The following is a 144,179-nucleotide window of genomic DNA, read 5'->3' as shown; positions in this document are numbered from 1 at the left end:
AGGGGTTGTAAAATGTGGTACTCTCCAGATCTGGTTGAACTACAACCCCATCACACCTGACCACTGACCTGAGTTTGCCCAGACCTGCTGCAATCATAGGAGCCAGTGCCTAGGGGCTGATGGCCCTTCGCCGCCCCCCTAAAATATTTGAGGGCCCCCCAAAAGTTGACTGGCATTGCCATTCAAATGGTGTGCATCTGCACACCTTGTGATCAATTATGTGGAGCAGGGCTTAAATGCCTCCCCCAATACTTCATTCAAGCTGGCACTGCTGGTTGCAATGTATACCAGACTGACACTCATACTTGGAATTGTCTTGTCTTTACCAGAAGAAAAAGAAAAGAAAAGAAAAGAAAGAGTTGTTCATTCTCTATTTATATGACATCTCAAGGGCAAAAGCAGTTTCAGCTTGCCTTCTCCCACTTGCAATAGAGTGGGGGACTTTGGGACAATGTCAGGAAGGCATTATTATTAAAAAGCAGAACTTGCCACAATCCAAAAAACAGCTCAGTCAAGATGAACAAATTTAATTGGAGATGTATATTCTGTTACGAGTGCTTCACACAAGCCAGGAAATACTATTCTAACTTAACGTTGCAAGAAAGCCGAAGAATTTCCTTCCTTCCTGCTAGAAAATTCACCTCACATAAATTAAAGAATGCTTTCTATAATTACAGTGGGTTTATTTGTAAACTAAGAGATTCATCAGGTCGACTGCTTTTCTGGGACTCAGCTGGAACTGAGCCAAAAAACTGAACCATTTTTTTAAAAAAAAATTGTGGGGGAGGGTAATGCCAAAATGTGCTTCCCCTTGTCATTTTTGCCAGTCCTTGTAAAAATATTCATTTATCCTGAATTCTGTGTTGCCCTTCGCTGCCTTCAATGGCATCATCATGTTGCAAGATTTGATTGGCTGTGTTGACCTGTATCATTTTATTCACTGATGTGATATCACCTGTAGCATCGTTGCATGATCCATTTCACTACAAGATCACTGACTACAACCACATTGACAACCCCTCCTCCACGGTGGGCAGGAGATGGATGGACAAAAATTCCTATCATGCAGAAAAGGTTTGCAGGTGAACATATGATGCAGGCCGGTATTCAGGCTGGTTCCCAACATTCTATCACACTCTGGCATATTATTGAAACTAAACCCATGGGAGAGATGCTATGCAAAGTGGAAGAAGCATTGTCTTGAATGGCTGGAGTCAGCACAAGGGACAAAATTGAATCTTTAGCAATACTGCACAATGAATATGGGTAGTAAGCAACAACATGCATTTGTAGGGCAAGCCAGCCAGATGCATTCTGCTGCAAATTAACCAAAAAAATTATATCCTGTTGAATCTCCCTGCAAAGTATACATATTTATATTGAGTAGAAGAGTTTTCTTTTTCTTTTGTAAGAATCTTTAGCTCTCTGTTCCATAAAACAGAAAAATAACAACCCAGAAACCTAATAGAGTTTGCACAACGCTGCAGAATTTATTTTGGCATGAAAAACAATTCAAATGCAACTTTCCCCAGATGATGTAAGGGAACAGCTTTTTTCCTGGCCATTCATAAAGACAGTGATGCTATGATTGCAAAAGGTGTTCACTCAACAGATGACAAGGCTTTTTAACAGGAGACAGGCACCATCCTGTCATCAGCAGAGGTTATAATCTTTATGGAAGTTTAGACAAGCTACAACAAAAGGGTGGTTTGTTTGTTTTTTTGAACCCTGGCAGCATTTCTACAACTTTTTATTTTTTTACTTCTCTTAACAAACTTTAAAATAACCATGAACTTCTTATTTACACTATGTACATACTCTTTAAAACCCTTAATGTCCAGATGTTGTGCTTGCTAAAATGTTTGTGCTATGAAGGTCAGCCATTTTTAAAAAATGGAATTCCAACTCCCGTCCACCAGATAATTGCTCTCCTCAGAAGTTCAGAAAGACTAGAACCATTGTGACGTCACCACTTGGGTAGTGGCATTCTGTCTTGAAGGAAGATAAGGTAAATCACTCACTTAAAGGAAGATAGAATGGTGAAGAGCCAGGGCTCAGGGTAGAGCATCTGTTTCGCATGCAGGAGGTCTGAGGTTTAATCCCAGGCGTGCCCTGGAAGGGCTGGGGAAAATCCCTTCCTGCCGTCCAATGTAGACAACACTGAACTAGATGGACTGCCATGGCTTAAGGCAGCTTCCTATGTTCCTAATACTGAGATAAGAAATAATGCTCTGGCTAACGGGTTGAGTTCTCCACTAGAAAAACAAAACCAGAAACGGTAGCAGCTTAAACTATTTGTAAATGAAGACAGTGTGGGGAAAGTACCACACAGTCCACTTCTCTCAGATAGTGCTTTCAATGAAAGATGGTTGCAGCATCGTCTCTGCTTCTGTGCTGTTTTCTTCAGGCGTATTCAGAACATCCTGCTGCTGATAGATATCTTGGACCAACATGGTGTTTGAATCCTTCCACTCCCTGTACTTCCTTGCTGTTAGCTCAGGATCCTCCAACAACTGGTTAATCGTGGCCAAGTCATGTTCCTTGCACTAGAAGAAAGAAAGAAAGAAAGAAAGAAAGAAAGAAAGAAAGAAAGAAAGAAAGAAAGAAAGAAAGAAAGAAAGAGAAGTTTGTGAAACTGGAAATGTGAGTTGACCACTAGAAGTCTCTCATATCTGGATTGTTGTCCAATCCTAATGTTCTCCTCTCCAAGCTATTGGCTCTGGAGACCAAAGAAGATAACATTTTCCTTCATTATTTTTTAAAAAATACCCACATTGTAAACACAACCATGATTTCAGGGATTTTCTGAGGCTGCTAAAATTTACACACAATGAGTTAAATGCCTCAACAACAGCTGAAGCACAGCAACTCCATAAACACTTACCTTTAAGGTACTATTCAGTGCTCGGATTTTGTGGAGTTTCTCATTAACAGCTGGGTTTTTGCACCTCTTGATGAAGGATTTTCTCAGCTCCTTTTTTGTAGAAGGTCGCCTGTCCCCAATGGGAGACAAACTCGCTTGCTCTAAGGACTTGTAAAGTTTCTCCATTTCATCTACGGAACTTTTTGCATCTGTAGGGAAGACAGAAGACAGGCTGTGTCTAGCAACAAGTCCTAGGGCTACTGAGTTGTACTAAGTTGCTCCTTATTTGTCTACTAGCACTCAAGTGACTGTACAAAGGATTTTTTAATTTTTTTTGGAGAGGCTTTGTTTTAATCTCTTCCAAGTTTTCCTAAAGTTATTTTCCCCACATTTAAAACAGCAAAGATTTAGCTCTATGGTATATCTGCAAATATTTGTATTTGAATACTTCCTAACGTGTGCATTTAGTCATTTTGCAACGCTGTGCAAAGATAACACCCTGTCAATTGTACTCGGACAAGAGCTAAATATAGACAATACTGAAGAAAAGAGCTGGTTGTGTCTGTCGCAAGACCATGACAGGAAAGAGCAATACTGGGGCCAATTTGCTGCAGCAGCATTTCCTGTGCATATCACTGCCTCATTAAACATGCCCTAATTATGGCAAAAAAATAAAATCTTTCCTACTCATTGTAAAAAGCAGTTGCATATAATTAACGGAAAGTCGCATCAGAATTTATAAATGTACACCTGCATAAAGTGTTTCTGTGACAGCTTTATGAAAACTCACATACACTGACCACAGAGCAAGAATTAGCTGTGGATGTGTGTGTTTCATTTAGTCTATACTCAGTAAAATAAAATTTTAAAAAAATTCATCGATGGGTTATATTGTTGTTGTTATATTTATTTATACCCCACCTCTTTCTCTGACAGGGACTCAAGGCGGCTTACAGATAAAATAAGAATAGCTAAAAACATAGAAAAAAATATTTTAAATAATTAAACATTAACAGTGTGTGAGAGAGAGTGTAACATATAGACAATCACAACAAAAAACAGTCTATAGAGCCCTACTCATAACAACTCTGATGATGTCAAATTAGGGTGTCCATTGTGGTGCTGGATATCAGAACAAAACCTATGTTCATCAGGCACTTGAGCCTTTATCACTGTTGAACATTTGCTTGAGAACATCAGTTAAAGTTTAGAGGAAGGAAGTGGTCACCCCTAGAACCAGCACAATGCCACTTAGCAGTTATCAAAGTACACCAAAGATCTTGCTCTCTTGTGTAACCAGCCACCCTGCCTCCCCTCAAGGCAAGGAACTCTGCCCCCCCCCCCCAGGAATGAAGCAACAAGCTCTGTCTCATATGATAGAAACATTTAATGGTCCTCATAGACCAGGGTTCTCATGAAGATTTCATGCTACTTCAGGCCCTCCCCCCAGTGCATCCCTTCCCCAGATTTATGAAAGTTGTAGGGGCATTCAAGGAGAGCTTACAGGGTTGTTGTGGCAAATGGGAGTTGTAGGCTGTACAGTGATACCTCGGTTTAAGAACAGTCCGGTTTAAGAACGATTTGGTTTACAAACTCCGCAAAACTGGAAAAATTGTCTTGGTTTGGGAACTTTACTCGGTCTAAGAACGGAATCCGAACGGTGGAAGGGCACCGGCGGTGGGAGGCCTCATTAGAGAAAGTGTGCCTCGGTTTAAGAACGGTTTCGGTTTAAGAACGGACTTCCGGATCGGATTAAGTTCATAAACCGAGGTACCACTGTATATGCACCAGATGTTTAAAGCTCATTCCCCACTCAACAAATTCTAGGAACTATGGCTTACTCCTCAAAGAGCTTGGGTTTCCAGGACTCAGACTACAGTTACTAGGATTCTTTGTAGAAGGAGGTGCTGTAAAAGTATGGCATTTGCACAGCCTACGTCTAAACCATTGGGAGAGCACCAGTTGGAGAGGCTATTATACTATTATAAATAATGCCTCATTATGTTGCAGCGATGTTTCATTTTCTAAAGCATCCCCCTTTTTTGTTCTCCATTATAACCAGCCTTGCTGCATCAACAACTGCCAAAGGAAATAAAAATGGCAGTGGTTGGACACTGCTCCCCCCCCCCCAAAAAAGGCCTGTAAATTGGAAGAGAAGCCTATGGACAGAGGGGCACGTACTCAAAATGCTTGTTTATAGCCTCACAGTCTCACACACAAACAAGAAGCCACAGAGATTTCTGTTTATTTTTCCTCCTCTGCTTTTAAAAAAAATTAAAGCCAGGAAGTAGTCTTGGCAGGCTGCATGCAAGTCAGGATGAACAGAAACATAATGTTTAACCTTTTTTTTGTTTTGTTTGTGGGGCAGGGTGGGGGGCAGGATCAGTTTCCCTGTGCTGCTGCTTCCATAGAGGAAAAGATAATGGGACCCCACAATTTTCACACACACACACACCTCCTTGGGTAAAAGAAGGAGTTTGTGAAGTGAGATTTAAGTTGAACATTGGTCGTTCAATTTGATACAGACAAAAATTCATTCATTTCAAGCCCTAGACTGGTTTCAACAAATCACATTGCTTCCTTCACCCATACTATCACTAAATGAAAGAAGAGGGGGCATCAATCACTACAACTTAAGAGTAGATATGGCACCAAATGCTGGGGACTGAACCTGGGACTCTCTGCAGGTAAAGCAAACAGGCTTTATGGGTCAGGCAGGAAGAGCAATATTGTAGGGCCAACAGATCATCTACTGCTTGACTCACCTTTAGGCAGAGTTTTCGATGCTGCTATTCTAGGCACAGGTAGGCTAGCCTTAGCACTGCGTAATGTAGATGTAGCCTCATTCAAAGAGATCCGAAAGCTGCAGTCGGGTTTGACAGTCCCACTTTCCAGTGTTTTGTTACAGCCTGTTACCAAGTGATCAGTATCCTGAGAGTCACCAGAGGCAGCTGGAGATTGATTGTCCATTTCTTCCCCAGGGGAAGAGTTGTTCACACTGTCGAGCCACGACTGTCTGTCTGGATACAATACTTTGGACAATGAGGAAGACGAGGATCCTTCAGACTTCATCAGGCTTTCCGGCGAGGACAAAGAACATGATACTTCACTTGATGCGTGCGATGTCAAAGAAGGCTCTTCCTGGTCCTGTTTCTGAGAATAAACAAGAAGGTGGGGTGGAATAAAGTCAAGTCAAAAGCTGGCGTGGCAATATAAAGGGACAAGGATCAGCAAATTTGAAAACATACTGTTCACTTGGGACACTGCCTGTGAACTTGGGGCTACCATATAGTATATGAATGAGTGGTATGGCTCCTTTGCCTAATTTTGCCTCAGTTTCACTCAGCCAAATATTGTTTCCTCCAAACAGTACTGGTTTTAAACAGAAGGCATCAGGTAGACATGGAGATAACCTCATAAATGTGTGAAAGACTGTCTCTTTCCCTACAGACTTTCTCAGGGGATTAGATCAGCAGAGGGGACCTTGTTGGTAGTTCTATTGCTCTCAGAAGGTCAGGGGTAGTGGCCTGAGAGAGGGCATTCTTATGGCAGCTCCTAAGCCACAGAATCCCCTCCCCACAGAGGTGTAACAAGCACCTCCCTTCTATAGTTTTTGCCATATGCTGAAAACTCACCCCTTTATCCTGGCTTTTGACTCCTGATATATATATATATTTGCCCAGTCCTTCTCCTTTACCTCAGAGAACAATCAAGGAAGATCAAGCAGGAAATACCACCTGAATAATCCATGTCACCATAGGGGCAATTCTTTGATATTAATTTCATTGTGAGAATTTTTTGTAAGCTGCTTTGAGAAACACTTGGAGTTATAAAGCAGGATATAACCAATACACACACACACACACACACACACACGTGCGCGCGCGCACACACACACACACACACACACTTATTTTGATCCTATGGCTAATTAAACAATTTACAGCCTTTTAACCTGGGGGAGGAGGTGTTGTTTTTGACTGTTACAACGTTACATATTTTTGTGTTTTCGTATTGTAAACCACCTTGTGATCCTTGGATGGAGGGTGATTTAGGAATTAATTAATTAATTAATTACATGTTTTAACTGGTTTTAATATTGTATTTTTATGTTTTTTTAGGCCACGCCTGGGACCATACAGTGAAGGTTGAGTAAGAAATCAAAGAAGGAGTACACCTCATATAAATTCTGCCAGAAAGAAAGAAAGAAGTTGGGATGAGCTTGAGGCAATGAGAGATGCCTCCGCTGCTGCCAAGTTAATAAATATTATCCAGACAGATTCCAGGAACTGTCTCCCCATGACAGCTACAGTTGAAGTCTCCCTGCTCTGGCTTCGTCATATTGGCCCAGCAGTCTGCTTTCAAGGCTTGAATATTCTGGACTTCATAAATCTTTAGAACAATTTAGATGGTCCAGAGTTCTGATACAAGTAGGACTAAGAGGTAAATGTGCCTCACTACCAGGGGAGTTCATTTATTCCAGGCAGACTACAAAGTAGAAGGATGCACGAAAAACACCAAGGAGAGACATGCTCCTTCCAAGGCAATGCTATTAATACCTGGGGTGCTTAAGAATGTATAGCTATAGTTTTAACTTGGGGGGAAATGCCACATGAAATGTTGCTGTGACGAAGTGGAACAGATCTTGATACACTATATGCCAATAAGACTTAACAGACTCAGAAGAGTCAGCAATGAAATGTTGATCATCTGCTTTGGCCATAAATCTCCCTCCTATGTAGAAATATGTAGAAATAAAGTGTTTTGTTGAAGCAGATCACAAAATCTGTAGCCAAGCATACCAACTCAATTTAAGAGCATTACATACCATAGGGCAGGGGTCAGCAGGGGGTCCACTGTCCCTCAGACCTTGGGGGGGGGGCAGACAATATTTGGGGGGGGGGGGGGAGGGAAATGAACAAATTCCTGTGCTCAACAAATAACCCAGAGATTCGTTTTAAATAAAAGGACACATTCTACTCATGCAAAGACACACTGATTCCTGGACCGTCCGCAGGCCAGATTGAGAAGGTGATTGGGCTGGATCCGGCCCCCGGGCCTTAGGTTGCCTACCCCTGCCATAGGATGTTAATAGTCTCATGGAGCTTCAGATAACTATTGAAAATGGTGCATGTTACTTGTGTAGCTGCAAGAATAAACCACCCTTTTCCCATTCATAAGCATTTCTTTTTTTAAACCCTCTGAAGTTTTGACTGAGCAATTTTCTATATCACAAATTGATTTTATTCAACAGTAAAATAAAAAGTGGAAATTATTGTCCCCATGGTTTTCTTACTTAAAATGACCTACACTTAACTTTTCAACTGCTTCATGACTCCCATCTATCAATAAACACCCAAGGAAGAATATTATAAAATGCAGGCGTTAGTGTTAGTAAATGGAAAAAGTATTCATTGGAAGATTAATGAGCCCTGAGGGGTCTATTTCAGACTAATGAGATATGCTGCACCTTGACAGCCCACCTGGAAATCTTTGTAGTCTATTGTCTCGAAATGACTGTTCCATTCAAGTAGATATGGGGGAGTTTGCAAATAAACATTTTCTTTCCTGTTTAAGGAAACTTGTAAAACCCCCACCCCCACCTCAAAATACTAATTTGCATTTGTTTCCATCTGGTTGGTGGCTAAACACAGAGAAGCACATCTACTCTTGGAATTAATTACCCAGTAATGATCACATAATCACTGAGTAATGCAGACTATTCCTGCTTTAGATACTTACATTCTGCCTGTACAGGGATTCCCACAGTTGAAAAGCACACACAGTGAAAGCAAAACACAAAATTATGAATCTGCATGATGCGTTCTAAAAATGGAGGCAACAGCAAAGTTTTGGTCCTACTCATTCCAGGCCCAGCTCAAAACATCCTGGCATTTGAAGCGAACCTCAAAATGGCACGCCCTGCAAGTACCATGATGCCTTGATTACTGGGAAGTTATGAGTTGGGTTTTATTGTTTTGTTTTCAATAGTGTGAACTGCTTTGGTGTTTTCTCTGTAGAGGAAAAGTGATATAGAAACATTTTAAATAAATAAATGTCGTGAGGACAATGTACTCCCTCCAGCAACAGAGGCAAAATGTCATTGGATACCAGTTGCTGGGAATCACAAGCAGGGATAGTGCTGTTATTCTCATGTCCTACTTGTCGATTTCCCGTAGACGCCTGGTAGTCCACTGTGAAAACAGGATGTTGGACTGCATAGGGCTTTGGTTTGATAAAGCAGGGCTCATCTTATGCTCTTATGATTAGCGATTAGAGGCCTCAGGCCCAAACTGCACCCCCCCCCAGGTGTATCAGCTGAGCTGTAGCCCAGGGCACAAACACAGAGAAAGAATGGTGACTGCATCAAGGGAACTTGCTGTCCTCTGGCCTACAACTCACCACCTCTTTCTTTCAGTAGCTTTCTCAAAAAGGAGTACGATAAAAAGTCTCAATAATATTTATGGGGGGGCAATCAAAAAGGAGGAAAAAGTTTGTCAGGTCTTACATCCTAGTCCTTCCTACAAGTTCTCTCTCATATGATGGGGGTGGGGGGTGGGAAACTGATGGGAAGGAATGATCTTGCAGACATGTTGGAAGCAGGCAGACTGACTGCTGTTAATGGCCTTGAAGTCAGAATGAAATTAACAAGCACTTCACTTTGTCAAAAGATGTGGAAGAGGTTAATGCCTGTTAGATAGCACTGTGGGAGAGGGAAATAATTTCTGTCCTTGGAATGGGACAGTGGTTGAGGTTCAATAATAATATGAGGCTGCTTTATTCACTGCTGTTATGCAAAAAAAAATTAAAAAAATCAACCGTTAAGTTTTAATATTACATTTTAATATGGCTTTATATTGCTGTTTATAAGCCATGTGATGAGAGATGAAACTGAGAACAAACAGCAGCCTGTTTTGGCTTATGCTGGCATACCTGAGCTGCAAGCAACTCACTAGATTATGGAGTCACTTCTGTGAACAGGAGACTTTCCCTATGTAGAAAGGTAACTCTGGATACAACCCTGTATCTTTAATTTGATATTACTGTAAATTTATCCACTGCCAGCTTATTCTTGAATTTAATTAGGATTTCCTTATCTTCCTTAAACACAAGGGGGTTGAATTAGGAGAGGGTGTTGGCAGCAGAATGACCCAATATCCGAACACTATAAAACCAAATTTAGCACCAGCAAAGTCTGGCGTAACTGACAATTGCACAAGCCAAGCACCTGCCTTCCCGAGCTCTACCTGGATGTGAAGTTATTTAAGGACAGAAATCCATGATTTAGAGGAAACTGCTATCAACTGGGCTCAGTGAATAGGCGGGTGGAATAGGTTATAGAAGAAGATTGGTTCAAAATTGTTGCAGCATTGTGAGAATAAAGAATGTGCTAGTGTTGAAAGTGCTAGAGCCATCCTGGGATGCATTTGATTCAACAAAAGCAAAGTGGGTTTTTGTACACCTGCCTCAAATTTATTTATTTTTAAAAACAAACTTCTGGCAGAATTGCAGCAATCCTAAGCCATGCGCTACACGCTGTGAGAGGCTTGTTCTTTTCTGTAAACCAAAAGGAAATAAGGCTGCCTGGGAAGGCTTTAGTAACTATTTGGCTGTGATAACTGTTATTTGCTTTCAGCATATAACAGTGTATTTAGCCAAGAGACGTCCGCACTGTGGTGTGACGGCGAGAATGTCGGACTAAAACTCATCCATACTTCCGCTTGCCCCATGCATTGAAATAATGGGTCTGAGAGGTTTTCTGGATTTATTGTGCTTTCTATACACAGTTTGTCATGCTGCTTTCCCTGGGAAAACCTACTCTTTAGCCTCCCTGCAGGGCATTCTGAGGGCAGGGAGGGGCTGAGCTGGGTCTGGATTCGTTGGTTCCCAAGCTGACCCCAATGCCATCAGGTGAGAGCATCAGTCCCAGTGTGGGCCTGACTTCCATTTTGGCCACCATGCACAGTGGATGCAGTACTAGTGACCCTTCCAGTGTCCAGGGTTAAAATGGAAGTCTAAGCTCCCTGAGTGACCCTCAGCTATTTTACAGGGCTGTTGTGAGGGGGGAAATGGGGGTGGGGGCAGGACCCGTATAGCACCTTGAGCTCTTTGGGGGAAACATGGGACAACAATTTAATTAATAAATGGTGAAGGAGTGTTTTGCATTTATTGTCTCGTATGACTGATTTCACAACAGGCCCCCTGCAAGAATACCGAGTGGAGAAGAAATGTACAGGGCTTTACTGCAGATCAGAGTGGCATCTTGCGAACTGGATAGGGCGACACTTGCACAAGCCATTTAGCAAACAGAAGCTAGCTAATTACTATAATACATACCAAATGAGGCGGCGGCAGCTGATCGGAATACGGAGGGGGTGGCGTCTCCACGTTTATTTCTAGATCTTCATGATCGCTCTCGCTATAGCACTCTGAAGCAAGAACACAACAGTTGAAGTGCATTAGATGTGCCAATTATAGCACTGGAAACAAAAGTAAACTTATTTCAGGTAACCTGAACTGAAAGCAAAACATACCGACTCTGACTCAGTCAGGGTCATCTGTATGCAAAACAAAGGGTATTTCCTGACATTTCTAATTAGCAGAATCTCTCTTTCTCTTTTTATCTTTCCACAGCGTTGCATGAAAAGAAGAAAGAGGAGGTGGAGGAGGAAGAAGACAAAGGCTTTAAAAAAAGCTCCAGGTTTACAAAGTTTCTCGCAGTCAGAGATAAGGGACAAGCAGAGGGTGAGCTACTGTTTAGAAAGGCAGCAAAAAGCTGCAGTACCCAAAAAACCCCTCTAACCACTGATGAAACAGGCCTCTCAGAACAAGGTTGCTCTGCAGGAAATAAACTATAGCTTTATATCTAATTCTATGAAAAATGAATTGATGCTCACACATTCTGAATGGACAGTCATGGCAAAAAAAGTGGTATCATAGTGCTTTAAATGTATGGTAGGAATGTCGCTATATATAAATACATAAACGTCTGCTTCAGATCAGACTTAAGAGGGAAGTGAAACTCTTAGTTGCTACTGGTGGGAGGTTGGGACATTCCTTGTCTTGTTTCATGCACTGAAATAGGATGTCTGGCCCTTCCAGGGAGACCCAGCTTCAGTGCTGTGGAGCTCTAGGAAATTTTGCCTCTGCCAAGGAGAGCTGGGAGTGCTCCATCTGAAAATCTGGAGAGCCTATGTCAGTCACTGTAGACAATACTAAGCTTAATGACCCAATGGCATGACTCAGGATAAGGCTTCTGTTCCTAAGATGTTCCCCTCTCTTTTCTGTATCTATGTGCCTAGACAGAATAAGGGCTTTAGACTAGAACAGCATTGGCCTATTGTCCTCCTTCCCAGTACAAAATGCATCTTTTGGATATCGTTGCAAAGCTCATAATTGCTAATCTAATCTAATCTAATCTAATCATTTTTTTTAAAAAAAAGTTGGCATCTAGCTCTAGCTGAACATTCATCTCTGAGTATTTTGAATATATTGAATGCCATATGTGTTATCCCTGGAAAACTCCTCAGGTAGAAAGGTGTAGAACAATCCCATTCAAAATGTTCCATTTGAGCATACCTTCTTCACTCTTTTTATTGGCTTGTTTGTCAAGGACAGCTGTACCTAATTTCTTCAGCCATCTGAAAAAATAAAAGCAAGCACAGACATTTGTATGGAATAGAAATAGCCAAGCTGAGAGAAAACAGGTTTGGTAGTTACCAAGTCACTTTCTCATCTTCAACTGAGGGTGAAATCCAATGTGTGCCTTTTCAATCATGAAAGGGTTCTGGGAGATGAGAGGAAGCAATTTTTGCCCACTCCTCCTTCCCCCAAAGTCCCTGAAAATAGGCTCCAGAGAATTTGGTAGCCTTCCAGAACAGGGAAGGAGGCAAGGATTGCCTTGCTTCCTCTTCCATTAGCAGCTCAAAAACTCTTCAGTCAGTATAAGGGACACCAACTAGATTCCACCCTGAGAATTTTGATAACAGTACAATAAACCATGAGTGGCTAATCTGTAGTTCTCCAAATGATATTGGACTACAACTGTTATCACCCTTGGCCATTGGCCATGCTGTCTGGGGCTGATGTGAATTAAGAGTTCAATAACACCTGGAAGGCACTACACTGCTACCTCTGCAATAAACTAAACCAAAGCAAACCCATGAATCAAGTACAGCACCTATTACAATTATTGAGTGAGAATGATTGAAGATATCTCCTCCTGTTACCTGCTGAGTATCACAACACAAGCCATCAAGCATCAGCCATTATGGTACATCACATTCAACCTGCTCTCTGCCATTCATGCGCATGCTGCATGCTGGCCCACCTTGCTTTCAGCTGATGGCACACTGTAAGGTGAACAGTCACAGAAATCCTTCCATCAGCTGCATACTTTATGGTTGGGCAATCTTTTATGAACACTCAAGAGACAGAGGCTACCATCTCCCATAACAACCAAGAAAACAACAAAGAGACGGTTCTTTTTTGTCATAAGAAAAAAGGAAGCAAGACTTTTGATTTTACTTACATGTTCATTTCCTCCGCATTTTCTGCTGCAAAATAAAATGTCTTGATCTGTGGATGGATGATCTTCATAGCACTTCCAAAACAAAAAGAAAAACATATATTCATATATATTTGGGAAACATTAGATTTAAAAAGTGAGTACGGGGGTCAGTTTACCAAAGACTTTATGATCCCAAAATATTTCTAAAAACCACTTAGCCTGAAATCCTAACTCCACTTACCTAGGAGTAGGTCCCACTGATCAGGCACACTTAGAACTGTGCAGAACCTCAAACTACAGAGTGAGTGTTCACATAGAAACAACAGAATGGGTACATTCATCTCTCTTTGACAGCCCTCACAAGGAGATGAATGCTTATATATTTACCACAGATATGCATGTTCTTTCTCAAGTGCTATAAAAGGACTGTGTTACGGGGGGGCGGGTTGGAACTTTGCAGAAATGTGTTTCTTTTTCAAACAAGACAGGGCATAATTAAAATAGTGTGAGCTGTGATTAGATTTATTTGATTGATTGATTGATTGATTGATTGATTGATTGATTGTATTTCTTATCCACCCTTCACCCTAAGGTTCCAGGGTGGAGTACAACAATAGAATACAAAGTTATTATTTTAATTTTAAGCAGATTAAAAAAAAGGGTAAAATTATAAAAACTGGTGAAACCATTTGGATGAGAACAGACCAATACAGGTTCATATATACTTTAATGGTCAAAGGCCAAGGTAAAGAGGTGCATCGTCAGCATATGGCAAAAGCTTTACAATGCAGATGCTAGACAAGGCTCTATGAGGAGGGAGTTCCACAGTTTAGGGGCTAGATTCAGGTTGGTAACCATGTTGGTCTGAAGCAGTCAAAATAAATAAAAAAGTTGTCCAGTAGCACCTTAGAGACCAACTAAGTATGTTCTGGGTATAAGTTTTTGTGTGCATGCACGAACATCTGAAGCAGTGTGCATGCACATGAAAGCTTATACCCAGAACATACTTAGTTGGTCTCTAAGGTGCTACTGGGAAAAAAAATATATTTATTCAGTCTAGGGGCTGCCATTGGGAAAGCCTTGTCCTGAGCCAACACTCCTTGCACTTTTGAGGATGATGCAACTATCAAGGCAGTCCTCTCTGCTGACCTTAATGCATTATTAGAGGGTCGGTGGGGATGGAGACAATCTTTCAGATATGTAGAATGAATGGTCTCAGCTCTGCAGTAGAGGTTGCAATAAGCCTTAAAGTACAAGAGTATCTACATAACTACTTCAAAACAATGAGTTTATATTTAACTAAGGAAAGCCGGCTGCCCTTCACATAAGATTTCAGACCAATGAGACAGTAGGGAAGTCATTTTTAAGGCTGCGATATCTCGGTACTAAGTGCTACCCTCCCTTGGAAGGAAAACCAAGCAAGCTCCTAATTACATTTTCACAGGCAGGATTAACCTAAGCAGCGGAAACCCTTGCTCAACAGGCATTTCCTCCTCCTCCCTCCCATGTGCCCCCTAAAATTGTTTTTGGGGGATCAGGAGACAACCTCCTGCCCCAAGCAATGCACAGGGGGAGGGAGGAAGGGATCGTTCCATCTAGCAAGTGGCAATGCTTGCAGATGGAACAACTGGAAGAACGTGACATTGAATTCCAGCCCAAGGATTTCCAGTACCATATTAAGCTCCCATAAATTCCACCCACATTCATCTCAATGGAGTCTATCGGTTTGAAATATTGGCAATGCTGTAAGGATAACAATGATTGGAGGCCTGTTGAGTTTATGTCCTGACGGACAGTTCTATTTACATAAATATCCATAATAAGCAGAACTAGGTATGAGCCAGCAGGGATCTTCTTGTATTCACATTTCAGCTTGTAAAATTTCACTTTCTCAAGGCTCCAAGTCGAATGAAAGACTTACTACTTTTTCTTGCATTCTGTCGCTTGATTCACTGTGAATTCTGGAAGGCTGAGGAACCCTTCAGCTTTCTCTGCCTGTGACAAAATAAGCCAGCAATATTAAAGCATGCTACATAATTTATTGAAATTAGACATTGGAAATTAACTGGATTTCAGAAAGCTTTTCAGATTACAGAAATAATTTCTAATAACTTGAGATCTAAATTGTAAAGCACAGTAGATAAGAAGAGCAAATTCTACCTTTCTTGGGCATATATGTGGAGAAGCAGGTGGCAGTAGTGCATGGTGGAACAAAAATTCAGGGCTTTTGCTGCAGTCCCATGCTCAGATGTTTACCAACCAAGTCATCCATTTGCATTGGACTGCAGTAAATTCTATCTCATTAGCAACCACACTCTGGATTCTGAACAGCTGCAAAAAACCTCAATGGACTCATCTCGGGTAGGGTGGTTTCTTCACACTCTCTCCTCCAAACAAACAAGCAAGAGGCATTATGAGATTTCAAGAGAACATTCCAGCCAGGTGTGCTCAGAAGTATAAATTTCAAAGTGGGAAACTTCATTTAATTAGGTCTCTCCAGGCTGCATCCAATGTGATATTGCATTAGTGGAAAGTGCTTTTGATCATGCAACTCCAGGCATCCAACATTTCACTGATTTTCCCCCTTCCCCGTGAAAAGATGCTCCTGAGGTCTGGTGGGTCTTCCAGAACATGATGGGATGTGGCATGGAGGACTGCAGTGGGTGGGAAAATGTGGTGCTCTGACTTGTGCAGGCAGAAGTGCCTCCTACCAAGGCAAATCGGTTATTTCAGGAGTGGGGAACCTTTTACAGCCTAATGGGCACATTTCATCATGTGCACCTTCCAGGAGCAGGTACTAGCTGAAAGCAAAGGGAAGGTGGGGCAACAGGTTAGTGGTTTTAGGCAAACAAACCAGGTAAGCAAGAAGCAGGATCTCAGTTGAAGGACACATGCCAGTCAGGCAAAGGCACTGTGCACAGATAAGGGACAGTGAGGCTTCTGAAGGGGCATATTCTGAAGAGAGTCCCAAAAGCTAAGGAGACAACTCTGTAGTGCTGAATCTGGCCCCCAGGTCTGTAGTTTCCCACCCTTGCATTAGCACCCCTCCTTCATGTTTTATTGAAACCAATTTGGGTTAAAAAATAAATAAACCAGTCCTCCCTTGTTTTCTCCCTGCCTGTCCCACACCCATCGTTTTTGATCAACATGCCAATGGAGAAGTAGCCCCCATGTGTTTGGGTAATTGTTTGAGGGGTCCAAATATAGGCAGAATTCATTTCAAACGCTAACATCCTTATATTCTCTCAAAGCTCACTGATGGACTACGAGACACACTGCACCAGCCTGTTGTTGCTATGTTACGGTTCCTTGCATCAGGGCAGCTCAAGTTTTTTTGGCTGAAACAGAATTCGCACTTCATAAATATATAACCCATCGCAAAGAAGTACGAGTGTTCCAGGCAAGCAAGATGACCACCGTTTATTTGAGCAGAGTTTCTGCCCACGCACAGATGTGTGAATGCCTTGCCTCTGAAAACTAAAATGTCTGCTTAGAATTTGAGCTGTGGCATCTGTAGGTGAAGGGGAAAGGGGTTTTCCCCAGGACCCTCACAAAACGGTAACCTCGACTTCCCTAAAAGCACAGAAAACAGCAGATGTTGAGTGACGCTAAGGAACCTCTGTCTGCAGAGGAAGCTTTTGAACTTTTAAACCAAGGATGAAAACAGTCGTTTCAAGAGTGCTGAAGGCAAGAGGCCTGCTGGAGTGAGAGTTTACTGAAAAGCAAGGCTTAAAAAGTGATAACCTTCCACTACCCACCCCCAGCTTCTGATACTTGGCTGTACACCATAACTCAGCAGTGTGGAACCAGGTACCTTCCACATGTTGTTAGACTCCAGTTCCATCGGTCCCAGCCAGCATGGCCAATAGGCAAGGATGATGGGAGTTGCAGTTAAAACATCTGGAAAGCCACATGTTCTGTATCCATGCGATTTATGAACACAGAGGTTGTTACATTTGGCTAATATGAAAGGACTATCAATGTCCATGTTATACCCTCTCATTTCCTTAGTCCACTAATGAAAGAGGTTTTGGAGGTTTGCCAGCCATTAACCGCCCTGAAAAACTTGTTTGATCAGAAAGTGATGGTGGCTCAAAAAAAAAAAAAGCACACACACATCATGCACAACAATGGCTCCCATCCCCTTTCAGCTCCCTGCAGGACCAAACTCCAGCCTGCAGGGCTCCACACAAAAGAAACTTTCTTTGTCAGCAAAATGACAGTCCCAACATCTATTCTGGAAGGGAAACCCAAATCAGAGCTTCAAAGTGGGGTGTGGGAAATCTCTTCCTTGATGCAAGGATGCTCTGGGCTGAGTCAAATTCTGGGGACCTTCAGTGTATCTGAAGAAGTGTGCATGCACACGAAAGCTCATACCAAGAACTAACTTAGTTGGTCTTTAAGGTGCTACTGGAAGGAATTTTTTTTGTTTTGACTATGGCAGACCAACACGGCTACCTATCTGTATCTGGGGACCTCAGGCAGTGTGCAGCAAAACATTTGCCTAGTCACACTTTGTAAATGTATGCCTCTTGTACACAAGGGATATTCATGGGCTCAGAATGTTGTTTACGTTCCAAGTCTTTGCTTTGTACCAGCTTTAGAGGGCTTGAGGTCAACCAGCTGAAGGAAGAAATTCACTCTTTTCCACAGTGTAATTATAAGGTGGGAGACAAGGGGATTCTCTGTGCGTGGCTTATTCCTTAAGTGTCACATGTCTCGGTTTACAGGGTTTTCTTTTTTTCAGATATACACTTCTTTATTTGTCATTTTATAAGCAGCATATCTTGTGGACAAGTGATATGTGGGGAGGTGTTCATCCCCCGGTGTTAATGCAGCAGCAGGCCCTCGTTAATGGTACCCACTCATTGGAATGCCTTCCCTTGGGAAATTCAGGAGGCAGAGACAGCAGCCTCTTAAAAACTTATATGCTTTCCTGGACAAAATAGAGATTGAAAAATTAACAGTCAATTCTGTATTTTGTACACTGCACAGTTTTGTTCTGTTTTTAGCCTTTTTAAAGGAAATGCTATTGTTTGTATGGTTTTTACATAAATCACTTAGAGATTTTTATTATGTTAAACTTATATCATATTTTATGATATTATACATTTTTATAAATAAGTAAATAGCATGGCTCCATTTGTTGATCTGAGCAAATCTGGAGCCCAGAGATGTGGCTGCCAGGATCCTCTTCAGTGCAAGACCTAAGCAGTTCACTTGGAAGAAAGTTCCACTGTGTACAAAGGGATTTACTCCTAGAAAGGTTTGAACCCTTAGACCCCAACCTACCGTACTTCTTGCTGAACCTCTGTGGGAGGTCAAGGGCAATCTGCTCTCCAGCTCCAAACATTTGAAGATGGAAGAGGAGACTGGAGCTTTAGGAGTGCGCATCTGAGGCATCCATGGTGCCTTGCACATCTATTGTCAATACAGTAAGTCCCAACTGTTTCCTCCAGAACTGGAGGGAACAACAGGGTCGTTTGGAGGGTGGGGAGCCATTGTATGAGTACCTCAGCTGCCCACTGCCAAAAACATCAGTCCAAACTTTCCTTTCTAAATTGAAACTGGAGGGGGCTCTATCTTGCCAGTGATCTTCCTTGTCATAGTGCTGAGCCTGTTGGATACTCTTAGATGCAGAAGGTGCCAAGAGCAATGTTGGGGTCATGAGCTTATTCAAACTGTGCACTCTGTCCTTAAGGGAGGGTGTGACGTAACCCCCAACCTTTACAAGCAACTCACATTCTCCAGTGCCAACTGGACCTTCCATTGATTTCCCCAGTCTTATCTAGATTGAACTTGAGTTTGTGATTTGATTTGTTTAATTAATTTATTTAACCCACTTCTGTCCTGCCTATCAGTAGGACTTCCAGGACAGTTTATAACAAAAACTTAAACAACTGAAAGCAGCAATTAAAAACAACTAAGACAACAGTAAAATGAAAGACCATCAGCCACCAGGAGGTTAAATCACATTTTGTTGTATCCTACCAAGAAACAGGCAATTCCTTTTGGGTAGGGCAGCATTGCCCTAGGACCATCTTTTGGTACCTTATTATGAGACAGGAGTAGAGCCATTCCCAACTCCGAATTGGAAGTCCAAAAAGATACTTTTTTAAAAAAAATCAGAAGCTGCTGGTAGGTCGAGAGGAATCAAAATGATGACATTCCCCCTCTGTCCCATCAAAGTCCACTAAACCTATTACAATCCCCCAATGAGATTAAAATCCACAGACTGAAACTGATCTCCATACCCAGTTTCATCCAAGAGCAACTGGAGCTGTTCCACTCCAGTTCAACCACATTTCCCACCCAAAATGGAGGCCAGTCTAATAAAACCTTCTTATAGCTTCTTTTGAGGGACAGGAATAATGCCCTCTTTCAATAAAATAGCACATCGTGGACTAATCTGACCCGTCTCCCTTGGCTACATGTTATTAAGTACAAATAGTAAGGATCAAACACACATATGTAGTAGGTAGAGAGCTCCCACGACTTCACATACTAACAACTGAAGCTTATCCAAGCAACTTGAAGAACGGAAGCCAAGGACACTCCTGATATGGATTTAATAACCAATGAAGTGTTCAAGTCAGAGCAATTTTATCTACAAAGTGCTTTGCAAACAGGTCACAATGGGTGTGACCTGTTGGTCCATCCTGCTGATCTAGGGCCCTTTGGGCTGCAATAATACACCCATGAAGCTAGAAGTAAACTCAGGAGGACTTAGTGAGTAAACATGCATAGGATGCTGCCATATGCCAGTCAGTAATGTTCTGCCAGACGGTACAGCTCAGATGCAATAGGAACAGAGCATCAAGGCTGAAATTGTAACCATGTCCACTCCAAAGCAAATCCACAAGAAATCAACAGATTTCCACACTGCCAATCAACATGTGGAACCTTGTTGTTCATTTGAACTCATTCTGCATTACCCATGTGTGCTCCAACTGGGTTGTCCTTGTTGCTTTGTCACCCACAACTCTCTCTCCCACTCCCCACACTGCATCCCCCAGAACACCAGAGAGAAGCTTGGACTCTAACCTTTGACAGAGGCCATCTTGGAGCAATCTTGACAACTGCCTAAATTCTCCACCTGTTCCAGAAGTCCAGAATAGCTAGCAACATTAGCTGGAAATTGCAAGGGCAGTTACACAATGGTTCCTACAAAGCTGCACTAGAATCCTTCTTGCTCAAACGTCCCTCCTGTTGAATCGGAAACATGGAGGAAGCTTGGAGTATGGGGAAGTTAACTGGCATCTAGGTAAAAAGCAAAGGAAAGTGTCCACTTATCTTCCTATGGGCCCCAAACTTCTCTCAAACAACCTGTTTATCCAAAAACACTCTGTCCAGCTAACATGTTTCAAAACAGGAGGGCTTTGATCCAAACAATGAAGTGAAAATTAAAATAACTTATTCCCTTCCTGTGATTGTCTAAACACACTAAACTGATAGATTCTTGAATGACACATGATAAAATGGCTTAGGAACGCTGAATCTTCCCTTAATATACCTGGAGAAACTAAGAATTTAGCATGCTTACCACTTGATTGCTGTACCAGTATAATGACGAACACTTCAGGACACACCAGAACTTTTTCCATTTGTTGCCAATAAAGCCCCCTTTCTCTTTCTTCTTGTATAGCCATCCCTGGCAATCAGCTAGCCCCAAGTCCTTGCATGATATCCTTCGACGGCTCATTGTACAAATTCCTGTGCGAAAAAACAAAGTGCCACCTTTAAACGTGCATGCAGGGGATGCCAGCATTTTCTTTTGAAATACAACCCAGAATTATTTCTGAATGGACAGTTAGCAAAGATAAATTAGTCAAAATGAAGCTTTAGGAATCCATAATGATAGAGAACATTGTGCCAGTGAAATAGAATGCAGATTTAAATCCATTACTGGATGTTTTCCATGTGTGCGTGTGTGATCATAAATATATACAACTGTTAAAATACCCTTCCAAACTGATACATTAGAAAATTATATTTTCATGACAGTCAGTACAGACTAGCAATGAATTAAGCAGAACAGTTTCTCTCTCTCTCACACACACACCCAGAGCTTTGACATACCGAAGCAGCTTAGTCCAAATGAAGAGTGTGTCATTATCTTCCCCACTGAATCAATGTAAAAACTAAGCAGAATAACAGCGTGCTCAACACCAAACAAACAATACAACAAAAACCGTCCTCCTCGCGTGAGCAAAATTTTAACACTAAACAAAAGCAGGAACAAAAGGAAGACCTCGTTACCTTGATTTTTCTTCCTTGTCTTCTGACGCAAAGGAACCTGCAAGAAATGCAGGAAGGAAAGAAAAGAGGAAATTTCAGATGGTGTTGCAATATTTTTCAGAAAGGGAGGGGGACTCTGGAGGAGGAAGAAGAGGAGGAGGTAGCAGACAGTCCCAGCACAGAATGGAATCTTTCAAACAAACACACAGAGAGAGCTAATGGGGAAGCAAGTAGCTGAAGCATAAAATACTGTAATTAAAATTGATTAATTGTGAAGCTCCATGAGAGCAAGTACAGCACTTTTGTGCCTCTGCAACTAAAGCTTCCTGTTTCACACCCGCAGACAGCTATGCTGTGTAGGGGTAGCTCAAACCAGAAACAAAAATCTTCAGCCGAAGCTTCAGTGCCCTGTATCAGCTGCTAGACAAGCTCTCCAGCACTCAAAGGGCACACTGAACATCGGGACAACAATCACTATCCTCACCGCACACTGCGGTCGCCACAATAGAACAAGTTTGCAAAGAGCCAGAGGATCAAAGGAGGGTACGCTAGTTCAGTTCACAATTTAGCCAATTTAATCCCGCTGAATTCAAGGAGATTTAAGGCTCGAGTCACATATACACACATACCAGCCAGTGACTTAGTGCCTGATGACTCACAGCTGAACGTTAAGAATTGACTCTCATGGAAACAGCGGCTATGAAAGGAGAACTTGACCAGTGACGGCTGTTTCACACAGGAAACCTGGCATCTGATGTGTGACACGTGTTCACCTGTATTCCTGCCTTCATATTTCAGAAGGCCATGTTTGCAAAGCTTTGGGTCTGCTATACAGCCCTTGTGAAAAGAAGGGGCAAAATAAAACATTCAAGGCAAAAATGAGGACGGTATTGGTCAGGCAAAATAGGGGTTGAAGCCTGTTAATTTCTCCTGCCCCTCAGAACCAATAGTTCTCGGCTGCTCTTCAGGTTCCACTGAAGTGATGCCTCACATCACAATAAACATGTTCACCCTAATGTCCAGTTCACATAATTAACTTTGGCACATGTTGTCTTGTGACTAGCTAAGCACCTATCCAAACTGTACCCAGCCACATCCTGAGGATTGTTCAGGGGTAGGATACAGAGGTTCCAGTAAGGTCTGGCCTAGCTACTTATTTTAAAAGGTCGGACCAGCTGACCTGGTTATCATCATCTCAGGGTCTTGGTACTCAAACTCTTACTTATGTTAGGTTAACAGAAAACAATAGAAATGGGACCTTCTGCATGTAATGCAGTTACCCTGTCACTGAACTACTGCCCTTCCTAAGCGAATCAACCAATGAACTAACAACCAAGTTAAAAATCCAACAAGAGGTAACATAACAAAAAAAACAAGAAAATTTAGACCCATATAAGAGTCCTATAAGTTATCTGAACTTGTACCAAACAGCCAGAATGAAAGAGATTGAATGAACTTTCAAGAATTTTGGTGCCATTATGGAAAAGGCCCTGCCCAAAGCAGACCCCCTCCTCACACACCTGTATTTAAGATATCGATAGGAGCAGAATCAAGATCTCTAATCAAGATGGAAAAATATGGGTAGTTAGAACCAGCTCTATAATCAACTTAAATCAGAATCCTTCAGGCTTGACCGAGTTGTGGACCTAGCCGTACAATCTTATTCATCACTATTGAGTTCAGTGAATAAGTGAGTTTAGGACTGCAGGTTTGTGTGACAGAGGGAAATGTGATGTCACAAAATCTATGCTGAAATTACAATGCTACATCATTATCATGCTGGTGGTGAGTAAACATCCTACAGTTTCATCATAGGTTTAACTCATCCACAGGGCTTAATTTTGTAACATCATGGCAGGAAATGGTTCTTTTTTCCAATTTCAAAACAAACTAGTCGCCGCCCTGTACAAATGCACTAGTGGTTAGCACTGGGATAAGCTAGCATAGCACATTTTTTTTTCTATTTCCAATGGTCTGGCTGTGCATGCAGTCCAATGGCTTCACCCATGCACAAGGCTTGGAAGGAATCCCAGGATTTGCAGAAGTATCAAAATCTTAAAAAAATACTGAGGGTTAAAACCTCCCACAACCAGCTTAGTGAAGAGCGAGCGCACTCAGTGGTAAAGGAATGATTAGTGCTTGTTGTGTGACAAAAGGGAAAATGGGCAGGGATCCTGAATAGTGTAACTCCACATTGCAACATTGTGATGCATGTTCCATTTGTTTCATTAAATAAACTTTGGGGAAAGAGGGGAGACACAAACACACACACGCACACACACACACACACACACAAACACACACACAATTCCATAATAGAATTCAGAAAGTACAAACCAGGAATTAAGCTCCAAACATGGATTGTCCCTACTGGAACATTTGATTTAAACATTGTTTAAGTTGCAGCATGACATTTTGCTCATAACCATAACGGAACAAATATCCAATCCCCTTAAAAGTATGACCAGCATTGTGTTGTGCCTGTAAATTTCAGATCTCCAATCCTCACCTATGTGAAGAAGTCTCAATAAGTTCTTCACCAACAAAATTGGACCCAAGAAAATGTTGCAGAGAAATCAGCAAGCTACTTCTTGTTACAAGATTACAAATAAAGAACTGATCTATATAGTAGATAGAAATGAGATATCACATGTTTTGATTTTTACACAGGTTCCTTGTACACAGAAAAGTAGCATCATGAGGAGAAAGGTTCCAGCCCAGGATTCTTCCTGAGGTGCTGGATTTCTGAGATGCAGGCAGGGCTTTTACAAGAGGCAACACGAGGCATCACATATGAAACACTCCTTCTTATAGATATATGTTTTATGTACCTGACACAACATCTTGTTGTGGGGGCAGATTTCATATTGTTAGGATGTTCATGTATCTTACTTTACAGAGGACAGTCTTCTATTTGAAGAACTGTCCTTGGAGAAGCCTCTATTTGAAGGTCCAAGTAGAGTTTGAGATAGAGAACCTTACAGAAGGAGAGCAAGAGCCTTAAAGTTGCCCATTAATAGCAGGCTGCCCATGAGAACAAGTCATTTGGTCAGTCTTTCATGTGATGATGAGATGCATTATATTTCTATTTCAATTAGTTATAAATCTGCACCTATACATAAAACTTTGAGTGTGCAACTTTTATGCAAATCTGTGTTGCCCTTTCCCCTCTTTCTGACGAGACATATTTTTTTGAATGTGTTCCAGGTGAATCAACGGGCCATAAGGCCTTATACCCCTCGACGTATTCTGCAAGTAATTGTTTTCCCAAAATGGATAGTATCACTTGTTCTCCATTAACAGTGACATTGTATACTTACAGGGGCTTTTCCATCAGCGGCCATACACAAAACCGAAATTGATGGGGAAGCTGGAAAAGAAAATGATACATAATAATTACATTTTAAATAACATTAACTGTAGAAAAAAAATATCTCTCACCAAACAATCCTACAACACTGACTATGTAGTGGAGATAAATCACTACTTGATGTAGAGGAGAGGAGAGGAAAACACACAGCAGAGTAAATTGCTTGCAAATGGCAGACATTTCTCCAGCACACTGGGAAGAACCACCAAGGCCCCAGATTGGTGGACTGTGTTGGCAATGATACCAACAGGCTGCCCACAAGCAGAGGGAACCAATGAACTCGCAACAATAGAGATACACCTCGGCATACATCCCTGCATCACAACGCCCTTACAACAGTGTCCGCAATCTGTCAGCCCCAGTGGCACAGCCAGCAATGACTCCACTGCTATAGGTATCTCTGTAGCCAGGGGGTTTGAAGTCCCCTACACTCCTCAAAACCACTATCTTGGTGATAAGAATGGAGAGCCCATTTGGGGGTGAGGTTTTCTGAAAAGCTCTACATCAAGCTAATCTGCCGTGGTTTTTTTCTAATTCCTGTCTCATTCGTGAGGCTCAGTGAGAAGCAAGATCCCTGTGCACTTCTGCTAAAAATACAAATAATTCTCACATATTACATGCATCATTGTAGACATTAAATCACACTATTATACTCATAGTATTATATATCTATTCTGTGCATAAACAAGTTTCCTAAAGTAACCAGCATATAAACAGAGCCATACAAGAATACATATAACTACAGTATATAAAAATATGGAGACAAGTAGACAGCTCGGAACAGTAACTTAAAGAGAAAAACAAGAAGCTAAAAACTGGGAATGGCAGGTGGGAACACAACAACCGCTGTTTCACTCCAGGGTTCTTTCACCAGTTCATGCCATAAAAAAATGCTCTCCTTAGCTTTACAGCTTTAAAATGCTCACAAACTGTTCTGAGTTGACACGCAGTTAGACAGCTTATGTCCAAAAATGTTCAGAAGCGGGGGATTAAAATTAAGCTCTCCGATCCATATTTGGGTAATTATAGAAACGATTTGATTTTTTTCAGAATTTCTGATCCTCCACAAGATATTCTCTGAACATATCTTGGGAACTCTGAAAATAAATTCTTCCCATAAGATGATTTGGAAAAACTCCTGGCCCACTTTATGGTAGTGACTAATCAGGCTGAAGACTTGAGATACATGCATGAGATGCAAAATGTAGCAATTTTCTAGAGCAGCTATCTATCTTGCCTACGTGTGTGTGTGTGTGTGTATGGGTGTGTGTGTGTGTGTGTTTTATAGCTGATCAGCATCGAAGTTTCAGTTAATGGATTCACTTGTCTGAAATTATGGAAAATTCTGTTCTTCCTATGGGATGTCCTGCTGACAGCCAATGTAGAATACTAGTGAAAGCTGCAATCCTAGATCACTTCATCGGACGCAAACAGCACTATTCAATTTGTTGGGCCTGTCTTTTAAATAAATGTAAATAGGGTCAGGCCGAAAGGATGTCAGCTGTCAAGTCAGGAAATCCACAGCTGAAATCTCACCTTAGCCATGAATTCACTATGCAGTTTTAGGTAAGACACATGCCCTCAGCCTCAGCCCCTTCACTATGCATGACACATGCCCCCAGCCTCAGCCCCTTATGTGCAAAATAATCTTTCTTCATTTCAGTTATGTATTTTTCTTTTCCTCCAAGGAACTCAAGACAGTGAACTCCATTCGTTCCCTTTTAAAAATTCAGACAACTAACCTGTGCAGTAAGTTAGGCTATGTGTGGGTCACCCAGTGAACTTCATGGCTAAGTGGGGGTTTGAAACCAGGTCTCATATGCTAACATTCGTATCTACCTTACAGAATTCTTGAAAGCAATACTAAAAAATGTATGCCACATAGTCTGAACTCCCTAAGGCAAGTAAAGGGCAGAACGTAGATAGAATTTAGCTTTTTATCATTGCGGGCTTTGCAGTAGGCTGAATTAAACTACCGAAACAAAGACAGAGTAGAGGGGAAATGGAAGTGGATTTAGGTGTGAAAGGCTGGTGCATTCACTTCTAGTCCTAAAAGCAATTTTCTGGTTCAGTCACAGAGACACCCCAGGCTAGATTCAACAAAACTGTTGCCCCAGCAGGAGCCAGCATAAATCCCACAACTGCAATGGGACTTTCCCCATCTTCTTCTCCTATAATGATCTCTGGCAGGCAATCAGGCCCTGATAAGGAGTAATGACTCCCGGCAAGTTTATGTACGTTTATTTACAAAAAGACACACCCAGATTTTATCCAGAAGCCTGGATCAGGGACTGAGAGGTTGATCTTCCCCCTCCTCCTTGCTCCCACTCAACCCAGACTCGGACCTCTGCTTATCTGCTGATTGCCTAGCAACGCTCTGGCTGCCTCCCAACTCTTCCTCTCCTTGGGAGCTAATAGAGTCTTCTCCAGAAATGGGGGTCGAACAGCCCTTTCTCGATTCTGACAGCTAGTTCTCATCTGCAGAGTCAGACCCTTGTTCATTTAGTTCAATCTCTGAGTCTAACTCATCTCCTGCGCTCTGGGGGGGCCACGTTCCTGACACCTCCCCCCCCAACTCTGCTTAGAAGGATCAAGAGCAGGGCTTTTTTCAGCCAGAGCTCACTAGAACTCAGTTCCAGCATCTCTCAGGTGGGTGCCATTGCCATTATAAGAGAACAAGGGAGGTGTTTATGGTGAGTTCCGGCACCTCTTTTTCTGGAAAAATGGCACTGATCAAGTGAATCCCTCAACCAGTCAGTGAGGGGAGGGGCAAATGGTCCACCTGGCAAGCAGAAATGCTTGCACTGATGAAACCATCTCCATAGTGCCAATTCCACCCCCATTCCTTAATTCTAATTAGTACATGTCCATGCCTCTGAGTCAATGTTTGAGCATCTGACTCTGGTTGGTGTACCTCTTGGGGTTTAAGTAAAAGACAAGCCTAAAGTCTACCCACACCTCCTCTAAAACACTGTACATTTTCCAAGTATTGTTAAGTAATTAAGACATATTCATTCTGTTCTGGATGAGTAATGAAAAAGCATTAGGCTTCACTAGCCATTCAGTTCAGAGTCCCTCTTTTTTGTTCTTCCCAAAAAGCCAAAATAGTTCAAGCTGTTATAAAAGAAACAACAGTTTCTCTGCTTTGCTAACATGCATTCATGCAATTTGCCCTATCTTGTCTCGAGAAACAGAAATGGAGTGATCTGATGGGCTAGATGATCCTCGTAGTCCCTTCCAACTCTAAAATTCTATGATTCCTCTAGGAGTTTGTTCTTCAAAGCAGCTTCCCCAAATTAGAAGTTGCTGTCTGGAGCACATTTACCAGATACATGTCCCACTTAACTTCCCAGTAAAAGTAAGTGTGTGTGTGTGTGTGTGTGTGTGTGTGTGTGTGAGAGAGAGAGAGAGAGAGAGAGAGAGAGAGAGAGAGAGAGAGAATGAGAATAAATATCATCCATTGATGTACTATAGTTTTGGGTTGTTCCTATTATTCATAAAACATTTGTTTTTGTTCTTATTTGTCATTGGGATTTGTGTTCTGACATGGAGGCTGCTTCTCTAAGTTTCCTTTTTTTCTTAAAGGTGAAATGATCTCGCAAAGACACAGTGATATCCAACTATGCCATACTCAGAGCAGACCCATTTAATCTATTGACTGAAATTAGGGAAGTTTGTTGCTTTCAGTGGGTGGACTGTTGGATATCACCCAACATGTTTAGTATTTATCTCCTGCTGATCTTTAATAAATGATGTGAGGACTTAAGAGCAGCCTTGTTTCAATATTTAAATCTCCCAGTAGGGAGATCAATTGGGTATTCAATTAACTTTTTATTATGGGACAGGTCCCCCTCCCACTCTGGAAAAAGTGGCCTGTTTTGCCTTTAGGGCAGCAATTTTAAGGACAAAAAAGGGTGGGGATGATAAACTACATTCTTCAAGGGAGCAAACTCTTATCTGACAGTATGTCTGGTTTTAATAATTTTTTAACTGTGTAATATATTTTATTTTGTTTTGTGTAGTTTATCTTTTGTAATGGCTTTGGCAAGAAGAAGAAGAAGAAGAAGAAGAAGAAGAAGAAGAAGAAGAAGAAGAAGAAGAAGAAGAAGAAGAGGCTTTTAATTTTTTTAGAAACTGTTGTAATAATTGAATTTATCCCTTCCATTGATCTGTTAGAGCTTGCCACCTCTCAGGATGGTGTTGTCTCTCTTAAGAAAGTGGCCCCTCTAGCTATAATTAAGGCATTCTCCACCATGAATATGGCTATATTAGCATAGAACTTATTTCTGGCCAGTTTGAACACTTTGAGCAAGGCTGGATTTCAGAAGCTCGAAGTTAACATATAGGGAATGATAAACAGTGAGTTAGAGGCAGAATTAGTCATGATTACAGGAGACCCTCTGAAACCAGTTTACAGGAGACCCTCTGGGACTTCAAGTTAGTCATGACTAAGAAGTTCTATTGGCCTCAATGGATCTTCTCTGTGACTTAAGACTGGCTCAAACCCATGTATTTTGGATACATCCATCACATTTTTATGCATGCCAACTAGAAGTCTGGAAATAGTTGCATTGAAGGGTGGAGTTAAAGTATGTTGAGTACATTTTTAAAATAATTTGTTCTTGAGGGGTTTCTTTCTATACACAAACACCTCAACAATAAAAAAGGACTATGGCACACCAGACAGAAGTGCCTATAAGTCTTTTAGAATTTGTGAACTGAGATGTGCTATTCTTAATATGCATTTTGCTTTTAATAAGCTAAAGAACAACAAACACTCTAAAACAATAGACCAAAATGCTCACATTGTTGCCTTCAGCTATTGGAAACTAAAAATAAGGCAGATGTTTCTAAAAGTAGCTGCAAGGGAGGAAATGAAAATGAGGAGGGATCCTATAAAAGAAAAGAAAAACCAATGCTGTTCAGAAATTATATTCCAAATGTAAACAAGCAGATAGGAAACACCTTTTTTCATCATGCAAATTATAAAGGAACATCAAACATTAAGCAGAAAACAATGAAACAGTATAACAAAAACAATAATAGCATAACTAAATGGGCTACAACATATGAAGAAAAAAATGAGAGTCTGGGGAACTATGGTGAACAAACAAAAAAAACCCCTTACTATTGGTAAAATAGTTGGTTATCAAATTTTAAAGGATGCAGCTGGATATACAGGTTCTTGAGAGAGGTAAGTCAATGCTATGCTAAGAAGATTGGGCGTTGAAGTATAGCCACACACATTATGTAAAGAATGTATGGTGTGATGGGGGGGGAGCAGAACCTCAGATTTGTATTGATGGGGGGGGGGCATCTGCCCCCAGACTACACCTATGTTCATAGAGGACACATTGTGCTCCTTCTGGGGTAGTTTGTCCACCTTTGGTCCCCACCCTGCACTTGGCTCTCACCTGTTGTTCCTAGAAGCTGTCACATGTGAGAATGACTTTGACTGGCAGGCTAAACCAAGTGAGGATAGCCAATGGGGCTCAAACTCTTCATCAGTTATGGGCTTCCCCTGCATGCAAAGATAGGCTCTGGCAGATTAAGCAGTCGAGACCAAGAATCGGTCCAATGGTCAAGAAGACAGTTTCTGTAAGTGCTGTAGAGGGAAGTGAGGGGCAGGTGGGGCATGTCAACCTGCAAGGTAGCTCATCTAGGAGAAGGAAAACACTGGTCCTAAACCTCCACTGCCTTCAGGAGAAGAAAAGACTAGGGAGTAAACCCTTCAAAAATCCAGCATGGTGTCCTTAAGATGGTTGGATGGCTCCTTGTACAACTCCTTCCAGCAACTCCTGCAGCCAAGCTGGTGCCAAATGCTCTGCTTTCCTTTGAAACACTTCAGCGAGGCTGAGGGAGGTCTTGTCGTCTGCGCAACTCAGTGTCAGTTTGCATTTCTTAGTACAGTGGTACCTCGGGTTATGTACTTAATTCGTTCTGGAGGTCTGTTCTCAACCTGAAACTGTTATTATCATGAAGCACCACTTTAGCTAAAGGGGCCTTCTGCTGCCGCCGCGCCATCAGAGCATGATTTCTGTTCTCATCCTGAAGCAAAGTTCTTAACCCGAGGTAATATTTCTGAGTTAGGGGAGTCTGTAACCTGAAGCATATGTAACCTCAGGTACCACTGTACAGAAAGTATTGATCTGATGTGTAGAGATCTTTCCCATTCTAATTAATTCAAGAGGGTTCTGGAAGCTTCTGGAAGCTTCTCTGTGTGAAAGAAAGATGAGTACAGCTGGTTTGAAATGGTTCTGTTATCTCTTTCTGTCAAGGTCATGCTGACTATAAATTAGCAGGGCCAGAAGGAGCCTGGGTTTCACACATTCTCTCTCTATCTCTTTTCCTTCTCGTGTGGTGTTCTGTACATAGATAGTGTTAAGGTTTAGACTTATTATAAGCTATTGTAAGTTTAAGTTAAGTCTGCGGCAACTGGATTTCTTATGGACAGTGCCAATCCTGAACGTATTGGATTTGTGGCCATTATGTTCATTTGCCTTCAGTAGCAGTAAAGCTCTGCTTGATGAAATACAATTGCCTCTGGTCTATTTTGGGGGAATCATAGAATCATAGAGTTGGAATAGACCACAAGGGCCATCGAGTCCAACCCCCTGCCAAGCAGGAAACACCATCAGAGCACTCCTGACATATGGTTGTCAAGCCTCTGCTTAAAGACCTCAAAAGAAGGAGACTCCACCACACTCCTTGGCAGCAAATTCCACTGTCAAACAGCTCTTACTGTCAGGAAGTTCTTTCTAATGTTTAGGTGGAATCTTCTTTCTTGTAGTTTGGATCCATTGCTCCGTGTCCGCTTCTCTGGAGCAGCAGAAAACAACATTTCTCCCTCCTCTATATGACATCCTTTTATATATTTGAACATGGCTATCATATCACCCCTTAACCTCCTCTTCTCCAGGCTAAACATGCCCAGCTCCCTTAGCCGTTCCTCATAAGGCATCGTTTCCAGGCCTTTGACCATTTTGGTTGCCCTCCTCTGGACACGTTCCAGTTTGTCAGTGTCCTTCTTGAACTGTGGTGCCCAGAACTGGACACAGTACTCCAGGTGAGGTCTGACCAGAGCAGAATACAGTGGCACTATTACTTCCCTTGATCTAGATGCTATACTCCTATTGATGCAGCCCAGAATTGCATTGGCTTTTTTAGCTGCCGCGTCACACTGCAATGTGCAATGTCCTGCAATGTGTTTTAAGTTTTTGCTCTGCTAACTATGCATTGGAATCTACTCTGCATCATTTTGAGTAGAATTTCAATGACACCCAAGACCTCTATACACACTGCCCAGGCTTGAGCCCCAGGGAGGTCACGTCAGTGCTACTAACACACTCCATTGTCTTTTGAGTCGGATCTCAACAACAAGGCGATTGTATAAATTGTTGATGTAACTGCTAATTTTGCATTACTTTACAGCTGTTATTGATGGGGCGGTGATATGCGTTGCCTCTCTACACAGCCAGATTTAAGGTAAGTCACAGCAACATCCAAATATCTGACACTGGAAATGCTCCTCACTTTTCCTCACCCCCTACCCCCTTGCTCCCATGGAAAATTCAGAAGCTGCTGCCAAACTTTCAGCTCTACAGGGTTTTTCAGATAACATTTGGATGAAGAATTAATGTGCATGGAGCAGCACTTGGGTGAGGAGGAGTGGGATCATGGTAAGAGCCTCTCTCCCTGCAATCGGGAACCCAATTAAAGCAGGGTTTCCAATCAAGCAAAGAGAATGGCATGCACAGATTCTCTGACCTTCCAAATGAATGTGTGTAGGTCAGTGCAGGCAGAACCTGCAATTCTGCTCCCTCATCACTCTGGCAGATTCTTTATAAACCTGAGAGTCATGCAGAAAGGGCTAATGACTGCAGCTCTAAGGACTGAAAGCTGGGGCTGTCACAGAACACATCATCACAGTCTAGCTATATAGAGAGCTGCATTTCTGGAAATGTACAGCTTGAAATAAATAAATGACAGTATGAATTGCAATTAAATTGTCACAGCCTTCTCTGAATTGCATGGACAGCTGCAGAGACCCTTATGGTGGGAATGACTTGTCAGCAAGGTTTGAAGATTAATGAAGGGTCTCTCTCTCTCTCTCTCTCTCTCTCTCTCTCTCTCTCTCTCTCTCTCTGTGTGTGTGTGTGTGTGTGTGTGTGTGTGTGAATAGTCAGAAAAGCAGCTTCCCCCCCCCCCAATACATATATTTAGGATTTAATTGAAAACGCCAGGCTGTGAAATCCAAGTGCAACCTTTAAACACACACACAGAAAGAGAGACTTTCCTAGAGACCCTTAAAACCTAAGTATGCCTAGCCTAGTCTTTGCCTCTAAATTTTTTTCAACATGTGCTGATCCTACAATTCACCCAGATCAAGTAATTTTTTATCTACATTTCTTTGTTTCCTTGCAGTCCTAAGTGCTCTATTTCTGTAATTATCAATATTTCACACACCGAGAGGCGCATTTATCAAGATACAATTCTCATGTTGATTTCTAATATGGGAAAAATCACTGAGAAATTAGTTTGGTGCATAATTCTGTTGTGGTGGATGTTTCAGTTGAGCGCGCCCTCATGTGGCAAGAGCCAGCATTTTCCCACTTCATAATGAACTATTGCTTTCAGAGGGGTGAGAGAGCCCTGGGGCATGTCAGAAGAAGATTCTCTCATTGATTGCAGTGCAATACATTACACAATGCATTAAATACACGAAACAGTATGCTATGGCACGAACCATCCCAGCTCCTACCATACGAGGGCACATCAGATTGGAAGAATTACCGCAGAGACCTGGTGCAAAGTTAACTTTCAGTTTAACTTAAACAAAAAAATAAATAAATCTAACATAACAAATTGGGCCTATATTTTCTGGAACTTGTTGGGATTGTAGGCAAAAGGCAACATTTCTGCCTTTCACACTGATCATCTTCAGTATTAAAGTAACACCAGTAATACATTTGGGAGGTTTCTTCAACAATGGCTGTGCCCCAGATGGCAGCTTGTGAGAGACTGCACTGTGACAATGCCCACATTCTACACATGCAGTTGTGAAAACTGCTATATCTTGGTCTTCTGCACCTTTTTCTAGCACGTCAACCTGCAAAAGCCAGCATTATCAGTATAGGTGCAATCAGTGCTTCTTTTCTTAAAAAAATATGTTTAGGGGTACTCTCATTTTGACTCAAGTTTAAATCGGGGCGGAGGGGGAAATACAGTAAATGGACAAAAGTACAAAGATTCACAAAATGTTTAGGGGTATGCATACCCCTAGAAAAAAAAGCACTGGGTGCAATAGATGTTCCTTGTTGTTGTTTAGTCGTTTAGTCGTGTCTGACTCTTCGTAATCCCATGGACCAGAGCACGCCAGGCACTCCTGTCTTCCACTGCCTCCCGCAGTTTGGTCAAACTCATGTTGGTAGCTTCGAGAACACTGTCCAACCATCTTGCCCTCTGTCGTCCCCTTCTCCTTGTGCCCTCCATCTTTCCCAACATCAGGGTCTTTTCCAGGGAGTCTTCTCTACTCATGAGGTGGCCAAAGTACTGGAGCCTCAGCTTCAGGATCTGTCCTTCCAGTGAGCACTCAGGGCTGATTTCCTTAAGAATGGATAGGTTTGATCTTCTTGCAGTCCATGGGACTCTCAAGAGTCTCTCCAGCACCATAATTTAAGTCATTCCATACACACACACACATACACACACACACACACACACACACACACACACACATATACATACATATAAAGAATCTAAAGTCAGATTTTGAACTAACTCCTATGACTACTTTTTCAATGGAAAGAAAACATAGTTTCACAGAATAAATTCAACATACACTTTACTCTCAAAGGAAGTGCCGGTCAACCTGTTTGTGGTTTCAATACCTACTGAAGACATTACTGAGACCGGTCTTTCCACAGGGACCATCCTAAGCTGTGTCTATTGCCAATTTTATGAAGCAGCAGAACTGTATTGGATATTGTTTTTAGAAGTCGGTACCCTTGTTTTATATGCTGTGATTTGGTATAATATTGTCTTGTGTGTTGTTAAAAAAAATGAATAGGAAATCATGAATAAATTCTTCAAATAAATAACAGAATTTGCTGTTGGGAGATGAAACTGACAAAGGGATTCATCAAACGTAGCCTGAAGACCAGTTGGCCCTGTGCATTTCCTAAAATTTACACAAAAAACCCCACTAGTGTTATGGTGGCAACGTGACATTAGCATGGGAGAGGGGACAAATGTAATTTAACAGTGACATCCCAGGTACTATCCAATAGGTTCTAGAAATGTTATGCATCTAAATTCTAGACGGCACTCTGAAACACAAGGTAAGGTTGGGTGAAAATGGCATGCTGTGATCTGAGTGTTAGGGAAATACAATGTTTTTGGGACAGAAAGGCCTCCTTGAATAGATGGCTCTCACAAACAAAATAAGAGGTTCTAGTTGCACCACAAAGTGATTATCTGGCAAGATCCCCCTGGAATAAGGAGAGAGAGAGCTCTGCACAGAAACTACCCCCAAGTCACCAAGGAACAAAACAGAAGTGATAACATTGTACAGGAAGTAGCCAAAGAAGTCCTACTACTTTAAGAAATGTCCACAAGAAGCTTCCTGTTCATTGCACAAGCGCAGTATCACAATGAAAAGCCGTTACGTGCTGCCCTGTGCACAAGGCAATATGGCATTTGCTTAAACCATCACAAGTGAATCCATTTCACCACCCTGCATGATTATCTATTGCAAGCAGACAAATATTTAGCCTATATTATTCGCTCACGGCAAACATCTGCTCTGAAAATCATCCTGGAATTTGTTTAGCATGCATTTAACTGGAGCCATGGGGCACCCACAAACTTTCAATGAAGGGGCAGGGAGGCCCCCTAGTTCAAATTGGTGGTGCACGTATGTCGCACAGTGTGCTTGTGTCACACGCGCATGCTGCGAGGCATCTGCACAACACATAGCACAGGCATGCCACTGTGATGTTGCGCAGTCCCGGGCCCCCTCTGTCATGGGGGCAAGACAGTGTGCCTGCCAGCCTGGGGGTATCTCACTACTTTGAAGCAGTTGTTTCCAGGGGAGGGGATGAAAGAGCACAAAAGTGTTATAGAACAGACATTAAACTTAACATGATGATTGTCCTGGGTTGGTGATCCTGGTCTGCAGATTTGTGCTCCCTTTTTCTCCAGACTCCTCTGCGCCTTATAGCCAGTAGAAAATATTAGCAGCATGCAGCTGACTTACTGAATGAGGAGCCTTCTGTGCACTAATTCCCATTTACTCTGGGTGATTGGTCTATGCACAGTGCCCAGTTTATGAATGCCCTTTTTAAAACCTCTGTAGAGGTGACAAGCAGGTGTTCCTGCTGCTTCTGGATTGTCAGGCCAATTGCTGATTAATAGTTCAGGATGGTTAGTTAATGTTTCCTCAGTGGGAGTTAATGGTTGGGATTTGGTCACCTGGACTCCCCTAAGCATTTTGAATGGTCAAGATAAGTGCCCTGGAGCCAGGAGAAAGTGACAGGTCTCCAGATAATGGCAGAATGGTATCAGGAAAAGCAGTAGGCGGCTGTTTGTTGTTGGTTGTTTTTTTTTAAGTAAGAGACTACAGAATTAAAAGTTCTACCCAGAGTTAGATGGAAGGAACTGACAATGAAGCCTGGAGTTTTCCGAAGATCTGCTTTAAGAATAGGTAAAGGGTAAAGGGACCCCTGACCATTAGGTCCAGTTGTGACCGACTCTGGGGTTGCGGCGCTCATCTGGCTTTATTAGCCGAGGGAGCTGGCGTACAGCTTCCGGGTCATGTGGCCAGCATGACTAAGCCCCTTCTGGCAAACCAGAGCAGCACATGGAAACGCCATTTATCTTCCAGCTGGAGCGGTACCTATTGATCTACTTGCACTTTGAAGTGCTTTCGAACTGCTAGGTGGGCAGGAGCAGGGACTGAGCAACGGGAGCTCACCCCGTCATGGGGATTTGAACCGCCGACCTTCTGATCAGCAAGTCCTAGGCTCTGTGGTTTAAGTCACAGTGCCACCCGCGTCCCAAGAATACTTGTTTGCTTTTTAGGTGGTCTCATCTAGTTTACAAATAACACTAAACCATGTTTTGCTTTGGCAAAGCTTAGTTTGTCAGAATGTCAGAAGCCAGACCAGCAGAATAACTGGGGGGGGGGGGAGTTTCTGCAGTGGTGAAGGAACCCTCTCCAGCACCCGAGCGGCGCAGCCTGTGCGGCATCCCACACGTGCGCACTCTATACAGAATGCCACACATGTGCAGTCCGTAGGGGCTGCCGCTTGCATGGCGTCCATAAGGGCCGCCGAGCACGAGCAGCATCCCATATGGACTGCGCATGTGCGACGACTGTATGGGATGCTGCACATGCGCAGTCTGTACGGGATGCCACTTGCACGGCAACCGTACAGGCCGCTACGTGAGCAGCATCCCGTAAGGACGACATGCGAGAGTGGCAGCCCATATGGATGCCATGCGAGCGGCACCCATACGGACTGCGCGTGCCCTCAGCCGCTCTACAAATGGGGGGAGGCAGGGCCATCTTGTCACCCCTCCCACAGTGACACCCGGGGCGGCCCGCCCCCTCTGCCCGCCCCTCCTACGCCCCTGGGTTTCTGGCAAAAAACACTAAGTGAAACCATGATCTGTTGTTTGCTTATGAACTGTGGCTTGCTTTAACTATGGTTTGGCATTATGTCTAAACTCATTAGCCTTGCTCAACTATGGTTCTTTTGGAGACTTTGCCCCAGAGACCTGCCAAGGCACAAGGAAAGAGGAGATGAAAACCTAAACAAGCTTTGGTGGGGGTTGTTTGTTTGTCTGTAAGACAAGCCATGGCTTGTTGAATCAATTGTGGTTAAATAAACCATGGCTTAGTGTTATGGGCAAACACAGCCCTTGTCTGTATATTTGCAAATAAAACAAATATTACAAAGGTACTATAGATTCCCTGTCTTTCATCCAAAGAAAATAAAATTCAGTGCCCCTGGGATTTCTCGTTCTTCAACTACAACAGTGGCAAAGTTAAGTGGTCAGCCATTTGGAAACGTAATAAACCCACTTCTGCAAACATAGGATCTAGTTATCATTCAGCACTACTAAAAGGAGACACTCAGAGACACTTGTGCATTGAATGAACACACACAAAAAATTTTGCAACATGTGTTAACTTGCTCACCAGTGCTAGGGTTCCTGTTTTATCAACACAGCTGGGTTTATCCCACAAACAGTCATTGTTACATGCGTAATTATCATAATCTGTTCTTTTCTGCATTTCCTTTCCTTCTGACTGCGTTGTTCACAATCCCCTGCCCCAAACCATGTATATATAGCCTGCAAGTCAGGATAACACTGGATGAATCTGATGAGGTGGACTGCAGCCTACAAAAGCTTGTGCCAAATTTGCTACCCTTTAAGGTGCCATAAGGCCTTTCATTGCTTTTATTTTATTTTATTGCTGCAAGAGGCTAATACAGCTATTTCTCTGGTGGGGAAATGGATTAAGCTCTGCAAGGAGAGGCTGTGTACACATTGACAACTTAAAACACAGCTGGGTCATTCTTTTTCTCAAAAGCTAACTTGGGGAGAAATGCAGTATCAAAATGGAGCATTTGCTAAGAAGTGACATACAGTGGTACCTCAGATTACATACGCTTCAGGTTACATACACTTCAGGTTACAGACTCCGCTAACCCAGAAATATTACCTCGGGTTAAGTACTTTGCTTCAGGATGAGAGCAAAAATCGTGCTCCGGCAGCACAGCAGCAGCAGGAGGCCCCATTAGCTAAAGTGGTGCTTCAGGTTAAAAACAGTTTCAGGTTAAATACGGACCTCCAGAATGAATTAAGTACTTAACCTGAGATACCACTGTATTAGATACAGGATATATAGGGATTATGCCTAACATGTGTACACTGTTTCCCAGTTTATAGATAACTGAACACAACAGGAACAATTTAACCAAACACCAGCACTTTCTACCTTAATTTCAATATATGTGCTGTCATCCAGAATTAGTCTTATTAGTTATTACATTTATACCCCACCTTTCCTCCAAGGAGCTCAAGGTTGGGCACATAGTTCTCCCCGTCCCCATTTCATCTTCACAACATCCCTGTGAGGAAGGTTAGGCAGAGAGTGAGTGACTGGCCCAATGAGCTTCACAGCTAAGTGCGGGTTTTAACCCTGCTGTCCCAGATCCTAGTCAAACCTTCTAACCACTCCACACTTGCCTAGGAATAAGTCACACTGAAAATAATGGGACTTAATTCTGATCATATATGATTGCACTGTAAATCTCACCTCTTTTTTTGTAAAACCTTGTTGATTTAAACTGCTTAATTTTGTCTCCTTCAATCAGTCGCATGCATTGTCTAACCAAAGGAAAAGAGGAAGTAGTACTAATCTTTGAAAAATAAAAGCAACATTATTGTGAATGCATCATAACTCTTAGCCTACTATATCACACAGGAGGTAAATACCAGAACAGCATTTCATTGAAAATTTAGAGGAGCAAGTTGCACATACCCGGGAGTCAGGAATTCAAGAGACCCCCCTCCAGCGCTGTCCCTTTCTCTACCTTCTCAGAAGAGACAGGAAACTCTTCTTACTCAAATTGGTTGCAATGAAAGATTACCCAAGAGGAAACTGGTGGAAAAGTCATGAGCAGGCAAACCAAAGAGAATAAGCTGGCTGGCATAACAATTTCCAGTTGAGACCAAACTGTTTTTGGAGTTGAAGAGAGGGGGCATAATAATTTTGCTCAGACAAGATTAAGCAGAAGCAGTCAGGTTCCCTAATTCTTAACCTACATAGCCAAGAAACATATTGAGCATGTGAATTGTGTGGTCATGTTCACTGTACAGGCTAACATAACTGTGGACACACAGGAAATGCAGTTGTATTTAATGATGCAACCCAGAGCTATCTCTTTTAACTCCTCCTTTATCCCCTGTGTCAGTGTACTTCAACCTGACCATTGGCGGAACTGGCTGGGGATGATGGGAGTTGTAGTCCAGCAACATCTGGGGGGTTCAAGGTTGAAGAACACTCCTAGTCTGCACCACTAAAATTAGGGCTGCTTTTTCAAGTCCATGTGAATTTGGATTGGGACCTCTGCCCCACTTGCCATCAATTGGCAAGAACTTCTGTCTGGTCCAACATCTTACATTGCATCTCTTGCACTCTTCTCCTTCTCCACACCGTCCAGCTATTTCATGTACTTACAAGCTTCCTGTCACCTGTCATTATCATCCACACATGACATCCAACTATCATGATAGTGTCACAACCGGAAAGCAAACTAAGCTAGTGTGTGGTTCGCACAGCACTTTCCAGGGCACCCTGCCACCCTGTAAGCAAACCTTTTTTAAAAAAAGTTAAAGAAACAGGAAATTGAGGGAATGGCACAAAAGACACAGAGCCCCTGAGCCACACTCCTGATTTAAACAGAGCCAGTCTCTCTCACACAAAAGTCAGTGGAGAGCTGACTGGTTGCTTTTCTTAAGTCACTGACTCCCCTGCAATACATTTAGAAGAGAAACCACTAAAGCAGCCAAGGTCAGCCTCCTCGATTTCCCACTGCTTTTCAATGATAATTATTTCCATAGAGACAAGTTTTATGTTTCTTCTTTTTTAAAAAAACAACACAACAACAACCAGCAACACTTAACTCCTCTGCTTTATTCCACTCTTTCGGCACCCGCTAAAAACATTCTTGTTCAGACAAGCCTACTCAGATGCTTAGAAAGTTGAGGTAATTTTAATCTGTTTTAGTATTTTGAGTTCCGTATGTTTGTGATTTCCCCCCTTGGTTTTCTTGTTTTTTGTAATGTTATCTTTTTGCAAGTCGCTTTGCGGGGAGGGGGGGTTTATACGATCAGACGGTGTATAAATTTTACGAAAATAAATAAATAAAAGTGTTTGAGTGCAGCAATCTAAGTGGTTACCATGAGGAAAGATGGCATCATTTGGTACTTTTTGATTTATAAAAAAAAGGGGGGGGAGTAAGAGGCAACAGGATAGAAGTTCATAAAATTATGCATGAAGTGCAGAGAGAGAAGTTTTTGTCCCTCTCTCATAACACCGGTGCCAAAATGTCTTGGGCCAGCCCTGAGGGCAGGACACATAGGTAGCCCTCAGTAAGTCAGGTTTGTGATCCCAATTATCCTGAAAGTGCAATAAGAAAGGGATATTGATGTTGAGATTTCATTCCTCCATTGCTGGATGCGTGATTGTTTTCACCACATGTCTGTGTTGACATTCCATACTATTGGAGTCATGAGAACGGAAGTTCAGTTACACTGTTCCGTTATGTTGTACTATTGCTTTTAGTCTGTTCTCTCTCGGAGAAGAAGAAAGAAAGAGGAGCCATGTTTCCTTTGTTCTGTAACACTTGTATATAATAAAGTAGCTCAGATACCTAGCTTCTGCTTGGACTCTGCTACAGTACAGTACTGTGTGCATATATCTTCGGATGTGTGTCGCAGAAGCACATCGGGAAAGAATCATCCCGAGGGTCACTTGTGGGGGAGAACGCAGCTGCCTGGCATTCTCTAGTTGGTGCAAGATGCCCAGCGTGGTTTAATGTACCAACAGTTGGGACGGGGCACCAGAGTACAAACAGGGCATTTGCTCAGCTGTTTCCTAAGGTCAAATGGCACAACTCTATCTTACTCATGAGAAGGGAGAAAGAGCTTCACTTCTACGCACCAATACTTCATCACTGGCAATTGCTTATAGCCCTAAGCAACTACAATATAAGTCTACCCAATTCAACTCTAGTGTGATACCCACGCAAAGTGAACTTGGCGGATGACTCACCAAGGCCCATTGCTCTCAGTAGATCCTCTGTGTGTAATGATTCAGACAGAGCTAGCAGCTCACCCACACCCCTGGCCCGGGTCCCCTGTCAAACCCCTCAACACCAGTCACCCCCACCTACAGCTGTGCTGCAAATAGAAGCCATCCACCCACCAGCCTAAAAACTTGTTTCCTCTATGTAAGGCAGGATTAGCACTCCTCCTCAACCCTCGGGCAGTTTATCTTCAGATTCATTTTTCCCCAGCATGAGATAAAGTCTGAAACAGATGTGACATGGGCTCCTGAATTTTTTTACTTAATTTAAAGCATCCACAGATATGGGAGGGTTTTGTTCTCAATTCATTGGAGGAAGAGCACTGGTGTGTTGTTTAACCCAATCTCCTGTGCCATTTTCCTGATCTAAATTACTTCCCAAGCTACTATTAGCCCTCCGGGAGGGGGGGGGGACAGGAGTACCTGTATCATAGAGGCGGGCAGCCATCAAGGTTATGGGAAATGATCTAATGAGTTTGGCAGGGACACGGGTGGGCCTGTGGTCTAAACCGCTGAGCCTCTTGGGCTTGCCGGTCGGAAGGTCGGCGGTTCGAATCCCCGCAATGGGTGAGCTCCCGTTGCTCTGTCCCAGCTCCTGGCAACCTAGCAACTTGAAAGCATGCCAGTGCAAGTAGATAAAAAGATACCACTGCGGTGGGAAGGTAAACGGTTTATCTTACTAGGACCACCGAAGGGACGCGGGTGGGACTCTTGGGCTTGCCAATTGCTTCCATTGCTCGCTCCCAGCTCCTGCCAACCTAGCAGGAAAGTTCAAAAGCATGCCCAAAGGTGCAAGTTGTTAATAGGTACCACTCCGGCGGGAAGGTAAACGGCGTTTCCGTGCGCTGCTCTGGTTTCGGTGTTCCGTTGCACCAGAAGCGGCTTAGTCATGCTGGCCACATGACCTGGAAAAACTGTTTGCAGACGAATGCTGGCTCCCTCAGCCTGTAAAGCAAGATGAGCTCCGCAGCCCCAGAGTTGTCTGCAACTGGACTTAACTGTCAGGGGTCCTTTACCTTTACCTTTAGAACCACCGAAGAAGGTCAAGTGGAAAAACTCAAGACAAGGGGAAGGCAACCTAAGGCCCGGGGGACAGATGCAGCCCAATCGCCTTCTCAATCCAGCCGGCGGACAGTCAGGGAATCAGTGTATTTTTACATGAGTAGAATGTGTGCTTTTATTTAAAATGCATCTCTGGGTTATTTGTGGGGCATAGGAATTTGTTCATATTTTCCCCCCAAAATATAGTCTGGCCCAGCACATGGTCTGAGAGACGGTGGACCAGCCACAGCTGAAAAAGTTTGCTGACCCCTGCTCAAGACAGACATTTAGAATTAAGGGCCAGGAATCCTATCAACCCATGAATTTGTTTTCAGTATAAGTAAAGAGTTTACTGCCATTTCAAAAAAGTTTCCTACTTTTCTCCCAACTCCTAGAATCATAGAATCATAGAGTTGGAATAGACCACAAGGGCCATCGAGTCCAACCCCCTGCCAAGCAGGAAACACCATCAGAGCACTCCTGACATATGGTTGTCAAGCCTCTGCTTAAAGACCTCCAAAGAAGGAGACTCCACCACACTCCTTGGCAGCAAATTCCATTGTCGAACAGCTCTTACTGTCAGGAAGTTCTTCCTAATGTTTAGGTGGAATCTTCTTTCTTGTAGTTTGGATCCATTGCTCCGTGTCCGCTTCTCTGGAGCAGCAGAAAACAACCTTTCTCCCTCCTCTATATGACATCCTTTTATATATTTGAACATGGCTATCATATCACCCCTTATCATCCTCCTTTAGAGTAGCCAATTTAAAAAGAACTTACAGATCAACCAAACAGATTTTTATCTACCTTCTTCCCACCCGCCACTGCATAATGCAGGCATAAACTTTTTTCCTCAAGGATTCCAGGTGGAAAAATCGAAACTAGAAACAGAACTATTAGAACCTAAGACTAAGGTGCTTTCAAGAATGTATAACTTGCTGTTGAAATGGAACACACAAGATGAAACAGTCAAATCAGCTATGATAAAATGGGCACAGGACATTGGATATAATATTATGTTTGCTGACTGGGAAAGGTTATGGACCACCGGTGTGAAGTTTACGGCATGTAATGCTTTGAAAGAAAATATTATGAAAATGATATACAGGTGGTACATGACTCCAGTCAAGCTTGCAAAAATATATCACTTGCATGATAATAAATGTTGGAAGTGTAAGGAGACTGAAGGAACATTCTTTCACCTATGGTGTACCTGCCTGAGAGTGAAGGCCTTCTGGGAAATGATCTACAATGAGCTAAAAACGGTATTTAAGTATACCTTTCCTAAGAAACCAGAGGCCTTTCTTCTGGGTATTGTCGACCAGAAGGTGTTAAAGAAGGATAGAACCTTTTTTATGTATGCAACAACAGCAGCAAGAATACTTATCGCAAAGTACTGGAAGACACAAGATCTGCCCACACTGGAAGAATGGCAAACGCAACTGATAGACTACATGGAGTTGGCCGAGATGACTGGCAGAATTCGAGACCTGGGAAAAGAGGAGGTGGAAGAGGATTGGAAGAAGTTTAAAGATTACTTACAAAGACTTTATAAATTGTTTGAATGTTAAGAAAGTGCATGAAAGGAAGGAATATGGCATCAGTAGCCTAGATGAGAAATGTATGAGAATAAGTTGAACTATAAAGATGAGATTTGAAGTAATGTTATGCCTAAACTAAGTAGTTTAATATTTGATGGAAACATTTAAAACTAGAGGCATAACATATCAGAATTAGAACATAAGATCTGAAATAAGGTAATAAATTGCGGAACATAACTTTTGTCCGGAGAACGCAGGAAAGAGAGACGTGAGGAAGTCCAGAGGGTTATGAAAAAATGTATGAAAGGTTGTGATTTTCTATTTTTTCTTCTCTATATTTTCTTTGTTTGTTATATGTTTGGTGATTTTCTTTTCTTAAAAAATGCAATAAAAATATTTTAAAAGAATTACCAGTAAATGACAGCATCCACCAAGTTTAGGTTACTGAAACATATTCTCATCTACGCATACAATATGTATCAGTTGTACGTAGATGCAAAGCATCAAACAATTATTGGCACTGAAAATTACACTATTCACTAGCAAAAAAAAAAAACTTTTTTCCTCAGATCAGCTATTTTATTGTCAGTTTTTCTTATCCAACTAATTCTAGCTGTACACACGTGATGTGTTCGTTTTCCAAAAAAACTTTGCCAGCAAGCAACATGGCAACATGCTTCAAAGAATCTTCTTCATAACTCTTAACCACACCTTAATCAATGTTAGCACACCTTATCTGAAATTCTTTGAGCACTCTAAAGCAATGGGTCCCAAACTCCCCCCACCTCCCACCCCTTGTAAATTGCTGAGGCTCTTGGCAGACAACTTAAATTATTTTTCTACCTGTTGTAACAATTGTTCTAGGCTGTGCAAGGAGTTAAATGGTTTTTAATCATATTTTTACAGACACACAACAAACCACCTAAATTAAGCGCATGGACCACAGTTTGGGAACCCATGCTCAAAAGCAAAGAATGCAAGGTTTGCCTAATTAGAAATATCCATTCCAATTCAAGGACTTGCAATATTGCAGCTATCTCTGTAGCGATATATAAAATTATATAAGTCAGAAATAAAAGGCCAACTCTGTCCTTTATTTTGTAATTTTTAGTCTGGAAGATCTTGCACAACACTAATGCTCATTGAATGATTAAGCAAGCAATTTTTAAAAAGTCATTAATTAGATTTTATTATAGACAGACAGACAGATTAGTTTTCAATAACTGCCCTAGTGCATCTGTTCAGGAGCTACTCTTAGTGCTATTTTCTCTTGCTAGTTTCCACATGGTGGCAGTATCTATTTCTTTACTTTTGCTATTTCATTAGATTTCATGGTTGGTTAGGATAATTAACAATAGATGTACCACTGGAGTTCAAAAAGCAGCAACATATCTACATTGTAATGCCAAACATTTGAATCACTCGTTTCCTGAAATGTTTGTTTAACATCATAGCATTAGTATATGTAGTTGAAATTTTTTTACACAGAGAAAACAGTGAACACAGTCCTACTGATTTGAAGGGGAAATATTTAGACCTCAATTCTGTATGTACCATTGTGCTCAATGGGGCTTACTGCTGAGTAAGTCTATCTGCTCAGAATTAAATCTCATTAGGTTCGATGGAACTTATTCCCAGGCAAGGGTGTAAAGGATTGCAATTTAGGGCATTTGTGTTTCTACCCCTATATCTCAAGGAAGGGTTTGCAAGAGGCCTACAATTTTGTTGTCAAAGACTTCTCTATGATAAGAGTTTTATAGTGATTACTAATGGTTGGAAGGAAAATGTAGGTGGTTTATAGACCTTAAAAGCCCCCCAGCAAACCACAAATTCATCATTCCTTTTGACTGAATGTGGAGGTGGACTTAAATGAAAGTATTTTCCATTTTCATAAAGAAATACAAGTCATAGTACTTGTATTATAAAGACCCAACATCAAAGCTCCGATTACACACAATACATGTATGCTATAGTACAAACTTTATTCATGTTCAATCCAGGAGCTGTTTAACCATTAACTATCATCTAGGCTGCAAAGTCCTTAACCACAAAGGCACATGTCTTTATATATATATACCTAATAACATTATGACTGGAGGAGAGCATGGTTTGCAATTAGGGTGTGGTTTGTTTTTGTTTTTAATTATATGGGAGCTCCAGGATCCGTTCACCCGCGCCCACAAAGAGTGAGGTTGTGGGAGCCTATTATTCTCAGGCAAAGCTAAAGGCATGAAGTTATTTTTCTTTTTCTTTTAAGCATTATCACACCACCACCAGCAGTAACACACCACCTTCCCCTCTCTGCTGTGCTCCTTGCTTCGGAGGAGCAGCCTGATACACAGAAAGCAAGCAAGTAAAGTCATATGTTCAGGGTAACTCCTGCTCTGTAATCCCAGGTTTATGCATACCACTGCGAGTGTCCTGGAAAAACTGGGGCATCCCGTTTTTTTATCATAGGAGAACAGTGACCATTAGGGCTGCCGTGATCTTGTGCAATTTTGTGGCATGATTTCCCCCCAAAAAAGTGTTTTTGGGGGCCCGTGATATCGTGTGCTGCCTCAAAACTCTCAATTTGGGATGCCATCCCCCCAAAAAGCACTTTGAGGGGTTTGAAGTGCAAAAATGCATGAGATCACAGCAACCATTCTCTTGCAATAACAAAAAAGATGGAATCCTGAATTTTGGCTTTAAAGTGTTGGAGGGTACATGTATAGAGATACGTACATATGGCAATACATGTGTGAAGTAAATGTGTTTTGAAGGTGCTCAAAGAATCTCTGAAGGCTCTTGTCCTTACTTTGTTCCTGGAAAGCTGCTTCTGACCCATAATAGCTCAGTTGGTAGAGTGTGAGATGCTTAATCTCAGGGTCGTGGGTTCAAACCCCAGGTGGGACATAAATTCCTGCATTGCAGGAGCTTAATAATGATAATAACAATAATTTATTATTTATACTCCGCCCATCTGGCTGGGTTTCCCCAGCCACTCTGGGCGGCTTCCAACAAAATATTAAAAATACAATAAAACATCAGACATGAAAAACTTCCCTAAACAGGGCTGCCTTCAGATGTCTTCTAAAAGTCAGATAGTTGTTTATTTCCTTGACATCTGATGGGAGGGCGTTCCACAGGGCAGGCGCCACAACCGAGATGGTGCTCTGCCTGGTTCCCTGTAACTTCGCTTCTCACAGTTACTAGCTTGGACTAGGTGATCCTCATGCTCCCTTCCAACTTTGCAGTTCTATGATTCCGTGATTCTGTGATTCTAGGGGTGACCTGGCAAGCCCAGACTCAAAACAATTTCCTGCTTAGACCAAGGTAACTGCTATCTACATTAGGTATGGGGAACATGACCCTCCAGATGTTACTTACCGTAACTACAGCTCCCATCATCCTTGCCCATTGGCCACATCTGCTAGGGCTGGTAGAAGTTGTAGTTTAGCAATATCTGAAGGGCCAATGGTTCCCTTTCCCAAACTACAAGAATAAACTCAGAGTTGTTTTGCTTTACAGTGAGTCTATTTAGCTGAGGTAATCATGTTATCAGTGTAATGTCCATGAGGCAAACATCAAAGTACTGCAAGATTTTTCAAGATCCCACTAGTTTTAACTGGCTCTTAAATGCTACACAGTTTAATTTAAGTTTCACATTTAATAGCCCTGCCCTACACAGTGCAAAGAAAATAGGTTACTAAATCTCTGGAGAATAATCACACATATACAGCTAATAACACTTAGCAAGTTACATGTTAATAGTAAAACATATGCTATGTTTAAAAATAATTTTTAAAATCAGCATCTATACCACAAACATGTCATTCCCAAAGTACTGCGGAAGGAATTATTCCATAAGAATGCTAGGGGTTGCTAACATAAAACCAGAAGTTAGAACCTTTTATTAGCCATGAGGGCATAACAACTAACAGATATGGCACAATTCTAAGCAAGTTTAATCAGAAGTCAGTGCCACTCTGTTCAATAGGATTTACTTTCAGATATGTGTGTGTAGGATTTCAGCCTAAGAGCATTAATTCCTTAAAATCGTCATGGTTCCAACACAGGTAACTATTTCAATGCCAGGTTCATTATTGCCATCTCTGATGACAGAGCAATAAAGTTATTTTTATGCTTATTTATAGAGCCAGCAAGGAAAGCATACCAGTGATTCTGTTTCTTTGGCCCTCGTGGCATTTGTTTGCCACTCAGTTCTATGCAATAAGCATGCAAATGACACTCAGTTTTAAGTGTTGTTTAAGTCACAGGCTGTTGAAGTTCTGGATCAATGTCTGGAGGTGGTAATGAATAAGATGTGAGCTGAATTCAGGCAAGGTCAGTCAAACTACTGATCCAGCAATACAGTTCAGCTTGGATGTTGGATGGGGTAGCACCTCCCTTTAAAATGCAGATTTTTAGTCCTGGGGTGCTTCTGGACCCAATACTACCGGGATGATAGTGAAAGACAGATGTGCCGTTGCCCATCTTAGGCTGGTGCCTTCAGTTTGTCATTCCTAGACACTAGAGATCAGGTCACTGTAACACATGCCTAACATACATCATGTCTGGACTACTGCAGTGTGATCTATGTGGGACTGCCTTTCAAAAGTATCCAGAAACTTCACTTGGTAAGATTGTTGACTAGAGCTGCTAACTGGGAATATTTAACTCCTGTATTGAAAATTGCCTGGCTGCAGCATCTAAACCAGCTGAGGTTTCAGGACTTTGAACTGAGTCGAGAAACAAATTGGATGTCAATCTGGAGGAATCTGATTTGTTTAGGAGCCCAAATCAAAGTGCTGGTGCTAACCTTTCAAGCCTTTTAGTCTGGAGCCAGGATATCTGAAGGGCCTTCTTCTGTACAAACATGGCTGCTTGCCTCTCATTTGTCCCATTGACCCTGATGCTATCCTTTCTTAGGATCAGAGGACATTTTTGGAACTCACAAGGGCACATATTTTGAAGCCTATATTTCCACGCTTTACTTTGCAGCATACTTTGTGGTTTTAAATTTCTGCCGGGTTTCTCTCGCCAAAGAGTCCTTGCTCCAAATCTGTATCTTGGAATCCAGGGAATTCTCTTTTTATACTTATATGTTTTCCTTACCACCAGCAGTTATTGCAAGGAATGAGGGAGAAAGTCTATTCAGCTGGCATTTAAAGGTGAATTTATCTAACCGATAGTTTCTGAACCAATGCCCAAACCAAAACACAGCCATTCACTGAAATTCAAACTTATCCAAATTCTGCATACAGTTCTCCAGCCTGCAAACATGAGAAATTGAGAGGAGCTGAAATTGGCAGATTCTCCCATTCCTAGCTATCATCTCACTCTGCCTGAGGTTTGAATTCCTTTGTGTGAGAGAAGTGGAAACTTATAGTTTCTTTGTAATCTTTGCCTTACTTACAAATATACATGCAGAGAGTGGCTGGGGAAACCCAGTCAGATGGGCGGGCTATAAATAATAAAATTATTATTATTCTTCTATTGCAGGCAGAGGTTCCATACAGAGCAAGTTGGGCAGTCTGCCAAAAGCTGCCCTCCAACCCAAGTTTCCATTTAACGCCACCTAGAAGCTCTCAGTTTTCTCTCCTCTTGGTCTGCAAGGCACCCTGCATGCAACCACCAAAAGCTGCCTCCTTGCTTGCTTGCGACTCAAAGCAAGGCATAGAAATGATCTGCATGAGAGGAAGTCTGAGAACTAAACATACAGATGGAATGTGAAATGTATTTTAGCAAATCACATCTCTTCCTCACTGAAATGTACAGTTCTAAGCTGTGAAAATGTCACATTTTGGTCCAAAAATGAGTTGCAAAACTTATCAGATGCCAAAAAACCAGCACGTTGAATCTGAGGCTTCCTTTGAGATGGAGGCTCCAGGCCAAATGGCCCTCCTGATAGGCCTTGGTCATTAAGGAACATGCTTTTCTCAAAATAGCAGACTCCCAATCACAATCCTTTTCGTTAAAGCCATAGAGACTGACTCATTTGCAGTGAGCCAGAAAGGGCAAGCTCATAACAAATACCTTCAATTTTACCTAAAGCAAAGCTTTAGAACTGGAGAAACAACCAACAATTTCCTGGTGTATGGTGTATACACACTGAGCTGTTCCACTTCTAGATGTTTGTAGGGAATGCTATTTTTAGATGCTCCACCATACAGACACCCAACAAGTGAAAAGAACCTAGCACAACAGAGAGGAAGTTTTAAACTCAAACAGCTCCCTGCTGGTTTCAATGTGAGACAGTTTTCTTATGTAAAGAAGCCTTTACAAATATGACACACACATCCAACCTGCAATGCAAAGTAGCATGGGGCATTCTGTTATCTACTGCATGTGCATCTAATTGTTGCAGATGTATAGGTAAAGGTACCCCTGACCGTTAGGTCCAGTCGCAGACGACTCTGGGGTTGCGGCGCTCATCTCGCTTTACTGGCTGAGGGAGCTGGCGTTTGTCCACAGACAGCTTCCGGATTATGTGGCCATCATGGCTAAGCCGCATCTGGTGAACCAGAGCAGCGCACGGAAATGCCGTTTACCTTCCCGCTGGAGTGGTACCTATTTATCTACTTGCACTTTGACGTGCTTTCAAACTGCTAGGTGGGCAGGAGCAGGGACCAAACAACGGGAGCTCACCCCATCATGGGGATTCAAACCGCCAACCTTCTGATCAGCAAACCCTAGGCTCAGTGGTTTAGACCACAGTGCCACCCGCGTCCTAATTGTTGCAGAATTTGGTGCTAAAAACCAAATGGCATTAATCACCATAGTAAAGATTAATGCTTTGACCCAACTTTGATTCACACAGCACTTTCTCCATACATCCAAACAAACTGAAACATCGTCAAGACAATGGTGTTGTGGACAAATATAAAATGTACAAACTGGGTGATAACAGATATCACAGAAGCAATTACTATTGTTGCAACTGCCAGTCAATAAGCCACCACAAGTCCCTTCCAACTCTAAAATTCTTTGATTCTGTGAATAATTGAGTCAAAATAAGCATGTAGATTATTGCTGCTGCAGACATCCATATTAAGACAATAAAGAGATTATGTTTGTCCATATTCTCAAGGATGGCTAGGACTGATCACATGGAAAATGAGTATTTTTTTGCGAACTTGTCCTAAGCTTATACAGAATTTAGACTAAAGCTGGAAAGATTGTTTATTCCCAGGCTGTTCTTCCATGTTTTAATAAGCTTAAATCCTCTGATCTGAGCCAAGGAAATTGTTTTTACATCATTTTTCTCTCTGATCTGCCCTCCCTACTTGTGTTCTTTTTCTTTCAGACTTTCCAGTTGGTTTTATTTATGTAGAAATACAAGCATGGTAAATTTCAGAGCTATAATTTGTGGCTTCCTGTCTCCAGGATCATTCTGAAGCAGTTCTCATGCGGCCAACTCTTCCAGCTAAATATTTACACATACATACACTGCACATAACTTTTACTTATGGGCAAGCTCTCCACATAGTTTCACATAATTTTTCAGGCTCTACATGTGGTTCTTATCATGACAACATATTGAAAATATGTGCCTACAAAACACATTTTAAATATATTTATACAAGCCATTATGTGCTTATCTTTAAGGCATTTACTATATATAGGAAAAAGGGAAGATTGGATTTCCTGTTCTCATTGCCTGCCCTTAAATATATTAATCATATCCAGGCCCTTGTTTTGGAGTCAAGGCTACAAAGTGTCTTTAAAAATCCCTGCTATGCTTGAAATCCCTAGCTCAATATTGCAATCGGAGCATATGGTGCAAGGCTGGACCTATGCAAGATAACACAATGGGGCCTCAAACAGTCCTTTATATACATTAGAACCACCACAGGACATATTTTCCTATTAGGGTGTTATCTACATTTTGAAAAAATCAATGCAGTAGTCAATGTAAGATGTTTCTCCCAAGCAGCTGTGCCTTTAACATCTGCAGAGCAAATGACAAAACCACTGCTACATTCTGTGTTAGCTTTACATCACCCTTGTGACATCAAAAAAATGGCAGGTCTGGACTGAAGCTACATTCTCTTGAATAATCTTTCTGAAGCGACTGAAACTATATTCAAGAGGCGTTTTAAGCTTTGGGGTGCATACCCCACAGTTTCCCATAAATGCAATTGGTGCTGCATAGAATCAATAGGACAAGGCTTTCTACTGACTTTAAAAAACTTATTTACCATTAATTTGGTAGAATTGCCCAATGGTGAATTTTTGAAATGCAGGAGGTCATTGCCACACCCCCAAGATAATCTACAGTCATGTGCCCAAGGAGAACCTAAAACTTCAGGCAGCTATGTTGATCTTATATAGTACTGAGACTGGAGAAAGCTGAATGGAGTTTGTAGATTCTCCCCACAACCCTGACACTCTGGCTGTGAAAAAAGACTGCTAAAGAGGTCGAACTGGGTGGATAAGCGTATGTGTTCACTGAAAATGTGTCCACTGGCCCCCAAAGGTTTATGATCGCTGCCTTACATCCATCACAATTGGACTACTGCAATTATTGTGTTCAATACTAGCTACTTCAGAATAAATTTTGGAAGCTGCAGTCGTTCCAGAATGCAGCTTCAAGGACATTAGGAGGTGCATCTCCATGAGACCACAGTATGCTTAGCCTGCAATTAATGCACCAACTACCAATTTGCCCCTGGGCGCAGTTCAAAATGTTGCTGATTACCTTTAAAGGTCTAAATGGTTGGAGCCGGATACCAGAGGAATCACCTCCTCCCATGCTATCCTGTTTACCCTGTTCACTCTAGGTTCACTCTGTTGGAGTGTTGATGCTGTGAACCTTCCATCTTATGCTCAGCATGTATACAGTGGCATAGTGTGGGTTGCCAGAGGCCGGGGCCACACGGAGGGAGGGATGGGAGGGAGAGAGGGAAAAGGACAGAACATGCATGCACGTTCAACTTGCTTAACAGCAACGGAATCACCCAGGAGATTGTAGCTGCAGAGATAAGAAAAGAAAAGACACTTCTGGAGAGGTCACTTCCTGGTTCGCATTGAGAAGCCGTTTTCAATGGAGCCCAGCAATGGAAGTGTGCAGCTGTATTGAGGCAGCATGAGGTTATGAAAGTTTGCACCCCCAACAACTTTCGGCCGGGGGAAACTGCCCCTGTGCCCCCCCCCACACACTATGCTACTGCATGTATATACAGTGGTACCTCAGGTTACAAACACCTTGCGTTACAAACACTTCGGGTTACAGACTCCGCTAACCCGGAAATAGTACCTCGGGTTAAGAACTTTACCACAGGATGAGAACAGAAATTGGCAGCAGTGGGAGGCCCCATTAGCTAAAGTGGTACCTCAGGTTTAGAATGGTTTCAGGTTAAGAACGGACCTCTGGAACGAATTAAGTTTGTAACCAGAGGTACCACTGTATAGGTAAATAAAACCTTATAATCACAGAAATGCCATCAGTTCCTAGTGATCTTAATTCCAAGAAAACCCAACCAGCCTCTCACCACCTCTCTGATGGTGTAATAGAGGGGGAAGCATTCTTCAGGGCATAAAGAATGATGTTGTCTGCCAGAGCATTGGGGAATTGGCTGACCTCCCTTGCTCTGGCAAGTGAATGAGGAGATAATGAAACATTTCAAGTTTGTTTGTGACAGATTAGCATAGAGGAAATCAGAGAATGTGGAGAGTTATCAAACAGAGGCTCATTATGGCTTTGATTTTCTCTTATTTGGTTCCTGCTTCATGCTAATAGATTAAATGTTAACACATTTCTGCAAGTTTGTATGCATTTTTAAATTAAAAGAAAGTGAATGCATTTCAGTTGGCTGAAAATCTTTTGTTCAACCGCAGAGTTATGCTGTCTAAAGTAAGCACAGCTGAGTTCAGTGGAGCTTACTCCCAGGAAACTGCATAGAATTGCAGTTCTTCTTATCCTAATAACCTGCGTGCATGAATGTGTGTGAATATCTATAAATATATTGTTATGCACACCCAAATAAGACCCACAGGATCAAAGGGGAGTTGCTTCTAAGTAGGTCAGCAAAGGGCTACAGCTGTGGAGAGCAATCCTGTGCACATTTACTCAGAAGTAAATTACACAGGAGTTCAATTGGATTTACTCCCGTGTAAATAGGTATAGGAAATTGCAGATTTGCTCACACAATCCTGTGAATTACATCCTTAGTTTGCGTTCTGAAACTCTCTTTTAAGCCTTCTCTTCTGGATGAATGGGAGAAAAGCTAATGCTAAAAGCCATGTGTTAGAAAACAAATAACCCGGAAAAATAAGTCCTATTTTATTCAAGCTACTTGTTTTAAGCATTTTCCCCTGCATGAACTTTACCAAAACACACATACAAATACTGCTTTGTGCTTCCCTGAATGCAGTCCACAGTGACTGGCCCAAATAAATATCAACACTATGTCTATTTGAGGAAACAGAGAAAGAGCCTGTTGAATATACAGACAGTAGCTGATTCTGGTCATAGTAGAGATCTGCAGTCCTCATTGCGCCAAAGGCCTATTAATCTCACTCCACTATCTTATCAAGACAGAGCAGATCTCTAGTTACTGGTCTGCTCCACAACTGTGCACAGACTGCAACTTTGCATACATGGAAGTCAATGGAATTTTAAGAGACCTAACAATAGGCAAGATTGCATCCTTTACAGTGGTACCTTGGGTTAAGAACTTAATTCGTTCTGGAGGACCGTTCTTAACCTGAAACTGTTCTTAACCTGAGGTACCACTTTAGCTAATGGGGCCTCCTGCTGCCGCCACACGATTTCTGTTCTCATCCTGAAGCAAAGTTCTTAACCCGAGGTAATATTTCTGGGTTAGCGGAGTCTGTAACCTGAAGCATCTGTAACCTGAAGCGTCTGTAATCCAAGGTACCACTGAATTTTCAATAATAAAGCATGATAATGTTACATTTGTCCAAGGTTCATTAATTTTGCAGCTAGGTAACACTGTAACGGAATAGTTTACGCAGGGGAAAGTACCATTACTTCAACCACAACAAAGCCCAGATCTTACCTACGCTTTGTGTGCCTTTCTCTGTGGCTGACTTTTTAAGCTTCAGAAAATTATTGAGGCAAAATGTTCGCTTCTCTTTAAGGTGCAGTCCTGAGACATCTTGAGATTTTTTGGTAGCTGGGGAAATCTCTATAATCCCACGGCACTTAGTAAAACTCTTTTACACACTCTTCAAATTTGGGAAAGTTCCTCTCTTGCTTCTCTAATTTCCAGTTTTGTTATTGTTGTAAAGCCTCCATTGTTACGCGCATGTGCTATGTATATGCTACAGGGCTACCTGGAAGGAAGTGGTTTCAGCATTTAGAGAGTTTGCACTCTCACGTTGGTCAGTTTGTAGAGCATATTCTAGGACCCTAGACAATATGCAGCAGCAATGAATGCTACCTGTATTATAAAGGCAAAAAGAACACCAGTTCTTCCTAAAACTATTTAATTATTATTATTTATAAAATTTATTTATAAAGTGTATATACTGGCCTATACCCACAGGTCTCAGGGTGGTGCACTGGATAAAATCACAACATAAAAACACAAAATACGCAATCAAAACAAAAACAACCCAATAACCCTTGCTAGGGAAAACCAAGGACAGAAAAACCTAGACTGACGTGGGTGTGGGGTGGGAAGAGAAGTGCAATTTAACAGAGAATTGTCTGTGGTTATCAGTCCACCTAGAAAAACACAGCAAAACAGGGAAGCATTCAAGAATAGTGTGCACAAAAGAGAAATATATTTCACAGATGCCAGAAAAAGGACGGGTTCTTTATTTCTGCAATATGTCCGATGCTTTTCGGTCACAAATGCCTTTGTCAAGGGCTTATCTAAAAAGATAATAATGTGATATTTATTATACAGTTATTAACCCACACATAAACATTGTTTAAAAACTTAGGCTATATTAACATCCTAAGTGTAATAAAATTACTGTACAAATAAGTATTGAACGGAATACCTGGAAACAGCCACAACACGTTAAAACATATGACCATACTTGTTTCTTAATAGACCAGTCTCAAAGCTTGCTGTTGACAAAAACATTTAGGGCAAAATCTCACGGAAGGGCACCTCCAATGCACATTGAAATACTTCCTGTAGGAAAGGAAGAAGGCATCTTCTCTAAACTCCCAACTAGCTATTACCTTCAGCAAACATATATGAACAAATATATTTCTATATGGTAGAATTTGATGCTGTATGATGTAATTGACCTTTCACCCTTTGGTATATCATTTAGAGCAGTGTTTCCCAACCTTGGGCCTCCAGCTGTTTTTGAACTACAATTCCCATCATCCCTGACCACTGGTCTTGCTAGCTAGGGATGATGGGAGTTGTAGTCCAAAAACAGCTGGAGGCCCAAGGTTGGGAAACACTGATTTAGAGCAGTGGTTCAGATGGTACTGCCCCCTACGTGGAATTACCTGGGGTGTTACTAAGAGGAAGGGTGTTGCGAGGGCACTAAGAGGCAAGGGAGGTGACAGAGGTGGATTTACCGGAGCTTGAATGGTTTGGTCATACTGGACCTGGAGCCATTCTACAACTATGCTGTAGAATGGAAGGTGAGAGGCAGAGAGGCACCAAATTTTGGCGTCGCAAAAAGCACCACTGAATTTTGAGACCCCAAGGTCCTCCACTGGGGGCGCGGGAGGTGGGCTCCTCTGAGCGTGTTGCTCACTTATTATTCAATGAAATAAATTTGCAGTTACAATGGTACCTCGGGTTAAGAACTTAATTCGTTCTGGAGGTCTGTTCTTAACCTGAAACTGTTCTTAACCTGAAGCACCACTTTAGCTAATGGGGCCTCCTGCGGCCGCTGCGCCGCCGGAGCACGATTTCTGTTCTCATCCTGAAGCAAAGTTCTTAACCCAAGGTACTATTTCTGGGTTAGCGGAGTGTGTAACCTGAAGTGTATGTAACCTGAAGCGTATGTAACCCAAGGTACCACTGTACAACGAAATGAGGTCAGTTTTATTAAGGCCAAAACTGTCTTTCCTACATTTATTTCAAAGTTAACTCTATTCAAGCGTAATATCAGCAGCAGCTATACCAATTTCTGAGCCTGTCTGAGCTAGAAAAGAAAGGCGGGATACAAGACAGTGTTCTGCAAACCCTTTTTGTGACCATTTGGATAAGCTGCATAAAAATATGTCCGATCTATTGGAGGACCTTCTTTTGATGGAAATTCCATATTGGGTAATAAATCCATTTTCAGATACCGAGGAAGATGGGGTAGTGGAGGAAGAACTAATCAAGGTACAAAATGACATTGGACTGAAGTCAGAGTTTAAGAAATTTGGTCACAACATGACATTTCTGCTCGCTGTCCTTGTTGTATTTCCAACATCCTATTAGGTGGTTTTAGTGTGGTCAGCCAACTTCTTTCCAAGCAAAGAAATTGACTTCAGATTACTAAACGTGGTGATTTAAGACTCCTGGTATGTGACTTTAAACCAGATACTAGGAAACTGGTATCACTTCATCAAGTTCATCCATTGCATTAAGAATTTATTGAACAGTGAAGTAGCTACTAAATGTGCTATCTTAGACTCTTGGTAAATGACTCTTCTTCTTTGGTGATCACTCATAGCCCAGTAAGATTGTCTTCCATGAACACAGTCTTAATGGTGAGGCCGTAAGTGACTGTGGAGGCCAATTCTGGATTTCCTGCTGATGTAGATCCTCCTGCCTGAGGCAGCCATCTCACCTTGCCTCATGGGTGGGCTAGTTCAGACATAGTATTGAGTAGAACACATGGCCTGCAATTGCTTCGTTAATAATCCTGACTGAATTGTTTTGCATCCCTGTTCTTTCTATATCTGTATGCATAATTCCCCCCCCCCCTTACAAATATGTCCTAACTGCATATGCTCCAGCTGTCCCTATTCTCTGCCCAACCCCAAATATTTTCTGCTCTTTCTCTTTGGTAAATAAAATTGTCCATATTATCCCTTTCGGGAAGGAAGGAGGGCTGCCTTTTAATACTGCTGTTCATAATGTTCTTATTCCCTATAGTATATACAAATTAAGGCTGTGCACCTGATCACACTACTAGAAAAATAGGCCCTATATTATTGTAGTCACTTCCCAGTTTGTTTTTCAAAGGTTTGTCCCTAAAGAAACTTTGTGGGAAGGAGGAGGAGGAAGAAATCATAGGCAACAAAAGGGGGAATAAAGAAGCAGGTTGTTTTTTAGAAACATGCTTAAATTTTTGGGTGGTGATGGTTGAGGTGTGATCCTAACGCTTGTGAATATTAGACCCCAGCTTTGCCCCACTCCACAATAATTATACAGGTAGCAAATGTTTCTGGATATGTTTGAGTTGCAGTTGTTCTGCAATGCATACAATCAGTTACATACAATATGCATGGCAGTGGCAGATTGTTAGTAGCAACAGGCTGCAGACCTGTTGCAGTAGAATAGAAAAAACAGCCCCTTCAGGTATAGGTGACTGGGCCCACCCTTTGACTGAGATTTTATTGGTTTTTAGGTTGAAAACCTCTCAGGGAAGATTTACAATAGGATGATAGACTATGAACTTAGCAGTCAGCCATTTGCAATAGACTGGGAAACCTGTGGCTTTCTTTTTACATCTATTTACAGTGGTACCTCGCAAGACGAATGCCTCGCAAGACAAAAAACTCGCTAGACGAAAGGGTTTTTTGTTTTTTGAGCTGCTTCGCAAGACGATTTTCCCTATGGGCTTGCTTCGCAATGCGGAAACATCTTGCAAGTTTGTTTCCTTTTTCTTAACACCGTTAATACAGTTGTGACTTGACTTCGAGGAGCAACTCATAGAACGCGGTGTGGTAGCCTTTTTTGAGGTTTTTAAAGACTTTGGTGATTTTTGAAGCTTTTCCAAAACTTTCCCGACACCGTGCTTCGCAAGACGACAAAACTCGCGGAATGAATTAATTTCGTCTTGTGAGGCACCACTGTATATCATAGGTTAGAATTCACTGTGATGGCTTTAACTGAGCTATGGGTTTTTATCAGAGCTGCCTCCAGGTGTGAGAGTGCCCAAGTCTAAATGGGGGAACCCACCAAGTGGGCCCTGCCCGTTGGGCTTACTAAGCATGGCAGCAGTGCAGACAGGGGCACTGCTAGAAGCCCTTGGTGAACACAGTCAGGTGCCATTTTACATAGCTGTCAACCTTCCCTTGTTTTGTGGGAAATTCCCTTATTCCAGCACCATTTCCATTGACAGCTGTGCATTTTAATCCCTTCCCTCAATGTCCCACCACAGCATTGCCGAGGAGCAACTCTCTACTTGGGAAAATGGAGGAGGACTAAAATGATTGCTCACTGCACGTGGTTTGTCCAGTAGGCATTTGACTATGGATGTTGATGCCAACCCAGATTGCAATCTTGTTCAAATCTGAGGGAAAATGTTGCCTTAAAATGAAAGGAGTCAGCCTTCAGGAGAAGGTTATCGGGCAATGCAGTTTCTCCTCTCCTCTTTCTTTGCTTCCTCTGCCAAATTTCTACGGCTCATGTGCAGGGACTGCACTGCAGATGGCAGGGCTGCCAACATTTTCTGAACAAAAAGTCCAATTCACTGACGCGTGGCCTATTTGAGAATTATGCCAAACACCTGTGGTTTTGAAATCATGGAGTATCAGAATCCATGCTACCTCATAAGATGCAAATCTTCATGCCTTCATGGTTTCTTGCTACATATCCTCTTTTAAGGAAGGTCTCATGGTTGGTTTTCCAGCACTAGAGTGTTCCCGGCTGCTCCTGTCCATTTTTAGTGGAATTGTTGTAGGCCAGAGATTTTCAACCTTTTTGAGTCCATGGCTCCCTTGACCAACCTACATTCTTTCCGCGGCACCCCTGTGGAGCTCAGGAGCCCAGTTATGTCAGCCCTTGGCTGCAGAGCTGGCAGCATCTCACCCTTTCCCAACCCAATCCCTTGTGGAGTGATCCCTCAGCCTTCTCTCCTCTCCCCTCTCCTTCGGAGTCCTCTGGGCAGCCACTGCTGCCACCCCTGATCTTTGAGTTGTGCCCAGGGGCGAACAAAGGGGGGGAGGCCGCCCCAGGCACCACCCTGGGGGGTGACAAGATGGCCCGCTGCCTCCCAGCTGTAGAGCAGCAGAGGGCACACACACGGTCAGTGTGGGCGCTGCTTGCGCCGCGTCCGCACGGCGCCCGTACGGGCTGCTGCTCGCATGGCGACTGTATGGGCTGCCACTTGCACAGCGACCCTACAGGTTGCCACGCGTGCGCAGTCTGTAAGGACATTGTGCATGAGTTACAGGGCATTTTGCCCCGCCCCTCGGTGTCCCACCCCGGGTGACGGAGAGGGTTCCTCCGCCACTGGTTGCGTCCCCCCTGCCCCAAAGAGAGGTGCCTCCTCACATTGCCCCACAGGGACCTGGGGACAGTCTGTCCATTCCCAACAGCAATGGCTGGCAGACTGGCTGGCTGGGTTCCCTCCTGCTTGCTTGCTTGCTTACTCGGAGCCTGCCTCATCTTCTGGCAACCAGAACCCCCAGAGGCACCATTCGTCTGCAGAGTTGATAGCAGGGCTGCTGCAATAAACAGCCAAACAAGCTTTTGGGAAGCAGACGTGAGAAGGCATCAGAGGAGGGAGGGAGGGAAAGAAAGAAAGAAAGAGGGACAGAGGCTAGTGTTGTCCGCAGTACCCCTGACCATCATTCAAGACACACTGCTTGAAAACCCCCATATTCAGCTATGGGGAATTATCCACACATTTAAAAGTGGAAGTTCCATGAAAGCCAGCAGTGTGTATTCTCGGGCTCCCAACCTTTAATCTACTTTCCTGCAAGTGGCTTAACATTTCCAGCCAAAAACGTTTTCTTATCAGTCCCCCAAACTCCAGCAGTTCAACACAGTGCTGATGAGTAGAGGAATAGCCTTTGCTAACTCATTATAATCTCTTGCCAAGTTAAACAAATACTGGCATGTGTAACACACAGGGCAACCTTGACGGGACCTCTCACGTGGATGACCCATGGACTTGTTACTCGTTTCCAGGCGGCGCTGGGAAGCAGCAGCACATCTCCAGCACAGACTGTAATAATCACATCATGCGCACTTCCCATGAACGTGGCTTCTCCCCAAAATATTCTTCTAACCGCTTTAGAAAATTTGTTATTTTCATAGGACTGAATGTATAAGGGCATTTTATAACGCGGCTGTTGTTGGAATACTTTCCTTAGGGAAATTAGTGGTTTTCATTTTTCGTCACTGATAATAACTGTGGGTAACCATACAAAGCTGTAAATACGTACTTAACTCTGATTTCTGTCATACTATATATACAACATAAAACCTGTGGAAACAGAGATGTCGAATGTCAAGTTCTACCACTATAATATGTGAGCCACTTATATGAAACAAGCCCTGCTCTGTGTTTGCCTCATGCCATTACTATTTTCCTTAAATGTGTATTATTATCTGTTCTGTCCTTCCTCCCATGGGAGGCCAGGATCATGAATAGCAAAACAATACAGGGTTGTAGCCAGTGCTCCCCCCCCCCCCCGCAGGGTACTCAGGGGTACGCAGTACTGGCACCTCAGTTTTTGTTGTTAACAAACGTGGCACTTACTGTAACAACTTCACGGTGAGTACTGGCACCTATTTTTCTAGAAAAAAGCATTTGTTGAGGCTGAAAAGCAGTGCAGTCCTTACCATGTCTACTCAGGTAAGCCTTTACTGAATTTTGTGGGGAATGACTCCTAGGCAAACGGGAGTGCAGCAAAAGTCATAATCATAGAACAGCCACTGAAATCAGTGAACTAAAATTACATTTCAATAAAAGCGTCAACACATTTCTAAAATGCAAAATTGCAAAATAATACCAACTGCTGAATTTTAATTCAAAGACCAAGTTGAACAGATAAGTCTTCAATTGGTGTCCAAGCATAAACAGCTAAGTGTGTGTAGCTGCTGGCTATGCAGAAAGGAAACAATCGCTATGACTTTCATTTCCCCAGCTGTTTCAGGAGTGTATAATAGTTACAGAGGACTAGTTTCCTATGCAGCTACTGTAGGGTTGCTAGGAGCACATTTTCAAGCAAGCAACGTGCTTCAAATATTGAGTTGAGTCCACCCTAGAAAAGGAGTGGCTGGGACTGGGACAAAGGAAGAGAGCAGAAATTGGGAAAGTCAGGTGTGAGGATCCTTTTGCCCTCCAGATATTGCTGAACTACAAGTCCCATCAACCCCCACAAGCAGGGTCAATGGCTAGGGATGACAGTTGTAGTTCAGCAACAACTGGAGTGCCAAAGGTTATCCCCCCTCCCCTGAGTTAAGCAGGAAGGAAGATGTCTAGAGGGCCCCTTTCTGCTTTAAGAACCTAGTGGGATCAAGATAATGTCTCCAAAAGTAAATGGTTCAGTGGACAAGTGTTAGAAGTAGATGGGGGGGGGGTAAATGGACTCCCTTGGTTAGATATTCATATTTGGGAAAGTCATCCGTGCCCCAGGGTAAATCACAGATGTCTATTAAATGAGACTTGCAAACTACTTCCAAGGCTTTTGTGCTGGCAAACCAATATTCAGCGTTGTGCGAATTAAGTTTTCCATCCATTTTTCTTCTTGTTATGAAACTTAGCCTTAAAATTAGATGTGCATGAATATGATTGCATTATACATGTGAATTTATGCCTCTGTCCCAAAAGTAAAGACTGTGACTTGTGAAGCCCTAATCACAGAGTAGATTGTTAAAAACTGCTCAGAGTGATAAAAATATTACTGTGCAAAAATATTGCCATTCCTGTTTGATGCCCCTGTTACTGATGAGTCTGTTTCACTGAAGAAGTAACCAGAAGAGGCTGAGTCATTGCAATAAGGCAAGTTTCTCCACTAAATTCACTGAAGTGACATTGTACGAATGCAGTTCTCATCTCCTTCTGTGTGGGCACTCTGTCAGAGCTGACTAACGTTTCTTTTCCTCCAACTCTCCTACCTCAAGACAAAGTCAAGTGCTGAATTCTCCCTGCAGTCGGCAGCTTTCTATTTTTAAAACCGATGTCGCAGCAATGTAGAGTTGCATTCGATTAAATATTAAGACGTGGCTTCAGCTGCCTGTGTCACAGCCATCACACCACTGAAATAAAAAACTAGATGGTAGACGCAAACAGGATGGGTATCTCTAGAGAACTGGCTGGTGATTTCTACAGAAGTCTTCACCAGTCACTGCTCTTAAGATGAATCAGGAAGCGAAGCATCTTAGCACTGAGCTTCAGGGTGATGGCTACAATGGGGAAGGAGAAAATATGTACCTTACGCTTGACCACATGGATCTTCTGTCATTGGTGCTCTTCTGACCAAGTTTGCTCTTATGTTTTGCCTGTGCTGCTTGCCATCAGAAACTGCATAACATGGAAAGACTTGGCACTAATGTAAGTCTGGATGCTATGGAAATGCAATGCCAGTCATGATCTGACAGAAGACTGACCTGTGGCACCTCTTACTGGTATGTAGTACTTCTAGTGTGAAGCAGTTATAGGATTTCTCCTCAACAGGCTTCCTTTCCTGTAACTGCAGTGGATGCTATAGATCAAGAGACAGAACAAAAGGTAACCCCAAGGTCATCTCACATGGCAGCGGCTTCTAAGTGATATACCATAAGTGAACCTTTTTCATATCAGTCTTTTGAGGAACCCATGCACAGTTGAGAGAGCACCCCTAAGGATTCTGGTGTGTGCGCTGGGATGCCATACCATGCTTCGTCATCACCCCACATGATCTGATATTGCACACTGGAATCCTCCAGAGCTTGTGATCCACAGGGCAAGATTTGTGGGCAAACTGTTTAACAGGGAAACTTGCTCAACATTAGCTGTTCTGCTGAACCTCAGTAAACTTCAAAAGAATCCCATGGTTTCCTGGAATCCACTTTGAAATCCACCGTTTCCCAGTCATGTTTAAACTTATCTCCGTATATCAACAGCTCAGTTCAGTAGCGCTGCACAATGCACCCAGAAACCTCTGAATTGCAGTTAATGGAAAAGTACATACAATCCTGTTCACAGGAGCTAAAAGCAGCTTTTCCTATGATGGTTTGTCAATTTAGATCTAATACCATTTATATCACTTAGTCATGCAAAATGGAGTTCCTTTCCTCATAGAAAAAAATACAGAACGAGTAGGTTGCTTCCTTAAACCCAGGAAGTTGGGGGTGGGGGAGAACTTAGACGGAGTTATATGTGTGGCCTCGTGCTATACCCCAAGACAAGGGGAGCCTTGAAAAAGGGCTGTTCCCTCTTCCAGAAGCCCACATCTGACTCAGGGTCAAATCAGGCACTGGCTGATGCAATATGACTTCCTTTCAGGCCTGCTGCTCCACAGGCCAGCATCCACCACATCCTAGGTTACCCCCACAAAATGTACAGTCTTTCTGCAGATCTCCTCTCTTGGTGTGGCTTCTGTATGTTGGCTTTAACAGTCTTAATTCCAGGACTCCAATGCATCTTGGAAGATGACTAAACCTAGAATACTGCTATTCCCTCCTTGGCCTCACTCAGTAGGGCTTCAGGGAGAGCCTGAAGATGACCTCTGGCAGGGGTGTAAAGGCCAAGCCACCGTTCTTAGAGGCCTGACTATTCTCTTGACTTCCACTGGCCCTCCTCCTCCTCTCCCAGGTATTTTATACCCTTCAAGTTTCTCCACCCTTCATTCTGGCTGCAGGTCTGCAGCTGTGCTCCTTCTGTCCAACAGGCAGATGAATGAGAAGGCCCTACTCTGCTCCTTCTAGCATAGGTGGAGCCTCCAGGCAGGGTCTAGGTACAGTCTTCTCAGGAGCCATTGCCTGGTTGGTGCTCGGTGGTGAGAACTGGGACCTATTTAAAGCACAAAGACCACCACTGCTGGTTTTTCAGAGGTTTTGTTTCATTTAAACACCTTCATTTCACAAGTTGGCTTTCAGGGAAGGAAAAACACACACGTATTGGAAGAAAGTATTTGGTTTCCCTCTCGTCGAGTAAAGCTTTCCATTTCTGCCATCTGTTTCCTGATTTGGAAGAACTTTGGCTTCTTTTTTCCTACCTGAACCTGAACAGAATACTGCTTCTAAATCATGGTTATGAAAGAGGAAACAGAATGCTAATTCATTTCCTAGATTCTAAAGAATCTAGGATAAATTGCTTGCATAAATTGCTGGCTAGGGTTGACACAAAAACCCATCCTTCCAAAACAAACTTATTTTCTAGATCCACTGACATTTCATGCATCAAGGTGCAAGGATTAACATGAAATTCCTGGTTCTTTTTGGGCAAGAGAGAGCCCATTATTGCCAGTATCCCTATTTACTTTTCCAGGTACGGTAATCAGAACAGCCTTTGTGCAAGTATCTATAAGGCACATTCTGCAACTTGAAGGCTCCAATTATATGCACACTTAACTTCCATAAGAATTCCAGTGAAATATACTTTCAATGTATATATATAATTGAGCTGAGCCCAATAATAATAATAATAATAATAATAATAATTTATTATTTGTACCCCGCCCATCTGGCTGGGTTTCCCCAGCCACTCTGGGCGGCTTCCATAGAAACCAAAAACCCCACTAACATCATATGTCTTCTTGCCAAGTTAGCTTCACGCCTTTGAGCAGAATGAACTCAGTGAAAGCAGGTTAGAGAAAAATGTTCTTTTACTTATTTCTTTTCAGGTGAGTCTTGATCCACAAGAGACTTCCAGTAAAATATGCAATACTACATGTGATATGCCAAAAAGATGAGGTTTTTTAAAGAGGGGTGAAAGAACTTTCTCTCTTTAAGCAGAAGGAAAATGGAGCCTAAGGCAAATTCAAGACACTCATTTGAGATCATTTACTCCTCAAAAGGTTTGGCATAAAAACAAATCTCCCTAGGAACATAAATGAGAAATGATTGTGCAATGAAGCTAATTATCTCTTAATATCTTTATTTTGGAAAGAGATTTTCCACTATAACTAACTCACCCAGTTTCCAATTTAAGCTTGGGGTGGGTGTTGTGGGGGGCAGGGAATATTTTGCTTTGGGAGCTGTAAGAATTGCTGCCAACTTCAGCTTTGTGGGGCATTTCAGTGCAAGTTTCCAGATTCAGTTTCTGTTTAACCAAATCCTCTTTTCCGTAGCTTTTCACATGGTACATCAAATCCCAAGTTTCCTTGTATTTACGTGTTAACCACTGAGGATGTAGGGCTGTGTTACAGATGTTCTACTATACCCATGCTATGAACATTCTGTCCCAAGAGCCAAAGAATTTAAAAAGTTATATAAATTATGTATTATTATTTTTTACAGTAAGGGGTAACCAACGTTTGGTGGCCAATTTTCAATTTTGAGTGCCATATGCACCATGTTGCTTCTTTCCAGGTCCTTGGGAACACACTTCCCACCACATCCCCAATAAAGATAAAATAGGCCAAAAGTGGGCAGGGGGCACACAGGCATTTGGCAGTACCCTGGAAATTCCATAGTTATTTGTATTCTTTCATCAAATCAATGGAATGGGCAATAACACTGAAACTGCCCCTCTGGCCACTGGAAATAGAATTGAAAAGCAGCACTTATTCTGGTTTCTGAGATTTCAGCAACCATGGACAACACTTCAAAACATATTTTTGAAGGTATAAAAGGTAGAAGTTCGCTTTGCTTTTTTTTAAAAAAAATAAAAATGAAACTGGAGGTTGTCAGTAAGTTAAATTCTGCCCCTGATCCCTCATTTGCCCTACCAAAGTTCTTGATTTTAGGAGCTATAGACTAGTGAATTAGAACAAGAAGTCCTTTTAATTTATTCCTATCTCCCTAAAAAGGTGGTGAGACTGAGGGGAATAGTTTTGAAATCCTGCTTTCAGAGTCTGAGGCGTTAGGAGTCACAAGATATTAAACTTGAAATTTTGCACCATGCTTAGCCAACCTGGTTCCCTCCATACGTTGTTGGTGGGATGATGGGAATTGTAGAGCAACATCTGGAGGTCACCTTGGCTACCCCCTGCTCTACACAGAAATTGTGCTACCAATGAGGTGTGGTATCACCACTTTTAATAATACTTCAAAATGCAAACAGCCCTCACCTAAATCCTTTTTTGTTGCCTTCAGTGGTTTCTAGGAGAGGGATTGTGGAAACTCACACTTTTAGCTATACTTCACTACAGCTTCCATGCAGATTGATTTTGGTATGAATAGCTGGGTGTGTGGAATAGCATGGGGGAATGTGGATATTGGTGAACACAAAACTGTTTCTAAGCTTGAAAACTGTTAAAATATTTTTATTCTGCTTGCCATTTGACTGATAGTTTCATGCTGGTTTTCATGTTTTAATTGCTGCTGTTTTACCTACTAGTAGTCATTTTAAATGCCTTGTTTGATGTATTTTACTGCCTTTTGCTAGCCACCTTAGAAGAATTTTACCCTAAAAGGACAGAATACAAATATGCTATTTATTTATTTTAAGTATTTTTGTTAATACAGAATTAGTTAACTTTCTGTACAAGCAGGCTTCATGGTAGGAAACTTTTATTTTATATACTGATATAAAAGGGAATTACTCTGAAGTCAATGGGAAATTGGGATGAAGTAGGGGCAGCTACTCCCGCTTCACATATGAACATACAATTCATTAAACAGTGGGTGAGAGAGTGTTAATTTCTGCAGGTATGGGGTAGAATCATAGAACTATAGAGCTGGAAGGGAACACGAGGATCATCTAGTCCAACCCCCTGCAATGCAGAAATCTTCTGCCCAATGTGGAGCTCAAACCCACAACCCCGAGATTAAGGGTCTCAACCCACTTGGTAGTAAAGCTGTGTGCTCCCTTCCGTGCAGTGCAAGAGCCACTTCCAATATAGTTGGTGGATATGTGCAAATTAAAGCCACCATGTGTACAGTGTTTATCTGGATCCCTACCAGCCACTCAACATCCCACTGGGAAAACAGCGCTGGTCAGATGAGAAACTATTATTTTATAATCGTTTTTCACGCAAAAAATGTCCCGAAGCAACTTAAAAAGATTGATGAAATGGAAACAAACCTGAAAGGCACTAAAACCTCACATAAATACATTCATCCACATGATTAATATGGTTGCTATATTCATGCACACTTCCATGGAGAGCTGACATCCTGCAGAAGCAGTTCCCACAATATGTGGGAGATAGTGAACAATACACACACACACACACACACACACACACACACACACACAAATATATACACACACATCTACAGGGCCACAGGGCCATGACTGTTAAGGCTAGCATATATGTGTGTGTGTGTGTGTGTGTGTGCGCGCACACACACACACACACACAGGCAAGACTAAGCTGTGCTAGAACGTACACCCAATTTGTAAACATGAGAAAATGCACTACAGTTTAGTGCTGTATTAAACTTCTTTATCTGGTCACTTTTCAGGTAAATACATTCCCTCAAACGTTAACTTGGTACCATACAACTTCTGCCCTTTGCTGGTTAGGAGAAATTATTCAACTGTGGGATTTGCCTCTGTGGAATGAGGCAATTTTTTCTTTTATTCTGTGTTTTCCTAAGTAGTCGAAGCAACAGTGAAATTTGTCAAGAGGAGATACTAAGGTGTATTCATTCCAATTACAGATATCAAAGCGTCCTGCATTAGTGTTTTTGGTCAGGGCTATGGTGCCAGGGGGGTTATCTGCACTTTTCCTGCCTTCCTTAGCTGTTTTTCAAGGTCTTGTTAAAGGCCCTTGGAAACAGATCACAGAGAAGCAAAAGTACACCAGAAATCAAAATAAACCAATTAGAAGTTTGGCTCATCAATGACCCCAAAGGAGTGGCTTCTGTTTTGAGCATCTATTGCCCAATCAAGGGGAAGAAGTTGTCAAGGGCAGTGTCAACTAGTCCTGCCTAATGCTTTTGAGAGCTCTTCTTCTAAAAACAATGCAAAACCATGATCAGAGCCTGTCATGGTACTTTAGATGGATTGCTTACTAGGAGTGGCAAATACTACACATATCTGCAGTGAAAATATATCACGTATTATTCTAACCTTGCAATCTAAGGGAGACTGAGCCTGAAAAATACGAGTTTACCTAATGTGCTGCTGGTAAGATTGGAACCTGGGACTTCTTGGTTCACAACTCAGTGTCATAGCCACCTTCTCTCATGTGAAACAGTTTCAAAACAATTCATGTGATGCTTCCATCTTGGTTAACAAAAGAATTAAAGACAGACATGAACATATTCATTCTTTCCTGAGAACAGAGGTTACTTCCTGAACTGGACGAGAAATTTCAGGCTCAAGAGAGAGACCATTTTCTTAGTTACATCTTCCTTTATCATTATCTGAGGGAGATATTTAGCTTATATTTGAACTTCATACAATACACCTCACTTTCTACATCATACTTGCCTGGATCTTCAACAAAAAAGTGAACTGCAATTTCAATTACATTTGGGTTTGTTTGTTTGTTTGTTTGTTTGTTTGTTTGTTTTACTGCTTCTTTTTAATTGAAACCACAAAGTTTTGAATACTATGAGAAAACATCATCAAGATGCAGCTCACTAGCTTTGGTGAAGTTTGCTAGGCTGGTACCAATAGCCAGTTCAGCTTGAAAGGTAACTCAAGTTATGTCATTGTTTTAGCTTGTTTGTGAAAAACAGGATCGAATTTAGTTATAACCATATGCATTCTTTTAATGGTAAAAATTTGTGCAAATCCATTCAACCTAGTATAGTTGTGACAGTTTCCTAGACAGTTAATTTAACATCTGTCTCCCCATGCTTGTTATAAACTGCTCAAAAAAGCTTGCCAAGATCACATTTATCATGTTAGACAGCAGTGTAAAATGTGATGAATTCCTTTCATCAGTGTAGATGGTGCTGTTTTCAGACCATTCAAATAACTAATTTAATGGGGTGAGACCTTTTTTTTGCCTTGGCTAATTAGTACCCAGTGATGTCAGAGACAAATGTAAAAGCTGCATAAAAGGTTAAGTGTTGTTGTTTTTTAAGGAAAAGAAAGAAAGCGTAATTTAAATACTTTTAAATTATTTTAAACAAGATGTTCTTTGTGGATCTCTAACAAAAAAATCCTCTTTCCTACACTTGCTTTGAAAACAACAAATTATTTGCATCCAAACACTTCTGGCAAGTTCTCCCTTCCACAGACCACCCCAACTCTCACCCAATGCTACTAATTTAATGATGGCAAACAGTTTCTTCCCCAACACTCTGAAAGAGCAAACTGCCTTACAAAAATGTAACTCATCACAAGTCAGCCTTTAAAGCCCAAATAATATAAAAACCAATTCAACCTTGAACCACAGTTGATGCTCCAGAAGCTTGCAGGGATTGCTTTCAGAAGAATACTTTGGTTAACAGCTATTCAGTCTTAATCATAAAAAAGCAATAAGATATATTCATTTTTACCATTGTCACTTGAGATGCATTTCCTTGGCATGTTGTAGCAATCCATGTCCTAATTGGATGAGTATTGCAGCAATTCAGGGAAGAACAGTTTAACTGTACTAAGATTTTAATAACTTCAACCAAAATAGCCTCACGTTTGTAACTAATCAGAACAAAGGAAGAAACTGCATTTTATTCCTGACAAGAGTTGAGTCGTCTCCAGTCACTTGCAGTGCAACCACGTTGCTTAAAAGGGATGGGGGGGAGGGGAAAACCTCCCCTTTTCTTCCTTCTTGGTCAGGATTGCAGCGTAGGAATCCATTTTTTGCTGAGTGCTACATAGTCTGCAGATCCAGTAGGTTGCACAGCATCAGAGTCTTGTAGCAAATGAAGTGCCACCAGGCCTCATTACGATGCAGAGATTGCTTCTGCGTGGGTCATGCGGATTTCAGGTCAGCAGTGACCTCTGAATCACTCGAGCCTGATCGGTTTTTCTCCAGAGGACTGAATTCCCCCTCCACCCTTGGGCAGGTAGAAAAATGCTATGTCTTGCGATCTCTCTCCTCGTCTCTCCTCCTGTTCCCCCTTAAACAGACCCCCTCTCTCCAACTCCAGTGAATCTCGAGGCAGAAACATTGGGGAAAGGGCAAGCTTCTCCAGGTGGAGAAAATAAAATACAATGCAAAACTGCTCAGTAACTCTGTGGGTACTGCAAAACCATGTGAAGGTGGAGGGGAAGAAAAGGCACTTAATATCAAATACCCTAGAAAGTCATAACGCAGCCAGTTTGCTCAGTGAGTCAATAACTTGAGTCTCGTGATCCAGCTGACCAGCAGGGAGCGCTCTGTGGAGGAGGATTTCGTGGATGAGGTCACCGGGAGCTTCTTGGCTCCATCCTCCTGGAAAGGGATCGTCGCACTGTTGTGAAGATCCACGTTAACAAAACACCTGCTCCCCCTGATGTAGTCTGCACCCCTCACTAGCTGCCTTTCCGCCACAGGCCTGGAAAACGGATGCTGAAGTGGGGAACTTTCTTCAATGATGGGCGGGATTCTCTCATTGCTGAAGTACCGGCAGAGGGCATTTTCACCTGCAATGAACAAAGAAAACACACACTTATCAGAGACAGCATAAGGAGATGCAGAAGAGAGCGTTTCAACACCTCCAGCCAGTCTGAGGTTTTGGTGAACTGCCCCACACAGATTCCCCTCACCATCACCTCTCTCTAAGATTACTCAAACTTGCGTTCTGCTCTTCACCTCCATTTTACTTACTGTTGTACAAAGTTGAGGATTTGCGTTTTGCTTTAGGGCTAAATTGTACAGGTATGTGCAAGTACTTGCATTAAAATCCTGGCGGAAATAAGAGCTTTGGGAAGGGGCAATTTGGAGCAGAGAAGTGGGCAGAGTTGGGTGTTTAATCCTTCACCCACAACTTCTCCCCCTGGAACTCCCCCAGCAGCTGTTTAGGCAAGAATTGTAGGGGGGAAAGATACACGCCTTTTAGCCTTTTTAGAGAAATGGTAATAGGGAATGTGACAGAGGTATAGAAAATTATACATGGCATGGAGAAGGTGAATAGAGAGCAGTCCCATCCCATTCCATCTCCCCCTCTCATGTGACTAGAACTCAGGGACATCACATGAATCTGAATGTTGGAAGATTCAGAACAGACAAAAGAAAGTGCTCCTTCACACAGCAAGTAGTATCAAAGGCTACCAACTCAGATGGCTATCAAAGAGGATTAGAGAAATTCAGGGAGGGTAAGGCTATCAATGGTCGCTAACCATAATAGCTATGTTCTGCCTTTAAATACCAGTTGCTGGGGATCACAAGGGGAGAATGTGTAGCTGCACATAGGTCCTGCTTGCTGACTTCCCACAAGCATCTGGTTGGCTACTGCGAGATGCTGGACTAGATGGGCCCTTGGCTCAATCCAGTATAGCTCATGGGTAGGTGGGTGTTTCCTCAGACAACTTTCCAAAGTCCCATTCTCCTCACTTCTTCACTCAAAATCACCACTATCCCTAAAATTTGGAGCCATTTTGCTTTCAGTATACCATATTGTATGTAACATGGATTGTCTCTCGCCTGCTTCAAAGCCCTAGAACACTGCTAAAATTATTTTTTTGTGTGTAAACTGACTCTAGTGCTAGTCCTTTAGGGTACAGCATTAAGGGGCATGAGGAATAACCTCTCTCTCCATGAAATAAATCCCTGTATGTTGCGCTCCTCAACAATGTAGTGGTTTTCTCTCTACGCTAGTGTAGCTTAGTTTATGGCGACTGGCACTTACAGAAAGGGAAGCAGATTTGGCTCTCAGTACTGTACAAAGTAAATGAAGGAGGACCTCTGTGCAGTAGAGAACAGAAACACTGTTTCACACTGGCTATAACACTCACCTTTGTTTCCAATGTTGCAATACAAGGCAAACAAAAGCAGTAATGACTTTTGAAAGTCACTCACCTGTCTGCAAAGGTGTGCATTGAGCAACATATATGAGTGGCTAATCACTACATCCACGATCCGGAAGTCGTTCACAGGCTCTGTGTGTCACCCATTCTTACAACGTGTGTGTACATTTTTGTCAAGTCAGGTATTAGCTCGTGTCTTTTAAGGATAGGTAAGGAGGATTGTGGCGCAGCAGCATACAGTGTTGGTGCTGACCTTTAAAGCCCTAAACGGCCTCGGTCCTGTATACCTGAAGGAGCGTCTCCACCCCCATCATTCAGCCCGGACACTGAGATCCAGCGCCGAGGGCCTTCTGGCGGTTCCCTCATTGCGAGAAGTGAGGCTACAGGGAACCAGACAGAGGGCCTTCTCGGTAGTGGCGCCCGCCCTGTGGAACGCCCTCCCATTAGATGTCAAAGAGATAAATAATTACCTGATATTCAGAAGACATCTTAAGGCAGCCTTGTTCAGGGAAGTTTTTAATATGTAACGCTGTACTGTTTTTAACACTGATTGGGAGCCGCCCAGAGTGGCTGGGGAAACTCAGCCAGATGGGCGGGGTATAAATAATAAATTATTATTATTATTATTATTATTATTATTACAGGCTGAATTGCACTGCGGGCAATCATCTCTTTCTATTCATTTCATGGGCAAAAGCAAACCAGGTCTCAGTAGCTCGCATTGTCTTAGAGAGAGACCACCTGGCCAATTTTACAATGTGGAGCAATGGAACAGAAGAAAACAGGAGAGAAAACCAGTACTCTGGTGCTGTGCTTTAAAGTCAGATAATAAATCCTTGGCCCAGGACAATTTGCCAGTGCCAGTCTAAGGTTCAGAGGAGTTTTCCATAATATACTTCAGAGCAACCAACCTACTTCAGAGCCTAACAAAGAGGTGTCACCCTACTGTCAAGGGATACAGTGGCATTAAAAGCCTCTAAAGACTTATACTAGATCATCCTAATATAAAATTGACCCAATTGAGATTTGTTAAAAACAATAACATCTAACCTGTGGACCCAGGTGGGCCACCTCTTTACAGGAATAAAAAGGACCAAAGTTTTGCATTTCAACAGCTAGGATCCCCACTTCTGATTTTATTCATGGCAAACGCACAAGAGGATGTTCAGAATTTAGCACAATGGACCCTTCGCTACAGGCCAGGGTAGTGAATGTACAGACAAGTGCATTTAAGAAAGCGGCAGTCCTAGAGCACAATTTCCTTACCTTTTCTCCCCATTGCTCGGGGCCTAGAGAAAGGTTCTACACCTCCCAGCCAGTTTCCATCTGCAGGCATAGACAATGGGCGAGGCTTTCCTAAAGGCAACACAGAAGGGGTTTCAAGAAAACAGTGCTGAGTTAACTTCATATTAGCTGATCTCAATGACAAACACAATGCGAAGAGTTTACACAATCTATTCAAAATAGGAAGAAGCTAACTGAGATGCAATACCAGCAAGCAACAGGATGTCTAATAAGCTTGGGCTTGTAGCAGCTGCTCTGCCCTGTAGGAATGTGGGACCAGTTAAGATGGCCTGCCTCCAGAAACTAATGGAAGGTTCCTGAATGCTCTGGGGGAGTTTCCAACAGACAGAGCCAACAATTCTGCTAGGGCTCTCAGCTCTGTATGGAATGGTGACATGAGAAGGGCCATCAACACAATCGCTTCCGGGGTTCCTCTGTGGAATGCAACTTGGTTTACTAAGGATCTGCAGGTGATGAAACAAATTCAGAGATGGCTAAAGCGCAAGTGGTGTAAAATTTGTTCTGAAGCTGACTTGGACACTTGCTAGGGCATATAAACACACCTATCGAGTAGCAATGGAGGGAGCTAAGAAGCTTTTCCATGTGGTCCAGAGGCTTGTCAACCCAAACATGGGAGTTGGATCTCTGGAGCCAACTATGAATGATTTGCCCAACACTTTGAGGATGAAGGCACCCAACTCCATAGCAATTTGGATGCCACAGCGGCGGTAGAGTGATGTGTCTTGTGGCATCCTTTTTCAATTTATGTGGCCTAGTGATGGGACAGGATACGTGTGGCTATCTTGATCTCCGCCTATCCTGGCTGGTGCCTGTCATCCTAAAGGAAGTAGCAGTGCATCCACTCCTTAACAAGCAGGGATAGAGGTGATGGTCTTTCCCTGCTATCTGCTCCCAGTGGCTGGTACTTAGTGACAGATTTGGGGACCTAATTTTCAAGCCTTTGTTTTACATTGGAGGCTTTGTCACATACACACTCCAACACCCTATTACCAGGCATAAGCAAACTCAGCCCTCCAGATGTTTTGGGACTACAACTCCCATCATCCCTAGCTAACAGGACCAGCGGTCAGGGATAATGGGAGTTGTGGTCCCAAAACATCTGGAGGATCGAGTTTGCCCATGCCCGCCCTATACACTCTGATGCACACAGCTTTTCTCCTCAGCTGATACATGTAACAATTTACTCACCATAGGATTGCGTTTTTTCCCTCATCTTTGCAGGAAAAATATTTGCTTCCATGGAATAGCCAGGCAATGGATCGGAATCAGTAAGTGTAAACCTTCTCCTCCTGCATTCCTGATCCAGGAAGGAATTGGGAGATTCTGCACCTTTGGAACCAGGTAGGGGTTGTTTAGGTTTGCTGCCTCCTGCATAAACAAAACTCCCCTTCTCATCCCTGCAAAGAGATAGGAACTTGATTAGCAATGAAAATATAAGGTATTGTGATTCTGCACTCGTGGACGGTCCTTACTACTGTTTGGAAGTAGTGGGACATTATAGCTATTCAAGATTTGGGGGGGGGGGAATGCAGAAAAAGTAAAAGGAATGAAGACATCATCAAGGGTGCATGAGTTGGGTCCTACAATTCTGCACAAGGGCAGAAAAAGCATAAACTGTGGTACTAGGCCAATGATTCAGCTAAGAATGTTGGTTCTTCTCTGAAAACAAGCTCCTAGACAGGATGCTTGAAGGTATGTGGGCAATGCATGGTGCCATCATAGACGCCAGAGAGGTTGTTGAACAAGGTTTCTGTGATCTGGAGTGAGTCCTAAGCACTCTGCAATTCAGAGTGCTCCTTCCACAGGATTAACAGCATACATCATGCAAAATAGTCAGAATTTCCAGATAATGGATTACTCCCACTCTGTGTGGGGCTGACCTTAAGGCTGGTTCAGAAGCTGCGGCTGGTGCAGAATGCTGTGGCTAGCATGCAGTGAGGAGCGACCTGCTACTAGTGTGCAATGCTCCTGTTAAGGGATCTGTACTGACAGTCAGCCCTGGTGCATAAAGCCCTAAGCAACCTAGAACCTGCTTGCCTTCTGCCATCCTGCTTGAATCCTTATGTCATCCACCAGGGCCCTAAGACACCCTAGAAATTTGTTTCATGTGTACCCAGGGCAGAGTTTTTAGGGCAGCAGCATTCACATTTCAACATACACTCCCCATGGTAATTAGGTTGGCACCAACCATGTGTTTTTTTAGGTCCTTTTCTTAAGACTTTTTATTCAATCAGGCATTTTCATAGTAGCATTGCTGAATATTGTTCCTGTTCATTTTAGATATGGATTCAATGTATTTTTATGGGTGTGAATTTTGCGTTTTGTTTCTCTCTCTCTCTCTCTCTCTCTCTCTCTCTCTCTCTCTCTCTCTCTCTCTCCTCTATTTTTTACACCCCGCCATGATATTTTAGAATGGTGAGCAATTTATAAATATTCTATATCAATAAACAATAAATCTAAAATAAAGGCACTTTGGGGTTAAGAATTAGGTAGCTATTGGCATACCGAGGAGCATATGGGATAGACGGCGGTGGAGGTATGTAAAGGTCCAGAATGGCTGGTTTCTCTTTCTTCAGGGAAGCATCCATGCTGCTTTCAGGTGACTGGGTAGTAGTTGCAGGTGGGCTGGTCTGCAGTGAGAAAAACAATAGGTAGTTGCTTAAGTAAATTAGATGTACACTGTGCAACTGGCCCTTTCCATCTACAATGTGACAACATTCCTCATTTCATCTCTCACCTGAGCCACTGGAAACAGACACATTGCTTCTTGTTTTATGTTTACTGATTGTGCTTCATTTTCCTTAGCTGCCTAGAGTTGTTGAAAATAAGGCTACATGTAACAATTTAAGGTAAACCTGGCTGTGTAACTCCAGGCACCCTTGGAAGAAACCAATAACCTGTATCCAACCAAAAATCTGCAGTTTGTTGTTTTGTTTATTGCATTTCCAAATTAATAATAGTGAACTGCTATACTCTGGAACCATATAAATGACTTGCTGAAGAAAATGAGCCCCTTGAGGCTTTTGTGAGATATTAAATATATGTTGATAACTTCTCTTAATTTTCCTTCCACGTTTTCTTAATAACCTTCCACATACGTTCAAAGGCAATGCACAAATTCTAATAAAAACAGTTACAGAATAGCACAAAACACAACAGGAGATGAGTTGAAAAACAATGCAAAGTGGACACCTATGGCACAGACCTGTTCATCAACTCGGAAGACTAAGAAACAGCTACACAAGCACCTGTTTAGCACGTTGTTGCCGAGCAACAGCTTAAATAGTACACAGACAAAAGTGGTGGGAACTGTACCTGCACCTATAAGCAATTCAATTATTAGCTTCCTGAAAGTGTCAAACTACTCCCTTAACATTACTTGCTCAGCCTCAAAATCATCATCTTCTTAAAGCTATTAATCCTCATTTCTTTTCCACACCCTTTCTCTCTCACACAGAGATGCCACAACATCCCAATTCTGCTGATGTTGGCAACTGGCAAATGCAAACACCACCATGAAAACAAAAGGGGGGAAATCACACAACTCAGCTAGGCTACAAAAGAACACTGGATAAAACTGCTCTTTTAGAAAACATAATCTCCCATCATTAGTTTTCCAGCCCATCGAGAATTTACTGTTTACTTCTAGAATTCATCAGTCCAAAGGATTATAAGCAACTCAGCCCCAAATGGCCTCGCTATAAGTTATCTGTCCTGATAAACAGGATCCTTCAGGGATTAAAGAAAAACAATCATTCTCCCCCTCTCTTCAAACCCCAGCTGCCTTGTTCTTTTGGTATATTAGAAAGCTAAGGTAATTTAATGGAAAATGAGATTTCACAGATTCTTTGTAATCAACTACCCTTTCTATCCTGGCTGCAAAACTAGTTAAATTAGTCAATGCAAAATACGTTGAAATTTGAGCTTCAGTGCTTTCACACGGGCTATTTATATATGCGCGTTACAACAGAACTCTAGTGCAAGAATTGGCTTAGTATCATTTTCCAGGCTCAAATAGATAGGTGGTATGACCTAATAAAGTTGGTTGGGCCCAAGAGACTATACCCATTTCACATCCCACTAAAATCTCTAAGATTTGAACATTCTAACCAGCTGTTCCTTACCAAAGCCTGAGCATCTTCAAGAATAAGCACAAAAATTTATTTAAATCATGCAGAAAATGAGGGAAGAAATCACTGGGAAGCCTGTCAGAGGCAAGACAAAACTAAAACCTTGTTACCTGAACAAGTGGTGGCTTCCACCTTAGGTTTTTGAGTGGCGCAGGAGTAAAATTAAAAGAGCCTGTATGGCGTTTCTTCACTAATAGAGTAACGCCAGAAGGATTCTCACGGAGCTTCCTCACTAGGTTCTTCAGCTGCCATCCCACCTTCAAAACAAATCAAACAAACACTTAGAATGTCCACTGCCCTAGATCAGAGGCATGTAGATCAAATTACCTTCCATAACATCATTGTGGAAATCATTTTTCACCACAGAATTATGAGGCCTTGGTTTGGCCAGAAACTGTATAAGACTTCTCTGTTAGGATAGGCTTTTGGAGGCCATGGTAAAGGTGCTATAAAAATGCAGAGTTTCAGCAAACACTGTCTTCCAGCCTGTAGCCTCTGAGATGAGACAGCTATGTATAAATTACAATATCACTTGCTCTAAGTAAACCCTACACCCCCAACCAAACCCAAATGACATATTTTAAGAAATTACTTTGCAAGCAAAACATGGCAGAATAAGCTTATTACAAGATATAGGGGTGGGGGAAGCGAATTGCCTGACATGTCTACCAATACAGAGACACCTGAGTCTTGCTGAAAATATCTGAAGGTCTAACTGACTGATTAATGCTCCTCTTACCCTCAACCAGTGGCACAGCGTGGGCTGCCAGTGCTCAGGGTGGGGCAAGTGTTGCGCCCTCCCTGGTGGACTGGGCAGCTGAGATGGAGACACGTGGCAGGGGTGTGTGTGTGCAGTCTATATGGAGGGAAGGGTGAGCTGGCCCAAACTTGTCAGCCAGTCCGGGGATGGGACACACACAGGTCCCTTCACCGGTCACACAGAAAAGAAGGTACCGCCCCAGCTCCAAAGGCCCAGCCCGGACACGGTTTGCCACCCTAAGGCTTTGGAAGGCAGCAGAAGCTCAGTCATGTTGAGGGAGCTTGTCATGGAGGGTGCCTGGTTATGCCCCTCTCAGAATTTTGCCCTGGGGCCACCCCCCCTGCCCCCACACGCTAGGCCACTGCCCTCAAAAGACCCGTATCTAGTGGTTTTGTGGTACTACCACACCACATGGACTTCCCTAAGAAACCAACGGATCGAAAACCATTGATAAAAGGGATTCTACTATGATTTCCATCACTGGTGGCGTGTTTTCCCCATTTTTAGCAGATACTGTTTGTGCTGTCTTTGTCTGCTTGTCTGCAATTGTTTTTAAATATTTTAAACAGACAGGCAGATTATGAAATGGCTGGGCAAAGGACAGGGAGAGAGAAAGACTTGGTTTGCCATTAGGGGGTGGATGCTTCCCCCTGCTTTGGTGCACCCTCCAGCCCTAGGGGTCTCCATAAAGGTGCCAGTGCCAGAACTCTGAGGGTTTTTTTGCCTATTTGGTATAAAGATGGGGTGTAGGTTGGCTAGGCACTAACACTATCAGTCCTGGAGCTACATTAGATATTGTTAACTGACCCATTGGTGAGCTTTTTCACTCACTTACATCTTTTCACATATTGTAAATTAATCGTCAATTGTTTGCTTGTTAGTGAAACTATGATGGATTTTTATAAAGTATTACATTTTAAACAGTTTATTTTCTGTGAGCTGTTTTGAGCATAAATACATCTGTGGAATATGTGGCACATATAAACAAGCTGCCAATAACTATGACAGGGAGTTGGCTCATTTAAGCAGGCCCCCAAATCAAAGCCCTAGCACTTAATTTTGGGACAGGGAAGTTAGACAGCACGTGGTCCCCAAATCAACAGCTGTGACTGCTGAGCAGTGGAAACCTTCAACTGGCAGCAAAGGCACAGTCTGCCATCTTCCCTACCTCACCCATTCTACCCGCTCAAAGGTGCAACTTTGTGCATGTGCGTAGAAAGGGTACTCACAGGAAATGGCTGTCATCAGCTCACCCAACCCAGGATATCCCTGACTAAACAAAGAAACAGTTCTAGATGCTGGTATTGCTTGACTGTTCAGCCCAGAATTTTCCAGAAGAGTCAAAATAGCAGATTCTTCTGACTTTACCTGCTTCCATGAAGGACATTGCAAATCTATAGTTATGTTCCAGGCCCACATTTAGTAAACTTTTCATTTGGTGAGCCCTATAAAACATCTAATCATTCTTAAATAGCCTCAGTACTCAAATGTTTTCAAACGGAATTGTATTTCTCAGGATTTTTATTTTTTAAAAAACAAGCTTAAGGGAATAAACTGATGGGAAATTCATTCTTTCCTTAATCAAAATGTTTTATGACCAACCTTTTATAAAAAGTTCTAGCTGAATTTATAACATGAACTTGCTATTCTAGGGAAAACTGCCTTAATGGGAAAAGCACCATTCCAGCATTAACGCCCCCCCCCCCCCAAGAATTTAATTGAAAAGGCCAGTCACTGGTAAATGAAGATTAAAATCTGTCTTGTGAGCTTGCTCAGACTCTGAAAATTGCTTGGCTAAAAATAAAGGGAAACAAGAAATGCCCTTTACTCACCACAGTCTGGCGATTCACCTGGATCACTTCATCGCCTGCATGAATTTTCTGAGACCTATCAGCAGGAGACTGCAGAGGACAAAAAGAGAAGCGCTGAAATTTTCATTGCTTTGTCACTTAAAAACTACTAAACAGCTCCTTAGTTGGTTTTTTTAAAAACATTAAAAACCGCAGGATGACCTTGACAGAAAAGCCAAGCAGATAGGCATGCCTGTGAGATTTCTATGCAAGTTACAGCTGCCATCTCCATCACTAGACATCACAGCTATCAATTAAATAACCAGCAAAAGGCTGGTCAATATGGCAGGTGAAGTGTGAGAGCAGGAAGGGCTTGTCTGAGAACATGGAACCCAGGTGGTGGTAGGTTCACACCATTAGGTGTGTGGCACTGAGAACAGGATCACCCTGCATTTTCAGATGGAGGGCAGGTTTTGCTATCAGCTCAACAATGCATCATAATGCCGCTCTTTGCCATTTGCTCCTATAGGGACAACTAGCCATTTCCTTATATTGGAGATCATCACTGGGAGCAGCCAGTGGTGACCATGCCACTAACTGACAATAGCACCTGCTTCTATCTACATAGCCCCACCTTTATATTTGCATAGCCATGCCTTAGGTTCTATTTCAAGGGCTCCTCTATATAGTGCAAGTGAACGTTTGGGACTGGCATATTCTTTCTGAAACCACCCCGTGATCTTAATCAATAAACCCTTAATCAGATTTTAGATGTTGAGCAAACAAAAGAAATGTTTGCCTAAGGTCTCACAGGGCCACAAACTCTGCTGTGATTTTCTGCTGCCAAAAGCAAAAGCTCCTTTTGGCTAACCTGGCTTGCCCTGATGCGAGAGGTCAAGCACAGCTTCAGCAGGAACAGGTTTTGTACCATCACAAGGATGAGCAATGCAAAGCTTATCCTTGTCACACAGGTGTTAAAGGCACAGGAGTCACAGGAAAGGAACACAAGGAGCTTCTTCGGCTATACTATCCTTGACTGTTTGTCCAACTAGACCTGAACTGTCCATTCCAGTGGTGACTGGGGACCACTGGGACTGGCAGGGCAGAGTTCTATAAGCCTGCTGAGTTCTGCAAGCAGCAACACCGAGACCAAGGAGGAGGAAGCTTGCAAGCAGTGCCGCCCCACAGACTGGTTGTAAGTAAGAAGGCAGGCTGGTGAGGCAGCATCTCATTCACCATAACAGACCAGCTTCCATTGGTCCACTCTTACTGCCAAGAGCTGTCCAGGATTGCAAGTAAAGGTCTTCCCCATCCTTTGAACTAGATATACCAGGGATTGAACCTGGGACTTTCTGTGTTTCCACTGAACAGTAGCCCCTCCATGAAATCTCTTTGCATCAAGAACTGGCAAATCTACTCTGACTGCCAGAAAGAGGGTGGTGGGGAGATAAAGACAAAACCAAAAACATACCCAAACATGGAATAAATCTCTAGGAGTGCTACAAGCTCCCAACCCACCAAACAAGACATAGAGCACTTAGTAGAAAGCCTTTTCTTTCACACAAACACACAGAAAGCCAGCTTCAGACACTCTGAGATCTGTAATTTTTATGTACTGCTTAAGAACTTCCATTATTAAGCAGAATGTTTAATAAAATAAAATATGCTGTTTGGGTTGTTGTTGTTCTTAAAGGAGTTACTTCACATCACTTGTGTATCTAAGGAAAATTCTAAGGAATATGAGTCACATGTGCACAGTCAGCAGTTGATGGTGCTACAATCAAGTGACAACTTGCATGGATTTTACCAGGGTCAGAGAACCTCAGGCGTCCCAGATGTTGATGGACTCCAAATCCCATCAACCCACATCCAAGGGTCAGAGATGATGGGAAGATGTAGTCCAGCAATCACAAATTCCCCATCTTTAGATTAAATTGTTCTCACAGATCCAACAGAGTCTTAGTATTACCCTGCATCACGTCCTCTAATTGCAAATTCAAGGCAAACGCCAAAAGCTATTTGGCCAAAAAGGGGCTACTGTGAAACAGGGAATAGATATGAGCATGTTCAGGAGAACCCTGAGGTTTGCAGGGGACACTCAGAAGAGTAGCCCAAGGGTGACCGAGCAACCATGGAATACTGAGCTTTACTTGGAAAAGAAAATGAACTATCCTCAAGGAAAACATGGCTGACTGGCTCCCTAACACAGGCATGCCCAAAGTCCGTTTTGGGGGCCTAATCCGGCCCACCAATCAGTTTAATCTGGTCCCTGCAGCAGTTTATTTCCTGGGGTAAAATCCTTTAAAAAAACCTTAACAACTTCAACCCTAAAAAAAGGTCAAGAACTTTGGTCAGCCCTTTGGTTGGCCCCCACGGCCCTTCACTTCTGGCCCTCTTTGAAAAACTTTGGACACCACTGCCCTAAGCAGAAGCATTCCCAACTGCAACATGTCGTCTTGGGTCCCATTTGTCATCTCAGATTTTAAGGGAGGCAGCTTACATATTTCTGTTGTGAGTCCTTGGATCATAAATTCAAGCAACGGGAATGAGCCCCAGTCTGTGTTGCAAAAAAATTATTTTGACAGAATGAGAGAGAGAAGAACTGTTGCAAAAAAGGGGGTGTTTTCATTACTTGTTGAGGCACAGCTAGGTAGCTACATGACACAGTCATGCTGAAAACCTATAAATCTGAGGAAGAGATTTAAGGCACAGCATGGACCAGGCAGGGAAAGCTTCCCCTACTTGAGCTTTCCCACCTGAAACTGCTTAATCCTAGCACTTTTCTCTCAGCGGGGGTCACCTCCGAAACACAGGGCCACCCCAGGGGGAAGGGAGACAGAGAAGTGGATGAAGTCATTTCAGAATGGGAAGTATGGAGGAAGGGAACAGCTTCCATATCACGCTTTAGAGCTACGTGTGCACACAACTTTCTATATAACAGTAACCCAGTTATATCACATGGTCTACCACTGCCGTATACTTAGGCCCTGACAAAGCAAAAACACTAAGCAAGCCTTTCCCAACCTCACTCTCTCCAGTTGTTTGATGGACTCCAAATCCCATCAGCCCCCGTCACCATCACCTATGCTTGGGGATGATGGGAGTTGCAGTCCATCATCTGGAGAGAACAAGGTTGGGGAAGGCTGAACTAAACCAACTGGGAGTTTTAGCAGAACACCCCCCAAAAACTTTAAAAACCTTTAAGAACAACAGATTCTAAGACATACAATTTTAGTTATTTCTGCTGCTATACCCCTGAACACCACGTTCCTTTTGTTTTAAAACCTGTCTCGAGCACACATGAAGCATTTTAGTTTGCCTGTTCTTTACTGCTTACTCATCTAACAAAAAGCTTGCAAATTTAACTAGATTTCTCTTAATAGTAGGGAACATGCTGCAGGGTCAATTATGTGTACTGAAAGATAGAGGTGTTAAAAAACTATTATCACAAATATCCTAACTAAGCCTGTTGTCTGCCTTGTTGTTAACTATCAGCAAGCAGCAGTTTGGCACCTAAATATTTACTCTGTTCTGTCCAGGAGACAGCACTCTCCTGCAGCTGTTGCTTTAAATGTCTCCAATGCCATTATGACCACTTCACATCCAGTGATACTCCTGACATCCCACTCATAGGGAAAGGAAAAGGTACTAAGCTAATGTGTGACTCATAGAACTGAAACAAATGTCTCATTTCCTCTGTTCCCTTATCAAGGGAAATGGAGGACAGGACAATCCCCTTGGGCTACCTGGGATGAGAACTGAAAGCCTCATTAGGAAAGACTCCCTCACCTTTCACCATCTGATCTGACGCATTCCGGGGGCAAAAACTACAGCAGCAGCACCTTCATAAAAGAAAGCTATTGGGAAAGTGAGGCAAGATGCCTGGGAAGACAGGGAACCTCCAGTGGGCAACTCCCTTTTCCCTTGGAACGGAAACACCTATTTGGCAAAGAATCCAACAGACAATCTCTCCGAGTACGCAATCATAGACGTCCAAAAATGTGCACTGCGCATACCAAGGAATATCTGTCAGGATTGCGAAAATCCGTTTGCAAAAGCTCTCAAAGAAACAAACAATACAGCCCTCTAGGCTCGCATCATGAGTGTTTGCAAGATGACTGGAAAGCTCTGTTTGGGTCAGATCATTCCCACCAAAAGCAGGAAATCACAAGCCGTTAAAAACAACTGGGAAATCCTGTCACCTGACTGGAATCGGACACGTCTTGCTCCTCTTGAATAACTCGAGAGCTTTAATATCTACCATCTCAGGCTCTCCTTTATCTACACTACTGGATGGACAGTGAATGAGAAGCAGCAGCAACTGCAATGTCTAGTCTCCACGTCTGAAAGGAATCATTCTACTAATTGTAAATCACTTGCTCCTCTGTGGAGATATGCAGTCCCCAAGAAAGGAAGCTAGGGTTTTTCAAGCAAGCTCTAAGAGAGATAAAGGAGATCCAAAGGTTTATGACTGCTAACCTGCTGTGTTTTCTTTAGGGAAGGAGGGGATCAGTAACAGTCTGCATGCTTATAAAATTCTGAGATATATGTGCCACGCAATCCAGGAACTTTTATTCAAACTGTAACTCAAAGTCATCAGATATTCTGACAGATTTAAACACTTGCACATGTATAAGTTTTTTAAGCTTTACAATCAGCATCAAAATCTGTATTTTCATTCTCAACTCTGCCAAGCGCTGTCTTTCAGTTCAGCAGAAATGTTATCATTCAACCAGCCTTTCCCTTTTGACCATTCAGAGGTTTTGCAATTAAAAAGATCTGTTTCTGTTATCTTGAAAAATGTGTTTGTCCCAGGAAGCAAATGGAATCTTACATTCTATTACTAGTCTAAACATCCTGCTGCTGCTTTTATAAAGGACAGAGCACATTATGGAAGTACATATTTGCTCAGCCAGCATTTACTAGACCAAACACTATAAGCGCTTTACTCAACAATAGTTCTGGTAATTCCAGTTATTTCAAACCCCAGCGGCATTTTGAAACACTCTTCTCTATTTGCATACTGCAAACTAAACTAAGGGGTTGATATTAGACAGGCAGACACCATCAGACAAGCACACACTTAATTACCACAGTCAATGATAAGTTAATGATAATGTTGCAAAACCCAAATAAATAAAAATATGACTTCAGAATCTGCTTTTAATCAAGTTTGCTTCTTGGATCTCATCTTCATCTAAGATAGCTTTAATTAATTCTGTTTGGAGGAAAACATTAAAAAATACTCACGTTTTCTGTTGTTCCAGTAACAACATGCAATCCATCGTAAGTAGATTTTATATACATTCCCTAAGATGGATAGTTAAAAAGATAAATTTAGCACAACAGTAATTATAGCGCATCCACAATTATATTGAGGCTCTATAGAGACAACTATTTATGAAGAGCAACTTTTCCCATAATCCCACTCTGGCACCAGTCCCAATGAAACACTGTTTAACTGTGTAAACCCGGTCACCAACCTTTTTGGACTCATGGACACACTGAAGGATTTGTCAGTGGCATCCAACACATACTGCAACCAAGCAGACACCACAAACTATTTACTGATATAAACAGAATGCTGCTTTCAGGTCCAATTTCAACAGGAGGACAGGGCAGGAGGTGGCAGGGTGCTGTGGACACCAAGAAAGTCCTCTGGGGGCACCATACCGGCCCCCCCTGGTATAAAAGGAGTGAGAGAGTGTCTCACTGCAGATAAGGGGAAAGTTCATCAATTCAAATCCTCTTTTCTAATGGGAATTGCTTATCTTGAGTCTCATTCAACTCAACAGAATAGCAAAACTGAAGAAGGATCTGATCTAGACAATTTTACTCCTAGGGTGACCTGGATAAGGAAAAAGTCTTGGATTGCAAGGCTGAGCCAAGGATTCCTTTTGGGTTTCCCCTTCAGTCCTTTAAAGAATTGCATGTGAAGGTATAGAATCACAGAATTGTAGAGTTGGCAGGGACCATGATGACTGATAAGAATGCATCCTTTTGTGTAGTTAAAATAAAATATTTCCCCATCATCACACGCGCGCACACAGCTCCAAGTCATTGCGGAGGTGTACTATCCAATGGGTGTCCATGAGAGCAAAACCAAAATATACACATTTGTTGCCAGGAGCTATTTGTAGCTTCTTCCCATGAGCTACACAAACAAAAATTGGGAAAAACAGTTTGACTCAGAGACCCTGATTGGCTGGGAGACAAACTGACAGACAAAATGAAAACACAATATGTTAATTTTACAAGGTATACAACAATGTCTCCTGAAAACCTGTTGTCTGGATACAACCTAAGCAACCTTTCTTGATAAACACACAATATATGCAGAATTCGGCTCTTTTTTGATGCAAAACATTTTCTGAGGAGGGTATACACCACTCGAACAGCTCTGCTTACCTCAAACTTATTGCCACTGAAAGGGGAAGGTCTTTATTGTCTAGTTTTTACATTATTAAACTAAATAACCTGTTCCTTCTGTCAGCATCTCGACATTTGCATTCTTAGTAATGTTACAGCTCAACAGCAGCAGTAATGGCTTCCTTACAAAGGTATCAATGCTAGTATGGAGCTCTCTGTTGTAAGATCTTATCCACCCCTCTAGGTACACAGGGATACTGAACAGTAGGATCCCCTATTCTTTGTAGAAAAGATTGGAAGTTCCTATGCACGTGGAGCTCTGGATTGTGTACTTAAAACACCAGTTTCATCACATTAGCCTTCAAGGACTAGGCCACTATAAATGCACTTGAAAAAATGCTAAGTGGGCAGCAATTCAGGATTTGAGGAAGGAAAACATTCTTACCAGGCCTTCCCCAGGTTTGATGTTAGTTAAATGAACCTCCTCGAGACACGCACCCTGGCTCATCAACGGATCAGTTGTAGATCGGATGGTCTTATCGCAAATTCCATTTAGAACCTTGGACTAAAACAAAGGAAGAACACCAGGATTACTTTTGCAATTGTTTTTTGCCTTACAACAAAACGCAGCCCCTCTGTCCTCCCCACAAGTAAAGGGGTCACAGCATCCAGATTTATAGGCTGCAGCAGCTGCCAGCACTACCTTTCATCAACTACATCTGGTAAGAAAGCTGCAGGTCCTTTGTGACATATTCAAATCCTGCAGCCATAATTCAGGCCTTTGTAACTTGAAGCAAGGCCACTAATGAGCTCCACAAAGGGCTGCTCTTGTTTACAGTTGGGAAGCTTTGGATACTGAAGAGCACAATGGCCTACTCCTTAAAGGAAGAGGGTCAGAGCATCATATGCACCGATGCCTTGTTCAGAGTCCAATTGTATACAGCCTTTAAAGCCCTAAATAGCTCAGATTCTTGGAGACTCCCTCCTCTCTTAAATCCTAAGACTTTCATCATCACTGATCAAGACCATCGTCTCAGTTTTATCACTTATGCACCAAATCATAAAAAAAAAGAAATGCAAATGTGCGTTTTCTTTGTGGTTCCCCTCAACAATAACATCCTTTCCCCCTGGAATCTCACAAAAATCCACATTAATTAAGAATTTCTCCCCTCCCCCACCCATAAGCATTTAAAGACTTTTCTATTTGGGTTCGGTTAATTAGATCCATGCAGGTGGAATTTTTAACATTTTATTTTTAATTCATTTTTTTATTTTTCACTGTTAGGTAAGCTGCCTTTAATTCAAAATAATGATGTATGTTTGGGGTTTTTTGTTGGGTGGGGGAAATTAAAATTTATTGTAAAACAGCAATAAAAATTTAAAGATACACCAAACAGCTAATACATACAGGATGGTGCCTTGACATTCTGAGGACAATGTAGGCAAAGTGAGAAGCAGCTGTTGTGAAGTTTAGCAGTGCAGCAAACAATTTGCATACACAAGGCCCCTAAGCAAGAGCTAGGGCATCTCATTTTTAAATGGATGGCAGCCAGCAAGGTTGTGAAAAAGAAGAGCCCCAAGACCTTAGAAAAGGCATTGACAGACAAAAAAAATGGGTGGGATGTATGGGGATAGCAATCTGACTCAGTATACGTAATATTTAACAAAATGACTAACACACAAGCCATTTTTTACAGTTAAATAAATAAATAAATAAAAGCAAAAACAAAAAGTGTAGTAACCACTGCAATGCATACATGGAAGGGAATATGGAAAATTGGGGGCGGTGGACGGTAAAACGCTCTTTAATTGTTCTATGTTCGATTGAAATGTGTGTGTGTTTATTTTTAGCTATTGTGAATTCCTAAGCATCTATCAGCAGGCGGAAGGCCTTATCAAAGAACACAGCCCGATTCATGCCAAAAGCAGGAAGAGATGATTAACCACTGCAAAAATATAACAAGCATGTCAATGCATCCCTCTTCCAGTCACAAGACTGCTGCAAAAATATTTGGGAAAACTCCCTTTCAGACCAAGTGCAATTAGAAACCATAAGTGGTGCAGGTCTTCTGTAAGAACGAGGTACATTTGCTGCCACACTGACAGCTTTACTGCTCCTGGGCTTTTGAATGTTTGGGTGTCGGGACTTTTTCATGTGTCAGAATGCTAATGTATGCCTATGCAATAATGTTTGAAGAATTAGCCGGCAACTCCTTAGGCAAGCAAAACAAAATAAGCCCACAGTTTGTTACTTTAGTATTTCAGCAGTAAATTATAAAAAGCGGTGTGTTTCATTTATATACCTTGAAGCATAGCAGCAGCAATTGGCTTCATTCCACTTGCTCCAAAGTGTCACACTACAAGTGACTTCAGATCTCTTGCACTTCCTGATTCCCACTCTTCTCTATCATCCAATAAGGAACTTGTGCTTCTTCCCACAAGACACGGGGCAGGAGTTCCATCTCGGATGGTAGAGAAGAATGCAATGCAAGCAGCACAAGGTACGTGAGCTCCGTTAACACACAAAGCTTCTTTTCAAATCAGCATTGTCTCTTAAGAGCAGTTTTGAACAGGAAGGCATTCAAAGAAAGAGTTTAAACAGAAACTTTTGCACTTACTACACTGAGAACTTTATCTTCCATTTCAGACACAGGGCAGTCCTTTTTTTTAAAAAAAGAGAGAAAGCAAATATTCTATTAGCGGAAGACCCTTATGCAGCAGTAAACTGACACTTTTGACACTGCTGACTTGTACAGTAAGTCAAAGATGTGTGGAATACAGTTGACATTTAGATGCCTTTGGCAATGGTCCAGAGAGGCTTGCTCTCCATGCAGAAACACAGTTACTCACATGCAACAACGATTCCCTTCATGCAAGCAGATTCTGCATGCACCTTCTACAAGAAAAACCCAGTGGAACCCAAGGAATCCATTTTACATTTGCAAGAAAATTCACAGGTGATTCTGGCAATATATCTGCACCTTCCATGATCTGATTCCGCTAACAAGAAATATAAGCATATCACATCTAGCACACAAGGTCCTCTCTATCACACAGCCTTTACTCACAAGAGGTAAAATGATTTGTTAAAGAAACAAGAGGGTCAAACAGAGGTCATCTAGCTCAGTATTGTCAACACTGGCTGGCAGCAGCTCTCCACAGTTTCAGAGAGGAGGTAGATGTTTTGCCCGGCCAGGGTGGCGCTGTGGGTTAAACCACAGAGCCTAGGACCTGCCAATCAGAAGGTCGGCAGTTCGAATCCCCGTGACGGGGTGAGCTCCTGTTGCTCGGTCCCTGCTCCTGCCAACCTAGCAGTTTGAAAGCACGTCAAAGTGCAAGTAGATAAATAGGTACCGCTCCAGCGGGAAGGTAAATGGCATTTCCGTGCGCTGCTCTGGTTCGCCAGAAGCGGCTTAGTCATGCTAGCCACATGACCCGGAAGCTGTACGGCGGCTCCCTCAGCCAGTAAAGCGAGATGAGCGCAGCAACTCCAGAGTCGTCCGCGACTGGACCTAATGGTCAGGGTTCCCTTTACCTTTACCTGGAGACAGCAGGGACTGAACCTGGGACATCTGGCATAAGAAGTGTGTGCTCTGCCACTGAGCTACAAGCCTTCCCTTTCAACATGCATTGTGCCTTTCATGAACAGAAGGCATTTCTGCTCACACAAGGGGGGCAGGGAGCTCTGATTTATGCTGGTTCCCCCCCCCCCTTTAACAGTACACTCCGACACTGGATCCCACTCTGCTCTGAAAGGTCTTCGAGTTTCGGGGGGGGGGGCAATGTTTGGAAGCTGTGGCCAGGAAAGCTCTACTGTACCAGTGAAACTCCATTTGCACTTCTTGATTCAGAATGTGTGCACACATTTAAAGCCTTTGGTCGTGTGTGTGTGTATACTTTTAACACAAAAATAAAAGAACCCTCTCCAAATATGCCACTGAAAGAATTCAAGCCAAAGTATTATTTACTCAGCAAAAACTACAAGGAGACTTTGAACTAAAAGAAGCTCGTTTAGAAGATTATAGTGTTTTCTCTACTTTTGAAAAAGTGCATAAGCAGAAATTTCAAGATGGACAGCCTAGCTTAAATCTAGGGGAGACTTTAAATATTTAGCATTCAATCCAAGATGGGAAAGGGCATGGCCATTGAACAGCCATGTTGCTAAATTCTGGGGAACAATGCTACTACTTTTCAGGGAAGACTGCCTCTCAAAGTGGTTTACATTCATATAAATATATAACAGTAAAATATTTAAAACTTAACATTATCTAATTATGTTTTAAAATTATAAAACTGGAGGAAGACAAAATAGGCCATTTAAAATGCATCTCAACATCTGCCATGTCCTAAATCAACCCCCAAAGGCCACAGTAAAGAAATGAGCATTTAAAGTACCGTATTTTTCACTCTATAGGACGCACCGGACAATAGGACGCACCTTGTTTTAGAGGGGGGGAAACAAGAAAAAAAATTCTCCCCCTCTCTGCCCTGCGCCCCTTCAGCGAAGCGGCAGGAGGCGCTGCGCAGAGAGGGGGAGAATTTTCCCACTCTTGTTTTCCCCCTCTAAAACAAGGTGCCGTTTAAGGTGCGTTCAGTCGCCTTCAGGTGGCTACCTTGGAAGCCTGGAGAGCGAGAGAGGTCGGTGCGCACCGACCCCTCTCACTCTCCAGGCTTCAGGTTCCTTTCGACCTGCTCTTTGGGGCTGGCAGGGGGAAGCCCACCACCAGCCCCAAAGAGCAGGTCGGGGAGCGGGGAAAGGCGCGCAGCGGAGAGGCTCCTGCCATAGTTGCGCGTCACCTCTCCAGTTGGGAGAGGGTCGCGGGGGGTTGCTTTAGCCGCGCGCGCGCTCTCCTGGCTGGAGAGGTGGTGCGCGGCTAAAGAGGCTCCTGCCGTAGTCGCGCCTCACCTCTCCAGCTGGGAGAGGGTCGCGGGGGCTTGTTTAGCTAAAGAAGCCCCCCGCGACCCTCTCCCGGCTGGAGAGGTGGTGTGCGGCTAAAGAGGCTCCTGCCATAGCCGCGTGCCACCTCTCCAGCCGGGAGAGGGTCGCGGGGCTATGGCTTCTTCGCTCCATAGGACGCACACACATTTCCCCTTCATTTTTGAAGGGGAAAAAGTGCGTCCTATAGAGCGAAAAATACGGTATATTTAAAATAGAACCAGAGATGTGCCTCATCCACTATAAAGTTTTATAACTGAAGGGGCTACTGCAGAAAACACACATAGCTACGCATAATGAGAACTGGTTTATCGCAAGACAGCCTTTATACCACATTGGTTGATAAAAAGAAAATTCAAATAAAGGAAGCATTACAAATTATCTAGGGAAGATTAATGCTTGTACATGGCCCAAATTTTCATAAAATGTGGCCCACATACCCATGCTATAAAATGCTGCAGAGTAACTGGGTGACTTATAGGTGTGGAGTTTTACAACAAGCTAAATTAATAGCCTTACCAAGTAAATAATCCCTAAAAACAACACTGGGAGGGTTTTGGTTTCCCCCCCAGTGTCGACTGTGGGAGGCCAGAGCAACAAAACTTGGCAACGGTCGCCATACACCTGCTTCCTCTAATGATTTCTAAAAATCCCCAGGACTCCAATTTGTTCTGTTACCAAGCTACATGTAAAATTGTATTGCGGTTACTTCCACACACCCAGTGTTTTGCTCTCCTTTTTGTAAAATGTGGATGGAACAAGGTCAGATGGAGATTGGTTGGTGGGTTATATACACAGTGTATCAACTGACCTTCTGAACAGTGGTAGTAAGATCCAAGCAGAGCTGAATGATTTTGTTCTTAGTCACAGAAAAGTCAGCTATCCCTGTAAACGGCGTCCTGTGGTAAGAAAAGAATGCGTCTTTAAGAAAAAGGAGAGGCCACACAACAGTAGTCATTACCACAAGCTTAGTATATTTAATAACAGGTCTGCTATAAACTCCCGTGCTTGTTGTTTTAAAAGAAAACCCTTTTAGTTAGGTCTTAACTCTTTTTATGGCTGCCTACAATGACCACACTTATGCCCTAATCCAGATATTGAAAACTCTGCTTGCAATGAGTTCTCATCTCACCCAGTTCCTCTGATCACGGGAAAGTCGAGGTTTGTCCCACTTTCACGTTGTGCTTTGCCAAAAGTGGTGGTGTAAGGACAGAAAGGGGAAAGCAAACCAGGATAGGCCACGACATATTGTAGACCTGAAACTAAGTAACTGGTCCACAGTATTCAAAAGAAAGATTTGCAATGAAGTTATTGCATATTTACATACTACATAATACTAGGACAAGTCTCTAAGCAGTTCACCAAACAACAAATATAATACTGTGGTACCTCGGGTTACATATGCTTCAGGTTACAGACTCCGCTAACCCAGAAATAGTACCTTGGGTTAAGAACTTTGCTTCAGGATGAGAACAGAAATTGTGCTCCGGCGGCGTGGCGGCAGCGGGAGGCCCCATTAGCTAAAGTGGTGCTTCAGGTTAAGAACAGTTTCAGGATAAGAACAGACCTCCAGAACGAATTAAGTACTTAACCTGAGGTACCACAGTAGGCCCATACTGTATTATAAACAATGAAATTGGGAAGGGGGAGGGGGACTGCAATATAATGTGGATGAAGAAAGAATGCAGAGAGCTGCCAGTCAACAGCTCCAAGCCCTGGTTAAAAACAAAATCCATTCCAGCTTCTCAACAAGATCCTGTCATTTCCACAATCTCTCTCATGATGTCTCTTCCTGTCACACTATCAGGGTTCTTTGGAGGGCTGGCAGGATGTGAAAGACTTTTGTGTTTATCTCGGGCCTCAAACTGGGGAAATATCCGCAACTGTCTCCATAGATCAGCCTTCACCAACCTGCTGCGCTCCAGCTGTTTTGGGACTACAATTCGTATCTGCCCCTGGCAGTACAGTCGTCCTCGATGAGGCTGATGGGAATTGCAGTCCAAAACAGACTGCAAGCACAAACTTGATGAAAGCTACCTTAACTTATCAACAGTATTAGCCAGAAGATGAAAGGAATGCTTTCTGCCTCTCAGCCCTTCACTTCTCTGGGGCGACTCCAAATTCCCTATTATCATATAGTGGAGAAACAGAAAATTCAGGCTGCAATCCTAAACCACTTACCTGCGAGAAAACCCCACTAAATCCAATGGGATTCTTTTCTGAACAGCTATGTATAGGATTTCACTGTAAGTCATGGAATGATTATATTTCATTGTTGTTTTAAGGGAATTTGGGTCAAGTATGGCCCAATGCAAAGTGGCAAAGTTCCATGCAATCCTTCCTTGCAGTAGCATATGGGAAAACAGTACCACTTTGAGGTGCAATATTATTTACTGTACTTTTTAAAAAAAATAACAGGATTTATATACCATTTTATCGTCAGAAACTCTACACAGTTTATATGAAGATAAATTAAAATTGCTGATAAAATCAGATGTTAAAAACAAGATGGCCTAAAAATAAAATAAAAATCAGCAGTTTTAAAAATACGCATTATAAAATAAAATTAGATATTAAAATAAGTGTTGTATTTACATATCTGTATAGACTTGCTGAAACAAAGCATTTTTAACAGGCACCAAAATAGTACAGCAAAGGCACATGCCTAATATCAATAGACAGGGAGTTCCAAAGTGGAGGTGCTGTCATGCTGAAGGACAACTGGAAAAGTCCTACTTCCACACTTAAGATACTGCAAGATAAATGCTATTTGTAAACAAAGACTCCCTGGAAGGCAAGCAAGGAAAAATGTCTATGTCTCAGTTTCCCTTTAAAGTCTGCCTTGGCGGGGGGGGGGGGATGTTTGGAGGGGGAGGTTGGAGGAGGGAATACAATTCTTAAAAGATATGGATTACCTTCTTATTGTTTGTGTTTAAAAGCATACAGGATATCCTACCTGTCCAGCCACGTCAGCAAAGCCTTAGCAGCACCAATAAGCTCCACCACTGAGGTAAGGAATTCATTAGGAGGCTTGCGTGAGGTATTTCCATCATAATTTGAACTTTTCCTCCGGCTGCCAATGTAGTTTTGCAGATTGTTGGAAGAAGCTCGTAGCTTAAGAAGCAAGTTCTTCATGTTGTCCGTTTCGAGACCATAATTCTGTGGAAGAGATTTTAATTTTATTTCTTTATTTAAGCAGAAATCGTGTCTTTTCAAAGTATTTTTGAAAGCATGAGGCAAGCCGCCCTACAAAGGTGTTGGTGGTTGTCACGTGTCACATGTGTTCTTCCAGCATCGATCTCTTGGGTACATATGTATATATTCTTCAAAATATTAACAAACAAACAAACAAACAAACAGCAACCTTAAACACAGTTTGCCGAATTTGGTCCTAGTTTGCATTCCTGAATTTGTAAACCCTAGTTACCCAGGTTCAGTTGAAAGTAAAGTAAAGTATGGCTTGTTGAGAGTAAGTGGTAAATTCACAAAAGTGTAGGGAAGGGATAGGCAAAGTTTTTGTGGCTTAGGCCAGTTCACCATCCCGCAGGCACCGCGGTGGGCCGGAGTGCGTGCACACACGCATGTGCAAACGCTATTTCCGGCGTTCCTTCTGGTGTGGAGGAGGCTTGTGCAGCATCCCATTGGCTGCAGGAGCTTCCTGCAGCCAATGGGAAGCCAACCAGCATCGCAGAAGGTGGTCCCCACTCTGCTCTGTGCCAGTATAGCGCGATGCATGAGAGCCAACCAAGTGGGCGGCGGGGGTCCATGGGCCTTAGGTTGCCGACCCCTGGTGTAGGGGGCAAAGGGAGGAAGCAACATACAAGCGAGGGGCTTCTGTGTGTAATGCCACCCCGCCACCCCACACCCCTATTTCAAAAAACTGCTTTAACCATAATTTGAGGCTGGTTTCTGTTTTCCTATGATGCAGTTCAAGAGCTATGAAAACTTCAAAGCTGGATGCAGCCAAGACCACAGGCAGACATGTACACAGGCAAATGATAAACTTACAATTCCAGTCCCTAAAATTCTATCATCTGTACACAGCCAGCAATTGAGGATAGGTTTTTTTCTACATAAGGCAGCTCTCAGGCACTAAGAGGTTTAATAAATAAAGCAAGCATTTAAACACAGTAGTAATGTAAACCAACCACCTTTCAAAATTACTTATAAACAAGCATGACAAGTTGTTCCAATGTGAGTCCTCCATCAGTTTTTTTCCATTCCCCTTTATAGGACACCAAGAGATTTGTTTTTGTTATTATGCTGCTTTACCTCCCACACGCTTTAAATCCGGTTACTGGCCAAGTTCTTCCAGCTATATATACAAGCCAACACAGGCACTCTTTTCTATTAACCCTCAAATGCTGCTAATGGGCAAGGAATCCCCTCTAAACATCAGCCCCTCTAAGAAAGGGTAAAAGCGCTCAACAGTGAGCCACTGTTTGGGTCAAGCAAGTTGCAACAATCAAAGAGTTTTCTGAGCTGCTGAATTCTCAGGGTCTATATTTCAAATAATTAGGCGTCATTATAAAATGAGGGTGTAACTGCATGATTAACTCCTGCAAGCAATTGTGCCATGAGGAACAACCCATTATTCCAATTTATGTCTGCATTTGATTGTCATGCTAAACTGTAGCCCCGCATAATGTGACTGAGCCACAGCAAGCCTTGGGCGTTTGTTTTTACCCTTCTCCACATGGGACTGGGAGGAGGAGTTTCGGTTTCCGCTTACTTAACCACAGCTTGCCATGTCATTCAAACATGGAACTGTGGTTATGCTTAACTATGGTTAGTTTCAGCAAGCTCACTTTGACGTTGGCAAGAAGATTACATGTTTTAAACCAGGATTGCAGGCAGGGAGGATGAAAATCAATTATATATATATATATATATATATATATATATATTTGATTATTTATTTATATATATATATATATATATATATATATATATATATATATATATATATGAAAATCAGTTTTATTTAAATTGGACTTTTTTATTTAAATCAGATTTTTAAAATACAGTGGTGCCTCGAGTTACAAATGCCTCAGGTTAGAAACACTTCAGGTTTCAAACTCCGCTAACCTGGAAGAGTTACCTCGAGTTGAGAACTTTGCCCCAGGATGAGAACAGAAATCGTGTGCCGGTGGCGCAGCGGCAGCAAGAGGCCCCATTAGCAAAAGCACGCCTCTAGTTAAGAACAGTTTAAGGTTAAGAATGGACCTCCAGAAAGAATTAAGTTCATAACTAGAGGTACCACTGTAAAATGTTTCTAAAGACAGTTTTCTATTTAAGTTACATTATAATCCAAAGGCTATTCATCAGGAAATAAAGATTTGTTTTAAGTTTTTCATGTGTACTAAAACTCAGTCTAAGGTTGTTGTTTTTTTAAAAAAATAATCATTTAACCACATCAGTTAACAAACATAGATACATATGCTAAAATGTTATTGTTTTGTTAAATAAACTGTTTAAATTGTTATTAAGAAAATGATTATTTTTCTCCTTCCAATAAAGTACAGCAGAAAAGTTGTCCAAATATAAACAATAATTTTATAATTACCGGTCTTTGTATTTCTAATAGTATAACCAAATTAGTAATTTTTGATATAACTGTAAAAATTACACTGAAAATATATTATTCCAAAAATGAAACCTTCATCTAGTTGTAAATATTAAGATTATAGCAGCAAGAATGAGTCTTCCTGTAAAAAAATGATTTAAATCAAGTCTTACTGACTAGTGATTTAAATTGTGATTTAAATCGATTTGATTTACCGTACATCAAATCCACCCTGGTAGCACGCCGGGGGTGGGGAACAGGACTGGAGCTGGTCAGCAGCACAGATTTTTATCTCCCGCAACCTCAACGTGCCATTTTTGGCAAGCGGGCAGTGCCACTCTCCTGTCAATCACCTGATGTCACAATCAAACCGTGTGACAATCAGCTGACTGTTGGGTCTTGCGGAGTGCTCTGCAAAGGGCTTTGCAGGCAGCTGCAACCCTGCTTTCACTTGAACCTTCCTTACCTGCCCCACATGTGTATGGCAGGTGGGTGTGGCTTGACCAAAATGTCCTCACAAGCAAAATATGAAGGCCCACACCTGCATTAATGACAATTTATTAGAACCTGATGATCCAACAAGCCATGTAATAAAAATAAATAAATAAATGAGCAAAAGATTCTAAACACCTACTGTCTGCCACACTAGAGGAGGAGAAGCCAGAAGTCATATGAAAATATGTTCCAAGAAGGTGGGGTGGGGGGTGGGGAGAGATCATGACAGACATCAGGGCAGGCCAATGAAAGCTGCCCACAAGTGGCTTCTACCGAAAATCGGGGGCAGGCGAAACAGGTTTGCCCTGAGCTCAGTTATGAGAAGCAGATGGCACATGTGTCTAAAAAGAAATGAAAGATCTTATATAGCATGTTCCCTGCTGAAAATGGGTGGGATCCAATGTGTTTCTCAGCTGATGGAAGGTGTCCATCAGTGGAACAGTGAGTGAGGCAGTATTCAGCAATTCCTCCTTCTCCCTACGGCCCCCATCTCAACATGTGCTCCAGAGGCTTAAAAAACACCCCTTAACAGATTTTGCAGGTCATGAGGGGCTGCCTGCAGGGGAATTATTAATATAATTAATTAAATTTGTTAGTCACTTTTTCTTGCCAGAGCAACTCCAAACAACTTATAAAACAGGGGTCAGCCGTGGGCTGGGTCCACCGTCCCTCAGACCATGTGGTGGGTCGGACTATATTTTTTTTGGGGGGGGGGGGGGATGAATGAATTCCTATGCCCCACAAATAACCCAGAGATGCATTTTAAATAAAAGCACACATTCTACTCACGCTGATTCCCGGACTGTCCGCGGGCCGGACTGAGAAGGCAATTGGGCCAGATCCGGCCCCCGGGCCTTAGGTTGCCTACCCATTATAGGTAAAGGTAAAGGTACCCCTGCCCATACGGGCCAGTCGTGACCGACTCTGGGGTTGCGCGCCCATCTCGCTTAAGAGGCCGGGGGCCAGCGCTGTCTGAAGACACTCCCGGGTCACGTGGCCAGCATGACGAAGCTGCTCTGGCTAGCCTGCACCAGCGCAGTACATGGAAACGCCATTTACCTTCCCGCTATAAAACGGTACCTATTTATCTACTTGCACTTAAGGGTGCTTTCGAACTGCTAGGTGGGCAGGAGCTGGGACCGAACGACGGGAGCTCACCCCGCCGCGGGGATTCGAACTGCCGACCATACGATCGGCAAGTCCTAGGCGCTGAGGTTTTACCCACAGCGCCACCCGCGTCCCCTCTACCCGTTATAAAACAAAGCAAAACCACCAAACAAACAACAAAACCAAGGGGGGAGGTTTCTCGGTAGTGGAACACCCTCCCTTCAGATGTCAAGGAGATAAAGAACTACATAACTTTTAGAAGACATCTGAAGGAGCCATGTACTGGTAAGTTTTTAAATGTTTGATAGTTTACTATGTTTTATATATGCTGTAAGCTGCCCAGAGTGGCTGGGGAAACCCAGCCAGATGGGCGGGGGATAAATAAAATAAAATAATAAAAATTGTTATTATTATCATTATTGTCATACTTCCCACCCACTCGAAAAGACCACCAATACATACTTCAAGGGGAAGAGAAGGAATTGCCAAAAATTGTCCATTTCACCATTCTGCTGACAGATGCCTTCTATTAGCAGAGCAACACCCATGCATTCTATCTAGTATGCATGTCTGCAGAGTGCGTGAGGGAGGGAGGGAGGGAGGGAGGACTTGCGCATGTCCCAGCAGATAGGATAAGATGGAAGTTGTCATGAACATGACCGCTCAAGAATTGTTTATCTAAAAAGTTTGCTGAATTTCAGTTCACTTGTGAGCGATGGTGACCATAGAGCACACATGCAAGCTATTTGGCCACTTCCTTACTAAAAATTAAAGAAATCCAAGTAACTCAGAAGGAACATGCTAGACAGAAATGCTTGTAATACCACCACAGTCAGGGAGTTATTCCCTTTCATGTTAACGGTTTAGAGAGTGGCACTCAATCTTAGAAAACTATAAATAGGCTATAATAATTTGTTTTCACAGCTCTACCTAGCAGAGAACAGTGTCCTCACTTCACAAATAAGGAAACCTGAGATGGTGCAAAATGGAAAGTTAAATGGGAAGTGAGCCGTGGATAAACCACCCATGTTGGTTAAGCATAGAATATCAGCATTATAAGCTACCCACCACTTTCTCCACCTACCCTATACAAGTTTAGCAATCAAATTTCCAAGGAACTATGGCAAATGAGGTTAAAAACAAATGTTTTCAAAGTATTTTTTTTTAATGCGAAATGTGTGGCCCGTATTACTTTCTTTAGAAAAATATTTACATAGGCAATTATACAAAACATATCAGAAGCCCCTTTTCAGCTCAACACACCCTTTCATCATACACAGAGAAGCAGCACACATCCCTGGGAACACACTAAGGTCAAACATTCCTGCCTTGTTAATCATTAATCTGAGGAGCTGCGGATCAAGTTGCCTTTGACAAGGTTTCCTAAAGGCTTATTATAGTTTACACAGACAGAATGCCGAGCACAGTAACCCATGCATCCCACAACACGAGTCGAGACAAGAGTCAGAAAAGCTAATATTGCCCCCCTATATTTCAGATGTGGCACAGGAATGGTAAATTTCTAATAAAATAAAAACTACTTCACACAATCCAATTATTTACTACCTGCAGAGCAGTTTAGAACAGAAGCAGCACCTAGGCATTTTTACTGCATTCATCTTTACAGAAGTTTGTTGCTCACTAATATATTACTATTAGTCCCTGGAACTATAGAGTGAAACTGATTTGGCCTAGGGCTACCCAGCAAGTTCATGGGTAAATAGGGATTAACCAAGTTCAACTCTAATCCTCCTCTTCTCCTTGCCAGCAGCAATTAAATTTCCTGGAATGACACTTTAAAATTGGATTCGGGGTGGAGGGGCAACCCTGACATCCAGCTCCCCCCTCACACACCCAAAGTGGCCTCCCTATCAGCCCTGACACTACTCATCCCTGGGCAATGGGCGAATCTGTCAACTTCAGTTCTCTACGTGTTTCGCTTTTCCAATCTTAAATTTACTTCACCACATTTCTGCAGCAATTTGCTATTCTTCTTAATCCTCAAGAAAGCTTTTCACCCTTTTTGTACGACTTTCTTCTGGTAAACACATTTCTGTATGCAGTTTTGACTAATACACACATTTTTGCAAGCACGTTCCAATATAATGATTTCTTACATGTTGCTTTTGCTAATATATGCACTGTTATTATGCACATTTCCCCTTAAAATAAGGTTAGTGCAAACAAGCCAACTTCACACCATAGCTTGCGGGTCACAGCTTGTCAAGCACAATGGTTGGAAGACGTAACATGCCTTACCACTTTCTAGCAATTCCAAAATTACAACATATTCTCCCCTTCACCCCGATTCCAACATAGGGCAGGATGTCATTTTCGCTGAGCCAAAAGAACTTTCTTAAGCCAGGTCAAAACTTGCATTTATGGAGGAAATTAGGAGGAAATTGAAGAAGATAGAATAAAGCTTTGAGTTCTGGCAGACATCCAGTTCTGTTCGTTTTATCCCATTAAAAAAAAAAAGTAGAACGGGAGAATGCCCTCAGGTGGCTGCCTTATCCATTATTCCAAGCAAGAGGTTGCCCAGTGACCTCACAATTTTACCAGATGCGTTCTGCCTGCATGGCACTAGAACCCTAACTTTAGCACAGAGGACTGCGCTGACAGTTGCCTAGTTAAAATACAGTGGTACCTTGGGTTACAAACACCTCAGATTACAAACACTTCAGGTTACAGACTCCACTACCCTGGAAATTGTGCCTCGAGTTAAGAACTTTACCTCAGGATGAGAACAGAAATTGTGTGGCAGGAGGCCCCATTAGCTAAAGTGGTACCTCAGGTTAAGAGCGGTTTCAGGTTAAGAACAGACCTCCGGAACGAATTAAGTTCGTAACCAGAGGTACCACTGTATCCTTCCTTAGCACCCTTTTCAAAAGCTTATGATACTTGCAACTGTATAATTGAGGAGGCGGTATTTAGGTCAGTTGCTTCAAACATAACACAGCTGATTTGTTACAAGTCACCTAATCTCCCCCTCCCCTCCCCCTAGTTTACCAAGGACAAATTATTTCTGTTTTGCCCCCTTCCCACCCCCCTTTCTGAAACATGAGCTCATTTTATAAAAGGAGTCAAAAAGCTCTGCCCATTTTAAGAAAAAATACACTCAAATACAAGAAGTGTTACATAATGAATGGAATGTAGCCGAGTAAGGGAAAAAAGAGTGACAGAGAATTCTTTCCCACCATTCTTACAGATGAAACTCTATATACGTCTGGCACTGGTTCACAGCATTTGAACAAACACATAGCCCAAGTGTATCCCTGTCATAAACTGTATCCAACACAATATTGCTAATGCTAGAGGAATTAAAGAGGGAGCAGAGAAGGATAACTAGAGAGCCATGGGTTCCCCCTATAGTATACCGTATGTACTGTACCTATAGTCTCCAAAGGCAGGGAGCAGCCATAGGCATAACTGCATCCTTATCAAGCCCTTGGGAGCCCTCCTGCTCTTCTCTATATCTATTCCATTGTCAGACAGTGTCTGGCCACCCACAGCCTAGGTCATCTTCAAACAGAGAGTTGAACATTGCCATATTGGCCCCATCAGAACATTGCCATATTGGCCCCATCATTTTTCTGCTGAGCATCAGCAAACACAGCCATTGCTCTACAGCCGTACCTTGGTTCTTCAACAGAATACATGCCAGGAATCCGTTTGACTCCCAAGCCGTTCAAAAACCAAGGCGCGGCTTCCGACTGGCTGCAGGAGCATCCTGCAGCCAATCGGAAGCCGCGCTGGACATTTGGCTTCCGAAAATCGTTCGAAAACTGGAACACTCACTTCCAGTTTTCGATCATTCAGGAGCTGAAACATATGAGTTTCAAGGCATTCGGCAACCAAGGTATGACTGTACTTGCATTTTTTAAAAAATAAAATAAAATACAGCAGATACATCATGACTGCAATGATGGGTTTATAAGTGTACAGGAAAGCTTGGAGTGCAGAGATGGGGCTAAAAGGATGCAGGAAATACCCCTATAAGCCGTACATTGTCCCTTGTTATTTCTCATAACCAATATTTCCAGTAGGTCTCATTTGCTTTTGTTTATTAAAATATTTCTGAAAAGCATTCTGTGCCAATAACCGCTTACATGGACGAGCTAAGGACAGGGGCTGCGTGCATAGGTGGGCAGCGTATGTGAGTGAGAATATGGGGTGGCCGCACTTAGCTATGGCATGCAGCTCTTGAAGGTTGGGCCAAGGGGGCTTGTGGTTCTTACCATGAAAGGTAAGTCATCCCTGCTTTAAGGCTCTAGAAAGTTTAGGGCTATAAACCAGTAGTCATCGCCAGCCATTTCCCTGAGTCTAGAAGCATACAGGGAAGCAGCACAGGTGAGCTTAAATTGGGATTACATGCTCTCTGCAATTCGTCACTACCCCACCTATACAGGGATGAGTGACAGCATTCTGCACAAGCTGCAGCTTCCAACAGTATTCATAGGCTCCTCCTCATAAAGTCCACATAAAAAGCTTGGCTGTAGACAAAAACAGAAGGCTGCCTAAGCATGGGCACCAGTGCTGAATATTGTCTGAGAAGCTATGCTACAGCAGCTCACCAGTCTAAGGACCAGCAGCCCCAGCCACTGGAGAATCAGGCAGGAACACAGGATCCAGGAGCACCTCTGAGATGCCAAACCTCATCTACAGAGAAGGGTGTGGCTGACTTCATTTAAGACAGGCAAACCTGTTTGGCTCATTTTCTCCACTTCTTGGTCTTGGCTCAATTTTCACAACTTTTTGGGGTTTTTTGGTTCGGTCTCAATTAAACATCAACATGTTAAGCTTCATTCAGTCTCAAATCATATTCAGGCATTCACTCCAGGAACCCACTGCAAAGGCTCCCCTAGTCTGAAATATTCACATCAACAGTACCAGTTCAGACTGGTGTCACCACTTAAACAGCTGCCCCACGCATAACTGCAAACTGTATTTTTTTTTTATTTTTTTTGTATCAGCTTCACTTGACTACTGCTAAAAGAGACATGAGGCCAGGATACTGGTCTGCCGTTTTACTCAACTTTACCTGGTTCACTCTTGATACAATCTGCTGTAGAGCTGAGGAGCTGCAGTTATCTCCCTTTTGACAAATAACTCCATTAGCCAAAGTGAGAAAAATGCAAGAGGATTTCAACACCCTATGTTTACTGACCAGTGCGCAGAGGAGATCCACGGCCTCCAAAACGAGCTCCTGGTGTCCAATCCGGGTGATACCCAACTCTTCAAGATCCTGGTGAGAAATCTGTAATAGCTGAGCACCATTTATCTTCTCGCGTTCAAATTTTTGGACATACTGCTGCAGGCAATCATCCAACCCTAAATAAGAAAGAGAAGTGTTGTAATTATATTGCTTTTATTTTTAAAAACCCACCAAATATCCAACACGTCTATTCTCTAGCTTAGTTATGTTAATTGAAATGTTAATTGAAATGCTGAAAAAATACACTCCCAGATCGCATGCCCTCTTCATCCATCATGATAAATGCTCTTTTGCCCTGGCCACAAGCCCAGTAGGGCTTAGGAAATAGCATTTCCTCTATTCCCCAACCCCAACAGCACTGCTCTGACTAGTAGCAATCCCTTGCACATTTACATGAGAGTAATCACATTCACTGTAATGGGATTTGCTTCTGAGTAAATCTGCAAAGGGTAGCGCGGCAGGTGCTATCCAGTGCATCGCATTACGCCAAAAGGTAAAAAAAGCGGTTTAGTCATGCATTACGCCTAACTCTAACTCTCCACAAATAATCCTCTCTTCATCCTCCAACTTAATCACTCTTGCAATCCACCTCCAACCTCTCAGCTCACTTCTCACTAGGCCATTCTCCAGCATCACAACAGGACTTTGCAGACAAAAGGTACTGTGACCCTCCTGCTTGTCCTGTGCTGCAGTGCTATGATGCCATGGAGAATCTGCATAACCAAATGCTGAAGGAGACTGCAAAAAATGAACACCTGATTTTACAAAGCTTACAAGCAATACACGTTTAACCACTTCATCACTGCCAGCACAGTGTACACTTTCAAAATGTTACCTTGTTAGTGCCGAAACATAGATCAGCAGATATCATCTACTTTTTTTAAAAGAAAGCCTGTGTTGTTGTATACTCCCTATTGCAGATTTGTGAACAGAAATACTTTGTAGAGACTTGCACCCCTTCCATTTCCTCAATATCTCCAAGCAGGGTTGGGAAAGGCCAGTATCTGAAACTCTGGAAAGCTGCAGCTAGAATATAGTGCCTTAAATGAACCAGCAGTCTGATCTGGCACCTCTTCTGGGCAAGTACCCTTTTTGGCAATGAATTTCTAAAATGGTCTTAGTTTCCCTGCATAGGGGACAGAGTGGGGGAAGGAAGGATGGAGGGCTGTGGAATATACTGGGTGAGCGAACCCTTCCTAAAAAAAGCTCAACTCTGGGCTGTCCCCCTGGGAGTAGATCACAGTCTCTAGATAGAGAGTTGGACGTGCCTGCCTTATTACCCCAGCGTTGACTAGTCTGCCTGAGATCCTGAGAGCCGAAGTCAGTCAGATGGTTTTACCAACCGCTGCTACCTGATCATTTTGGACCTTTGGCATGTAAAGCATGTGTTCTACTAATGAGCTGCATTTACCCACCCACCCCATTCATGCCAATTTCCAGTCTCCGACATGAATGAGGCAATTCTGAATAACAAATTCAGAGCCCTATTTAGAAGAAATCACAAACTTGGGTCCAAGCCACAGCTATTGGCTCCAAGTAGAACTTAAGTATCTACTCATGCGGTTGTAAGAGATATCACTGTATATGGAACACACCGAAATGCTAAGGGAAACAATGCAAGGCGTTATTAATCCGCTAGTCAAATGTGAAAAAGCTTCTTTGTTTGGGTAAATTCCTCTGCAGGACAGCAATCAGATAATCAGAACTGGGGCACGTAACAAAGAAACTCACAACAGATCAGTTTAGCAGAAACAACTTAAATTCTTAGGCAAGTTGTGCAATATGCTGAAGGCATTACTACCAGGCAGATGGCAGACTTTCAGTACTAGGGGTATCTTTTCCTTTACAACTTCACCAAGCAGATGCTTCACACTGAGGGTGGGGGTGGAAAATGGGTGGGAGTGTGGAGACGTCATATCTCATGCCAAGTTTCATCCACTTGCAACCCCAATTTAAACACTACATGTTGTAAAAAAGTCAGTTGCGGCTCCCCCGTTTCTGTCAAAGACACCACAGAATGCTAACGTTCCTGATGAACAAGTAACATAACCATTTCTTGGCAGTGTTAGGGAAAATTACAAGCCTCCATCCCAAAAAGCCGACTTTCCTAGCCACCCACAAGATTACATCCTTGCGCTGTAGATTAATTAAACTCAGAATACTACTGCTTCCAGGCTTATACTTAAGTCACTAAACTGGATTAGAACCATCACTTTTCATATAAAAGCTACATCAAAAGAGTGGAGAGAGAAAAACGTCAGTTTTAAACCATTCATAATTACTGCTTTACATACACAGTCAAATTAAGTTAGGGGAACTCAATTATTCCCCAATCCTGTTATGCGCTCTGAGGCACATGCCCTCCAGTTAAATGAATCGGGGCCAATGGGCAAGAAATCGACTTGCGCACCTGAAAATGCATCAAGTGATCTTGGCTTCCAAGGCTTTGGGTTAGCTACTCCTGCTTGCAGTTTTCCCCCTCACTCCCACCGTATTGTGCGAACTCTAACATATCTCCAAACTGCTGAAAGGCATCCTGGTGCAACATACACATTCATCTCTGATATTCAACTTGGACTGACACAATGAGGCAATCTGGTTTGAAATGAGCCCAAGAAACTTTGAAGGCTTGTGTCCCATTCTCGGATGAGGCATGACTATATGTGAACAGTCTTCTCGAATCTGGTACCCTCCAGATGTTTTTGACTGCAACTCCCTTCAACCCCCAGCCAGCATGGGCACCAGGTTGGGGAAGACTGCCTGAGAAGAACAAAGTGGGAAGAAAATGAGATAATGATATCACTTTAGATTAGGGTTTCCGTATGTTATCTTTGGTTGGAGCCGCTGCATTGTTTCCATTCTTCTGGACAGAGCATGTCTTGTAAATTCTGACCTTTAAGTTATACTTTTAAAATGTATGAGTACATGTAAATAAAATCTGGAAAGAACAATGGAAAGCTGCATTGCCATTTGAGTTTCAACTACAGATTTGAACAACAGCAAGGGCTATGATGCAAAGGCCTGCCAAAGGGTTTGCCTGTCACAACAGAACCTTCGTAGAAAAGGAGCTTTCTAGATAGTATAACAAATTGGCTTGGAAACACCCCTGACTTGTGAGCTGCTTAAATGCTGATTTTGGGGGGTGGTGGTGCAGGAACCACCCACATAAATCCCAAGTAACTCTAACTACACAAGACTAAGTTGCACAACTGTGTGCATTGTGGCTGTCCACCAGAAGTTATCCAAGGCAATTACGTCAGATGAGAGCCAGTCCTGCAATTTTTCGTCCTGTGAAAAGGCTGAGCACCAGCAATAAAATTACACTATCCTGAATACAATCCTGATAAGTCTGCAATGCTGCTTGTCAAATCTTCAAAGCAAAATTGCTTATGCAAGATTCAGGCTAATCCATACTGAGCTATCCTAAGGTTATTTACAATGATATGGATCCCAAAATACTACTTCTTTCCTGTTCTCCTTTTTTGCAGAAATCATTGTTATCAGCTGTCTTTCCTAACATTTTTAAGCAAGTGGAAGATGGTTTGTAGGACAGTGAGGGAGAAAAGTGAAGCAAAGTCTTATGTTTGTTTTAAAAATAAAAATGAAAACTAACACAAAATGCTAAAACAATAAAGCACAGCTACACAATTAGAAACCGATGGAACAAAATACAACCAAATTAAAAATGGAAAATGATACCAACCGGAATTTTAAAAAGAAACAGTTTTGGAATAAATTCACAAAAACCTAGCAAATCAAAAGCCAATCAAAAGCCGACTTCTCAAAAAGTTTAATCTTGGCATCTGAAGCATTCCATGTTAAAGTCTGTGGGGTTTCACTGGGGTGAACATTCCAGAAAGATCTCACCACCACTCAGGCGGCCCCTCTCCTTGATGGATGAAGCAGCACCTCAGCTATTTAAAAAGTAGGCCTCACAAGAGCAGGCAAGAGAAAGTCCTACATGCTACCTCTTTCTTCCTTGGTATCACAGAACTCATTTCAGCTCCACTTTGTCATCATTTCAGTGATAACGTTATGAAGAAGAGCAGCAGAAAGAAAAATACAACTGTAAAATGCCACACAATGGAGCTGAAGAATGTTGGACTGTGTCACCAACTGCACCCAAATGCAACAATTTAAAGTATATGCCGACCAGGATTGCCTACCGAGTTCAGTGACGTTCTATTGGTACAGATGTGGTAGAGCCAATTTTCAACATACAGTCAACCACAGCAAAGAGAGTTCCGACTTATAATCAGCTGGATAGCTCAGCTGGTTAGAGTGTGGTGCTGATGATGCCATGGTTGCAAGTTTGATCCCCATATGGGGCAGCTGCATATTCCTGCATTGCAGGCAGTTGGACCTGATGATCCCCAGGGTCCCTTCCAACTCTACAATGCTATGATTCTATGTACAGTACAGTGGTGGTGGTGGCAGCTGCTTCTTTTCCCTGTAGGACCTAGCAGCGATAAATACTGTAGTCAGCATGGTCCCTGCAAGGCTAGTGGATCTCAAGCACATATCCCTGTGCGCTTTGCCCGTCCAGAAAGGACTGTGCCCATCCAACCACTCTTGTCGCAGAAGAGATAATAGAGAAATGGAGGTTACTGTGTTGTTGGTCCCATTTCAAGCTTAATACAAGCCCCGCAGCCATCAGAGTGGGACCAAGAATTAGTTGGGGAGGAGCATCTGGGCACCAGGAACAGGCTCCGGGCATGCTAACTATAAACACCTCTAAGCTTCAGTTCATATGATGAGCTTTCAGGAGTTCAAAATCAGCAGCACGTGTTTCAGGCCCATTTCGCCAGCCCACCGCATTTGTCTGAAATGTAATCTTTCCACACATTAGCCAGCGCTATTAACCAGACTTGAACAAACAAACTGGAAACAAAAGTGTGTTCACGGATTTGCTGCAGACACCTGGCATTTCAAGTTTCAACAAAAACCAGATACAAAGGCTGGCTTGGTTCAGCAATTGGATGCAGCATCAAATGGAACTAAAGAAACACCTGCCCTATGGAGGCAAGTCTAGGCAGACCTCATGCCACCACAAAACCACCTTGGTGGGTTTTATTGAGGGGGAATATCTATTTAAGGCTGACGTGCAACCTTGATCCGCCCCTGCAACTGATGGCTGTAATTGTTAGAACCCAAACTGGAAGCCTGCATTTTTCACACTTCCTTTAAAGATGCTATATACATGATGGGGGACATAAGCAGAGTACCTGCCTGAAAGCCCATAACATATAAACCAGCATATGCAACATCCTCTTCTGTTGGAAGAAGAAGAGTTTGGATTTGATATTCCACTTTATCACTACCCAAAGGAGTCTCAAAGCGGCTAACATTCTCCTTTCCCTTCCTCCCCCACAACAAACACTCTGTGAGGTGAGTGAGGCTGAGAGACTTCAAAGAAGTGTGACTGGCCCAAGGTCACCCAGCAGCTGCATGTGGAGGAGCGGAGATGCGAACCCGGTTCACCAGATCACGAGTCTACCACTCTTAACCACTACACCACACTGACTCCTGTTGGAACCCAGGTATAGTGCAGTGGACTATACCTGGGTTCCAACATGGGTTCAGTCCATGAAAACTTATGCCATAATAAATGTGCTAGTCTTTTAAGGTGCCCCTTATATAATATACTTTATTGTTTGGTATTTGTTGCTACCATAAATAATGTCTATCCAGTCAAACCTTCCTTGGAGGTTGTTAAGCAGAGGTTGGGTGGCCATCTGCCATGTATTATCTAGTTGAGATTGCTGCATTGCAAGGGGTTGAACTAGATGACCCTCAGGATCCCTCCCAACTCTACAGTTCTATGATTCTATGTAAGCTCTATTGAGTTCCATGGGATTTACTCCCACAGGTAAGCATGCATTGAGTGCAGCCCAACAAGGCTGAAAGAAATGGAAATATATGACACTTAGCAAATTCCTTCAGAATCTGCTGTAGAATACTACATTTCGGGGGGAATTCAAGCAAAATACACAAGCAGTTACAATGCACGTTTTAGAACACAGTTGTAACAACAGATCAAACTAAAAAATGTACATGTAAAAGCCAAAAGGATGGCGTCATCGCTTTTTTAAAACACAGGATTTATTTCTTGGCAGCCCACTAATAATTTAACTTTCACTCCTACCACCCAAGAAAACCATGCTAACATGGTTTAAATGTGTTACATTTCCAGGAAGAGTTCTATTTATACACTTGAGCAAGTGCAAATAATACTTGTTTTCTGCGGTCAACAAATGCCCTAAGTTTAAAGTTGGTCGAGCCCAAGTTTATTTTACATTTTTAGAAGCAACACTGTTTATATTTCTCATGCATGAGGGCCTGTGCCCCAGGAAAACTTGCCTGCTTCACATTGTACAGTCACACCTCAAATTCTGAGAGCTTCGTGTGCAGCCTGCAACTAAGACCCTTTGTTCCTCTGATGTTTATGGATCTGTGTAGTTCTGGGACTTGTTTGTGAGTCACAAGGGCTCCTTGGGTTGAACTCTCTAATAATTAAGACTTTTGAGGTTTATTCCCACAGTGAAAACAGGAAGCCATGTTGCAATGGTGGCTTTTGGAAAATATGAGGCAACACCAAGGATGGGCAGGGATACCTCCTACTGCCATGCGGCATTGTTTGGAGGATTGCAGCAAGGAGCATTGCTCACATCAGCATCATTTTGTCCTTCCCTGTTTATATGCGCTCCCAGATTAGAAATGCACACATATGCATAGCCCCATGGTGACTGCTAAACCACCCATAAGCATGTCGGAGCACAGTGTGTAGCAAGAGCACATTTGCATGCTGCCGACAAGCTTTGAGATAGCCAGCAACAGTCATGAAAGAGGTGCAACCTGGCATGCAATCGAGCTGCCATCAACTAGTCTGCGAACATCCTGCCTGGGAAAAAAGATATTATCACGTGTAATTACACAGAACAGCTTAGCTTTTTGGTGAGAAAATTACAACTAAACAAAGCCAACTTAAACCCTAATTAGGGATACATCCCAAGACAAAACCCACAATACACTGGTGAAGAAAGGCTACTTCGCTGCCACCCGCTGCATTCTGGAGAGCTTTTCCAGATAGTGAATGGTTTGGTATGATCATCCTCCGACAAGGGAGGGAGGGAGTCTTGAGTACTTGGAAGCCTGCTGTGACAAACTTGCAAGGCACTTCCAGGGCAACCCAGACTCTGCTGATGATGATGCTGGGCAGATGGCGATAACTTAGGCACTTTCATGTCTGGCTATTTGGGGTCAGTTGTCTGATGATGTGGACAAAATGCTTGCACGGGTCCAGCCTTCCACCTACAACCCGAACCCATCCTGGCTTGTAAAAGCTAACCAGAGGAACTGGACAGGGTGGGTCCAGGGAGTAGTGAATGCATTGTCAAAGGAGGGGATAGCACTGCCCAAGGTGCTTAAGAAGGCCTCCCCTTTGGGGCACAGTTCCAAGGTGTGCTTGGAGGAAAGGTCAGCACTGGCTACCTGTTCACTGCCGAGCCCGATGCTGTCCAGAAAGCCTATTGCTCTGTAAGCAATTAACATCATTAGCAGGGTTATCTGAAGATTTGTAAGATGAAATTGCTACCTACCCAGGTTGAGTAATACTCAATATTTTAGGTAATGATATAACAAGGATAGGAAGCGAAGCGAAATGTAAAGATGCAAAGTTTAACTTTGTAAACCATCATACGGGAGGGAGGGAAGCCGTTAGGCTCAGTTGAGCCAGAGAGATAAAATAAGAGAACATTACGTTATGTAATGTGATTATATGTAAAACCAATAAAAATAATTTTAAAAACAAACAAACAGAAAGCCTAGTGCTGCGCTCTCCTCCATTCCACAATCACCCTTCCCAATCACTTTCCATCAATTAGCTCAGAAAAATAGTGAATGGGAAAGAAAACAGGATAAATTCTAGTGTGGGCAGGATTTTGGTTGCACTTGCAAAGGGTTCCCTTCTTCTAGTTCACAAACCATATTTCCAGCGGGTTGCCTCCTCTGCACTTCTGAAATATCTTTGATGTCCTTAGCTAGCCTTTCCAGTAAGGACAGGAAGGTGGAGAGGCTGCTTACTGCCCTCCGGGTAACTGTTTACTAATGTTGTTTCAAAACTGTTGTCTTTTTACTTTTAAGGAAACCAGGGTGGGAAGATTCTTTCGAAGTTTTTTTAAAAGGTTAAAGGAAGGACCTCCACAGCTTCCTGTGTTTAAATTAAAAGCTCAGGAGAAGACATGACATTATCTTGGGGGAGGGTCATTGCTCAGTAGCAGAGCATCCGCCTTGCCAGCAAAAGATCCCAAGTTCAGTCCCTGGCATCTCCAGGTAACCCATAACACTGAAAAGTCACTGCCGTCAGTGTAGACAATATAGAGCTAGATGGAGTAATTTTCTGTTTTGGTAGTAAGCAACTTCCTGTGCTTGTTCCTGTGTTCTCCCACAGGAATTTTCAAAGCAGGAAACATAGGAAGCAGGGAAGACTGCGGAGTGCTGGATAAGTTTCGAGAAACACACACACACCACAACGATCAGGAAAGCGCAAGCCCACATCCTAACACCTAAGGACATTCTCAAGCAGCCCAAGAACAAGACAGAAAAATGGAAACTCCTTTCACAGGTGAAGAAAAGTTCTGAGAAACTGGAAGGCAGGTTCCACGACTACAGCATGAATAAAACCATAAATGGCTTGGGCTGAAGGTGCATCTCTCCCTGAGCTGTCCTGCCCATGAGGAGTGATGGGCCAGGAAGGCACTTACGGCCATCTCCTTACCTAGATGACTGAAAATGAATTCCTTAGTGGTGGCACCCCAACTGTGGAAAACTCTGCTCTAGAGGTTATGATGATCACAGAATCATAGAGCTGGAAGGGACCCCAAGGGTCATCAAGTCCAACTCCCTGCAATGCAGGAATCTCAGCTAAAGGATTTGACGTCTTACCTGCCCTGAACCATAAGGTGCCAAGGTGGGTCACAACAAGGTAAAAATACAATATAAATTGTTTTAAATTCTTTTGAGTCTCAAATCTTCCATTCTTGGGCAAGGTGATTGAGCGAGTGGTCACTGAACAACTCCAGGCACGCCTGGAAGAAGCAGACCATTTGGATCCCTTCCAGTCGGGATTCAGGCCTCATCATGGGACTGAAACTGCCTTGGTCGCACTGGTCAATGATCTCCGGCGGACTAGGGTGAGAGCTGTTTCCTAGATCTGCTGGATCTCTCAGCGGCTTTTGACACCATCGACCATAACATCCTTCTGGACTGTCTAGAGGGACTGGGAGCTGGGGGCACTGTTATACAGTGGTTCCGCTCCTTCCTCCTGGGCCGTGTTCAAAAAGTGGTGGTGGGGGATGAGTTTTCAGACCCCTGGGCTCTCACTTGTGGGTTGCCTTAGGGTTCTGTCCTCTCCCCCATGCTTTTCAACATCTACATGCAGCCGCTGGGAGAGATCATCAGCGGGTTTGGGCTGTGTGTTCATCAGTATGCGGATGATACCCAGTTCTACATCTCTTTCAAATCAGAACCAGTGAAGGTGGTGAAGGTCCTGTGTGAGTGTCTGGAGGCAGTTGGAGGATGGATGGCGGCTAACAGGTTGAGGTTGAATCCTGACAAGATAGACGTACTGTTTTGGGGGGACAGGAGGCGGGTAGGTGTGGAGGACTCCCTGGTCCTGAATGGGGTAACTGTGCCCCTGAAGGACCAGGTGTTCAGCCTGGGAGTCATTTTGGACTCACAGCTGTCCATGGAGGTGCAGCTGTTTATCAGCTCCATCTGGTACGCAGGCTGAGATCCTACCTGCCCGCAGACTGTCTCATCAGAGTGGTGCATGCTCTAGTTATCTCTTGCTTGGACTACTGCAATGTGCTCTATGTGGGACTATCTTTGAAGGTGACCCGGAAACTACAACTAATCCAGAATGCGGCAGCTAGACTGGTGACTGGGAGCAGCTGCCGAGACCACATAACACCGGTCTTGAAAGACCTACATTGGCTTCCAGTATATTTCCGAGCACAATTCAAAGTGTTGGTGCTGACGTTTAAAGCCCTAAATGACCTCGGTCCAGTATACCTGAAGGAGCGTCTCCACCCCCATTGTTCTGCCCAGACACTGAGATCCAGTGCTGAGGGCCTTCTGGTAGTTCCCTCACTGAGAGAAGCCAAGTTACAGGGAACCAGACAGAGGGCCTTCTCGGTAATGGCACCTGCCCTGTGGAACGCCCTCCCACCAGATGTCAAAGAGAAAAACAACTACCACACTTTTAGAAGACATCTGAAGGCAGCCCTGTTTAGGGAAGCTTTTAATGTTTAATAGACTATTGTATTTTAATATTCTGTTGGAAGCCGCCCAGAGTGGCTGGGGAAACCCAGCCAGATGGGTGGGCTATAAAAAAATTATTATTATTATTATTATTATTATTATTATTATTATTATTATTATTAAATCGGAAAAATAGGGTGGGTACTAAAACCATCTCGGATGTCTGCTGCCAGCACCATCAAGCTTTCAGCACCAGGCATTCTGAAGTTCAGTTACTTTTAAGGTAAGTTGTTGCATCAGATGGAGGAATACCATATGTAGACTGATTTTTAGTTCAATTCTGATGTACCTAGATGAGTTGGATTGATTTTTTTGTACTCTGTTGTCTGTGACCTGCCTTTCTAGCTGTTTTACAGTAAAGAATAAGAGATAAATCCCCCCAAAAGAGTGAACACCGCACTTCTCCAAAATGGCAGAAGACAAAGACTCCACCCACCAAAAGCATAACCACAACCAAACACCCTAAACGCAGGTCTATTTCATGGCTGGGGGACGTTTCTTCCTTTTCCACCCATCATTTCTTGCCTAGGAGAGAGGGTTTGGATCCAGGTCAGGCTTCACTAAGACACACGGAAGATCCCAACAATCCAGACCAACTTTCCCCAACCTGGTGCCCAATGAATGTTTAGACTACAACTCTCATCAGCCCTGACCATTAGCCATGCTGAGAGGGCTTGATGGGTGTGCTGAAGGACACCAGGTTGAGGAAGACTGATCCAGACCAGGGGTTCCCAAACTTTCTTAGACTACTTCCCCCTTGGTTCCATAAACCCATCCCCAACGCAATTAATTTATTGAAAATCCAATAGAAATTATTTCATTTAATTAACTCAACAAAACTGATGAACTTGATTCAGTGACACCAGCATTTTGAAGCCTAATAGTCACTGGCACCCTCAGCGCCCCTGTGCTGCCCGCTTACCTCTTAGCACCCCCCGCAGGTAATCCTACTGCTCCCCAGGGGGCAATACCACCCACTTTGGGAACCACTGACCTAGACATTACTTAAACAGACATCTGGCTTCTAAAAAAGGAGCCAAAACACCATCTAATCCGCCCAACCTACCATAAATATGTAGCACTGCTTAAACTGCACTTTCATTCCTTACAACCAGCCAGCCTGCCAGTTTGCTCTTGCATTTGAGAATATGCCCTCTTAGTTTCTCACTGTAGCTTTACTGCAGTGGCACAAGCTCAATTATCGTGCTCAATTATCAATAAATCATGAGGTTCTCAGGAAAGTTCAGGACCTGGGAAGTGAATACTTCTGTGAATGAGCGTTGGATAAAAGGCCCTGGCATGTTAGGCATGTGACTTGTCTACGGGGAGTTAAAATTCTTCTCCAATTATACTGAGGATTTGTGCAAATACAATTCCTAACTGGCTAAAACCTTCAGAGAAATAAAGCCAGCCCACTACAATGCTCCCACTGTGGCTGCTTAGATGCCAAGTTGATAAGCAGCTTAGCAATACAAGATTTGCATCACTTTGGAAACAACTGATTTTAAAAAGAAAAAAAAAAATGGGAAAGAGGGGAAAAAGAGCACTACTGTATAAGGATCTTCTGCAAACTTGGGAGGGGGAAAAGAGACAAGACGCTATACCCATCATGCATTTCAGCTTTACATAGCAAGAGGTGGGGAGGAACTGGGCTGTCATGTTGCAGTCTTCGCACTTATCCTGCCACAGGTATAGCTGGCAGAGTAGTAAATTTACAAAGCAAACAGTCAGAAAGTAAAAGCAATACAGCATGCTGAAGAACTGAAGCAGGGCTGACTTCCCACCACATTTCGGTGTGATACATCATCCTTGAATACTTCCAGCTGCTGTTTCCCCGACCCCTACCCCAACGCTTATCACTCCAGCTGCACAAGGGCAATCCGTTTTTATTTAAGTCGTTAGCTGTGCTGAGGTTAAGGGAGCATCTCTTTCTACTCTGATTTTATTATTTAAAACATAGGCTGCTGATCTCAGAAGGGTCAAGGTGGTTAACCTGCTTGCTCTCCTTCGCAAAGGATTGTGCAGAGCCTGTCTTCCAGGGAAGTCAATCATTCTTCGACTTCCCCTACAAAGCTTTTTTTTAAAATTTTAAGATGCTTCAAAATTTGTCAAGTGCTCCCTAAGGCCTATTTAACAGCTCTTTCCATTCAGAGATCTGAATTCGGTTTCCAAACAGCCAAGCCTAAGAATCTAGAGATTGCCAGCTTCTCTAGAAAAAGACTGGCATATATAAAACAGGATGAACTAAATGAATTTGTGCTAGCAGGAGTCCCCAACCCATCCCTCCCACCTTTTTTTGCTGGTTTTGATTAAGCCCACAGAAATACAGCACCTCCCCACTGACCCACAGGAGATAGAGCATCTGTCTTATTATCCTAAGCCTACCGCCCTCCAGCTACTCCTTCGTTCCGTATGGTACAGCAGAAATCCATGGATTGCCGGGCCTGGAGAAGTGATATGGCTCTGTAATCTGCAGTTAACTCAAGAGGTATTCACGGGGGTGGAGGATATATGGAAAGACCTTTATCTGTCAACATGCTCCCTCAGTTCCTCCAATCCTACTTTTGCAGTGATGCCTTTGATGAACAGTCCCAGTCCTGCCCTACCTGGCCTCTACTAAGATCCAACTCTCCCCAAGCCAACTCCCTGGCTGATCTAAGGGAGGCTGTTAATCCCCAAGGAAGAATCTGCATCACCGCTGTGTTCTGCATGGAACCTAGCACACTGCAGGCACCCAGGTCACACAACACCATATGCTTAAATCATTATCATGCCATTTTAACCATCAAAGATAATTCTGGGAGCTGTGAAGGGTGTTTGTATGGAGAATTTTTGCGCTGTGAGGTCGGCAGCCTTATCAAGCTACAGTTCCCAGGAGTCTGTGGGGCAGGGAGCCATGCCTGTTAAAGTGGAACAAGGGTGCTTTCATCGTACAACACTGATGTGACCTCATGCTCAGTAACAGCAGTACGCAACAATGTGCTAAACAGCATGTCTTTTGATGTACACCTGTCAAGTTTCACACTTCATAGCATTTCAGCTTCCTTTTACTGTTCAAAAAGCTACTACCATTCGTTGTTGTGATGGGGTCCTTGAGCGTGTCAGCAAAAAGAGTTGACGGCTCCAGATGGGATGTAAAAATACAAAATGTAATTTCTCACAAGGACTGCAGCGTGATCAACAGGCTGTTACTGACAGCTTTCCTAAAATTCTAATATTTTTCTTCCTTGTGGAGTAAAGGAAAAGTGAACTTTAGGTTTATGAGTTAATGCAGGTCACACGCTATGCAGCAGGCTTAGAACGTCTAGCCGTGTGATTTGAAGGAAGCATTTCACACGTTTCATTTTAAATATCTCTGATAAGGATAACCTAATATCAAAAATCGGGCTTTTCCCTAAGTCCGTTGCTGGCTCTTGCCAGTTGACTGCCACTGTGTGACAAACGTTTTGATTCCATTCCACATTCCTCAGGCATGTCTCAACTAGTTCCTCTGAACTCTCCTTTTCTGGCAAAGACCTTAACACAGGATTTCAATGGCTTTCCATTTGCAGATAAAATACACACAAATACATGACCAGCTGACTTTAAACAAGGGCATTGTGTTGAAATACCAATGGATTCCATGCCCTTTCAAATATTCACAGCCAACTGATTTAAATGTTTATTAAGATCTATTAAACTGTTAGTGTTACTGAGTCCGGCGGAGGTGGCTAATAGTTTGAGTTATACTAGAATTACGGCATCAGAGTCCGCCTACTTGTTTTACACATAATACATAAAGTTTCAAGGCTGGTTTCAGTGGCAAAAAATAATAATCTGGTTTTCCTGTGATCAATGCACTGGCAGCCAGGGTCGACTGTTTCCATGGTTAATCAGAAGTTCTCCTTGGGCAGTGCGAGTGTGAAGAGGGGAGAATCCAATTAAGCACAAAACCCATCTAGCCATCACTAGCAGCAGGACACTATTTGGCAGATTGCCTCTGACGCAGATGACCCTTAGAAATGTACCTATGCAATGAGATTCAGTTGTCCATATCTGTCCTGTTGTGCTGCCACTAGGATCAGATGCTTGCAAACATCACAGGAACAACCCTACTCAGGAAAGAAGCACAGTGCAACAACAGTCACCTGCCATCTATTTCCAGTCTGTCCTGATGGCTACAAATGATCCCCCTTTGTGCATCTTGCTTAGTAGCCATTTATTTTTATTATTATTATTACTACTACTTTGAATATATATCAATAGAAATCCAGCGCAAATACAGATATAGGCTTTGTCAGAACTAGCATTAAAACAAACACAAGCAGAGCCTGCTGGATCAGGCCAGTGGCCTGTTCTCACAGTGGCCAACCAGATCCTTGTGGGAAATACACAAGCAGGACCCACGAACAAGAGCCCTCTCCCCTTCTCTGGTTTCTAGCAGCAGGCATTTCAGAAGCGTCACTGCCTCTGACCATGGAGGCACAGCATAGCCACCGATAGCCTTGTCCTCCATGAATTTGTCTTTCGAAGCCATCCAAGTTGGTGATCATCACTGCATTTTGCAGGAGCAAGTTCCATAGCTTAACCTTGCACTCCATGAAGAACTGCTTTTCCTTTTATCTGTCCTTAATCTTCCAACGCCACAGCTTCAAAACACACCATATTAACAGTGGGCACTTTGATCCTATGGATACGAGACACAGGAAAGTGGTGTGTGCTAGCACAAGGACAGAGACATCCCAAGCCACGTCCACGCCACAGAGTGGTGATTGCTGCCACTGCTTAGCATTCTCTCTCAGCCACGTAAGGAGTGGTTCTCCTGTAGCTAAGAAGCTCAAATTGCTCTGCGCCAAGACCACATCTGTTCTCCACAAAAGGTGGCTGTTCTCCACGACAGATAAGTTGATCCACACTGCAGTACCTGAACAACAGGCTGGCCACACACCAGTACCCAACCTACATCAACTTCTGATCATACACTACAGTTAAAAAGACTTTTGCCTGAAAGAAAAATTACCTGCCTACACAGCAGTGCACAAAGTTATGACATATAAGTTACAGTCTATAATTACTTAACCACGCTGTAGGTTACTCAACTGAAATACCCTATGAGAGGATAAAGGGGGTAGAAACTGAGTACCATAGTGGCCAATATGGACCTATGGATACTGGTGGTCCACAATTCCCATAAGCCCCAGCCAGCATGGCCAAAGGCCAGGGATGATGGGAGCTGTAGTCCAGCAACATGTGCAGTCTAGGATAGCCACTTCAGGAGTATATTATCTATAAGGAACACAGTGGTACCTCAGGTTATGAACTTAATTCGTTCCAGAGGTCCATTCTTGACCTGAAAACATTCTTAACCTCAGGTACCACTTTAGCTAATGGGGCCTCCCGCTGCCACCACCACGTGATTTCTGTTCTCATCCTGAGGTAAAGTTCTTAACCCGAGATACTACTTCTGGGTTAGCGGAGTCTGTAACCCGAAGTGTTTGTAACCCGAGGTGTTTGTAACCTGAGGTACCACTGTATACTACAGAATAGGTTCAAGAGAAAACCTGGGTCCTTTGCACAGCTGACCCATTGCTTATGAATCTATAAAGTGCCCTTCTGTTTTTTGAGGATCAAGTGAGTTTATTCTGGAATAAACTGTTTTGTGGACTGCAGCCAGTAAGCATTGCTTAACTTCAGCAGTTCAAAGAGAAAGGTTGACTGTTCAATAGTTCAAAGGCAGGAACACCAGTAGAAAACAAAAGCAGTCAGCAGCAAATCTAGCAAAAGAAAAAGAGCCCAGAAGAACTGGGGAGAGAATAACTACTCCCAACTATAGCAAGGCTCTGACACAGTGACATTTATTTGGCGGCAGCTGCAAAAGCAGTAATTACATATGGAGCTGAGCTGTCTGCACACTACATATATATGGTCCTTTTACATGTAAATGATCTATCCTGAGAAGTGTCTCAACAGCATTAGTACCTAAAGCCAATCCATTAGCTTCCTAGAAGCTAATTTTTTAAAAAGTTGACTGAATGGCTATGGGCTTCTCTCTCACATATCCAACTATCCTGTGGAAACTGGGGCTTGCAGATCAAACCCACAGCCAGATCCATGAGCTCCAGAAGTCATCGGAAGGTTCCAGTCCTCACATGGAAGAGAGTGAAGAGAACGATCTGAAGTCTACTGGTGCAGCTATACAGGGCTGGCCCTCTAAGCTAAATCGCGCTTTGTGCATGCGCAGAAATGCAGAATCACGACCCGCGCGTTGCGAATGCTGCAGGTTGCAAACATGCCTCCCACACGGATCATGTTCGCAACCCGAGCGTCCACTGTACATATTATACGTTATACACACACCATTTTGGCAGGCTGGGAGGAGGACAACTGTGATGGGAAAGATAGCACTGCATTCAGATGTGGCCTTAACTACTTTTGTTTTCCTGGTTATAATTCCAGTGTTTATATCCCAATTTCTAAATTCCTCTAACCCTGTTGTACCTTGTGGTGTAGTGGAACTGGGGTACTTTTTTATCAATATACCACCAAGTCATGCTAAATTCTGAATGTTGGGAAAGATCTGTATGCCAGGATACCCCATCAAATTTTGTCAATGCCAACCTTGCAATTTTCAGAATTAATCCCTCAGTCTCTCTTGGGTATTTCATAGAACCATTATTAAGGTAGAAGCAACCTAGGGAACCCCCTAGGAGGCGACCATCCAGCTTGTTCTGTTTATTTCAAGTGGGGTGGGGGGTCCGTTGTTCTCAAATACTAAAATATTCACAGTTTCACATGGGTGTATGCTCTCTCAGAACAGACCACCCTAAGGAATTATGTGAAAACCACTCTGCTTATTTGCGTTCATTTGTATTATTGAACCATTTCACTCCCGCCCTCACCTCTCTTGCTCTCTCTTGCTCATGCAATTTAGCTCATTTGGATTGAACTAAAACTCAGGGTGAAAAAGGAATCACCACCAAGCAGAACAGGCTATGTACATTTCCACATTGGAATGTTGTGGGGATGTTGTGGGGACCTGCATTGTTTAGATGCTTGTGCATCTCAGCACAGCGATGTGAAAAGCAAAATCCGAACTAACACTAAAATACCAACAGTTCTTCCTCTTCTACAACTGAAAAGAACTCATCTATTTTATTCTAATAGTGGGGAAGCATCTATATAAAATGAAGCTAAAAAAAACTGGGAGGTGCGACTTCAGTTCAATGCTGTTCTATTTCAATTATTTAAAAATATTAAATCTGACAACATGGGTGGCTGCCTCTATTGGGAACTGCAATGGATAGCTTGAAAGAGAGTCTCTTCAAAAGCATTTCCTGGCCTATTATGCAAAAGCCCTTTCAATATATTTTTAACCTCCACAAAACAAAGGAAATTCTTCTGCAGCAGAATTAAACAGGCCTCACTTTCAGTATTAAAGAAGGGAAACAAAGCACTGGGGAAGTAGGAATGTAAAGGCACCCACGCAATTGGACTTGCATTGTTTAGTACCTAGCAACACTACTTAAGTACTCTTAAAGTAAGCATTAAGAAGAGCAGAAGCTTTAACAAAACAACAACAACAACAACAACAACAACAATGTCTCGTGCCTCATGTGGCACTTAGTTCTCTTTCTGTGACCCATATAATGTTTTGCAGTTTGGCAAAGCAAACAGCCACAGCGCAATTATTGGACGGGAGGGAATTAATACCAATTAGCCATATGGACCACATGGCAGGCCTTTCACAGTTAAGAAAACATTTAATTAAAAAAAACCAGCATCTTTTTTAAAGGAAACAAGGTTTGTTTTTGTTTTTTTTAAAGTAAATTTTCGACACTATAACAGTAAACTTCTGTCAAAGTGGAATGGTTTGCATTGTCAATGACAAACACTACTGAACTGAAATCCAGCGCCCCTCCCTCCAGGTCATTCAAAGCATCCCTCCAAAATGACATTTGAGAACCTCGCCTGCTCACCCATTTATGTGTGCAAAATGGGAAGGACCGGGTCTCTAAAAATTAATCTTCTTTCCCTTGGACCCCTCGCCCTCTGAACCAGACAGAGCCACCTGCCAAATCCCCGTTAACCAGCCTTCCAGAATGCACAGCCTTCTGGCAATTTCCCATGTCGTGCCACCTCCAAATGTGCAGCTGCCAACAAGTGCAGAACTAGCTCTCCATAATCCAGCCAACCAGGGCCCTTTACAGAGCCTGCAGGCTGCAGTGGTTTAAGCGTCACACAAGAACTGGGCAGACTCTAGCTTTAAATCCCCCACTCAACCCTGAGATGCACTGGGTCACTTTAGACCACGGGTTGGCAAGCTTACTGGTTGATGGGCCAGTCCATGCTCCGTCCGTCAGGGTTGGAGGAGCACCTGTGCGCACACACTATTTCCAGCACTCCTCCGACCCGGATGTGTGCCAGAAATAGCATGTCCACACTTCTCCATCCCGCACACGTGTGCACATGCTATTTCCGGTGCACATCCGGGTTGGAGGAGCGCCTGTGTGCATGCGCACACGCTATTTCCTGTGCACATCTGCGCCACACCGTGCCAGTAATAGCGGGCAGCAGCAGGGATCGCCATGGGCCGGTTAGACGAGCCTCGCAGGCTGCTACCGGCCCATGGGCCTTGGGTTGCCAACCCCTGATTTAGACCAGTCATTCTTTCTTCTTCTAAGCTACTTCACAGGGTTGTTGTGAGGAGAAAAAGAACCAGTGGCGGGGTGCAGAGAAGGTCCACGTATAGCGTCCAGAGCAAAAGAGAGGACTGCTCATGAAGGAACAGAACAGAGAAGAAAGATGATGACAGATTACCCTGCATCCAAGATGGGTCTTGAGTTACCTCCCTGACAGTTCAAAATGCATTGCAAGGTAAACCTCACTGAAATTGTAGCCTTTACTAGTGCTATTCTCACATCACACACATTGTGGGGGGTGGGGGGGGACTGGACGACTCCCGTGGTCCTTTCCAACTGTACAATTCTATTATAAAAGACTTTCTCATGATAAAAAGTCAGGAAACCAAACAGAGATCCACCTTACGTGCACTGACAGATGACAAAGCTCAACTAAAAACAGTAGACTTAGAATCACAGAATTATGGAACTGCAGAGTTGGAGGGGATCCCGGCTGAGGGTCATCTAGTCCAACCCCCTGCAATGCAGGAATCTCCTTCAAAGCTTCACACCTTGAGAAGTGTGCACTCCAAGGGCCCCCTATTGACATCATGGGGTAGAAGGATGTACTCTGGCACTTCCCCATGGAAGCCCCATGTCACACTGGAGAGGAGACCCATTCTATGTCCCAATGCCAGAATTGAATATCTTAGGAACTTGGGCCAAGATCACGGCTCACCATCATTAGGTACTGCATGGGGCCCACACCAGAGCACTGCTGACCTTCAGAATCCCCTGGCTCTACTCATTCTATTCTTGCTTCCAGTTGCTGCCTGCTCACCTGCCCTCTTAAGCAAACCAGAAGCAGCAAGTGGAGGGAGCAGGATTATGGGCAACATCAGAATGGGGAAGAGCTATAACAGGTGAATCTACCTGTGATCCAGCCTTCTCTTTGTGTGCTGATCATGGAAATCATAGCCCAACAACATCTGGAAAGTTGTTGGACTCTCTCCTGGTAAGGTAAAGGTAAAGGTACCCCTGCCCGTACGGGCCAGTCTTGCCAGACTCTAGGGTTGTGCGCTCATCTCACTCTATAGGCTGGGAGCCAGCGCTGTCTGCAGACACTTCCGGGTCACGTGGCCAGCGTGACAAAGCTGCTCTGGCGAGCCAGAGCCGCACACGGAAACGCCGTTTACCTTCCCGCTAGTAAGCGGTCCCTATTTATCTACTTGCACCCGGGGGTGCTTTCGAACTGCTGGGTTGGCAGGCGCTGGGACCGAGCGACGGGAGCGCACCCCGCCGCAGGGATTCGAACCGCCGACCTTTCGATCGGCAAGTCCTAGGCGCTGAGGCTTTTACCCACAGCGCCACCCGCGTCCCTTCTCTCCTGGTACAGGAGCTCTAAAGCCAATAAAAATTGTGTAGCCAAGATAGGACTTTCTCTTACAGGCACAGCTAGCTGGACCTCATGGATGCTTGAAGGCCACACTGAGAAAAGCCTTGCGCCCATATCAGTCCCTAACCCCTTATTCCAACCTCTTTTCAGAAAACAATGAGTTCAAGACCAAAGGAAGCCCCTTTCTTTCTGCTCCTACAGGGGCCCATTTCAGTCTGGATGGGCATCTCGTACAGAGCATGAAGGCAATAATGACCATATCAGCAATCATTTAGCACAGATAAGACATAATCTTTTAAAATGCTTCAACTATGCAAGCAGTGGATTCAGCTAAAGGATTTTAAAGAACATGCACACATCTTTTTAAATGAACATTTGGGGACGGAGGAGGTTTATGGTACAGTAGATAAGGCCATATAATTGCACCAAAGTTTTTTCAAGCGGTTGTCAGTCTTAAGTGTGCATTTAGTTCAGGCACAAAATTTCCTTCAGTCAGCAAAAAGATCTCCTTAATTTCCATGGTCTTAAGATGACTGCCAGCTAATTGCGCCTTGCTTTTTAAATGTGAAAAAAAGCACACAGATTAACATCTTCACCCAGAAATACAGCTAAGCCCACATGGTGCAGATCAGGCAGCTGGGTTCACAGAAAAGTTTGGCGAGCTTTTGAAAAACATGGACACCAAAGCAACACATGCTCCAGATTAGCAATTGTGAATGCAAAACGAAAGGATGGTCCTTATTACAGAGTAATTATATTACAGAGTGCTCATTATCAGCATGCACCTTGACAGTAGATACTGAGCATGCAAAAATGCAACTTGCAGTCTGCACACAGTAACTCTTAACTTTAGCATCACCCATAGGGTATTTTTCTGGAGCAGACCCTCAGTAAAACAAGCCAATATAAACTAATGCAAAAATTAAAATTTCCAAGAGGAGGTATGCTTGTTTAGAAAGTAAACAGTGCCTTTTTCATGTTCGTGATTCAACTAGGGGCTATGTTTGTTGGAACATTTTTTAAAAGAACATGTTTCAAAGGGTAGCATATTTTGGCACATCTTGGGGGGGAAAGGGGGGAAGCAGATGAACTTTGGAAAGATATGTCTTTTAGTTTTTCCACAAAACAGTAAGATAAATATAGTCACTCCCTACCATCTCCCCTAGTTCAACATTCTTAAAACATTTTGATTGTCATACAGTGTTAATTAAACAGCATGTGGATACCATTGCATACCTAGAAACGCCCCCACAAATAATTTAAAAAATATATATATCCTCAAAAGTGCGAAATGAGCCTGAGAACATTCAGAAAACGCCTCCCTGTCATGCCTTCATTCCTATCAGATTGTGCACAAGTGTACAAGTGGTTTAATGGGGGGTGGGGGATATGCCAATTTATCCCACCCTCCTGTCTTAGCGCAATACTAGTAGCACAATATAGGTGGATATGGATCCTCCTTAACTTATTAAACAGTGCCTGCATTGTCTTTCAGAACCATTGATCATAGGCATTATAGGATTCCTGGGTACAACTGTGGGCCTCAAAGGCTTTCCTTTTGCTTTCATTCATTGGGACTTGGAATGAGACCAAACGGAACAAGCTGCCTTAGAAGGTGGTGGATGTCAAAGGCTTTTTAAGCAGTGGCTAAAGGTAAAGTTAAAGGACCCCTGACAGTTAAGTCCAGTTGCAAACGACTCTGGGGTTGCAGCGCTCATCTCGCTTTACTGGCCAAGGGAGCCGGCGTTTGTCCACAGACAGTTTTTCCAGGTCGTATGGCCAGCATGACTAAGCCGCTTCTGGCTAAACCAGAGCAGCGCACAGAAATGCCATTTACCTTCCCGCCAGAGTGGTACCTATTTATCTACTTGCACTTTTTTGGCATGCTTTCGAACTGCTAGGTGGGTAGGAGCTGGGACCAAGCAACAGCAGCTCACTCCTTTGCAGGGATTCAAACCACTGACCTTCCGATCGGCAAGCCCTAGGCTCAGTGGTTTAGACCACAGCGCCATCCATGTCCCAAGCAGAGGCTAGTTGGCTATTTATCAAGGATGCTGCAGTAGGAGTGCATCTCCTACACTGGCAACAGACTAGACTAGATCGTCTTTGAGGTTGCCTTCAACTCTATGTGTCAATGAAATGCCACCCTCTGATGTCTGACTTGGGTTTTCATTATCCATAGATGCAATCTTCTGAACAAAGGAAGTGTTACTACAAATAAATTTGATAACTACTAGCTCCTATTTGAGCTTCACTGCAGAAATTTCTTCAGAAGAGCGTACCTTCTTCAGAAGAGCATACCATACAAAGAATAGCATACCACAACGATCAATAGAAGTTATATCATCCCACCGCCCCCATGCCAAAATAGGGACTTTTCAGCTCTCAAATACTATTTCAAGTTATTGTTTGACTAGGAGCAATAATGCCTAGAATGATAGATTTTGTCAAGCTCTTTTTAAAAAAATTATATTCTTCCTCCTTGCCCTCCCTCTCCAGGGCAGCAGAAATAACATGATTAAAATGTAGAAATTTGGTTGGAAATAACAGCCTAGTAGAGCACTGCCAAAAAAGGCAATTTTTCTTGGCTATGGATTAAAAATGAAACTTAACACCAAAGTGATTATTGAGCTACTTACATGCTTTTAAATGACATCTGTGCTGTCCAAAAGCAATGAAACAGATTAGCACGTGCCCATGAAGAGTTTCCTTCTTTACAGCCCACTGCCTTATTACAAACTCATCAGGCAGGAGGTAGCATTAGGGAACCTTCTGATGTTCAGCTGAGAGGCCAAATTTCACACTGAGAGCACAGGGAAAAAATGAATTCTCTAAGAAGCAAATCCCTCCTGTTCAAAGCACCACACATCCAACAGAAAGTTAAAACCACTCACTGTGGCAAGGCCAGGCCTTGATTAATTAGGAGAAGCTCAGCTAAAATAAATGGTGAAGCACTAAATCTGAAAGAACAGGCTTGTACATTTGTGAGATTTGAACTGGGAACTGTCATGGTTCCATTTTCAGGCACTACACAACACACTAGCTCTCAAAGGCAGTCTTCCATGGGTCCTTTCTACTAATGAACTCTCCAGGACGGAATCTCTCTTAACTAGTTTGGGCTGCCCTGCTTAAATACTGTAAGTCACCACTTCAGCCAGGACCAAACGCAGCAGCTCTTGTATAATAGCTCACACAATCTTAATGGATCAGTAACATTTGCATAATTCATGCCTACAGTTAACTTGCATATTCAGCCTTCTGAGTTGCAAAACAATGGCTTCTGACTTTGCAAAAATTTAGAAAGCATGTACAACTAATGTTTCAGTCTTCACAGCAACAGTACTGTCTATGACAGAGGTGGCCAACATGGTGTCCTCCAGATGTGGCTGGACTACAACTCCCATCATGCCTGACCACTTGCCATGCTAGCTTGGGCTGGTGTTAATTGTTGTCCATAACATCTGGAGGGCAACACATTGGTTAAAGTAAAGGTAAAGTTACCCCTGCCCATACGGGCCAGTCTTGTCCAACTCTAGGGTTGTGTGCCCATCTCACTTAAGAGGCCGGGGGCCAGCGCTGTCCGGAGACACTTCCGGGTCACGTGGCCTGCGTGACGAAGCTGCTCTGGCGAGCCTCCACCAGCGCCGCACACGGAAACGCCGTTTACCTTCCCGCTATAAAGCGGTACCTATTTATCTACTTGCACTTAGGGGTGCTTTCGAACTGCTAGGTGGGCAGGAGCTGGGACCGAAAGACAGGAGCTCACCCCATCGCGCGGGGATTCGAACCGCCGACCATGCGATCGGCAAGTCCTAGGCACTGTGGTTTTACCCACAGCGTCACCCGCGTCCCTAACACAATGGTTAGCCCTTCCCAATGAGCTGCATGGATAATTTCCAACCTGGACACCATTTTCATTGGGTCCATGAAATTAATCTGAATGCTGCCACTTTTAAATGTCAAGCTGGATACAATCCAATCAGTATCAGGATACTGAACATGCAAAGGTAGCTGCTTCCCTGAACAAAGCATTATCTCAGCCAAGGAGAAAATACCAATTCAAATGCGAGACTGTAGTAATCAGATCTTCATTTGACTGCCATACTTAGAGAGTATATTTCTAAGATTTGCTAAGAGATCTTTTTTTAAAAAAAGTTTTCAGCAGCAAATTAGCCATTCACAGAGGAAGAACCAAACCAAATCAATCTGTTATTCATAGCTTGAAAGTCAATGTAAATTGAAATAGATTATTAGGAGCTCCCACTCATCCTTCTTTACTAGATGATGCAAAAGCAGGAAACATGTAAACTAGCAAAAAGGATAGAAAGAAGGGATAAAGTTCGGTTTAACACACACAAGGTAAAAAGGTCTCTGGATCAAAAACATCTTTCTGTGAATGAGGCTTTAGCTGCACTGATATCCAGGCACTTCAGTCAAGACAGGAAAATAAAACCATGAGAAACTAGTGGAAAGAATAACAGAGAATGGCCCCTTCTCAGTAAGAGATCTCTAAACAGATTAACACACACACACACATCCCTACATTTCCTCTTACACAAGTCTTCATATTCTAACAACTCTTCTTCAAGTTAAGAGTAGTGTGATAATAATTACCATAGCATTTGGCTAGTGAAATAAACTTATTGATCAAATAATACCCTGCACACCCTTCTAGACCAGATTAATCAGCCAGTGATAATTATGGGAACCCATAACTGCAGTCTCCTATTACATATAAATATATATATTGGACAGGGGGAAATCCACCATTTAAAACTTCCAAAATGGGAAATCCAGTGAGTTGGGAGAACCTAATTTGCACCGAGTATATTTAAGAGCAGGTATAAAAGAGAAGGTGAAACCAGTGCCATACCATCACACCAACTATGGTAATTTATAGGAAGTAACTGAGCACTCTGAAACAAAACACCAGAAGCCAAGCTGGCAGAGAGAAAAAAAACTTCTGCTGTGTGCACATTTGTTGTGCATCCAGTGTATTCCCACCAACGGTTTGGGAAGCAATGTGCACATAGTAGCCACAAGCCTAATCTCTCCTGTATCAATCTTATGATTTCTTATCTAACACTGCATTTTGACGAGTTTTTCCTCAAGACAGCTTGGATCCAAATTGAGAAAAAGAATGACGTAGTTGCATTTTAAGCTGGTAAAGTGTGCAGCCTATCATGAAAGCAGGGGAAACCTTAAAGAAGCCCTCCTGCCAATTTGTAGCACCCTATAACCTAAGCAGACAGTCTCAGACTTCACATTACTGAAAAGGTTTCGTCTGCTAGGAATGTTTGGGCATTCAGAGGGTGCCAACTATATAATGGACTCTTAGGTTGCACTCCTAGTCCCTCGCGAGAAAAGAAGTGGAGCTGGATTGCTGTAGCACAGCCCTATCCGTGTTTGTTCACCGGTACATCCAAGGAAGTGTGTGTGCAGAGAGTCTTGCTATATTAAGCGATAGCAATCCATACACTGCCTTGTATAAATAAAGTCAGCCACTAACGAGCCCATCTGTTCAGAAGGCAACCTGTGGAGTGCCGGGCATTTGGAGGCTCGGTTTATTTACACCAGTGTTTCCCAACCTTGGGCCTCCAGCTGTTTTTGAACTACAATTCCCATCATCCCTGACCACTGGTCTTGCTAGCTAGGGATGATGGGAGTTGTAGTCCAAAAACAGCTGGAGGCCCAAGGTTGGGAAACACTGATTTACACCAATTATTGTGCGTAGAAAACCTTGGCGTCTTTAACTCGGCTTCTGTTCAAGCAGAGATTCACACATTCACAAATCGGTCACAAGGGCGTCTTCCTCTTTAAAGACCAGAATTTATCACTATTCCTCTTTCCTGAGGTAACCTGGCTCTTCAAGCAGCCTCGCCGGGAATACTTAAAGGAGCTTGCTCTGTGTTTGTGTGAACGCAACACACCCCGTGTAAGTCCGGCAGGAAGGGGGGGGGGGGGGGGAAGCGCCGAATGCGGAGCCCTCTCCCAGCCCAGGCTGCAAAAACATGCCCAGGGCCGCGGCAGAGGCTTGTTTGTTGACACGCGAGTGGCTGCGTTGGGCTCCTGAAAGCCGTGTGTGTTTGTGTGTGTTGCTAACAGCCGGGGAACTAGAGCCCGCCAAGCACTTTTCGGATTAAGAGCGGCAGCTAATTGCAGGTATGATCCCTCCTGAGGAAGCAGCTTGAAATAAAGGGGACAGGAGAGGAGTTTGAAGGCGGGAGAACGAGGTGAAGGGGGCAGGGATTGAGGACCCCCCAAGTTAAGAGGAAAAGTTTGAGAGGAGGAGGAGGAAGAGAAGCGAAGAAGAGCAAACACTGCGCAGGGGGGTGAAAGAGAGCAGCGTGCCTCTCCCGCAGATCCAGGCTGGAGGAGCAGCCGGAGCCCCGTTCCTTACCCTTCGTCCATTCCACTACTTGCTTAGGGCTCCACTTGGTCACAGGCTCCATCCTCCTCCTCGATGCAGCGCTCTGAACCCCCCCCCCCCCTTGGCGAGGAGAATCCAGGCTTCTCTCTCTCTCTCTCTCCGCCCCCTCCCCCCCTGCCCAGCCGGAGATCCCCAAATCCAGCAAGGCAAAGCGAGCGCCGCTCCGCCTGCTCCGCTCTCGCTGCTGCCCCTGAGCGCGCGGGCTTCCCCCTTTCCAGGCTCCCATCGGGAGCAGGCAGCCCCGGCTCCGCCCCCTTTGGCCCGGGCCAGCCTCTCTCGCGCGCGCGCCGCCGGCTCCACCTCCACGTGCTCGGAGCAGCGCCCAAGTGGGGAAGCGGCCCGGGCGGCGCTCGGCTGGCGCGCTGGTTGCGAGGCGCTTCTGGGCCGCCGCCGCTGCTGTGCCCCCTGCAGGAGACGGGGAAGCGCGCGGCAAACTCCGCCTGAGTTCTCCAAGTGCTGCTGGTGTCCTTTCTTTCTCCTCCCCTGTTTCTTCGCCCTCCCCCGCCCCGCCGCCCTCTTTTCAATCCTGTGGGAGCTGGAGCGAAACTCCAGCAAGAAGCAGCCCAACCCAGACCGGCCCGTCGCCCTCGCCCACGCAGGCTTAATGCTGCTCTCAGGCGGGGCTGTTTTGCGATAGAGCTGGGAGAAGTGGCGCACATCACAGCTGCCGACTTCAAAAGGAAGAAACGTAGGTTTTGGTTGTGGGGGCTCCTGGGTGGAGCCCCCCGGATGTTGCTGGACTGCGACTCCCAGCATCTCTGACCACTGATCATGCTGGCTGGGGCTGATGGTAGTTGGAGTCTGATAACAAGATAGATGGCCGCCACCCCCACCCCCCCAGGAGGAGAAGCTCCCTCTATTTTCCCCACTTATAATAAAGGTGTTTTTCCCCACAGAGGGATGGCATAGATGACCGAGAAATAAAAATACAGTGGTACCTCGGGTTACATACGCTTCAGGTTACAGACACTTCAGGTTACAGACTCCGCTAACCCAGAAATAGTACCTTGGGTTAAGAACTTTGCTTCAGAATGAGAACAGAAATCGTGCTCTGGCAGCGGGAGGCCCCATTAGCTAAAGTGGTGTTTCAGGTTAAGAACGGACTTCCGGAACGAATTAAGTACTTAACCTGAGGTACCATTGTAAATAAAGGTTTATCGATAGTGTCAAACAGGCATTCTCCCATTCAGGCGCGCATGCTCTCTCTCACACACACACACACACACACACACACACTCAACAGTGCTGGATTTACGGATAAAGCTAAACAAGCTATAGCTTAGGACCCCACTCTCTTGGGGGCCCCAAATATTCAAAGAAAAAAAAACCTGGATGTACATTTCCAAAGTATAAGATAAAAAAACAAAATAAAACCTACATACAGCAAGTGTTTTGTGTTGTATATGGACCTCTTAGGTCCATAAATACAGTATAGAACATATTCAACACAAAAAACTGACAATTTGTTGTTGACAAAGGACAGCTGGACATATAAAGGGCCCATTACCTTCAGTAGCTTAGGGCCTCATCAAACCTAAATCCGGCCCTTTGCACACGCTATTATGATCAGACCACAAATTAAAATGGGCTGTTACTGGAGAAAAGATTACTGTATTGGTCTCTTGCTAGACAGTGTTGGAGGGGAGAGGCATGGGAACCTGAAAAGCAGAAACTTGTTTTGCAGACCTTGCTTTTAGGGGTCAGCAAACACAGCTTAGGACTTAAAAACACTAAGGCCTAGTTCTCACTGAAGGAGAGAAGGTGGGCCGTACCACGTCAAACTATAGGCGGAACTGGCCTGATCAGGAGTGCCACCACGCCTACCTATAAAAGAGTGACATGATATTAAGAACGCTATGCTAGAACCTGCCCCAGGCCCATAGAGTTTTCTGTGCAGGAAATTGTATGGAGGACCACGCAGTCGGGCAAAACTCCCTGTAGTCTGAAGTCCTGCAGCCCAGGCACAAATGTACTACCTCTGTGATAACTTTTTGTTTTATTTTTAAATTATAGATTGCTTTTATATGTTAGATACAAATTTAAGGCAATTAAATATCTGATGCCAAGACAAAATGCCAAGACAAAAATTAAACAGAGAAGCAGCAAAACCACAAGATAACATAGCTGCAGAAGGTAGCAAAAAATAAAGTTACCAAAAGCAGCAATCAGTACCAAAGTTGCTTGATTCCAAGCATTTTTAGCTGGTTTCGTTTAAGTCCTATAATATTGGTCAAGGAGCACAATTCCAGCAGCTTGGGGGGGGGGGCAGATATTAAATGCTGTTAACGAGGTCTATCAGCAAGTTTAAAATATATATTTTTAAAAAACTAGGGTTTTTGCATATCCAAAGAGCATTTTCACAGCATCATACAATACAGGAGACATGTTCTCTCCTCAGAAAATGTATTGTTTTTTACTAATCCTTGCTTCTGTGCTTTTAAGATAAATTTTATTCAGACATTTGTTTAGGCCTAAATAACAGTAGTTAAGTATTTACTGTACAGTAGTTTATCAATATATTGTATTACACACACACATACACACACACACACACACACACACAGTGTAATGTATCTCCTGTTGAGCTATTTTGTTTTGTTTTCTCATTCCGGTGAAAGAATAGCAATACTCTGAACATAATCAGTTATCCTCAAGCTTTCCCCTCTGATGCAGGGAGGAATCCAATTGGTTCTGCTAGTAGGAAGAGAGGCATTTGCTGATTCCACCTGCAACAGCAGCACCCGTCAGTTTTTGGGGGTGTTGGGAGCTGCAGAAATGAGTGGGAATTGGTAAAAAAAAAAAATCACTTTCCACCATAAGTGGATGCCTCTTGAAGCCCTTGTGCAAGAGCACCAATTGAATAAAACTGGTATTTTTTCTTTCATTTCATTGGCTAATAGTTTGTGTATAAAAGACTTATGTTGTATATTTTATTGTCTTCTCTGGGGAAATTCCCTTGTTCTCTTAAGGGCAGCAAATTCCAATGAGATAACGCATGTCATCCACTGTATTCACGTTCCGGTCATTTCTTTTTGTTCATAATATCCATCGAGATCTGATGTAATCAAGAGACCAGGTAGCATGCTTCATTGTATTAAATTTCTTTGTTCAGGCAGGTGCTACTTTGTTTGCCTGGCTGCTCTCCCCCCTCCCCCGCACACCTTCCTGGTTTGTGTATGGCATTATCATCTATTTATAAGTTGTGACATCTGTTTTCTTTGATCTGTTTGCTAGTTTGAAATGTTAATTTTGATAAAACTGCCGGCAACACCCATTTGTGCGTCAGGAGGCTTATTTCAGTATAGATCCACGCATGCTGCATCTAGCCACCCACTTCCCATAAATTACCTTTGCTAACAAGGGATAATTCTCAGGTCATCCTGTGTCTGTTGCTACAAGCATGGTGGGGTCTTTTGTGGAAGGGGGCAATCATTGAACAACAACAAATTTGTTTTTTTATTAAATTTATAAGGTAAAGGTAAAGGGACCCCTGACCCCTGACTCTGGGGTTGCGGCGCTCATCTCGCTTTATTGGCCGAGGGAGCCAGCGTACAGCTTCCAGGTCATGTGGCCAGCATGACTAAGCCGCTTACTGGCGAACCAGAGCAGCACACGGAAACGCTGTTTACCTTCCCGCCAGAGTAGTACCTATTTATCTACTTGCACTTTGGTGTGCTTTCGAACTGCTAGGTTGGCAGGAGCAAGGACCGAGCAATGGGAGCTCACCCCGTCACAGGGATTTGAACCGCTGACCTTCTGATGGCAAGTCCTACGCTCTGTGGTTTAACCCACAGCGCCACCCGCATCCCTTATTAAATTTATATACCACTCTTAATCTGAAGATTTCAAAGCAGTGCACAAGATAAAAGCACAAAAGTTTAAAGGTCAAGTGTTTTGTCCCAGAAACAATACAATATTCTTCAAATCAATGAAATTCTCCTTTGCTAATTTGGGAAGACCACTTTAAAACTTCATAGGAAATCAGCAGCCAATGTGAAGTGCCCTTCATACAGAGTATTGAAGCATTAATAAATGCATCATAATGCGAGTAGCTTGCAAGATCATCTCGTTCCATAAGGTTAAAAGAACATAATTCTAGAGTGGAAGCTACAGTGGATACTGCCTTAAAGAACATTTGGAAGCTGGTGCTACAGAAAATTCAGTGGCCCATATCTTGGCAGGACTAGGTTACGACAGACATACAAGCCCTTTATTGAAGCACCAGTACTGTGTTCATGTCATTATTCTAATTCTAAAAGCTCTAAATAACCTAGGACCTATATAAGAACGTAAAGAGAGCTTGCTGAATCAGGGCAATGGCCCATCTAGTCCAGCATCTTGTTCTCACAGTGGCCAACCTCATGCCCATGGGAAGTCCACAACATTCACCTCGCCTGCATTTTCCAGCAACTGGTATTCAAAGCCATTCTGCTTCCAATATATAATCTTAGGGAGTACTTTATACAGAGGAATTTTGTCTCATCTCTACCTGTTTCTGAGGCATTGAGTAGCATTTCAAATTTTGAGAAGCTCCTGGTGTTTCACTATTTCAGTCTCTTTTCTGTACAGTGCAACCCTAAGTATATTTACTCAGAAACAAGTACGACTTTGAGTCAAAGGGATTTATTCCAGTGCAATAGGACTTTAGCCTCAGAGACTGTTAAAGGCCCCTGCCCCAATTTGGATTATATCAACACACATTTGTTAGACATAATCTCTTAAAAGGACTTACCAGCAAAAGTACTTACAGGTGAGATATATGAGTGAAAAATCCTCTATGGCCCGCTTTATTCAACAAAATCATATCCATCAATTGCCTACTCTAGTTTTAAAACAAAAACCTGGCATAAATTTCAAATACCTCAGGGCTCTCTTCTTGTTGACATATTTTACTGCCTACATGTAAACTCACATGACCAGGCCGTTGGCAAACATGACAGAACATTTCCCCACTCCAGCTTGGATCTACAATATTCTGGGATTTGTTTCTTAAGGTCTTCCTGTCCTCATTCACAAAACACTTCTGAAAAAGGAAGTGTATGTTCTTCAGTGCTGTATTTTGCAAACTGGGCTTTAAGTTAGCTACAGGTGAAAAAAGTCTTCAAATCATAGGGGCAGTTAAATGGTACAGTACTTGTGGATGTGCATTAGGTGACTCCCTAAGTTTTCGTCCAGTTTGAAATGCTTGAATTATTTGTAGAAAAAAAGAAAAAAAGGATGCTAGCAATTGCAAAGCAAATGGTTACATTAATAAACTTACAGGCTGCTTCTGAAAATATGTCTGTTGTTAGCAATTCACAATCGATCAGTTTGGGTTTCCAGATTAAAACCTCTGAGCTGAGCATGGGGCCAAGGTTTATTTATTTGCTATTACATTTATTTTCTGTCTTTCCTTTGAGGAGCTCAAGATACCAAACCATAGCAAAGCCAGCCAATTGTGCTTTATTCTGTAAAGGAATCACAGTTGGAAAGTGAATAAAATAATGTAGACATGAGAGAAGTGTTTAAACAAGCATACCCCAGTATCGTCCACCATCCAGCTTCTAGGGCTTTTTCTGCTGCTCTGGGACCCCCCCCTCCTGAGTCCTAACTGGTGGTGTCAATATTTCATCCTATGATCGTTCACCAACAGTGATTAAATATCCTTAGCAATTGTGCTGCCCACTGAAGGCCAAAGCTGCCGCTGCATTTTCTGCTCTAACGTAAGTCAACCGTGTGATGCAGCAGCAAAAAAGCTAATGCTATTCTAGGCTGCGTCAACAGAAGTATATAGTGTGCCAATCAATAGAAGTAATAGTACCACTGTATTCTGGAATACCGTGTCCAGTTCTGGGTGCCACAATTTAAGAAGCATTTTGACAAGCTGGAACATGTACAGAGGAGGGCGACCAAGATGATCAACGGTCTGGAAATCAAGCCTTATGAGAAACAGTTGAAGTAGCTGAGTATGTTTTGCTTGGAAAAGAGCTGACAGAGGAAATATGACAGCAATTTTCAAATATCTAAAGGGCTGTCACATGGAGGATGGAGCAAGTTTGTTTTCTCCTGCTCTGGAGGGTAGGACCCGAACCAATGGATTCAAGTTACAAGAAAGGAGATTCTGACTAAACACTAGGAAGAACTTTTTGATGCTAAGAGCAGTTTGATAGTGCAACAGACTCCTCGGGGACTCTCCTTCCTTGGAAGTTTTTAAGCAGAGGTTGGATGGCCACCTGTCACGGATGCTTTAGTGGAGATTCCTGCACTGCAGGAGGCTGGATTAGACGACCCTGAGGTCCCTTCCAACTTTACAATTCTATGATTCTGTGTGTAATTGGTTCTTCAATGACTCCTGTTGCAGAGTCATCTGTTCTCAGAGATTCTTTTCTGTCTGGCTGTGTCATCACTTTGAGTTTGACCCCTTCCATTCGGAAAGCATGCCCAGTACAGCAGTGACTCATGCGAAGGCAGAAGTTGTTGTTTTTTCTGAGGGTGAGTAATTCTTAGTCTTTTACACTCTGACAAAGAAAGTGGAAGGGAACACAGGTAGCTGCCTTATCCTGAGCCACACCATTAGTCCATTGAACTGCATTATCTACATCACAGGCAGGGAACCTCAGGCCCAGGAGATGAAAGCAGTCCTCCAAGTACAGTGGTACCTCGGGTTACAGATGCTTCAGGTTACAGACGCTTCAGGTTACAGACTCTGCTAACCCAGAAATAGTACCTCGGGTTAAGAACTTTGCTTCAGGATGAGAACAGAAATCGTGCTCCGGCGGCGTAGCAGCAGGAGGCCCCATTAGCTAAAGTGGTGCTTCAGGTTAAGAACAGCTTCAGGTTAAGAACGGACCTCCGGAATGAATTAAGTTCTTAACCCCAGGTACCACTGTGCCTCCATTTGTCCCTTGGGACTCTTCCCAACCACACAACTCACTGGGCCTGCCCCACACCCTCCTCCAGGGTTCTTGGCCCTGCCCACTCCTAGCACGCAACTCCCAGAAAGTTGTGCATGAGGCAATGTGTCCCTCAGACTGAGAAAGGTTCCCCACCCTGGTCTCCATTGATGGGCAGCAGTTCCACACGGTTCCATTCAGGGCTTTTTCACAATCCTACCTAGAGATTCCAGGATTTTAACCTGGGATATTTTGCGTGCAAATCATGAGCTCTACTACTGAGCTATGGCCCTTCCCCACAAAGGGTGGTATACTCCAGCTTTAAAAGCTTAGGAAACACCACATTGTGTGATTATACATCTAACTAGTATAACATCAGTGCAAATCTCAACTCAGGCAAGTTGAGTTCTTTTTCCTTATTCTTCCAGGGAAGCAACTAAGGATGTTTAATTTTAGACCTATGTTATGCTATTGCATTCTTCTCTTGTGTCTGTTCTCTCACCAGGTATATTTCAAGCGAATACTACTATTTAACTCTTTCTCTTTCTCAGAGGCTAGTTGCGTAGGGCGCCATGTTCTGGAGGGCGCCAGGGAAGAGGCGGAGGCTGGATGTGGCACCTCCTGGCATCAGCTCACCACCCTCGCCCGCTTCCGCCATGCCGCACTGAAGCAGCGCTGCGTCCGGAGCCTCTGCCTGCCATGGCCGCCACAGCATGAAGCAGCCAGCTGAGCCAGGAGCCGCCACATCCAGCCTCTGCCTCTTCCCCGCTGGAGGAGCTGCCCTCCAGCCGCTGCCCACCTCCTCCAGCTTCACAAAGCTGGGTGCTTCATCGGCATTGCCGTCCTCCCTAAAAAAGGTCGCCAACTCTGGGAAACGGGGGAGGGGGGCTGCTAGAGGGATCTTTGCACCAGGGCGCCAGATATGCTTAAGATGGCCCTGCTCTCTCTCTCTCTCTCTCTCTCTCTCTCTCTCTCTCTCTCCTCCCTTTTTGTATGTTCTAATAGCTTGCAATTACAAGGTTAACATGGCATTTAGATGAGGCCACACATGCTGGCAGATTTGCATAAAATAATTCTTATGTAAGTAATAATCCTATGCAAAAATAAGCAACACCTCTATTATGTATTTTCTGTTTTTAATATTGTGGTTTTATGTTGTGAACTGCCCTGAGATCTACAGGTATAGCGTGGTATAAATTTTTAAAATAAAAATAAATAATAATAATAATAATAATAATAATAATAATAATAATAATAATAATAGACATGACTCGGCTGCTTTTTGTGTGATTGGCAAGCTTTTTGGAGGACCTTGGCAGTTCATTAGAAAATTCCCTCCCTGCCAGCCACACCAAAAGCCTTTAAGCAGTAAGTAGACAGACCACATTTGCAAAAGAGAAATTTTGTGTTCCTGCTAGAATTGTGCAGGCCTTGTGCAGCCAGGTTCTACCAGACAAACTCAATTAGCTATTCAATTAGCTTAGAAGGACATTAGACGCATATAGAATTTAACCCTCATTAGATCATGTTCTGCACTAATAATTATTGTGTGTTAATTTGGCTGCAAACTGATTTGCGAGACATTTTCTGCCTGATAAGCTGGATCAAAATACAATTAAATAAATGTGTGATTAAATAAATCACAACTGCTTGTAATAACTAGGTCATAGGTTTAGGACCACTGTGTGCTATAGTTCCAACAGCCACCAATAGTAGCAGATGCCACTGGATAGCAGATAGTTGTCTATCTGGCCTGGTACAAATGCACACAGAGTAGAAACAGTATCAAGGAGCTAAAGGAACAACAGTGATGTCTGTCAGCTCTAAGCTATCCTGCTTTTTGTTATGTGCGTGATTGGCAAATGCCTTTGCAGTCAGCCTTTGACTTAGTCTCAAATTGAAGTTAAAGACCCTTATAAAGCTTTAAAAAAATTCTTTGGGGACATTACTGCAAGTAACTGTATACAGTATTTCATAAATTTACAAGGGGAAACATTCATACTGCAGACTAACGAGTCTTAAGGACTGGCACCACATTAGCTGCATAATTTGAACATGTTTGGGAACGGTCAAATATTTTATATTCATAATTCACTTTTTGCCTTTCACAACTTCACAAAATGCAGTGTGTAATATGTACACAATCCTTTATTTTTAAGCTAGTCAATCACAAACACATTTGACTACTAGTAGATGGTACTGGAAGCTGAGAATTCACGCCAACCCCTACTGAAACAATTAACAATGGATTTACAAACTGTAAGCTGCAGACTGAGTTCAAATAAAGAATTATTTCACAAATTGGGTCTGCAAAAGCTGCAGCCACAATGAACAGTCATTGTTCATTATAGTCAGTCTAATCAATTTGGCCACTGACCAGCCTCTCATTGTCGGCAAATATCTCCAGGCACTTCTGGATGAGATGGATTGGCTTGATTCATTTCATGCAGGCTTCAGTACTGAAACTGCTTTGGTCAACCTACACTGGGAGGTGCAGGAACATAACCCTGTTGATTGTCCTGGCTCTTTCAGTGACCTTCAGCATCATCAACTAGGATACCTTTCTAGAATGAAAGTATGATAATATTTCTAGGTGGGGTTGGGGGTACCCCATATTTACTCCTTTAAAATGTGATGATGACCACCAACTCACACAAGGCTTTAAAAGAGGATTAGACAAATCCATGAAGGATACGAGCCATGATGTTTATATGTTCAACCTCCACCATCTTTTGTACTGCTGTACTCGGGTCCTGTTTGCAGGCTTCCCATAGGCATCTGGTTGGCCACTGTGAGGAGAAGATGCTGGAGTGGATGGACCTTTGTTCTGATACAGCGTGGCTCTTCTGATGTCTTCTGATGTTCCGTGCCAGGGTGGTTTCTGCAGATGTTTTCCCCTGGAAGACGACTGCTGCAGCCTGAACACAAACTTTGATCTCTTGCCCTCCTGTTGTCACTGCGTTTTTAACCCCAAGGGACACAATCCTTGAAAGGAAATACTAAATATTAAACAACTGGGCCTGTCAATGGTCTGGAAGAGAGAATAAAAGTGTATTGTCTGGTCTGCAGTATCATAATACATGCTAGTGACGGATTACATCGCAAAAAGCCAAAGACTTCAAACGGTATTGTCTCCTTATGGCCTCCAGCATAAACAAAACACAGTTGATGTTGTTGCTCTAATTCCTGCTATTGGCTCTCCCATTATGAAGCCATATTTGTGTTTCTAGCACAGTGGAGTCTGTTAAATGAAGGGGAGGTCAGCAAAGGAGTTTCTGCATGAGCAAATTGCACAGCTCGTGGCACGCACTTGGTTCTTGCAGAAGTTTCCGATTTTTGCCAAGACTGGTGGACTCCTTTACATTGCTCAAGCTTTTAAACTATACTATCAAATATGAAACAGTTGTTCAGAATTGGAAAGGAAATATAATCATCCTCCATTGAAGGCATTGGGGAAGGCAAGTTTACATGTATATAGTTTCTGGTTTTGAGAGGAGAAAGTTGCCAGACTTCTGCTAAGAAAATTACTTGTCCTACAGGGAATCACTACATCTATTTTTGGAAGATCAGGCAGATTTTGAAAAGGATTACATCAGATAATTGCTTTACCCTTTTAGTATGTTTTACCAGTTCTCATTAAAAAAAATGTCCTTTTTGTGGCTTTAGTTAACCTGAAGACATTCGTTGACAACCGATGTCCTCCTTTGCAAAAATCCAGACAGCCGTGTAAAGGTGCCAGTTCATGCAACCGGCGGAAATGGTCATTCAATCCTGCTGTGTATTCCCCCATCCAGATTTACCATACTGAGTGTCTGGTTTGCCAAGAGTAAAATAAAATAAATTCTTATTCAAAAGTCAGGAAAAAAGATCAAGAAAGGCAGAAGAGTTGTGCGCCTGATAGATAATGAAAATTATTTTCATTTACAATAAACATCACAGCAGCAGCAATGCATAAGAATACAAAAGTAGAGTACAATAGTTAATTAATTGAGGAGCCTATTATCAAACCTCACGTTGATACTGCTTTGCGCTCCTGCCTTTTTCAAAATAGTGGGATGTTTTTCAGTGAAAGCCACAACCTCAAGCTTCTTTGTGAGCAAACAATAGTTCTGTGGGGACCCATTGAAGCCTCTCTCCCCTTTCCTCAATCAGAATAAGTGTCTAGGGTTTCAACCAAGAAATTGCAGTTGGAGCATTTGCTGCTGTACTAGAAGGATGTTACCCCTTTAATAGTGAACCCAAGGATAGATGAGAAATGAGGGGGATCACAAATTCATATGGGCTAGTTACCCTTCAGCTGGCTTCCATCATGGTATGTTTCCACTTGCACAATGACATTTCTTAGTCAAGAGTTACATAGGTTTTGTCAGACAGTTGCTTAGTCATAGCTGATTTACGTTTCACTCTACACAGCCTACACAAACCCAGGAGAGCCAGTCTGCTTTGGTGGTAAAAAAAAAAAAGTTTTTAAAAAGGTTTCCAAAATGTGAGTGGAAAGGAAATGTGTTCATCAATGTGGAATCTGTATTGATGGAAATGACAGCTATTCCATTTCTGGAGACTGACTAGTGAAACGTTCTGTGCAAGTCAGTCTTTAATTGATCCTTTAAGGAACAGCTATATAGTATAGCACAGGGGTCAGCAACCTTTTTCAGCCGTGAGCCGGTCCACCGTCCCTCAGACCATGTGCTGGGCCAGACTATATTTTGGAGAGAAAAAAATTAACGAATTCCTATGCCCCACAAATATCCCAGAGACGCATTTTAAATAAAAGGACACATTCTACTCATGTAAAAACACACTGATTCCCGGACTGTCCATCGGCTGGATTGCGAAGGCGATTGGGCCGCATCCGGCCCACAGGCCTTAGGTTGCCTACCCCTGGCCATAGCATATGTGCAAGAGACTTGTGACCAACAGAACATCTCCTACATTTCATGGAATAGCATATAGCATTGTGTGTGTGTAAACCATATATACACACACTGACTAGGGTTTGTCTCCAACATTAGTTAAAGCAGATCTACTTAAATTAATGAGCATGTCTGACTTAGTCCTATTAATTTCAATGAGTCTACTCTGAGTAAAACTTAGTTGGCTACAATCCTATATAGATTTACTGACATCTCACAACTAGCTAAGACACTTTGAAAGCTTGAAAGTGCTGTAAAAATGTTGCCTTATTACTGTTGACTTTAGTTAGATTCAGCCTTTGCTCTGGCTAATTCTTTTCCTGGCCACAATGTTGGTATCCTTTGTACTTAAAGAGAAATGCCTTGTGAACTGAAAGAATGATCATATCCTTCATGATTGCTATATCTCTAAATGTTGTTATCCTCTTAAAAGTGAGGGAATCTCAAGGACCTATTGTGAATGCTATGTTCAATTTCTAAGGAAGAGAAAACCCCAAAGGAGGAAAATATATCCAAAGGCTTCACAACTGTCTCTTTCTTTCAAGGCCAGTGGACTGGAAAATCCTTTTATAAAATCTTTTCAGGAAATTCTAAATTTCTTGTGCTCAATGTGTGTTTTGTGTTCATTTGTTTTACCTTCGTAGTATATGCTTGGTGAAGAACTCTATATATCTTGAGGGTAGCATTATTTGTTTGTTGCAGAGGGAGATTAAAGATGGATTACATCCCTGTTGAGGCATAAGATGGTCTGACAGGTCATCATCAAACATTTCCATTTCTG

The 144,179-nt window shown here is 43.0% G+C and overlaps 2 protein-coding genes across 6 annotated transcripts; both read right to left on the bottom strand.

Annotated features, from left to right (window-relative positions):
- Positions 1-1,465: 1,465 nt before the first annotated feature.
- IPCEF1 (interaction protein for cytohesin exchange factors 1) lies at positions 1,466-39,663 on the bottom strand. 5 transcript variants are annotated; one of them, XM_028723714.2, is made up of 11 exons: positions 39,536-39,663; positions 24,932-24,981; positions 21,633-21,669; positions 20,917-21,086; positions 15,295-15,368; positions 13,395-13,466; positions 12,443-12,504; positions 11,201-11,292; positions 5,629-6,010; positions 2,885-3,072; positions 1,466-2,546 (listed from the first exon to the last, which is right to left on the bottom strand). In XM_028723714.2, the coding sequence occupies exons 2-11, from the start codon at positions 24,953-24,955 to the stop codon at positions 2,343-2,345; spliced, it is 1,305 nt and encodes a 434-aa protein (XP_028579547.2). In that variant the 5' UTR covers positions 24,956-24,981; positions 39,536-39,663; the 3' UTR covers positions 1,466-2,342. The 5 variants fall into 5 exon arrangements, with proteins under 5 accessions (XP_028579547.2, XP_028579546.2, XP_028579550.2 ...); XM_028723713.2 differs by having other exon boundaries at positions 5,629-6,016; positions 39,536-39,660; XM_028723717.2 differs by lacking the exons at positions 24,932-24,981; positions 39,536-39,663 and adding an exon at positions 22,096-22,451 and having other exon boundaries at positions 5,629-6,016.
- Positions 39,664-68,772: 29,109 nt separating this feature from the next.
- On the bottom strand, positions 68,773-131,836 carry CNKSR3 (CNKSR family member 3). The gene is made up of 13 exons (XM_028723711.2): positions 131,584-131,836; positions 104,823-104,986; positions 95,444-95,646; positions 93,299-93,386; positions 90,170-90,211; positions 87,997-88,116; positions 86,433-86,492; positions 81,225-81,293; positions 78,743-78,889; positions 77,008-77,132; positions 75,691-75,899; positions 74,464-74,553; positions 68,773-71,874 (listed from the first exon to the last, which is right to left on the bottom strand). The coding sequence occupies exons 1-13, from the start codon at positions 131,633-131,635 to the stop codon at positions 71,576-71,578; spliced, it is 1,668 nt and encodes a 555-aa protein (XP_028579544.2). The 5' UTR covers positions 131,636-131,836; the 3' UTR covers positions 68,773-71,575.
- Between the last annotated feature and the right edge of the window lie 12,343 nt (positions 131,837-144,179).

This window comes from Podarcis muralis, chromosome 3 (assembly GCF_964188315.1).
Source record: "Podarcis muralis chromosome 3, rPodMur119.hap1.1, whole genome shotgun sequence".
NCBI lineage: Eukaryota > Metazoa > Chordata > Lepidosauria > Squamata > Lacertidae > Podarcis > Podarcis muralis.
Note: the sequence above shows the minus strand (reverse complement) of the source record. Positions and strands in the feature narration are given on the sequence as shown.

Bases quoted from the DNA above. Each gene is read 5' to 3' on its own strand.
- IPCEF1 (XM_028723713.2), bottom strand. From the start codon at position 24,955: ATGGCCGCTGATGGAAAAGCCCCT. The intron at 15,369-20,916 runs GTAAGCATGCTA...ATTTTGTCACAG, and splicing joins ACTGGTACAGCAATCAAGTG to GCAGAGAAAGCTGAAGGGTT. The intron at 6,017-11,200 runs GTATGTATTATA...GTTTATTCTCAG, and splicing joins AGCTGCCGCCGCCTCATTTG to AAACAGGACCAGGAAGAGCC.
- CNKSR3 (XM_028723711.2), bottom strand. From the start codon at position 131,635: ATGGAGCCTGTGACCAAGTGGAGCCCTAAGCAAGTAGTGGAATGGACG. The intron at 104,987-131,583 runs GTAAGGAACGGG...TTTCTTATTTAG, and splicing joins AGTAGTGGAATGGACGAAGG to GGTTGGATGATTGCCTGCAG. The intron at 93,387-95,443 runs GTAGGATATCCT...TTCTTACCACAG, and splicing joins TTGCTGACGTGGCTGGACAG to GACGCCGTTTACAGGGATAG.